This window comes from Lichenostomus cassidix, chromosome 25 (assembly GCF_008360975.1).
Source record: "Lichenostomus cassidix isolate B80296 chromosome 25, HeHo_3.0, whole genome shotgun sequence".
Classification (NCBI taxonomy): Eukaryota; Metazoa; Chordata; class Aves; order Passeriformes; family Meliphagidae; genus Lichenostomus; species Lichenostomus cassidix.
The window spans coordinates 3,542,722-3,650,235 of record NC_139505.1 but is presented as its reverse complement, the minus strand read 5'-3'; the positions used below and the strand labels follow the sequence as shown (position 1 = coordinate 3,650,235).

Genomic DNA, 107,514 nt, shown 5'->3' with positions numbered 1-107,514 from the left:
AATTGGGATTTTTTTGGGATAAAACTCATGGAAATTGAGACTTTTTTTGAGATAAAAATCTTGGAAATTGGGATTTTTTTGGGATAAAATTCTTGGAAATTGGGAATTTTTGGGATGAAAGTGCTGGAAATTGGGATTTTGGGGTAAAACTCACTGAAATTGGGAATTTTGGGGATAAAAGTCTTGAAAATTGGGAATTTTTGGGCTAAAACTCCTTGAAAATGAGATTTTTTGGGGGAAAAAACTAATTTAAATTCAGATTTTTGGGGTAAAACTCCTTGAAATTGGGATTTTTTGGGGATAAAACTACTTGAAATTGAGACTTTTTTTGAGATAAAAATCTTGGAAATTGGGATTTTTTTGGGATAAAAATCTTGGAAATTGGAATTTTTTGGGTAAAACTCATTGAAATTCAGATTTTTGGGGTAAAACTTGTGGAAATTGGGATTTTTTGGGATAAAATCCATGAAATTGGGATTTTTTGGGGTAAAAATCTTTGAAATTGGGATTTTTTGGGATAAAACTCGAGGAAATTGGGATTTTTGCGGACTTTTTTGGGACAAAAATCTTGAAAATTGGGATTTTTTGGGGATAAAGGTCATTGAAAATGAGATATTTTTGGGATAAAACTCACTGAAATTGGGATTTTGGGGTAAAACTCCTTGAAATTCAGATTTTTGGGATAAAATTCGTGGAAATTGGGAATTTTTGGGGTAAAACTACATGAAATTGGGATTTTTTTGGGGATAAAAATCATTGAAAATGAGATTTTTTGGGACAAAAACTTCTTGAAATTGAGATTTTTGGGGTAGAACTTGAAATTCAGATTTTTGGGGTAAAAATCCTGGAAATTGGGATTTTTTTGGGGATAAAACTCGAGGAAATTGGGAATTTTTGGGATAAAGGTCATTGAAAATGATATTTTTTTGGGGTAAAAATTTAAATTCAGATTTTTGGTGTAAAACTCCTTGAAATTGGGATTTTTTTGGGATAAAACTCATGGAAATTGAGACTTTTTTTGAGATAAAAATCTTGGAAATTGGGATTTTTTTGGGATAAAATTCTTGGAAATTGGGAATTTTTGGGGTAAAAATCCTTGAAATTTAGATTTTTGGGGCAAAACTCACTGAAATTGGGATTTTTTGGGATAAAACTCCTTGAAATACAGAATTTTTGGGATAAAACTCACTGAAATTGGGATTTTTTTTGGGGATAAAACTCCTTGAAATTTAGATTTTTGGGGATTTTTTGGGGATAAAACTCCTGGAAATTGGGAATTTTTTGGGGATAAAGGTGATTGAAAATGAGATTTTTTGGGGTAAAACGCCCTGAAATTGGGAATTTATTGGGATAAAAATCTTGGAAATTGGGATTTTTGGGATAAAGGTCATTTAAATTCAGATTTTTGGGGTAAAACTCATTGAAATTGGGATTTTTTTGGGATAAAATTCCTGGAAATTGGGATTTTTTTGGGATAAAAGTCATTGAAAATGAGATTTTTTGGGGTAAAACTCCTGGAAATTGGGATTTTTGGGGATTTTTTTGGGACAAAAATCTTGAAAATTGGGATTTTTTGGGGATAAAGGTCATTGAAAATGAGATATTTTTGGGATAAAACTCGAGGAAATTGGGATTTTGGGGTAAAACTCATTGAAATTCAGATTTTTGGGATAAAATTCTTGGAAATTGGGAATTTTTGGGGTAAAACTACATGAAATTGGGATTTTTTTGGGGATAAAAATCATTGAAAATGAGATTTTTTTGGGACAAAAACTTCTTGAAATTGAGATTTTTGGGGTAGAACTCCTTGAAATTCAGATTTCTGGGGTAAAAATCCTGGAAATTGGGATTTTGGGGATAAAAGTCTTGAAAATTGGGAATTTTTGGGCTAAAACTCATTGAAAATGAGATTTTTTTGGGGAAAAAACTAATTTAAATTCAGATTTTTGGGGTAAAACTCCTTGAAATTGGGATTTTTTTGGGATAAAACTACTTGAAATTGAGAGTTTTTTGGAGATAAAAATCTTGGAAATTGGGATTTTTTTGGGATAAAATCTTGGAAATTGGGAATTTTTGGGGTAAAAATCCTTGAAATTTAGATTTTTGGCACAAAACTCGTGGAAATTGGGATTTTTTTGGGCTAAAACTCCTGGAAATTGGGATTTTTGGGATAAAACTCCTTGAAATTTAGATTTTTGGGGATTTTTTGGGATAAAACTCCTGGAAATTGGGATTTTTGGGATAAAGGTCATTGAAAATGAGATTTTTTGGGATAAAAACTCCTTGAAATTCAGATTTTTTCGATAAAAGTCTCAGAAATTGGGATTTTTTGGGGTAAAACTCCTTGAAATTGGGATATTTTTGGGATAAAAATCATTGAAATTGGGATTTTTTGGGATAAAACTCCTGGAAATTCAGATATTTGGGGATTTTTTTGGGATAAAAGTCCTTGAAATTTAGATTTTTGGGGATTTTTTGGGGCTAGAACTCCTGGAAATTGGGACTTTTTGGGATAAAAGTCCTGGAAATTGGGAATTTTTGGGATAAAGGTCATTGAAAATGAGATTTTTTTGGGGTAAAAACTCATTTAAATTCAGATTTTTGGGGTAAAACTCCTTGAAATTGGGATTTTTTTGGGATAAAAATCTTGGAAATTGGGATTTTTGGGGTAAAAATCCTTGAAATTCAGATTTTTGGGGCAAAACTCGTGGAAATTGGGATTTTTTGGGCTAAAACTCACTGAAATTGGGATTTTTTTGGGATAAAACTCCTTGAAATTCAGATTTTTGGGGATTTTTTGGGGATAAAACTCCTGGAAATTGGGATTTTTGGGATAAAAGTCCTGGAAATTGAGACTTTTTGGGATAAAGGTCATTAAAAATGAGATTTTTTTTGGTAAAAACTCCTTGAAATTCAGATTTTTTGGATAAAAGTCTCAGAAATTGGGATTTTTTGGGGGTAAAACTCCTTGAAATTGGGATTTTTTTGGGATAAAAATCATTGAAATTGGGATTTTTTGGGATAAAATTCCTGGAAATTCAGATATTTGGGGATTTTTTTTGGGATAAAACTCCTTGAAATTTAGATTTTTGGGGATTTTTTGGGGATAAAACTCCTGGAAATTGGCATTTTTGGGATAAAAGTCCTGGAAATTGAGACTTTTTGGGATGAAGGTCATTGAAAATGAGATTTTTTTGGGGTAAAAACTCATTTAAATTCTGATTTTTGGGGTAAAACTCCTTGAAATTGGGATTTTTTTGGGATAAAAATCTTGGAAATTGGGATTTTTTGGGATAAAATCTTGGAAATTGGGATTTTTTTGGGCTAAAACTCACTGAAATTGGGATTTTTTGGGATAAAACTCCTTGAAATTCAGATTTTTGGGATAAAACTCATGGAAATTGAGATTTTTTTGGGATAAAACTTCTTGAAATTGGGAATTTTTGGGGTAAAAATCCTTGAAGTTCAGATTTTTGGGGCAAAACTCACTGAAATTGGGATTTTTTGGGCTAAAACTCCTTGAAATACAGAATTTTTGGGATAAAACTCACTGAAATTGTGATTTTTTTGGGATAAAAATCAATTCCAACCCCAAATTCCTACCTGAGAACCTAAATAGGGAAAAAAAATCCCTAAAATCTTCACTAAAATATCCCAAAATCCATTTTTTCCCCAATTCCAACCCCAAATCCCACAAGAATGAAGAAAATTCTCATTTTTTTCCACAATAAAAACACATTTTTTATTTAAAAATCCATTTTTTTCCCTGTTTTTTTTTTTATTCCACAATTTTTTTTTCTTTATTTTTCCCAACTTCTGTACAATTCCAAGCTGAACAATTTTTTTTTTTAATTTTTTCATTTTTAAAATTTTTTTTATTCATCATTTTTATTCTTTTTTAAATCATTTTTTACAAGTTTTTTTTTTGTTTTTCTTCCTGTTTTCCTTAGGAAAAAAAAATAAAATAAAACAAACAAACCAAAAAAAAAAATTCCACAAATCCTATGGAAGAAAAAAAAAAAAAGGAATTCTCTGGAATTTTGGGGATTCCAAGAAATTTTAAAAAACCCAAAATTTTCCCCAAAAACATGCAAATTCCTGTAGAAAAACTGGGAGCTGGCAGTGAAAAATAAACCCAAAATCTGCTTTTTTTGGGGGATTTTTCCAGGTTTTTGTTGAAGTTTTAATTCCCAAATTTTGAATTTTTAAATTTGAATTATTTGGTGTTAATTAAATGATTTATTAATGAGCCAAAGGGGGGAAATTGGAGGAAAAATTGGGATTTTTTCTTGCTCCTGGAGGGAATTTTTTAGGGGAAAAAAACGGGAAAAATCCTGAAAATTTTCATTCATCAAATTCCTCCAAATTTCCACCAAAAGTCATAAAAAATTCCCCAAAAATTCGAGTGAAATTCCCAAAAAATGTCACTGAAATTCCATCGAAATTCCCCCAAAATTCACTTAAAATGTTCCCAAATTTTCAGTGAAATTTCACTGAAATTTTCTCTCAAAATTTCCCCAAAATTCTCATAAAATTTAACTGAAATTCTCCCAAAATTCCATCAAAATTTTCCCCAAATTTAACATAAATTCTCCCAAAATTCCACAAAAATTCCATCGAAATTCTCTTAAAATTTCACCAAAATTCCCCCAAAATTCTCTCAAAATTTAATCAAAATTCCACCAAATTTAACCTAAATTCTCCCAAAATTTCCCCAAAATTCCATGAAAATTCTCCCAAAATTTCACCAAAATTTCCCCAAATTTCCCCAAAATTCCAGCAAAATTTCACTGAAATTCCATGAAAATTCTCCCAAAATTTAACTGAAATTCTCCCAAAATTCCATCAAAATTGTCCTAAAATTTAACCTGAATTCCATCAAAATTCCATCAAATTTCTCCCCAAATTTCACTGAAATTCCATCAAAATTCTCCTAAAATTTAACCAAAATTCTCCCAAAATTTCCCCAAAATTCCACCAAAATTTCACTGAAATTCCATGAAAATTGTCCCAAAATTTAACCAAAATTCTCCCAAAATTCCATCAAAATTCCCCCAAAATTTCATCAAAATTCTCCCAAAATTTCCCCAAAATTTCACTGAAATTCCACCAAAATTCTCCCAAAATTCCAGCAAAAAATCCCCCAAAATTCCCCAATATTTTCACCAAAATTCCCATAAAATTTAACCGAAATTCTCCCAAAATTCCCCCAAAATTTCCCCCAAAATTCCCAATTTTTTTACAAAAAAATTCCCAAAAAATTCCCAAAAAATCCCCAAATCTTCACTGCCAAATCCAAAGGATTTTCCCATTTTAAAAAAAGGGAATTTTATTTTTTTGGGGTTCAAAATCCACCAAAAAACCCCAAAAAAATTCCAAAAAATATTTCCAAGAGCTCAAAAAAATTTGGGGAATTTTTTAGGGAGAAGAAAAAAATAAAATCACAAAGACAAAATTCGAAGTTTTTTTCTATTTTTTTGTCTTTTTTTGTCATTTTTTTCGTTTTTTCCTCACAATAAAAAAACCTAAATTTATGATACAATTGAGGTAAAAAAAACCCCAAAAAATTCCCAAAAAATTTTGTTTTTTCCAACCACGAGAGAAAATTCCAAACACAGTGAATTCCAAGTTTTTTCAGATTTTTTTCATTTTTCCAAAGTTTTTTTTATTTTTCTTCATTTTTTTCCACTTTGAAAATTCCAAATAAAATTAAAAAAAAAACTTCAAAAATCCACAAAATTCTCCCAAAAAATCGGCAGAAAATGGGAAAAAAATCTGAATTTCTGGGATTATTCCAATTTTGGGGGAAAATTCCTGGAATTTTTTGGGGAATATTTATGGAATTTATTGGGAATTTTCTGGAATTTTGGGAATATTTATTGAATTTGGGAAATATTTGAAATTTTTTTGGGGAATATTTTTGGATTTTGGGGAATATTTTTGAATTTTGGGAATATTTCTGGAATTTTTTGGGGAATAATCCTGGAATTTTTTGGGAATATTCCTGCAATTTTTGGGGAGTATTTCTGAAATTTCTGGGGAATATTTATGGAATTTATTGGGAATATTCCTTGGATTTTTGGGAAATATTCCTGCAATTTTTTGGGAATATTTCTGGAATTTATTGGGAATATTTCTTCATTTTTTTGGGAATATTTCTTGGAATTTTTTGGGAATATTCCTGCAATTTTTGGGGAAAATTCCTGGGATTTTTAGGGAATATTTCTGGAATTTTTTGGGAATAATCCTTCAATTTTTTGGGAATATTTCTGGAATTTTGGGGAATATTTATTGAATTTTTTTGGAAATATTACTGAATTTTTGGGAATAATCCTTCAATTTTTGGGGAATATTTCTTGGATTTTTGGGAATATTGTTGATTTTTGGGAATATTCCTCGATTTTTGGGGAATATTTCTGGAATTTTTTTGGGAATATTTCTGGGATTTTTGGGATAAATTCCTGGGATTTTTGGGATAAATTCCTGGGATTTTTGGGAATATTTATTGAATTTTTTGGGGAATATTTCTGGAATTTTTTGGGGAATAATCCTTGAATTTTTGGGGAGTATTTCTGAAATTTCTGGGGAATATTCCTGGAATTTATTGGGAATATTTCTTGAATTTTTTGGAAATATTCCTGCAATTTTTTGGGAAAATTCCTGGATTTTTAGGGAATATTTCTGGAATTTTTTGGGAATAATCCTTCGATTTTTTGGGAATGTTTTTTGAATTTTTGGGAATGTTCCTGGAACTTTTTGGGAATATTTCTGGAATTTTTTGGGAATATTTCTGGAATTTTGGGGAATATTTATTGAATTTTTTGGGGAAAATTCCTGGATTTTTAGGGAATATTACTGGATTTTTTTGGGAATAATCCTACAATTTTTTGGGAATAATCCTTTAAATTTTGGAGAAAAATCCTTGAATTTTGGGAAATATTCCTTACATTTTTAGGGAATAATCCTACACTTTTAGGGGAATAATACTTTAATTTTGGGGGGAAATCCTTCAATTTTTGGGGAATAATCCTTCAATTTTCAAGGAAAAATCCTTAAATTTTGGGTAAAAAATCCTTAGATTTTGGTGAATAATCCTTACATTTTTGGGGAATATTCCTTAAATTTTTTGACAAGTTTAGCTCTCCAAAAATCCCAGAAAATTCCCTAAATCTCTCAAAAAAACCAGGAAAAAAATCCCAAAATTCCCTCCTCCAAAAAAACCAGGAATTTCCTCCAAAATCCACAATTTTTTGGGGAATCCTCATCCTTCCAGCACCTGCAGCTCCTCCTCCTCAAACCCATAGAAGGACTCCGCCTCGCTCTCCCCGTTTCTGGGGAAAAATCCTTTAAATTTTGGGAAAAAATCCTTAAATTTTTGGGGAATAATGCTTAAATTTTCGGGAATAATCCTATAATTTTTGGGGAATAATCCTTAAATTTCTGGGGAATAATCCTGAGATTTTGGGGAACAATCCTTCGATTTTAGGGAAAAATCCTTAAATTTTCGGAGAATAATCCTCATATTTTTAGGGAATATTCCTTAAATTTTTGGGGAAAAATCCTTAAATCTTGGGGAAAAATCCTTTAAAATTTTTTTTGAAAAATCTTTAAATTTTTGGGGGAAAATCCTTACATTTTTGGGGAACAATCCTTCCATTTTGGGACTTCTGCCTCTCCAAAAATCCCAGAAAATTCCCTAAATCTCTCAAAAAAACCAGGAAAAAAATCCCAAATTTTCCTCCTCCAAAAAAACCAGGAATTTCCTCCAAAATCCACAATTTTTTTGGGAATCCTCATCCTTCCAGCACCTGCAGCTCCTCCTCCTCAAACCCATAGAAGGACTCTGCCTCGCTCTGATTTTGGGGAAAAATCCTTTAATTTTGAGAAAAATCCTTCAATTTTGGGGGAAAATCCTTCAATTTTCAGGGAACATTCCTTAAATTTTGGGGAATAATACTACAATTTTGGGGAATGGTCCTGAACTTTTTAGGGAATAATCCTTAGATTTTTGGGGACTATTCCTTCAATTTTTGGGGAATAATCCTTCAATTCTGTAGAAAAATCCTACAATTTTCGGGGAATATTCTTTCAATTTTCGGTGAAAAATCCTGAAATTTTGGGAAAAAAATCCTTACATTTTTGGGGACTATTCCTTCAGTTTTTGGGGAATAATCCTTTAATTTTGGACAAATTTGGCTCTCAAAAAATCTAGAATATTCCCTAAATCCAACTTCCCATCTGTCCAAAAAACAGGAAAAAAATCCCAAATTTTCCAAAAAAACCAGGAATTTCCTCCAGAAAAACCAGGAATTTCCTCCAAAATCCATAATTTTTTGGGGAATCCTCATCCTTCCAGCACCTGCAGCTCCTCCTCCTCAAACCCATAGAAGGACTCTGCCTCGCTCTCCCCATTTCTGGGGAAAAATCCTTTAAATTTTGGGGAAAAAATCCTTCAATTTTTGGGGAAAAATCCTTCAATTTTGGGGAAAAATCCTTTAATTTTTGGGGAATAATCCTTAAATTTCTGGGGAAAAATCCTCCAATTTTTGGAAAATATTCCTTTAATTTTTAGGGAATAATCCTCCAATTTTTGGGGGAAAATCCTTCAATTTTCAGGGAACATTCCTTAAATTTTTGGGGAAAAATCCCTCCATTTTTGGGGAATCCTTTAAATTTTCGGGGAATAATCCTTCAATTTTTGGGAATTTTGTTTTTGGGTTTGTTGTTTTTTTTTGTGGGTTTTTTGGTTTTTGGTTTTTTTTTTGGGGTTTTGTGGTTTTTGGGTTGTTGTTTTTTGGGGTTTTTTTGGGGTTTTTTTGGGGTTTTTTTGGGGTTTGTTTTGGGGAAATCCTTCAATTTTTGGGGAATATTACTTTAATTTTGGGTTTTTTTTGGGTTTTTTTGGGTTTTGTTTTGGGTTTTTTTTTTTTTTTGGGGAATAATCCTTTCAATTTTTGGGGAATAAATCCTTAAATTTTTGGGGAATATTCCTTCAATTTTGGGTTTTTTTGGGGTTTTTGACAAATTTGGCTCTCAAAGAATCTAGAATATTCCCTAAATTCTCAAAAACTAGGGAAAAAATCCCAAAATTCCTCAGATTTTAAAACTAGAATTTCTCTCAATGGTTTCCTCCAAAATCCACAATTTTTTGGGGAATCCTCATCCTTCCAGCACCTGCAGCTCCTCCTCCTCAAACCCATAGAAGGACTCTGCCTCGCTCTCCCCCTCGAACAGCCGATGCAGAACTTCAGGATCTTCGCTATTTTCCTCCTTTTCCGGCGATTTCTCCAGGAATTTCTCCCGAATTCTCCCCAATTTCTCCTCCAACTCCCCGATCAGCTCCTCCTGCTCATCCCCGTTCTCCCTCGGACACTCCGCAGCTCCGGGAACCACTTTGGCCACCAGGAATGACCTCTTGACCAAATCCGGGGAATTCTGGAGGATCTCCAAAGCTTCTCCCAACCACTTGACGAGGAGCTGGAGGAAAATTCCCGAATCGCAGCCGGAGTCGGGGAAATCTCGGGATTTCTCCCTCCATTTTCGGTGTAAGAAGGATTTCAGGGATCTCCCGATGCAGATTTCCAGGGGTTGGATTCGGGAGGAGCATCCGGATGGAATCACCGCGGGGAGGGTTGAGGAGGAGCTGAGGATGGAGAGGAATTCCTCGGAGAGGTGAGTCCGGTGGGAATCCAAAATCAACATTCCTCTCTTTTCCCGCAAACGCGACTTCTCCACGTGGTTTTCCCACACTTTCCTCACCCACAGCTCCATGATTTCCTCGTCGCTGACGTTCTCCTTGGATTCCAAAAGGATGGAGGATGGAATTTTGGCGGGAAAGGGGAATTTGGGGTTTCGGGAGACGAGGAGCGCCGGGAGGACGTTGCCGTCGGCGAGGATGGTGAGGATGAGGTCACACCAAGGTTCTCCATTCCCAACCGTCTGCAGAGCGTTTTCCTTCCTGTCATCACTTCCCAAAACCTCCACATCCAAAAATAAGGAAATCTCATCGACCGCGGCGATCGCCGAGAGGGAGAAATTCTGGATTTTGATCTGCCGCCGGACGAAATTCAGGAATTCCTGCGAGTTTTCCCGAATATTTTTGGGAAGAGGGTGAGAAACGCAGCGGCGGGAGTGAGCGCTGAGGTGGTGGCGGATCATGAACCTCACCGCCCACTCGTAGGAAATCCGGAACCTTCCCTCCAGCGACCTCCCGATTTTCGTCGCCTTTTGGAAAAGCGTCTCCTCGTTGACGGGGAGCTGCTGCTCCCGTTGGGTCAAAACCCACTCGGCCAGTTTTTCTTCGGCCTCCAGGTTGAGATATTTTCCGTCTGGGTTGGGGTTTGGGTCTTGGAGGATTTCCTGGAATCTCCGGAGCCAGCGGCGGATGCGGCGCGGAGGGTTGCGGAAGTTCTCGGCGGCTTGGTCGGTGGTGGAGCAGAGCGAGAAGAGGACGACGCGGAGCTTCTTGACGGACAGTTGGGGTTTTTTGGGGGTTTCCGGGGGTTTTTGGGGAGTTTCCGGGTGGTTTTGGGGAAATTCTGGGGTTTTGGGGGAAGATTCTGGGGTTTTTTTGGAAGATTCCGGGGTTTTTTGGGAGGTTTCTGGGGTTTTTTGGGAGGTTTCGCGGTGTTTTTGGGGTTTTTGGGAAGTTTCCGGGTGGTTTGGGGAAATTTCCGGGGATTTTTTGGAGGTTTCCGGGTGGTTCGGGGAGATTTCTGGGGTTTTTTGGGAAGTTTCCGGGTGGTTCGGGGAGATTTCTGAAGGTTTTTGGGGTTTTTGGGAGTTTTCCGGGTGTTTTTCGGAGATTTCCGGGTGGTTTTGGGAAATTTCCGGGTGGTTTTGGGAAATTTCCGGGTGGTTTGGGGAAATTTCCGGGTGGTTTCCGGCGGGTGGGGATTTTTCCCGGAGGGTTTCGGGTGGAATTTTGGGATTTTCCGGGGAAATTTTGGGATTTTTGGGGGAAAATTTGGGATTTTCGGGTGAAATTTGGGGATTTTCGGGGGAAATTTGGGGATTTTCCGGTGGGATTTTGGGGATTTCTGGGGGATTTTGGGGATTTTCTGGGGGATTTTGGGGGTTTTGGGGAGGTGGGGAAGGGGAGTGGGGAGGGAAGGGAGGAGTGGAGTCCTGGATGTGCCTGGAAAAGATGGAATTTTGGGTTAGAAAAATGGGAAAAATGGGAAAAAATGGGAAAAATGGGAATTTGGGTTAGAAAAATTGGGAAAAATGGGAAAAAAACAGGGAAAAAATGGAATTTTGGGTTAGAAAAATGGGAAAAATGGGAAAAAAACAGGGAAAAAATGGAATTTTGGGTTAGAAAAATGAGGAAAAATGGGAAAAAATGGGAATTTGGGGTAAGAAAAATGGGGGAAAAATGGGAAAAAATGGAAAAAAACAAGGGAAAAATGGGAATTTTGGGGTTAGAAAAATGGGAAAAATGGGAAAAAATGGGAATTTGGGGTTAGAAAAATGGGAATTTGGGTTGAAAAAATGGGAATTTGGGTTAGAAAAATGGGGAAAAAATGGGAATTTGGGGTTAGAAAAATGGGGGGAAAATGGGGAAAAATGGGAATTTGGGTTGAAAAAATGGGAATTTGTGTTGGTAAAATGGGAAAAAATGTGAATTTGGGGTTTGAAAAATGAGAAAATGGGGAAAATGGGAATTTGGGGTTAGAAAAATGGGGAAAAAATGGGAATTCAGGGTTAAAAAAATGGTGGAAAAATAGGAAAAAATGAGGAAAAATGGGAATTTGGGGTTAGAAAAATAAATGGGGAAAAATGGGAAAAACAAAAAAACAGGAAAAAATGGGAATTTGGGTTAGAAAAATGAGAAAAATGGGAAAGAATGGGAATTTCGGGTTAGAAAAATGGGAATTTGGGTTGAAAAAATGGGAATTTGGGTTAGAAAAATGGGGAAAAAATGGGAAAAACGGGGAAAAGGGGAGAAAAAAAGGGGAGAAAAAACAGGAGAAAGGGACAAAAATGAGGAAGAAAAGGGGAAGAAAAAGAGGGAAAAGGGGAGGAAAAAGAGCAGAAAAAAGGGGGAAAAAAGGAGGAAAATCAGGAATTTTCGGCTCACCTGGAATGTGATATCCAAGAAGGCCCTGGAAGGAAAACAAAACATTTCAGATGTTTTTCCACTTATTTTCGATTTTTATTTCCATTTATTTTTGATTTTTATTTCCATTTATTTCAGTTTTAATTTTCCTTTATTTTTCATTTTTATTTCCATTTATTTTTGATTTTTATTTCCATTTATTTTCAAGTTTTATTTCCATTTATTTTTGATTTTTATTTCCATTTATTTTTTATTTTTATTTCCCTTTATGTTCCATTTTTATTTCCCTTTATTTTCCATTTTTATTTTTATTTTTATTTTATTTTTATTTTTATGTTTTTCCCCATTTTTTCCCCATTTTCTCCCCATTTTTTCCCGTTTTTCCATGTTTTTTCCCCATTTTTCCCTCACCTTGTCCCAGGACAGTGGAGGACAGGTGGGAAGGGTTGAACACCAAATGTTTGCCATTTTCCCACCAATTTTCCCCATTTTCCCATCAATTTTCCCCATTTTCTGGCAGTTTTTTCCCATTTTTTCACCATTTTTTCCCATTTTTCCATGTTTTTTCCCCATTTTCTGTTCTCACCTTGTCCCAGGACAGTGGAGGACAGGTGGGAAGGGTTGAACACCAAATGTTTGGTGTTTTCCCCATTTTCCCATCAATTTTCCCCATTTTCCTGCAGTTTTTTTCCCCTTTTTTCACCATTTTTGGGTGTTTTTTCCCATTTTTTCCCAATTTTCCATGTTTTTTCGCCATTTTCTGCTCTCGCCTTGTCCCAGGACGGTGCTGGACAGGTGGGAAGGGTTGAACACCAAATGTTTGCCATTTTCCCATCAATTTTCCCCATTTTTTCCCAATTTTTCCCCCATTTTTCCCAATTTTTCCCTTTTTTTTCGCCATTTTTCGCTGTTTTTCCCAATTTTCCATGTTTTTTCCCCATTTTTCCTCACCTTGTCCCAGGACGGTGGAGGACAGGTGGGAAGGGTTGAACACCACCTGTTTGCTATTTCCCCATTTTCCCATCAATTTTCCCCATTTTCCTGCAGTTTTTTCCCATTTTTTGCCGTTTTTGGGTGTTTTTCCCGTTTTTTTTGCTGTTTTTGCCCGTTTTTTCCCAATTTCCATGTTTTTTCCCCATTTTCACTTTACCTTGTCCCAGGACGGTGGAGGACAGGTGGGAAGGGTTGAACATCACCTGTTTGCCCATCGATTATCCCATTTTCCCTTCATTTTTCCCCATTTTTTCTCCTTTTTTTCCCAATTTTTCCCATTTTTTCGCGTTTTTTCCCCATTTTTTCTCATTTTTCCATGTTTTTTCCCCATTTTCACTTTACCTTGTCCCAGGACGGTGGAGGACAGGCAGGAAGGGTTGAAGACCAGGTGTTTGGCCATTTTCCCATCAATTTTCCCCATTTTTCCCCCATTTTTTCCCCATTTTTCCCCGTTTTTTTCCCATTTTTTCAACATTTTTGGGTGCTTTTCCCCTTTTTTTCGCCCTTTTTTTCCCGTTTTTTCCTGTTTTTCCATGTTTTTTCCCCATTTTCTGCTCTCACCTTGTCCCAGGACGGTGGAGGACAGGTGGGAAGGGCTGATCATCACTTGTTTGCCATTTTCCCATCAATTTTCCCCATTTTTCCCCCGTTTTTTCCCATTTTTTCCCCATTTTCTGGCAGTTTTTCCCATTTTTTTCACCGTTTTTTTCCCGTTTTTTCCCATTTTTCCATGTTTTTTCCCCATTTTTCCTCACCTTGTCCCAGGACGGTGGAGGACAGGTGGGAAGGGTTGAACACCACCTGTTTGCCATTTTCCCATTTTCCCTTGGTTTTACCCCATTTTTTCCCCATTTTTTCCCATTTTTTGGATGTTTTTGGGTGTTTTTTCCCCTTTTTTTCGCCATTTTTTTCCTGTTTTTTCTCATTTTTCCTTTTTTTTCCCCCATTTTTCCTGTACCTTGTCCCAGGACGGTGCTGGACAGGTGGGGAGGGTTGAACACCAGGTGTTTGGCCATTTTCCCATCAATTTTCCCTCCTTTTTCCCCCATTTTTCCCATTTTTCCCAATTTCTCCCTTTTTTTTTCACAGTTTTTTTCCCATTTTTTCCCAATTTTCCATGTTTTTTCCCCATTTTCTGCTCTCACCTTGTCCCAGGATGGTGGAGGACAGGTGGGAAGAGTTGAACACCACCTGTTTGCCATTTTCCCATCAATTTTCCCCATTTTTTCCCCATTTTTTCCCATTTTTTCACCATTTTTGGGTGTTTTTTCCCCTTTTTTTCACTGTTTTTTTCTCATTTTTCCGGTTTTTTGCGCCATTTTTCCTGTACCTTGTCCCAGGATGGTGGAGGACAGGTGGGAAGGGTTGAACACCACCTGTTTGCCATTTTCCCATCAATTTTCCCCATTTTCCCATCAATTTTCACCATTTTCCCATCAATTTTCCCTATTTTTTGGCAGTTTTTTCCCATTTTTTCACTGTTTTTTCCCGTTTTTCCATGTTTTTTCCCCATTTTTTACCTACCTTGTCCCAGGACAGTGGAGGACAGGTGGGAAGGGTTGAAGACCAGGTGTTTGGCCATTTTCCCATCAATTTTCCCCATTTTTTCCCCATTTTTTCCCATTTTCTGGCAGTTTTTTCCCCATTTTCCTGCAGTTTTTTCCCATTTTTTCACCGTTTTTTCCCGTTTTTCCATGTTTTTTCCCCATTTTCTGCTCTCACCTTGTCCCAGGACGGTGGAGGAGAGGTGGGAAGGGTTGAAGACCAGGTGTTTGGCCATGGAGTCTCCCTGGCAGGTGACAAACAGGCAGGAGGAGCAGCAGAGCTTCACCGAGCTGGGATGGGAAATGGGGGAAAAAATGGGGAAAATGGGAAAAATGGGGAAAAAGGGGGAAAATGACAGGGAAAAAAATGGGGGAAATGGGAAAATGGGAAAAATGGGAAAATTTGGGGGAAATGGGGGAAAAATGGGGGAAAATGGAGAAAAAATTGGGAAAAACAGGGAAAAATGGGAAAAAATGGGAAAAAATGGGAAAAATTTGGGGAAAAATTGGGAAATAATGGGGGAAAATGGGAAATATGATGGAAAAATGGGGAAAAAATGGGAAAAAATGGGGAGGGAAAATGGGGGGGGAAAATGGGAAAATGGGAAAAAATGGGGAAATGGGAAAACAGAAAATAATGGGAAATGGGGAAAATGGGGAATGGAAAATGGGGAAAATGGGGAAATGGGAAAAACAGGAAAAATAATGGGGAAGAAATGGGGAAAAAATGGGGGAAATGGGAAAAAATGGGAAAAAAATGGGGAAAGTGAGAGGGAAAAATGGGGAAAAAAAGGGGAAATAATGGGGGAAAAATGGGGAAAATAGGAAAATGGGGAAAAAATGGGGGAAATGGAAAAATGGGGGAATGGGAAAAACAGGGAAATAATGGGAAAAATGGGGGAAAATGGGGAAATGGGGGAAAAATGGGAAAATGGGGGAAAAATGGGAAAATGGGGAAAATGGAGAAATAATGGGGAAATTTGGAAAAACAGGAAAAATGGGCGAAATGGGGAAATAATGGGAAAATGAGAGAAATGGGGAAATAATGGGGAAAAGGGGAAAAATGGGAAAAAATGGGGAATGGGAAAAACGGGGAAATAATGGGAAAAATGGGAAAAGGGGAAAAATGGGAAAAATGGGGGAAAATGGGGAAATGGGGAAAATGGGGAAATAATGGGGAAATAATGGGGAAAATTGGAAAAACAGGAAAAATGGGGGAAATGGGGAAATAATGGGGAAAAGGGGAAAAATGGGGAAAAATTGGAAAAATGGGGAAAATGGGAAAATAATGGGACAAAATGGGAGGGAAATGGGAAAAATGAGAGGGGAAATGGAAAAAAATCCATAAATCCCAAAATTCAATAAATCCATAAATCCCCAAAAGCCCATCAATCCCAAAAATCCCATAAATCCCAAAAATCCAATAAATCTCATAAATCTCAAAATCCCAAACTCCCATAAATCCCTAAATCCAATAAATCCATAAATCCCCAAAATCCCATAAATAGCAAAAATCCCATAAATCAAAAAAATCCCAAAATCCCATAAATCCCATAATCCCATAAATCCCCAAAATCCCATAAATCCTTTAATTCCATAAATCCCTTAAATCCCAAAAATCCCATAAATCCCATAAATCCCAAAATCCAATAAATCCCCAAAATCCTATAAATCCCTAAATTCCAAAAATCCCATAAATCCCTAAAAATCCCATAAATCCCTAAATCCCACAAATCCCAAAATCCCACAAATCCTTTAATTCCATAAATCCCATAAATCCCAAAATCCCCTAAATCCCAAAAATCCCCTAAATCCCTGGAATTCCCCCGGAATTGGGGATTTGGGATTTCCCTACCTGGCAGTGTAGTTTTTGAACAAAGCCAAATATTTGGGGCTTTTCCGGGGAACGTGATTGCTGTGGGGGAAAAATTGGGAAAAATTAGGAAAAATTGGGAAAAAGATGGAAAATATCACAGGAAATTATATAAAATATCCTAGAAAATATCCTAAAAAATCATATAAAATGTCCCATAAAATCCACATAAAATCATACAAAATATCCTAGAAAATACACCATAAAATAATATAAAATACCCTATAAAATTAAGACAAAATAATGTAAAATATCCTATAAAGTCTACAAAAAATACACTATAAATTGTATAAAATCATATGAAATATCCTATAAAATCCACATAAAATACAATATAAAATCATATAAATTATCCTAAAAAACACACTATAAAATAATGTAAAATATCCTAAAAAGTACAGAAAAAATCAGATAAAATATCCTATAAAATACACATAAAGTACACTATAAAATCAGATAAAATATCCTATAAAATCCAGGTTAAATCTTATAAAATATCCTATAAAAAACACAATAAAATCATGTAAAATATCCTATAAAATCCACATAAAATACACTATAAAATTGTAAAAAATCCTACAAAATATCCTATAAAATCTACATGAAATACACCATCAAATAAAATGTCCTATAAAATCCATATAAAATCATGTAAAATATCCTATAAAATACAGATAAAATAATATAAAATGTCCTATAAAATCCACATAAAATCATATAAAATACTCCATAAAATATACTATAAAATCACATAAATTATGCTACAAAATCCACACAAAATCATATAAAATGTCCTATAAAACACACCATAAAATAATATAAAATGTCCTATAAAATCCACATAAAGTCATATAAAATACCCTATAAAATCATGTAAATTATCCTATAAAATCCGGATAAAATCAGATAAAATATCCAAGAAAATACACCATAAAATAAAATAAAATGTCCTATAAAATCTGGATGAAATCATATAAAATACCCCATAAAATGCTCTATAAAATCATAAAAAATATCCCATAAAATCAGATAAAATATTATAAAAAATCCACTGTCAAATCATATAAAATACCCTATAGAATCCAAGTAAAATCATATAAAATATCCTATAAAATACACTATAAAATAATGTAAAATATCCTATAAAACTCACAATAAAGTAACTGAAAATATCCTATAAAATCCACAAAAAATACACTATAAAATTGTATAAAATCATATAAAATATCCTATAAAATCCCCATAAAATACAATATAAAATAATATAAATTATCCTGCAAAATCCGGATAAAATCATATAAAATACCACATAAAATACACTATAAAATCATATAAATTATTCTATAAAATTCAAATAAAATCATATAAAATATCCTATAAAATACACCATAAAATAATATAAAATATCCTATAAAATCATATAAAACCATAAAAAATATCCTATAAAATACTCAACAAAAATAATATAAAATATCCTACAAAATATCCTATAAAATCAGATAAAATATCCTATAAAATACACAATAAAATAATATAAAATATCCTATAAAATCCACGTAAAATCCACTATAAAAAAATATAAATTATCCTACAAAATCCAGATTAAATCATATAAAATATCCTATTAAATACACATAAAACACACTATAAAATCATATAAAATATCCTATAAAATCCCCTATGAAATCCCAACAAAAATCAGTAAAATATTCCACAAAATCCCTATAAAATCCCAGATTTCTTCCCAAAAATCCCAAATTTTTCCAGACCATCACAGGGGGCAGTGGCTCTCAGAATTCCCTGATTTTTCCAACTTTTTTTCCCCATTTTTCCACCTTTTTTCCCCATTTTTTCACCTTTTTTCCCCATTTTTTTCTCATTTTTCCACCTTTTTTCTCCCATTTTTTCTCATTTTTCCACCTTTTTTTCCCCATTTTTTCTCATTTTCCCACCTTTTTTCTCCCATTTTTTCGCATTTTTCCACCTTTTTCCCCATTTTTCCACCTTTTTTCCACCTTTTTTCCCCATTTTTTCTCATTTTTCCACTTTTTTCCCCATTTTTTTCTCATTTTTCCACCTTTTTTCTCCCATTTTTTCTCATTTTTCCACCTTTTTTCCCCATTTTTTCAACATTTTTCACCCGATTTTCGCTGGTTTTGCTCCTAAAACCCCTGGATTTTTTTCCCAAACTCCCAGAATTTTTCCCCAAAATCCCTTATTTTTCCGTCCTCGATCCTATGGTTGTCATTGTCATTCTCTCCATTTTTAACCCCTTTTTTGCCATTTCTTCACCATTTTTCACCCGATTTTCACCATTTTTGTGCCTAAAACTCCCAAATTTTTTCCCCAAAATCCCAAAATCCCGGATTTTTCCCTACTTGATCATGTGGTTGCCATAAACCCAAGAGCAGCACCTGCTGGGATGAATCACTGTCTGATTTTCACGATTTTTAACCCATTTTTTGCCATTTTTCTGCCATTTTTCACATTAGAACAACGTGTTTTTTTCCAAAAATCCCAGATTTTGCACCCAAATCCCTTATTTTTCCATCCCTGATCCTGTGGTTGTCATTGACTCAGGAGCAGCAGCTGCTGGGATGAGTCACTGTCTGATTTTCTCCGTTTTTCACCCATTTTTCACCATTTCTTCACCGTTTTTCACCCGATTTTCGCCGGTTTTGCGCCTAGAACTCCCAAATTTTTTCCCAAAATCCCAGAATTTTTTCCCAAAATCCCTGCTTGATCACATGGTTGGCTTAGACCCAAGAGCAGCACCTGCTGGGATCAGCCAGTGTCTGATTTTCTCCATTTTTAACCTATTTTTAACCCATTTTTCACCATTTTTTCGCCATTTTTCACCCTAGAACGACGCGGCTTTTTCCCAAAATCCCAGAATTTTTCCCAAAATCCCCATTTTTCCCCTACTTGATCACGTGGTTGGCGTAGGCTCTTGAGCAGCAGCTGCTGTAGCGGCACAGGGAGCAATGAGTGTCCAATCTCCCCATTTTTAACCCATTTTTCACCATTTTTTTGCCATTTTTCGCCCTAGAACGACGCGGTTTTTTCCCAAAATCCCGGAATTTTTCCCCAAATCCCATTTTTTCTCCCTACTTGATCATGTGGTTGGCATAGGCTCTCGAGCAGCAGGTGCTGTAGCAGCACAGGGAGCAATGAGTGTCACAATTTCCCCATTTTTCACCCATTTTTCACCATTTCGTCGCCGTTTTTCGCCCGATTTGCACCATTTTTGCTCCTAAAAACTCCATTTTTTTTCCCAAAACCCCCGATTTTTTTCCCAAAATCCCTACTTGATCCTGTGGTTGTCACTGACCAGTGAGCAGCAGCTGCTGGGATCAGCCAGTGTCTGATTTTCTCCATTTTTAACCCATTTTTCACCATTTCTTTGCCGTTTTTCGCCCGATTTTCACCGTTTTTGCTCCTAAAAATCCCAAATTTTTTCCCAAAATCCCAAATTTTTTCCCAAAATCCCTACTTGATCATGTGGTTGTTGTAGACCTGCGAGCAGCAGCTGCTGGGATCAGCCAGTGTCTGATTTTCTCCATTTCTAACCCATTTTTCACCATTTCTTCACCATTTTTCACCCGATTTTCGCCGTTTTTGCTCCTAAAACTCCCAAATTTTTTCCCAAAATCCCTACTTGATCATGTGGTTGGCGTAGGCCCGTGAGCAGCACCTGCTGGGATCAGCCACTGTCTGATTTGCTCCATTTTTAACCCATTTTTAACCCATTTTTCGCTGTTTTTTCGCCATTTTTCACCCTAGAACGACGTGGTTTTTTCCCAAAATCCCAGAATTTTCCCCAAAATCCCAGATTTTTCCCCTACTTGATCATGTGGTTGGTTTAGACTCAAGAGCAGCAGGTGCTGGGATCAGCCACTGTCTGATTTTCGCCATTTTTAACCATTTCTTCACCATTTTTCACCCGATTTTCGCCGTTTTTGCACCTAGAACTCCCAAATTTTTTCCCAAAAACCCCAAATTTTTTCCCAAAATCCCTACTTGATCCTGTGGTTGGCGTAGGCTCTGGAGCAGCAGCTGCTGTAGTGGCACAGGCAGCAATGAGTGTCCAATTTCCCCATTTTTAACCCATTTTTCGCCGTTTTTTCGCCATTTTTCGCCCTAGAACGACGCGGTTTTTTCCCAAAATCCCAGAATTTTTCCCCAAAATCCCAGATTTTTCCCCTACTTGATCATGTGGTTGGTTTAGACTCAAGAGCAGCAGCTGCTGGGATCAGCCAGTGTCTGATTTTCGCCATTTTTAACCATTTCTTCACCATTTTTCACCCGATTTTCGCCGTTTTTGCTCCTAAAAACTCCATTTTTTTTCTCAAAAACCCCAAATTTTTTCCCAAAATCCCTACTTGATCATGTGGTTGGCGTAGGCTCTGGAGCAGCAGCGGCTGTAGCGGCACAGGGAGCAATGAGTGTCACAATTTCCCCATTTTTCACCCATTTTTCACCATTTCCTCACCGGTTTTCGCCCGATTTTCACCATTTTTGCTCCTAAAACTCCCATTTTTTTTCCCAAAACCCCCGATTTTTTTCCCAAAATCCCTACTTGATCCGGTGGTTGTCACTGACCAGTGAGCAGCAGCTGCTGGGATCAGCCAGTGTCTGATTTTCTCCATTTTTCACCATTTCTTCACCATTTTTCACCCGATTTTCGCCGTTTTTGCACCTAGAACTCCCAAATTTTTTCCCAAAAACCCCAGATTTTTTCCCAAAATCCCTACTTGATCATGTGGTTGGCGTAGGCCCGTGAGCAGCAGGTGCTGTAGCGGCACAGGGAGCAATGCACGTAGGTGGGGAAGTGGTTGGGGAAGTCAGGAATCTCAAAGCTGCACTCCAGGCAGGTCTGCCTGCCCAGGCCGCTCCTGGAATGGGGAGAAAAACGGGAAAAACGGGGAAAAACGGGGAAAAAATGGATTTAGGGGGTCAGGGGGGTGAATTCTGAAATTAATGGGTTTTTCACATAATTTGCGTTTTCCCCACAATTCCCCGTTTTTCCCATAATTTTCTATTTTTCCCACAATTTTTTATTTTCCCCAGAATGGCCCATTTTTCCCATAATTTTCTATTTTCCAAAAATTCTCCATTTTTCCCATGATTTTCTATTTTTCCCACAATTCTCTATTTTCCCCACAATTCCCATTTTTTCCACAATTCCCCATTTCCCCATAATTTTCTATTTTCCCCACAATTCCTCATTTTTCCCACAATTTGCATTTTCCCTCAATTCCCCATTTTCCCCATGATTTTCTATTTTTTCCAGAATTCCTCATTTTTCCACAATTCCCCATTTTTCCCATAATTTTCCCATTTTCCCACAATTCCCATTTTCCCCCAATTTTCTGTTTTCCCCACAATTCCCATTTTCCCAATTCCCCATTTTTCCCACAATTCAATTTTTCCCAAAATTCCCCATTTTACCCACAATTCCTTATTTTCTCTCAATTCCCATTTTTCACACAATTCCCCATTTCCCCAAAATTCCCCATTTTTCCCATGATTTTCTATTTTCCAAAAATTCCCCATTTTTCCCATAATTTTCTATTTTCCAAAAATTCTCCGTTTTCCCCATAATTTTCTATTTTCCAAAAATTCCCCATTTCCCCTCAATTCCCCAGTTTTCCCATAATTTTCTGTTTTCCCCACAATTCCTCATTTTCCCTCAATTCCCCATTTTCCCTACAATTCCCAATTTTTCCCATAATTTTCTATTTTCCAAAAATTCCCCATTTTTCCCACAATTTCCCATTTTTCCCACAATTTTCTATTTTCTCCACAATTCCCATTTTTCACACTATTCTCCATTTTTTCCCAAAATTCCCCATTTCCCCAAAATTCCCCATTTTCCCCACAATTCCCAATTTTTCCCCTAATTTTCTATTTTCCAAAAATTCCCCATTTTTCCACAATTCCCCATTTTTCCCATAATTTTCTATTTTCCCCACAATTCCTCATTTTCCCTCAATTCTTCATTTTCCCTCAATTCCCCATTTCCCCCACAATTCCCAATTTTCCCCATAATTTTCTATTTTCCAAAAATTCCCCATTCTTCCACAATTCCCCACTTTTCCCACAATTTCCCATTTTTCCCATAATTTTCTATTTTCCCCACAATTCCTCATTTTCCCTCAATTCCCCATTTTCCCCACAATTCCCCATTTTTCCCATAATTTTCAATTTTCCCCACAATTTCCCACTTTTCCCACAATTCCCCATTTTTCCTATAATTTTGTTTTCCCTACAATTCCCCATAATTTTCTGTTTTCCCCACAATTCCCATTTTTCACACTATTCTCCATTTTTTCCCAAAATTCCCCATTTTCCCCACAATTCCCCATTTTCCTATAATTTTCTGTTTTCCAAAAATTCCATATTTTTCCACAATTCCCAATTTTCCCCATAACTTTCTATTTTCCAGAAATTCCCCCTTTTTCCACAATTCCCTATTTTCCCCACAATTCCCTATTTTCCAAAAATTCCCCATTTTCCCCTCAATTCCCCATTTCCCCACAATTTCCCCCAAAATCCCCAATTTCTCCCCAATTTTTTTCCCTAAATCCCTGTTTTTTCCCCATTTCTCCACTTTTTCCCCCGATTTTTCCCCCCAATTTCCCCACAATTCCTGATCTTGTTCCCCAAAATCCCCATTTTTCCCCCATTTTTTCCCCAGTTTTTTCCCCATTTTCTCCTGGATTTCACCCAAAATCCCCAATTTTCCCAAATTCCCCGTTTTTCCCCCCAAATTTCAGATTATCCACTGACGTTTTTCGGCCGGTGCGTCGCAGGGCGCAGAGCAGCAGAGGCTGCTGGGACTCTGATCCCAAACATCCCCAAAATCCCCATTTTCTCCCCAAAATTCCCATTTTCTCCCAGGTTTTTGTCCCAAAACTTATCTTTTTTCCCAAAATCCGTTTTTTTCCCATATTTTTCCCATTTTTCCCCCAAATTCCCCCATTTTTTCTCCCCAATTTCTCCCAAAATTCCCATTTTCTCCCAGATTTTCCCCCAAAATTCCCGGTTTTTCCCCAATTTTCCCCCAAATTTTCCCATTTTCCCCCCAATTTTCCCCATTTTTCTCCAGGATTTTTCTCCCTAAAATCCCCATTTTTCCCCCACTTTTTTCCCATTTTTTCCCCAAATTTCCCCCAATTTCCTCCTGATTTCTCCCAAACTTTCCCCAATTTTTACCGAAATCTCAGTTTTTCCCAAAATCCCCGTTTTTCCCCCCAAATTTCAGATTCTCCACTGACGTTTTTCGGCCGGTGCGTCGCGGGGCGCAGAGCAGCAGAGGCTGCTGAGCCTCAGATCCCAAACCTTCCCTGGAATTTCCCAAATTTCTCTATTTTCTCCCCATTTTCTCCCCCAAAATTTCCCCATTTTTATCCTGATTTTTCCCCCGATTTCCCCCCAAAAAATCCCCATTTTTCCCTCATTTTTTCCCCAAATTTCCCCATTTTTTCCCTAATTTTCCCCAAATTTCCTCCTGATTTCTCCCAAACTTTCCCCAATTTTTCCCAAAATCTCAGTTTTTCCCAAAATCCCCGTTTTTCCCCCCAATTTCCACTGACGTTTTTCGGCCGGTGCGTCGCGGGGCGCAGAGCAGCAGAGGCTGCTGAGCCTCAGATCCCAAACCTTCCCTGGAATTCCCATTTTTCCCCAAATTTCCCTATTTTTCTCCCAGATTTTTCTCCCAAAATCCCCATTTCCCCCCCCCCCAAATCCCCCTTTTTCCCCCAATTTTTCCCAAAATCCCCATTTTTTTCCCCAAAATTCCCATTTTTCCACCATTTTTTCCGCCTGATTTCTCCCAAAATTCCTGTTCTTTCCCCCAGATTTCCCCATTTTGCTCCCGAATTTTTCTCCCAAAATCCCCATTTTTCCCCCAAAACCCCCAATTTCTCGCCAAATTTCCCCATTTTATCCCCAATTTTCCCCCCAATTTCTCCCAGAATTCCCATTTTCTCCCAGATTTTTCCCCCAAATTTCCCCATTTTTTCCCCAAATGTCCCCATTTTTTTCCCCATTTTCTCCCCATTTCACCCCAAAATTTCCCCAAATTTTCCCCATTTCACCAAATTTTTCCCAAAATCCCCATTTTTTCCCCCTTTTCCACTGACGTCCTGCCCAAAAATCCCCCAAAATTCCTATTTTCTCCTGGATTTTTCCCCCAAAATTCGCGGTTTTTCCCCATTTTTTCCCCATTTCACCCCAAATTTTCCCCCATTTTTCCCCAAATTTCCCAAAATCCCCATTTTCCCCCCAATTCCACTGACGTTTTTCGGCCGGTGCGTCGCGGGGCGCAGAGCAGCAGAGGCTGCTGAGCCTCAGATCCCAAACCTTCCCGGGAATTCCCATTTTTCCCCAAATTTCCCCAAAAATTCCTGGTTTTTCCCCAAAATTCCCCATTTTTTCCCCAATTTTTCCCTAAATGTCCCAATTTTTCTCCCAGATTTTTCTCCTGAAATTCCCGTTTTCCCCCCAATTTTTTCCCAAATTTTTTCCCTGAAATACCCATTTTCTCCCTCATTTTCTCCCCATTTTTCCCAAAATTGCCATTTCTTCCTAAAATCCCCATTTTTTTCCCCAAAATCCCCATTTTTCCCCCCATTTTCACTCACATTTTCTAGACAGTCCTGCCACGAGATCCCCCAAAATTCCCATTTTCTCCCCAATTTTCCCCCAAATTTCCCCATTTTTTCCCCATTTTTTCCCCATTTTACCTCAAAATTTCCCCATTTTTTCCCAAAACCCCCAATTTCTCCCCCAATTTCCCCAATTTTTCCCCTGATTTCTCCCAGAATTCCCATTTTCTCCCAGATTTTTCCCCCAAATTTCCCCTTTTTTTTCCCCATTTTCTCCCCATTTCACCCCAAAATTTCCCCAAATTTTCCCCATTTCACCCCAATTTTTCCCAAAATCCCCATTTTTTCCCCCTTTTCCACTGACGTCCTGCCCAAAAATCCCCCAAAATTCCCATTTTCTCCTGGATTTTCCTCCCAAAATTCCCAATTTTTCCCAAATTTCCCCAAATTTTCCCAAAATCCCCATTTTTCCCAAAATCCCCATTTTTCCCCCCATTTCCAGTGACGTTTTCCGGCCGGTGCGGCACAGTGCGCAGAGCAGCAGAGGCTGCTGGGACTCTGAGCCCAAACATCCCCAAAATCCCCATTTTTTTCCCCAATTTTTCCACAAATTTCTCCCAAAACTCCAGTTTTTCCCCAATTTCTCCAAAATCCCTAATTTCTCCCCGATTTCTCCCCAAAATTCCTAATAATTTTCCCCAAAATCCCCAATTTTCCCAAAATTTTTTCCCCAAATTTTCTCCCAATTTTTCCCCAAATTTCCCTGTTTTTCCCCCATTTTTCCCATTTTTTCTCCCCGATTTCTCCCAAAATTTGCATTTTTCCCCCAATTTTTCGGGAAATTTCCCCCAAATTTCCCAATTTTTCTCCCAGATTTTTCTCCCAAAATCCCCAATTTTTCCCAAATCCCCATTTTTCTCCCCAAAATTCCCATTCTCTCCCGGATTTTTCTCCCAAAATCCCCATTTTTCCCCCAAATTTCCCCATTTTTTCTCCAATTTTTCCCCAAATTTCCCCATTTTTTCCCCAAAATCCCCATTTTTCTCCCCAAAATTCCCATATTTCCACCATTTTTTCTCCCCGATTTCCCCCAAATTTCCTCATTTTATCTCCATTTTCCCCCCAAATTTCCCCATTTTTCCCACATTTTCCCCCATTTTTCCCCAAAATCTCAGTTTTTCCCAATTTCCCCATTTTTCCCCCCAAATTTCAGATTATCCACTGACGTTTTTCGGCCGGTGCGTCGCGGGGCGCAGAGCAGCAGAGGCTGCTGAGCCTCAGATCCCAAACCTTCCCAGGAATTCCCATTTTTCCCCAAATTTCCCCAAACTTCCCCATTTTCTCCCAGATTTCTCTCAAAATCCCAAATTTTCGCAAAATCCTCGTTTTTCTCCCCAAAATTCACATTATTCACTGACGTTTTCTGGCCAGTCCTGCCCAAAGATCCCCCAAAATTCCCGTTTTTCCCCCAATTTTTCCCCCCAAATTTCCCCCAAATTTCTCCCCGATTTCCCCCAAAATCCCCAATTTTCCCCAAATTTCTCCATTTTATCCCCAATTTTTCCTCCGATTTCTCCCAGAATTCCCATTTTTTCTCCCCGATTTCCCCCAAATTTCCCATTTTCTCTCCAATTTTTCCCCAAATTTCCCGGTTTTTCTCCCGGATTTTTCTCCCAAAACCCCCAGTTTCCCCCATTTCACCCCAATTTTCCCCAATTTTCCCAAAATCCCCATTTTTCCCCCCGTTTCCACTGACGTTTTGCGGCCGGTGCGTCGCGGGGCGCAGAGCAGCAGAGGCTGCTGAGCCTCAGATCCCAAACCTTCCCGGGAATTTCCATCCAAACCCAAACCTGCCGAGGAAACCTCGCAGGGCAGCGGCAGCGGGCGAGGCTGGGCGCCGCGGGAGGCGCGGATTGTCACCTGGGGAGAGGGAATTTGGGGTGAAAAATGGGGAATTTGGGAAAAATTGGGTGAAAAATAGGGAAATTGGGGGGGAAAATGGGTGAAAAATGAGAGAAAAATGGGGAAATTGGGGGGAAAAATGGGGGGAAAAGGGGAAAATTGGGGTTTTTCAGATAGTTGAGAGCGGCTGGGGACCTTGGGAGGCACGGATCGTCACCTGGGGATGGGAATTTGGAGTGAGAAATGGGGAATTTGGGAAAATTTAGGTGAAAAATGGGAAAAAACGGGGAAAAAATGGGAAAAATTGGGTGAAAAACGGGGAAAATTGGGGTGAAATTGGGGTGAAATTGGGGTTTTTGGGGAGGCTGGGCGCCGCGGGAGGCACAGATCGTCACCTGGGGATGGGAATTTGGGGTGAAAAATGGGAAATTTGGGAAAAATTGGGTGAAAAATGGGAAAAACGGGGAAAAAATGGGAAAAATTGGGTGAAAAACGGGGAAAATTGGGGTGAAATTGGGGTTTTTGGGGAGGCTGGGCGCCGCGGGACGCGCGGATCGTCACCTGGGAAAATGGGAAATTGGGGTGAAAAATGGGAAATTTGGGAAAAAATGGGGAAAAAACAGGAAAAAAATGGGAAAAATTGGGTGAAAACCAAAAAAAGAATGGGGAAATTGGGTGAAAATTGGGGTGAAATTGGGGTTTTTGGGGAGCTGGGCGCCGCGGGAGGCGCGGATCGTCACCTGGGAACGGGAATTTGGGGTGAAAAATGGGGAATTTGGGAAAATTTGGGTGAAAAATGGGAAAAATTGGGGGGGAAAATGGGTGAAAAATGAGAGAAAAATGGGGAAATTGGGGTTTTTTGGAGAGTTGAAATCGGCTGGGCACCGCGGGAGGCGCGGATCGTCACCTGGGAACGGGAATTTGGGGTGAAAAATGGGGAATTTGGGAAAAAATGGGTGAAAAATGGGAAAATTGGGTGAAAAACAAAAAAAAATGGGGAAATTGGATGAAAATTGGGGTGAAATTGGGGTTTTTAGGAGAGTTGAAAGAGGCTGGGGACCTTGGGAGGCACAGATTGTCACCTGGGGATGGGAAATTGGGGTGAAAAATGGGAAATTTGGGAAAATTTGGGTGAAAAATTGGAAAATTGGGGAGGAAAATGGGAGAAATAGGGTGAAACTTGGGGCGAAATTGGGGGAAAAATAGGGGAAATTGGGGGGAAATTGGGGGGAAATGGGGTTTTTGGGGAGCTGGGCACCACGGGAGGCACAGATCGTCACCTGGGGAGAGGAAATCTGGGAAATTTTGGGGTGAAAAATGAGAAATTTGGGAAAAAATGGGTGAAAATGGGGGAAAAATGGGAAAAACAGGAAAATCAGGAGGAAAAATGGGTGAAAAATGAGAGAAAAATGGGGAAATTGGAGTTTTTTGGAGTTTAGAGCAGTTGCGGACCTCGGGAGGCGTGGATTGTCACCTGGGGGATCAGAATTTGGGTGAAAAACGGGAAATTTGGGAAAAAATGGGGAAAATTGGTAAAAACTTGGATGAAATTGGGGGGAAAAATGGGGAAATTAGGGGGAAATTGTGGTTTTTCCGAGAGTTGAAAGAGGCTGGGGACCTTGGGAGGCACAGATTGTCACCTGGGGAATCAGAATTGGGGAAAATTTGGGGTGAAAAATGGGAAATTTGAGACAAATTGGGAAATTTGGGGAGAAAAATGGGAAAAACTGGGTGAAAAACAGAAAAAAAGGGAAAATTAGGGGAGAAATCGGAGGGAAATTGGGGTTTTTCAGAGAGTTGGGGACAGCGGGAAATGCGGATTGTCACCTGGGGAGAGGAATTTGGGGCGAAAAATGGGAAATTTGGGAAAAAATGGGAAAAATTGGGAAAAATTGGTGTGAAATTGGGGGGAAAAATGGGGAAATTGGGGTTTTTTGGGGAGTTGAAATCGGCTGAGGACCGCCGGAGGTGCAGATTGTCACCTGGGAAATGGGAATTTGGGGTGAAAAACGGGAAATTTGGGAAAAAATGGGGTGAAAAATGGGAAAATTGGGTGAAATTGGGGGAAAAATGGGGAAATTGGGGTGAAATTAGGGGGAAATTGGGGTTTTTCAGGGAGTTGAAAGCGGCTGGGGACCTCGGGAAGTCCCCTAAAAAATCCCAATATTTTCCCCACAACCCCAAATTCCCATAAAACTCCCAAAATTCCCGAATTTCCCCACCTTGGTGCCAGGTTTGAGCCCACAAAAAACCCCAATAAATCCCACAAAAAAACTCTTTAAAAAAACCCAATAAATCCCTCAAAAAACCCCAAAAAAATCCCATAAAAAGTCCTCCAAAAAACCCAAAAAAATCCCTTAAAAACCAAAAAAATCTCTTAAAAAACCAAATAAACAAAAAAACCCTGAAAAAATCTATTCAAAAAACAAAAAAAATCCCTTAAAACACCAAAAAAAATCCATTAAAAAAATCAATTAATGCAAGCAAAAAATCCCAAAAAAACCACCAAAAAAAACAAAACAAATCCCAAAAAATCCCAAAAAACCCCAAAAAATCCTAATATTTTTCCCACCACCCCAAACTCCCATAAAATCCCCAAAAATTCCCAAAAATCCCCAAATTCCCCACCTTGGTTCCAAGGTTGAGCCCACAAAAATCACCTAATAAATCCCACCAAAAATCCCAATAAATGCCACAAAAAAATCCCTTAAAAAACTTCAAGAAATCCCTTAAAAAACCAAAAAAACCCTTTAAAAAACAAAAAAATCTCAAAAAAACCCTCAAAAAATAGCATTAAAAACCTCAAAAAATCCCTTTAAAAAACTAAAAAAATCCCAAAAACCCAAATAAATCCCAAAATCCCTAATAAATCCCAAAAACCCAAATAAATCCCAAAAAAAACATTAAAAAACCTCCAAAAAAATCCCAAAAAACCCTTAAAAAATCCAAAAAAAAATCCAAAAAAACCCCAAAAAATCCCAATATTTTCCCCACAACTCCCACCACCCCAAAACTCCCCAAAAAATTCCCAAAAATCCCCAAATTTCCCACCTTGGTTCCAGGCTTGAGCCCCTCGAGCTGCTTGGGCTTGCGGAAGGTTTTGTGATGCTGCAGTTTGTGCTCAATCTTGTCCTTGGCGAACAGGAACTGCAGCCTGCACTTGTTGCAGTGGTAAACACTCTTCTTCTGCACCAAAATTAATCACAATTCATTAATTAGTAATTAGGGATTAATTAGGGGAAAAACCGCGGCGAAATTCGGGTTAAAAATGGGGAAAAAAGCAAAAAAAATTGAATTTTTTTCCTATTTAAAATTCGTTTTTCTTCCCAAAGTTCCTAATAAAATCGAAAGGTTTTAATTAATGAATTAAAGTTATTAAATCTTTAATTTAATTTGAGTTTTATTGTTTGATTTTTTTGGTTGAGGTTTTTCTTTTTGGTTGAGTTTTTATTTTAAATTAGATTTAAAATTGATTAATTAATTAATTAAGTAGTAGTACTATTATAATAATTATAATTAATTAATTAAGTAGTTTTAATGTCAGGTTTCTGCACACCTGGAAGTACCAGGAAAACCCAACCTTAATTACTAATTAATAATTAATCCGTCATTAATTAATTATTATTATTAATAATTTTTAAAAATCCTATTTTTTTCCAATGAAATCTCTGGAATTCTATGCTGAAATCCCATTTTTTCCATGAAAACCATGGAATTTCAAGTTGAAATACCATTTTTTTCTGGACCAAAATCTCATTTTTTCCAAGGAAATCCACAGAATTCTGTGCCAAAATCCCATTTTTCTGGTGAAAACCATAGAATTCCATCCCAAAATCCCATTTATTCTGGGCTGAAACCCCATTTTTCCTAGAAAAGCCACAGAATTTCAAGCCAAAATCCCTTTTTTTTGGGGCCAAAATCCCGTTTTTCCCAGAAAAATCCCATTTTTCCATCCCAAAATCTCAGCTGGTGCCTCATGAAGTGCTGCTGGAAGGTTGGGAATTCCATCCAAAATCCCATTTTTCCATCCCAAAATCCCATTTTTCCATCCCAAAATCCCATTTTTCCATCCCAAAATCCCATTTTTCCACCCCAAATCCCATTTTTTCCAAGGAAAACCATGGAATTCTATGCTGAAATCCTATTTTTTCCATGAAATCCCTGGAATTTCAGGCTGAAACACCATTTTTTCTGGACCAAAATCCCATTTTTTCGTAGGAAAACCATAGAATTCCACTCCAAATCCCATTTTTTCCAGGGAAATCCCTGGAATTTTGGGCCAAAACCCCATTTTTCCCATGAAAAACAGGGAATTCCAGACCCAAATCCCATTTTTTCCTAGGAAAACCATGGAATTCTGGGCAAAATCCCATTTTCTCCATAAAAACAAAGGAATTCTGGGCGAAAAACCCACTTTTTCCAAGGAAAAGCATGGAATTCCAGACCAAAACCCCATTTTTTCCTAGGAAAATCCCATTTTTCCATCCCAAAACCACCTTTTTTTTCCATCCAAAATCCCATTTTTTCCTAAGAAAACCACAGAATTCCATCCCAAAATCCCATTTTTTCCCATTTTTTTCCCAAATCCCACCTGGTGCCTCATGAAGTGCTGCTGGAATGATGGAAATTCCACCCAAAATCCTATTTTTTCCCATTTTTCCCATTTTTTCCCCAAAATTCCACCTGGTGCCTCATGAAGTGCTGCTGGAATGTTGGGAATTCCACCCAAAATCCCATTTTTCCATCCCCAAATCCCATTTTTCCATCCCCAAATCCCATTTTTCCATCCCAAAATCCCATTTTTCCACCCCAAATCCCATTTTTTCCAAGGAAAACCATGGAATTTCATGCTGAAATCCCATTTTTCCCATGAAATCCCTGGAATTTCAGGCTGAAATCCCATTTTTTCTGGACCAAAATCCCATTTTTTGTAGTGAAAACCATGGAATTTCAGACCAAAACCCTAAATTTTCTGCTGAAAACCCCAGAATTCCATCCCAAAATCCCATTTTTCCCTAGGAAAAGCATGGAATTCTGAGCCAAAACCTCATTTTCACCTAGGAAAACCACAGAATTCCATCCCAAAATCCCATTTTTATTGGTGAAAACCATAGAATTCCAGGCTATAATCCCGATTTTCCATCCCAAAATCCCATTTTTATTGGTGAAATCCATGAAATTCCAGGCTGAGATCCCATTTTTCCATCCCAAAATCCCATTTTTTCCTAGAAAAACCACATTTTTCCATCCCAAAATCCCATTTTTTCCTAGAAAAACCACATTTTTCCATCCCAAAATCCTATTTTTTCCCATTCTTTCCACCCCAAAACCCCATTTTTTCCCATTTTTTCCCATTTTTCCATCCCAAATTCCCATTTTTCCCCAAACCCCCACCTGGTGCCTCATGAAGTGCTGCTGGAAGGTTGGGAATTCTACCCAAAATCCCATTTTCCCATCCCAAAACCCCATTTTTTCCCATTTTTCCATCCCAAAATCCCAATTTTTTGGGCCAAAATCCCATTTTTCCATCCCAAAATCCTTTTTTTTCCCATTTTTCCACCCAAAAATCCCATTTTTCCCCATTTTTCCCAAATCCCACCTGGTGCCTCATGAAGTGCTGCTGGAATGATGGAAATTCCACCCAAACCCCATTTTTCCACCCCAAAATCCCATTTTTTCCCATGAAAATCCCATTTTGTCATCTGAAAACCACAGAATCCCATCCCAAAATCCCATTTTTCCATCCCAAAATCCCAGTTTTTCCCATTTTTCCATCCCAAAATCCCATTTTTTCCCATTTTTCCATCCCAAATCCCACCTGGTGCCTCATGAAGTGCTGCCGGAAGGCTGGAAATTCCACCCAAACCCCATTTTTTCCCATTTTTTCTCTCCCAAATCCCACCTGGTGCCTCATGAAGTGCTGCTGGAAGGCTGGAAATTCCACCCCAAATCCCATTTTTTCCCATTTTTCCCTCCCAAACTCCCATTTTTTCCCATTTTTCCCCATTTTCCATCCCAATCTCTCCCACCTGGTGCCTCATGAAGTGCTGCTGGAAGGCTGGGAATTCCACCCAAACCCCATTTTTCCATCCCAAAACCCCATTTTTTCCCATTTTTCCATTCCAAAACCCCATTTTTTCCCATTTTTCCCCATTTTTTCCCCAATCTCTCCCACCTGGTGCCTCATGAAGTGCTGCTGGAAGGCTGGAAATTCCACCCAAACCCCATTTTTTCCCATGAAAAACCCATTTTTCCATCCCAAAATCCCAATTTTTTGGGCCAAAATCCCATTTTTTCCCATTTTTCCCTCCCAAATTCCCATTTTTCCCCATTTTTCCATCCCAAAATCCCATTTTTCCCCATTTTTCCATCCCAAAATCCCATTTTTTCCCATTTTTCCATCCCAAAATCCCATTTTTTCCCATTTTTCCATTGCAAAACCCCATTTTTTCCCATTTTTCCCCATTTTTTCCCCAATCTCTCCCACCTGGTGCCTCATGAAGTGCTGCTGGAAGGCGTTGCCGTTCTTGAACACCTTGAGGCAGTAAGGGCAGAGCAGGTGCCGAGTGTCCTCGTGGAGCATCCTGAAGTGACTGTCCACCTCGGAATAGAGCGATGAACGGTACTGACACACCTGGGAAAGCCAAAAATTCCATGGATTTGGGTCATTTTGGGAATTAATGGGGAAAAAATCCCGGATTTTGGGTGATTTCAGCAGGATTTTGGGTGATTTCAGGAGGATTTCTGGGTGAAAAGTGTCCTCATGGAACATCCTGAAATGGCTGTCCACCTCCGAGTACAGCAAGGAGCGGTACTGGCACACCTGGGAGAGCCAAAAATTCCATGGATTATTGGGAAAAATCTGGGATTTTGGGAAAAATCCGGGATTTTGGGTGATTTCAGGAGGATTTATGGGTGAAGTGTCCTCATGCAGCATCCTGAAATGGCTGTCCACCTCTGAGTACAGCGAGGAGCGGTACTGACACACCTGGGAATGGGAAAATTTGGGATGAAATCCGAAAATTCCATGGATTTGGGTCATTTCTGCATCAGGATATGGAAAAATCCTGGATTTTGGGTCATTTCAGCAGCATTTCTGGATGAGAAGTGACTGTGAACCTCAGAATAGAAGGATGAACGGTACTGGCACACCTGGGAAAGCCAAAAATTTGGGATGAAATCCATGGATTTGGGTCATTTTGGGAATTAATGGGGAAAAAAATCCCAAATTTTGGGTGATTTCGGGAGGATTTCTGGGTGAGAAGTGTCCTGAAGTTACTGTGATCCTCGGAATAGAGCGAGGAATGGGATTGAAACACCTGGGAATGGGAAAATTCCATGGATTATTGGGAAAAATCTGGGACTTTGGGTGATTTCGGCAGGATTTGGGTGATTTCAGCAGCAGGATGTGGGAAAATCCATTGATTTGGGGGTGAAATTGTCCTTGTGGAGCATCTGGAATGACTTCAGCTAGGAATAGAGGGAGGAATGGGATAGAAACACCTGGAAAATGGGAAAATTTGGGACGAAATCCATGGATTTGGGTCATTTCAATAGTGGGAAGAGGGAAAATCCTGATAAATAGGGAAAAATCCTGGATTTTGGGTCATTTCAGCAGCTGGATGTGAGACAATCACAATGAATGGGATGAATGGGATTGAAACACCTGGAAAATGGGAAAATTTGGGATGAAATCCATGGAATTCCATCCTGAAATCCCGGGAATTCTCACCTGACACATGAAGAGAATCTCCCAGAGTCATTCTGGAGGTTTTTGAAGTCGTTTTGGATGCAAAAATCAGATTTTTTGGCCCAAAAAAACAGGATTTTTGGTGTTAAATCCTGGAAATTTTTTCTCCAAGGTCTCCTGGAATTCTCCTATAATTTTTTTTTATTTTTCCCATGGAATTCCATCCCAAAAATCCCAGGAATTCTCTCACCTGGCACACGTAGGGCATCTCAGGGAATCATTCTGGAGGTTTTTGAAGTCGTTTTCGAGGCAAAAATCACATTTTTTGACCCCGAAAACCAGGATTTTTGGTGTTAAATCCTAGAAATTTTTTCTCCAACTTCTCCTGGAATTCTCCTGGAATTTTCTGTATTTTCCCTGGAATTTTAGCCCCAAAATCCCAGGAATTCTCTCACCTGGCAGACGTAGGGCATCTCACAGAGTCATTTTTGAGTGGTTTTGGACACAAAAATCGCATTTTTTGGTGCCAAATCCTGGGAATTTTTTCTTTCTGGAATTCTCCTGGAATTTTCTGTATTTTCCCTGGAATTCCACCCCAAAATCCCGGGAATTCTCTCACCTGGCACACGTAGGGCATCTCCCAGAGTCATTTTTGAGTGATTTTGGAGGCAAAAATTGCATTTTTTGGCCCCAAAAAACAGAATTTTTGGTGCCAAATCCTGGGAGTTTTTTCTACCTGGAATTCTCCGTATTTTCCCTGGAATTCCACCCCAAAATCCCAGGATTTCTCTCACCTGGCACACGTAGGGCATCTCCCAGAATCATTTTTGAGTGGTTTTGGAGCCAAAAATCGCATTTTTTGGTGCCAAATCTTGGGAATTTTTTCTACCTGGAATTTTTTTATTTTTCCCTGGAATTTTAGCCCCAAAATCCCAGGAATTCTCTCACCTGACACACGTAGGGCATCTCACAGAGTCATTTTTGAGTGGTTCTGGACACAAAAATCGCATTTTTTGTCCTAAAATCCCAGGAATTTTTTCTTCCTGGAATTCCCCTGTAACTTTTTTTTATTTTTCCCTGGAATTCCATCCCAAAAATCCCAGGAATTCTCTCACCTGGCAGACGTAGGGCATCTTACAGAATCATTTTTGAGTGATTTTGGACACAAAAATCACATTTTTTGTCCCAAAATCCTGGGAATTTTTTCTATCTGGAATTTTTTTTGATTTTTCCCTGGAATTCCACCCCAAAATCCCAGGAATTCTCTCACCTGGCAGACGTAGGGCATCTCGCCAGGCTTGTGGGTGTCCTTCATGTGCTGCAGGAAGAGCGGCTCGCTCTCGAACGCCCACTCACAGATCTTGCACTTGGCTGGGGAAAATGGGGAAAATTATCGGGATTTTGGGAAAATTATTGGGGTTTTGGGGGAGTTGTTGGGGTTTGGGGGGAATTGAGGAGGTGGAGGGGTGGGAAAGGGGAAAAAAAGGGGAAAAAAAGGGGGAAAAATGGGGGAAAATAGGGGGAAAATGGGGAAAAAAAGGAAAAAATGGTAGGAAAAAATAGGGAAAAATGGGGAAAAAATGGGGAAAATGGGGAAAAATGGGGAAAAATGGGAGGAGAAAGGGGGTAAAATGGGAAAAAAGGGGGAAAAATTGGGGAAAATGGGAGGAAAAATGGGGGGAAAGAGAGGGAAAAAGAAAGGGGAAAAGGGAGGAAAAGGGGAAAAAAGGGAAAAAGGGGAAAAGAGCAAAAATGGGGGTGAATGGGGGAAACAGTGAAAAGAAAGGGAAAAAAGGGGAAAAAAGGGGAGAAAAGGGGAGAAAAGGGAAAAAGGGGGAAAAAGGGGAAAAAGGGAAAAAGGGAGAAAGGGGAGAAAGGGGAGAAAAGGGGAGAAAAAGGGAAAAAAGGGAAAAAGGGAAAAAAGGGGAAAAAAGGAAGAGGGAAAAAGGGAAAAAGGGGAAAAAAGGGGAAATGAGGGGAAAAAATGGGAATAAGGGAAAAAATGGGAAAAAGGGGGAAAAAAGGGAGAAAAAAGGGAGAAAAAAAGGGAAAAAAGGGGAAAAAGGGAGAAAAGGGGGAAAAGGGGAAATGGGAAAAAAAAGGGAAAAAGGGGAAAAAAGGGGAAAAAAGGGGAAAAAAGGGGAAAAAAGGGGAAAAAAGGGGAAAAAGGGGAAAAAATGGGAAAAAGGAAGGAAATGGGGGAAAAAGGAGGGAGAAAGAGAAGGAAAAAGGAGTAAAAAGAGGGAGAAAGGGAAAATGAGATGGAAAAAGAGTTGGAAGAAAAGGGAAAAGGGGGAAAAATGGGGAGAAGAGAAGGGAAAGAAATGGGGAAAAATGGGGGGAAAAGGGGAGAGAGGGAAAAGTGGGGAAAAAGAGATGAAAAAGAGAGGAAAAAGGGGAAAAAGAAGAAGAAAGAGCAGGAAAAAGAGATGGAAAAAGGGGAAAAAAGGGGGAAAGAAATGGGGAAAAATGGGTGAAAATGGGAAAAAGAAAGGGAAAAAGGAGGAAAATGCAGGCAAGGGGGAGAAGAGAGGGGAAAGAAATGGGGAAAAATGAGGGAAAAGGGAAAAAGGGGGGAAAATGAGAAAGAAAGGGGAAAGAAATGGGGGAAAATGGGGAAAAATGGGGAAAACAGAGGATAAAAAAAGGATAGAAAGGGGAGAAAAGAGAGGGGAAAAGGACCAAAATTCCCCAAAAATTCCAAAAAAATCCCTAAAATTCCCGAAAAATTACCCAAAAAATCCCCCCAAAATCCCCAAATAGTCCCAAAACTCCCCAAAAATTCCAAAAAATTCTAAAAAACTCCCCAAAACTCCCCAAAAAATTCCCAAAATCCCAAACTCCTACTGGAGCACTGCTAGGGGCTGTGGACTTTCTCCAGGTGGCACTGGAGCTGGAAAGGGTGGAGAGGAGAAACCGGAATGGGATTTGGGGTGAAATCACCCCAAAATTATCCCAAATTTGGGCTAAAAATTCCCAAAAAATTCCCAAAAATTCAAAAAAAATTCCGAAAAATTCTCAAAAAATCCAAAAAAATTCCCCAAAATTCCCCCAAATATTCTCCCAAAATCCCCAAAAAATTCTCAAAAATTCCCCAAATGTTCCCAAAAATTCCCCCAAAATTCCCAAATTTAGGCTAAAAATTCCAAAAAAATTCCCAAAAAATAAAAAAAAAAAGTCCAAAAAAGTCTAAAAAATTCCAAGAATCCCCCAAAATAACCGGAATGGGATTTGGGATGAAATCACCAAAGATATGACAGAGGAACAACAACTCTCCCTACAGAAATTCCAAAAAAAATCCCGAAGTTGGGCTAAAAATTCCCAAAACATTCCCAAGAATTCCCCATAAATCCCAAAAAAATTCCCCAAAATTCCCAAAAATTAAAAAAAAATTCTCCAAAAAATCCCAAAAAATGCTTAAAAAATCCCCAAAATTTAAAAAAAACCCAAACAAAAATTAAAAATTCCCAAAAAATTCCCAAAATTCCCCAAAAAGCCAAAAAACATCCCCAAAAATTCCCCAAAAATTCCCAAATCTAGGCTAAAAATTAAAAAAAAATTCCCAAAAAATCCCCCCAAAAAATAAAAAAAATACCCCAAAAATCCCCAAAAATTCTGAAAAATTAAGAAATATTCCCCAAAAAATCCCCAAAAATTTCCCCAAAGTTCCCAAAAAATTCCCAAAAATTCTAAAAAATTCCCAAAAAATCTCCAAAAGTCCCCAAAACTCCTCAAAACTCCCCAAAATTAAAAAAAAAATCCCAAAAATTCCCCCAAAAATAAAAAAAAAATTCCAAAAAACCGCGAAACATTCCCACAAAATCCCCAAAACTCCCCAAAATTCCCCCCAAAAATCCCCAAATTCCCCGAAATGCCTACTGGAGCACTGCTAGGGTCTGTGGATGTTCTCCAGGTGGCACTGGAGCTGGAAAGGGTGGAGAGGAGAAACCTGGATGGGATTTGGGGTGAAATCACCCCAAAATTATCCCAAATTTGGGCTAAAAATTCCCCAAAAATTCCCAAAAAAAATCCCCCAAAATTCCCCAAAACTCCCCAAAAAATTTCCCCAAAAATTCCCACAAATTCTGAAAAATTCCAAAAAAATCTCAAATTTGGGCTAAAAATTCCCCAAAAAAATCTCCACAGTTCCCCAAAAATTCTGAAAAATTCCCAAAAAATCCCCAAAAATCCCCCCAAAAAATTCCCCAAAAAATTCCCAAAAAAATTCTGAAAAAAATCTGATAAAATTCCCCAAAAATCCCAAAAAAATCCCCAAAAATCCCCCAAAAAATTCCCCAAAAAATTCTCAAAAATTCCCCAAAAATCCCAAAAAATTCCCTAAAAATTCCGAAAAATTCCCAAAAAATTCCAAAAAAATTCCGAAAAATTCCCCAAAAAATCCCCCAAAATTCCGAAAAATTCCCCAAAAAGTTCCCAAAATTTCCCCAAAAATCCCAAAAAATTCCCCAAAAATTCCCCAAAAATTCCCCGAAAATTTCCCAAAAATCCAAAAAAATTCCCCAAAAATTCCCAAAATCCAAAAAAATCTAAAAAATTCCCCATAAATCCCCAAAAATTCAGAAAAATCCCCCAAAAATCCCAAATTTAAGCTAAAAATCCCCAAAAAAATCCCCAAAACCCCCCAAAAAAATTCCCAAAAAATTCCCAAAATCCCCAAATTCCCCAAAACTCCTACTGGAGGACTCGTAGGGGCTGTGGACGTTCTCCAGGTGGCACTGGAGCTGGAAGGGAGTGCTGAAGGTCCTGTAGCAGTGCTGGCAGATGGTGTGAACATCCACCTCGCCGTTCTGCTGCTCCAGCTCCACGTGGTGCTTCATGTGGTTCATGAACCTGCAGGGAAATTCCCAAAATTCAGGGGATTTTGGAGTCAAAACCTGGGAAAAATGGGAATTCCTGTGTTTCTGGGTCGTTTTTGGGTTGTTTTTTGTGAATTTTTGGTGAATTTTGGGGTTTTTTCCCGGAGAATTTGGATTTTCATGCTGGGAAAATTCACATTTTTGAGGTTGTTTTAGGAGAATTTGGATTCTCACGCTGGGAAAATCTTTCCCAGGTAATTTCTGGTTAATTTTTGGGGTATTTTTGGGTTTTTTTGTGGAGAATTTGGATTCTCATCCTGGGAAAAACAGAAATTCCTGTGTTCCTGGGTCATTTTGGGTGAATTTTTTGGGATATTTTTGGAGTTATTTGTGGAGAATTTGGATTCTCATGCTGCTCCAGCTCCACGTGGTGCTTCATGTGGTTCATGAACCTGCGGGAAAATTCCCAAAATTCAGGGGATTTTGGAGGCAAATCCTGGGAAAATGGGAATTCCTGTGTTTCTGGGTCGTTTTTCGGTTGTTTTTTGTGACTTTTTGGTGAATTTTTGGGGTTTTTTCCCAGAGAATTTGGATTCTCATGCTGGGAAAATTCACTTTTTTGGAGTTGTTTTTAGAGAATTCAGATTCTCATGCTGGGAAAAACAGAAATTCCTGTGTTCCTAGGTCATTTTGGGTGAATTTTTTGGGATATTTTTTGGGTTATTTGTGGAGAATTTGGATTCTCATGCTGCTCCAGCTCCACGTGGTGCTTCATGTGGTTCATGAACCTGCCGGGAAATTCCCAAAATTCAGGGGATTTTGGAGTCAAATCCTGGGAAAAACTGAAATTCCTTTTTTTTCAGGTCATTTTTTGTGAATTTTTGGGGAATTTTTGGGGTTATTTGTCGAGAATTGAGATTTTTATCCTGGGAAAATTCACATTTTTGGGGTTCATGAACCTGCAGGGGGGAGAGAATTCCCAAAATTTCATGGGATTTCTGAGGCAAATCCTGGGAAAAACGAGAATTCCCATGTTTCTGGGTCGTTTTTGGGTCATTTTTTGTGAATTTTTGGTGAATTTTTGGGGTTTTTTCTGGAGAATTTGGATTTTCATCCAGGGAAAATTCACATTTTTGAGGTTGTTTTTGGAGAATTTGGATTCTCATGCTGGGAAAATTTTTCCCAGGTAATTTCTGGTGAATTTTTGGGGTATTTTTTGGGGTTATTTGTGGAGAATTTGGATTCTCATGCTGCTCCAGCTCCACGTGGTGCTTCATGTGGTTCATGAACCTGCCGGGAAATTCCCAAAATTCAGGGGATTTCGGAGGTAAATCCTGAAAAAAGCTGAAATTCCCATGTTGCTGGGTCATTTTCAGGTTATTTTTGGGGTTATTTGTGGAGAATTTGGATTCTCATCCTGAGAAAATTCACATTTTTGGGGTTATTTCTGGAGAATTCAGATTCTCATCCTGGGAAAATCCTCACTCCACACATTCCCAGCTCATTCCTGGTGTGTTTTTGGGGTTATTTTTGGAGAATTTCAATTCTCATCCTGAGAAAATTCACATTTTGGGATTATTTGTGGAGAATTCAGATTCTCATCCTGGGAAAATCTACAATTCTGGGTAGTTTCCAGGTCATTTCCAGGTCACTTTCAGGTCATTTCTGGTGAATTTTTGGGATTATTTTTGAGGAATTTGGATTCTCATCCAGGGAAAATTCACATTTTTGGGGTTATTTTAGGAGAATTTAGATTCTCATCCTGGAAAAAGTCTACAATTCCTGTATTTCTGGCTCATTTCCAGGTCATTTTCAGGCTATTTCTGGTGAATTTTTGGGGGTTTTTTTTGAGAATTTGGATTCTCATGCTGGGAAAATTCACATTTTTGGGGTTGTTTTTGGAGAATTCAGATTCTCAACCTGAGAAAATTCAGTTCACACATTCCCAGCTCATTCCTGGTGTATTTTTGGGGTTATTTTTGGAGAATTCAGATTCTCATCCTGAGAAAATTCACATTTTTGGATTTATTTGTGGAGAATTCAGATTCTCATCCTGAGAAAATCTACAATTTCTGTATTTCTGGGTCATTCCCAGGTCATTCCCAGGTCATTTCTGTTGAATTTTTAGGGTTATTTTTGGAGAATTTGGATTCTCATCCTGAGAAAATTCACATTTTTGGGGTTATTTTTGGAGAATTTGGATTTTTGTGCTAGGAAAATTCACATTTTTGGGGTTATTTGTGAAGAATTCAGATTCTCACACTCAGAAAATCCTCACTCCACACATTCCCAGCTCATTCCTGGTGTGTTTTTGGGGTTATTTTTGGAGAATTCAGATTCTCATCCTGAGAAAATTCACATTTTTGGGATTATTTGTGGAGAATTCAGATTCTCATCCTGAGAAAATCTCCAATTTCTGTATTCCTGGGTCATTCCCAGGTCATTCCCAGGTCATTTCTGTTGAATTTTTGGGGTTATTTTTGGAGAATTTGGATTCTCCTCCTGGGAAAATTCACATTTTTGAGGTTATTTTTGAGGAATTCAGATTCTCACACTGAGAAAATCCACACTCCACACATTCCCAGCTCATTCCTGGTGTATTTTTGGGACACACCTGGTATTCCTGGGGTATTTTTGGGGTTATTTCTGGAGAATTCCTCGCTGGAAGGAGGTTGGCACTCGGGGACAGCCTGGCACTGCCACCCCCTGTGTCCCCATTAACCCTTTCATCACTCCCAGGTCATTCCCAGGTTATCCATGGATTATTCCCAGATTTTTTGGGGATTTTTTGGGATTGTCACTGACCTGATGTTGCTCTTGAGGCGCTTGGTGCAGTGGGGACAGCGGAAGGAGGTTGGCACTCGGGGACAGCCTGGCACTGCCACCCCCATTAACCCTTTCATCACTCCCATCCCATTCCCAGGTTATCCATAGATTATTCCCATATAATTCCCAGATAAATCCCATACTGTCACTCACCTGATGTTGTTCTTGAGGCGCTTGGTGCAGTGGGGACACCTGAACGACGTTGGCACTCGGGGACAGCCTGGCACTGCCACCCCCATTAACCCTTTCATCACTCCCAGGTCATTCCCAGGTTATCCCAGCCCCATTCCCGGGTTTTTTTTGGGGTTTTTTTGGGACTGTCGCTCACCTGATGTTGTTCTTGAGGCGCTTGGTGCAGTGGGGACACCTGAAGGAGGTTGGCACTCGGGGACAGCCTGGCACTGCCACCCCCTGTGTCCCCATTAACCCTTTCATCACTGCCATCACTCCCATCAACCCCATCCCATTCCCAGGTTATTCCCAGGTTATCCATGGATTATTCCCAGGTTTTTTGGGACTGTCACTCACCTGATGTTGTTCTTGAGGCGCTTGGTGCAGTGAGGACACCTGAAGGAGGTTGGCACTCGGGGACAGCCTGGCACTGCCACCCCCATTAACCCTTTCCCACACCATTCCCAGGTTATTTTTTGGGATTTTTTGGGACTGTCACTCACCTGATGTTGTTCTTGAGGCGCTTGGTGCAGTGGGGACACCTGAAGGAGGTTGGCACTCGGGGACAGCCTGGCACTGCCACCCCCATTAACCCTTTCTCACACCATTCCCAGGTTATCCCATCCCGTTCCCAGATGTTTTTGGGGATTTTTTTGGGACTGTCACTGACCTGATGTTGTTCTTGAGGCGCTTGGTGCAGTGGGGACACCTGAAGGAGGTTGGCACTCGGGGACAGCCTGGCACTGCCACCCCCATTAACCCTTTCTCACACCATTCCCAGGTTATCCCATCCCATTCCCAGGATATTTTTGGGATTGTTCCCAGTTTGTCACTCACCTGATGTTGTTCTTGAGGCGCTTGGTGCAGTGGGGACACCGGAATGACGTTGGCACTCGGGGACAGCCTGGCACTGCCACCCCCATTAACCCTTTCATCACTCCCAGGTTATCCATAGATTATTCCCATATAATTCCCAGATAAATCCCATACTGTCACTCACCTGATGTTGTTCTTGAGGCGCTTGGTGCAGTGAGGACACCGGAATGACGTTGGCACTCGGGGACAGCCTGGCACTGCCACCCCCTTGCCCCCATTAACCCTTTCCCACACCATTCCCAGGATATTTTTGGGGATTTTTTGGGCTCAATGCTCACCTGATGTTGTTCTTGAGGCGCTTGGTGCAGTGAGGACACCTGAACGACGTTGGCACTCGGGGACAGCCTGGCACTGCCACCCCCTTGCCCCCATTAACCCTTTCCCACACCATTCCCAGGTTATTTTCGGGGATTTTTTGGGCTCAATGCTCACCTGATGTTGTTCTTGAGGCGCTTGGTGCAGTGAGGACAGCGGAAGGAGGTTGGCACTCGGGGACAGCCTGGCACTGCCACCCCCATTAACCCTTTCCCATCCCATTCCCAGGTTATTTTTGGGATTGTTCCCAGTTTGTCACTCACCTGATGTTGTTCTTGAGGCGCTTGGTGCAGTGGGGACACCGGAATGACGTTGGCACTCGGGGACAGCCTGGCACTGCCACGCCCTTGCCGCCGTCCCGCCCGTAGTAGAACTCATCCACCAGCATGATCAGCTTGGCCTGGGCGGGGTCAGCCACGCCCTCACCTGCCTCAGGTGTGCCGCGGGGCGGGGCGGGGCAGGGGGCGGGGCACAGGGTGGGCGTGGCCGGGGTGGGCGTGGCCGGGGTGGGCGTGGCCTGGGGCGGGCAGGGGGAGGGGGCTTTGGCGGGGGGAGGGGCGGCGTCGGAATCCAGGGATTTGCGTTTCTTCAGGAATTCCACCAGCTCCGGGCAGCAGTACTGCAACGGGGAGGGAAGGGTTAATGGGTAATTAATTCATTGATTGGGGTGGGGAACGGGGGGTGGGGTTGGTAATTGGGGTTGGGATTAATTAATTGGGATGGTAAAGTGGGGATGGGATTGGTAATTGGGGGGTTAAAGTGGGGTGGGATTAATTAATTAATTGGGATGTTAAACAGGGGATGGTATTGTTAATTGAGATGTTAAACAGGGGATGGGATTGTTAATTGAGATGTTAAACTGGGGATGGAATTGATTAATTGGCATGTTAAACTGGGAATGGGATTAATTAATTGCAGTGTTAAAGTGGGAATGGAATTAATTGGGATGTTAAAATGGGGCTGGGATTATTAATTGAGATGTTAAACTGGGGCTGGAATTGATTAATTGGGATGTTAAACTGGGAATGGGATTAATTAATTGGGATGTTAAAGTGGGTTTGGATTAATTAATTGAGATGTTAAACTGGGGATGGAATTAATTAGTTGGGATATTAAAGTGGGGATGGGATTGGTAATTGGGGGTTTAAACTGGGGATGGGATTAATTAATTGGGGTGTTAAACTGGGGCTGGGATTAATTAATTGGGATGTTAAACTGGGGATGGGATTGGTAATTGGGGTTGGAATTAATTAATTGGGATTAATTAATTGGGGATTGAATTGTTAACTGAGATGGTAAACTGGGGGTGGAATCAATTAACTGGGATGTTAAACTGGGGATGGGTTTAATTAATTGGGATGTTAAAGTGGGGATGGGATTGGTAATTGGGGTTGGGATTAATTCATTGGGATGGTAAAGTGGGGATGGAATTAATTCATTTACAGGCATTAAACTGGGGATGGAATTTATTAATTGGGATGGTAAAGTGGGGATGGGATTGGTAATTAGGGTGTTAAAGTGGGGATGGGATTAATTAATTGAGATGGTAAAGTGGGGATGGGATTAATTAATTGGGATGTTTAACTGGGGATGGGATTAATTAATTGGGGTTGGAATTAATTAATTGGGATGTTTAAGTGGGGATGGAATTAATTCATTTACAGGCATTAAACTGGGGTTGGGATTAATTAATTGAGATGTCAAAGTGGGAATGGTATTAAATAATTGGTGTGTTAAATTGGGGATGGAATTAGTTAATTGAGATGTTAAACTGGGGATGGAATTGGTAATTGAGATGTTAATCTGGGGCTGGGATTATTAATTGGGGTGTTAAAGTGAGGGTGGGATTGTTAATTGGGGTTGGAATTAATTAATTGGGATGTTAAAGTGAGGGTGGGATTGTTAATTGGGGTTGGGATTAATTAATTGGGATGGAAAATTGGAGATGGAATTAATTAATTGGGATGTTAAAGTGGGGATGGGATTAATTAATTGACACATTAAACTGGGGGGTCGCTAATTAATTAATCGAGATGTTAAAGTGGGGATGGGATTAATTAATTTACAGGAATTAAACTGGGGATGGAATTAATTCATTGGGATGTTGAAGTGGGGATGGGATTGTTAATTGGGGTTGGGATTAATTAATTGGGATGGAAAATTGGGGATGGAATTGGTAATTGGGGTTGGAATTAATTAATTTGGATGTTAAACTGGGGATGGAATTAATTCATTTATAGGCATTAAAGTGGGGTTGGGATTAATTAATTGGAATGTTAAAAGTGGGGTTGGAATTATTAATTGGGATGGTAAAGTGGGGTGGGATTAATTAATTGGGATGGGATTGTTAATTGGGGTGTTAAACTGGGGATGGGATTAATTAATTGGGATGTTAAACTGGGGTTGGGATTGTTAATTGGGATGTTAAAGTGGGGATGGGATTAATTAATTGGGATGTGAAACTGGGGATGGAATTAGTTCATTGAGATGTTAAACTGGGGCTGGGATTAATTGCCACTCATTAAACTGGATCTAGAATTAATTAATTTACAGTCATTAAACAGAGTCTGGAATTAATCTCCACTCATTAAACTGGGGCTGGAATTAATTACTTTACAGGCATTAAACTGGGGCTAGAAATAATTAATCCCCACTCATTAAACTGGGGCTGGAATTAATTACTTTACAAGCATTAAACTGGGGCTGGAATTAATTAATCTCCACTCATTAAACTGGATCTAGAATTAATTAATTTACAGACATTAAACTGGTCTGGAATTAATCTCCTCTCATTAAACTGAGGCTGGAATTAATTAATTTACAGGCTAAACTGAGTCTGGAATAAATCCCCCCTCATTAAACTGGTCTGGAATTAATTACTTTGCAGGCATTAAACTGGGGCTGGAAATAATTAATTTACAGGCATTAAACTGGGGCTGGAATTAATTAATTTACAGGCATTAAACTGGGGCTGGAATTAATTAATCTCCACTCATTAAACTGAGTCTGGAATTAATTAATTTACAGGCATTAAACTGGGTCTGGAATTAATCCATCCACACTAAATTGGATCTAGAAATAATTAATTTACAGACATTAAACTGGGTCTGGAATTAATTAACTGAGATGTTAAACTGGGTCTGGAATTAATTAGTTTACAGGCATTAAACTGAGTCTGGAATTAATCTCCACTCATTAAACTGGATCTAGAATTAATTAATTTACAGATATTAAACTGGTCTGGAATTAATTAATCTCCACTCATTAAACTGGTCTGGAATTAATTAATCTCCACTCATTAAACTGGTCTGGAATGAATTAATCCCCACTCATTAAACAGGGTCTGGAATAATTAATTGAGACATTAAACTGGGGCTGGAATTAATTAATCTCCACTCATTAAACTGGTCTGGAATTAATTAATTTACAGGCATTAATCTGGGGCTGGAATTAATTAATCCCCACTCATTAAACTGAGTCTGGAATTAATTAATTGAGACATTAAACTGGGTGTGGAATTCCAAATTTGGGAATAATTTACACACCTGTTCCCTGCAGGATTTCCCTAAAAATCATGGAATTTCCCAAGGAATTTCCTATAGAATTCCTAATTTGGGAACAAATTCCAGACGTGTGTTCCCTGAAGGATTTCCTTAAAAATCATGGAATTTTGGGAATTTTAGGATTTTTGGGCTCACTTACACATGTGTAATCCCTGCAGGATTTCCCTAGAAATGATGGAATTTTCCATGAAATTTTCCATGGAATTTCCCATGGAATTTGGGAATTAATTCCAGATGTGTTCCCTGCAGGATTTCCCTAAAAATCATGGAATTCCCCATGGAATTTGGGAATTAATTCCAGATGTGTTCCCTGCAGGATTTCCCTATAAACCATGGAATTTTGGGATTTTTTGGGAATTCTGGGCTCACTTACACACATGTCTCCTTGCAGGATTTCCCTAAAAACCATGGAATTTCCCATAGAATTCCCCATGGAATTTGGTAATTAATTCCAGACGTGTTCCCTGCAGAATTGCCCTAAAAATCACCGAATTTTCCATGAAATTTTCCATGGAATTTTGGGATTTTTTGGGATTTCTGTGCTCACTTACACACGTGTCCCTGCAGGATTGCCCTAAAACCCATGGAATTTTGGGATTTTGGGGATTTTTTGGGAATTCTGGGCTCACTTACACACATGTCTCCCTGCAGGATTTCCCTAAAAATCATGAAATTCCCATAGAATTTCCCAAGGAATTTTCCATGGAATTTGGGAATTAACTCCAGACATGTGTTCCCTGCAGGATTTCCCTAAAAACCATGGAATTTTGGGAATTTTGGGAATTTTGGGGAATTTCTGGTCTCACTTACACACGTCTCCCTGCAGGATTTCCCTAAAAATCACAGAATTTTCCACAGAATTCCCCATGGAATTTGAGAATTAATTCCAGACGTGTTCCCTGCGGAATTGCCCTAAAAATCACCAAATTTTCTATGGAATTTCCCATAGAATTCCCAATTTGGGAACAAATTCCAGACGTGTGTTCCCTGCAGGATTTCCTTAAAAACCATGGAATTTTCCATAGAATTCCCCATGGAATTTGGGAATTAATTCCAGATGTGTTCCCTGAAGGATTTCCTTAAAAATCATGGAATTTTGGGAATTTTGGGATTTTTGGTCTCACTTACACACATGTGTCCCTGCAGGATTTCCCTACAAACCATGGAATTTTGGGAATTTTTGGGATTTTTGGGAATTCTGGTCTCACTTACACACATGTGTCCCTGCAGGATTTCCCTAAAAACCATGGAATTTCAGGAATTTTGGGAATTTTTGGGATTTTTTGGGATTTCTGGTCTCACTTACACACATGTGTCCCTGCAGGATTTCCCTTTAACCATGGAATTTTGGGAATTTTGGGATTTTTTGGGATTTCTGGTCTCACTTACACACATGTGTCCCTGCAGGATTTCCCTAAAAATCTCAGAATTCCCCATGGAATTTGGTAATTAATTCCAGACGTGTTCCCTGCGGAATTGCCCTAAAAATCACCAAATTTTCCATGAAATTTTCCATGGAATTTTGGGATTTTTTGGGAATTTCTGGTCTCACTTACACACATGTGTCCGCTCATGATTTCCCTATAAACCATGGAATTTCAGGAATTTTGGGAATTTTGGGAATTCTGGTCTCACTTACACACATGTGTCCCTGCAGGGTTTCCCTATAAACCATGGAATTTCGGGATTTTGGGATTTTTTGGTCTCACTTACACACATGTGTCCGCGCAGCGCCTCGATGACTCGGAACTGAGCGTCACACCTCGGGCAAACCTTCCTGCCTCCGTCCTGGAATTCCAGGTTGGGAATGGGAGAGGAGCTCACTGCAGAGGGAAAAACAGGGAATTAGCAGGAAATCCCAGAAGTTATCCCGAATTTTTTTCCCATTTTAACCAAAATTCTGGGATTTTTTAATATAAAATCAATCACAAAACTACCAAGGTTTTCTTGTTTTAACCGAAATTCCAGGATTTCCTCTGGAACTTGGATTTTTGGGATCTCAGAGTTGGGATTTTTGGGGTCCCAGATGTGAGATTTTTGGGATCTCAACCCCAGGATTTTGGGGATCTCAGACTTAGGATTTTTGGGATCTGAGACTTGAGATTTTTGGGATGTCAGCCCTGGAATTTTTGGGACCCACAGCCCCCCTGAACTGGAATTTTTGGGATCTCAGACCTGCGATTTTTGGGATTTCAGAGTTGAGATTTTTGGGATCTCAACCCCAGCAGTTTTGGGATCTCAGAGTTGGGATTTTTGGAGTCTCAGACTCAGAGATTTTGGGATCTCAGACTCACAGTTTTTGGAATCTCAGAGTTGGGATTTTTGGGATCTCAGAGTTGGGATTTTTGGGATGTCAGAGTTGGAAATTTGGGATTTCAGACTTGAGATTTTTGGGATCTCAGCCCTCCTGACCTAGGATTTTTGGGATCTCACCCTTGGAATTTTTGGTATCTCAGCCCCAGGATTTTTGGGATCTCAGAGTTGGGATTTTTGGAATCTCAGCCCTGGGATTTTTGGGATCTCAGAGCGTCTGAACCCTCTGAAACCATGATTTTTGGGATTTTAACCCCTCTGGAACCAGGATTCTTGGGATCTCAACCCCCCGAAGTGGGAGTTTTGGAGTCTCAGCCCTGGGATTTTTGGGATTTTAACCCCTCTGGAACCAGGATTTTTGGGATTTTAACCGCTCTGGAACCAGAATTTTTGGGATTTTAACCCCTCATGCCCCAGGATATTTCAGGATATTTTGGGATTTAACCCTTGGCAGCCCAGGCTGACCTTGCCTGGCCACAGCCTTTGGGGTCTCAGAGTTGGGATTTTTGGGATTTTAACCCCTCTGACCTGGGATTTTTGGAGTCTCAGAGCTGGGATTTTTAACATCTCAGAGTTGGGATTTTGGCATCTCAGACGTGAGATTTTTGAGATCTCAGAGTTGAGATTGTTGGGATCTCAGAGTTGGGATTTTTGGGATCAACAGCCCCCCTGAACTGGGATTTTTGGGATCTCAGAGTCGGGATTTTTGGGATATTTTGGGATCTCATAGTTGGGATTTTTGGGATATTTTGGGATCTCAGAGTTGGGATTTTTGGGATATTTTGGGATCTCATAGTTTGGATTTTTGGGATATTTTGGGATCTCACAGTTGGGATTTTTGGGATATTTTGGGATCTCATAGTTGGGATTTTTGGGATATTTTGGGATCTCACAGTTGGGATTTTTGGGATATTTTGGGATCTCACAGTTGGGATTTTTGGGATATTTTGGGATCTCATAGTTGGGATTTTTGGGATATTTTGGGATCTCAGAGTTGGGATTTTTGGGATATTTTGGGATCTCACAGTTGGGATTTTCGGGATATTTTGGGATCTCAGAGTCGGGATTTTTGGGATATTTTGGGATCTCACAGTTGGGATTTTTGGGATATTTTGGGATCTCATAGTTGGGATATTTTGGGATCCCATAGTTGGGATTTTTGGGATACTTTGGGATCTCAGAGCCGGGATTTTTGGGATATTTTGGGATCCCATAGTTGGGATTTTTGGGATATTTTGGGATCTCAGAGTTGGGATTTTTGGGGTATTTTGGGATCTCAAACTCAGAATTTTTGGGACATTTTGGGACGTTCCAGGCTGACCTTTCCTGGCGGCAGCAGCCGCTGTCCCCTCGCTGCCTGGCGCTCGCTGTGCCGCAGGGCTGCCGCTGGGGCCGTGGGCAGAGCCAGGGCCAGCGCCAGCTGCCACCTTGGCCACCTCACTGCCACCCTGGCCACCTCCTGGGCCACCCCCTGGGCCACCCTGGCCACCTCCTGGGCCACCTCAGCGCCACCATGGCCACCTCAGTGCCACCTCAGTGCCACCTTGGCCACCCCCAGTGCCATCTTGGCCATCTCAGTGCCACCCTGGCCACCTCACTGCTACCTCATTGCCACCTTGGCTACCTCACTGCCACCTCCAGTGCCATCTTGGCCATCTCAGTGCCACCCTGGCCACCTCACTGCTACCTCATTGCCACCTTGGCTACCTCACTGCCACCTCCAGTGCCATCTTGGCCATCTCAGTGCCACCCTGGCCACCTCACTGCCACCTCCAGTGCCACCTTGGCCATCTCAGTGCCACCCTGGCTACCTCATTGCCACCTCAATGCCACCTCCTGGGCCACCTCAATGCCACCCTGACCACCTCAGTGCCACCCTGGCCACCACCTGGGCCACCTCACTGCCACCTTGGCTACCCCAGTGCCACCTCCAGTGCCACCCTGGCTACCTCATTGCCACCTCAGTGCCACCTTGGCCACTCCAGTGCCACCCTGAACTGGGATTTTTGGGGACTCAAACTTGGGATTTTAGGATCTCAGACCAGCGATTTTTGGGATCTCAGCCCTCCTGACCTGGGATTTTTGGGATCTCAGAGTTGGGATTTTTGGCATCTCAAACCTGGGATTTTTGGGATGTCAGAGTTGGGAAGTTGGGATTTCAGAGTTGAGATTTTGGGATCTCAGTGTCGGGATTTTTGACATCTCAGAGTTCAGATTTTGGCATCTCAGAGTCGCGATTTTTCGAAACTCAGACTTGAGGTTTTTGGGATCTCAGAGTTGGGATTTTGGGATCTCAGAGTTGGGATTTTGGCATCTCAGACTTGAGATTTTTGGAATCTTGGCCCTGGGATTTTTGGGATCTCAGAGTGCCTGAACCCTCTGAAACTGGGATTTTTGGGATTTTAACCCCTCTGGAACCAGAATTTTTGGGATTTTAACCCCTCTGGAACCAGAATTTTTGGGATTTAACCCTTGGCAGCCCAGGCTGACCTTTCCTGGCCTTTGGGGTCTCAGAGTTGGGATTTTTGGGATTTTAACCCCTCTGGAACCAGGATTTTTGGAGTTTCACCCCCATTTTGGACCAGAATTTTTGGGATTTTAACCCCTCCCAACCCATGATACTTCAGGATATTTTGGGATTTAACCCTTGGCAGCCCAGGCTGACCTTTCCTGGCGGCAGCAGCCGCTGTCCCCTCGCTGCCTGGCGCTCGCTGTGCCGCAGGGCTGCCGCTGGGGCCGTGGGCAGAGCCAGGGCCAGCGCCAGCTGCCACCTTGGCCACCTCACTGCCACCCTGGCCACCTCCTGGGCCACCCCCTGGGCCACCTCCTTGGCCAGCTCCCGGGCCAGCGCTGTCCCCTGGCACCCCTGGCCTCTTCACCGTCACGAAGCTGGCGATGCTCACTGCGGGAAAAGAGAGAATTCCGGTGAGATTATCCTGAAAAATATAGGGGAGAGAGAGAGTTGGGGTGGAATTATCCTAAAATAATTGTCAGGGGATGGGAGATGGGAATTGTGGTGGAATTGCAGAGAAATTATGGTGAAATTTGGGTGAAATTTGAGTGAAATTATGGTGACATTTGGGTGAAATTATGGTGAAATTTGGGTGAAATTCAAGGGAATTGCAGGGAAAATCACATGAATTTTAGCGAAATTCAAGTGAAAGTCCAAGTCAAGTGAAAGTCAAGTGAATTTCCAGGAAAATTCAAGTGAATTCCAGTGAAATTTGAGTGAAATTTGGGTGAAATTCAAGGGAATTCCAAGGAAATTCCAGGAAAATTCCAAGGAAATTCCAGAGAATTCCAGGGAAAGTCAAGTGAAACTCAAGTGAAGAGGAAGACAGAGAGAGAGAATTCTGGTGAAATTATCCCAAAAAATTGGGGGAGAGAGAGAATTGGGGTGGAACTATCCTAAAATAATTGTCAGGGGATGGGAGATGGGAATTGTGGTGGAATTGCAAAGAAATTATGGTGAAATTTGGGTGAAATTTGGGTGAAATTTTGGTGAAATTTGAGTGAAATTTGGGTGAAATTTAAGTGACATTTGAGTGAAATTCAAGGGAATTAAAGGAAATTCACAGGAATTTTAGGGAAATTCAAGTGAAAGTCAAAGTCAAGTGAAATTCAAGTGAATTTCCAGGAAAATTCAAGTGAATTCCAGTGAAATTTGAGTGAAATTCAAGTGAATTGCAGGGAAAGTCAAGTGAAAGTCAAAGTCAAGTGAAATTCAAGTGAATTTCCAGGAAAATTCAAGTGAATTCCAGTGAAATTTGAGTGAAATTTGAGTGAAAGTCAAGGGAATTGCAGGGAAATTCAAGGGAAATTCAAGTCAATTGCAGGGAAAGTCAAGTGAAAGTCAAAGTCAAGTGAAAGTCAAGTGAATTTCCAGGAAAATCCAAGTGAATTCCACTGAAATTCCTCAGAAATAAAAACCCAGGGGATGGAAGATGGGAATTCTGGTGGAATTCCAGAGAAATTATGGTGAAATTGGAGTGAAATTCGAGGGAATTGCAGGGAAATTCCAAGGGAATTCCAAGGAAATTCATGTGAATTTTAGGGAAATTCAAGTCAATTGCAGGGAAAGTCAAATGAAAGTCAAAGTCAAGTGACAGTCAAGTGAATTTCCAGGAAAATTCAAATGAATTCAAGTGAAATTTGGGTGAAATTCGAGGGAATTGCAGGGAAATTCCAAGGAAATTCCAGGGAAATTCATGTGAATTTTAGGGAAATTTGGGATTTCAGTGAGAATTTCCCCCCAAATTTCAGGTTTCCCATTACAAACCTCCCCAAACTTGGGATCCTCCATCCCAAACCACCCCAAATTTGGGATTTCCCATTCCAAACATCCCAGAATTTCGGATTTCAGTGAAAATTCCTCCTCCAGTTTGGGATTTGAGTGGGAATTCCTCCTTGAATTTGGGATTTCAGTGAGAATTCCTCACCAAATTTGGGACTTGAGTGGGAATTCCTCCTTGAATTTAGGATTTCAGTGGGAATTCTTCCCCAAATTTGGAATTTCCCATTGCAAAGACCCCAGAACTTGTGATTTCAATGAGAATTCCCCTGCAAATTTGGGATTTCAGTGGGAATTCCCATCCCAAACTCCCCAAATTCAGGATTTCCCATCCCAAACACCCCTGAATTTGGTATTTCAGTGGGAATTCCTCTCCAAATTTGGGATTTCCCATCCCAAACCCCCCAGAATTTGGGATTTCAGTGAGAATTTCTCCCCAAATTCAGGATTTCAGTGAGAATTCCTCCCTGAATTTGGGATTTCCCAGTCCAAACCCTCCCAAATCTGGGATTTCCTATTCCAAACCCTCCCTGAATCTGGGATTTCAGTGAGAATTTCCCCAAAATTCAGGATTTCCCATCCCAAACCCCCCGAAATTCATGATTTCCCATCCCAAACCCCCTGAAATTCAGGATTTCCCATCCCAAACCCCCCGAAATTCATGATTTCCCATCCCAAACCCCCCGAAATTCAGGATTTCCCATCCCAAACCCCCCGAAATTCAGGATTTCCCATCCCAAACATCCCCAAATTCAGGATTTCCCATCCCAATCCCCTCCCAAATTCATTATTTCCCATCCCAAACTCCCCAAAATTTGGGATTTTTTGGGATTTCAGTGGGATATTTTTATTTCTCACTCACTCTGCTGCTGGGGCTGTGTCTGGGGTGCAGCACTCCTCAGGGTCACAACCCCAAACCCCCCAGAATTCAGGATTTCCCATCCCAAAACCCCCCAAATTCAGGATTTCAGTGAGAATTCCTCTCCAAATTTGGGATTTCCCATCCCAAACACCCCAGAATTTGGGATTTCAGTGAGAATTCTTCTCCAAATTTGGTATTTCAGTGGGAATTCCTCCCCAAATTCAGGATTTCAGTGAGAATTCCTCCCTGAATTTGGGATTTCCCAGTCCAAACCCTCCCAAATTTGGGATTTCCTATTCCAAACCCTCCCTGAATTTGGGATTTCAGTGAGAATTTCCCCAAAAATTTCAGATTTCCCATTACGAACCCCCCCAAAATTCAGGATTTCCCATCCCAAACCCCCCAAAATTCAGGATTTCCCATCCCAAACCCCCCAAAATTCATTATTTCCCATCCCAATCCCCTCCCAAATTCAATATTTCCCATCCCAAACTCCCTAAAATTTGGGATTTTTTGGGATTTCAGTGGGATATTTTTATTTCTCACTCACTCTGCTGCTGGGGCTGTATCTGGGGTGCAGCACTCCTCAGGGTCAGAACCCCAAACCCCCCAGAATTCAGAATTTCCCATCCCAAACACCCCAAAATTCATGATTTCCCATCCCAAACACCCCAAAATTCAGGATTTCAGTGAGAATTCTTCTCCAAATTTGGGATTTCAGAGAGAATTCCTCCCAAAATTCAGGATTTCCCATCCCAAACACCCCGAAATTCAGGATTTCCCATCCCAACACCCCCCAAATTCAGGATTTCAGTGGGAATTCCTCTCCAAATTTGGGATTTCCCATCCCAAACCCCCCAGAATTTGGGATTTCGGTGAGAATTCCTCCCCAAATTCAGGATTTCAGTGAGAATTCCTCCCTGAAATTGGGATTTCCCAGTCCAAACCCTCCCAAATCTGGGATTTCCTATTCCAAACCCTCCCTGAATTTGGGATTTCAATGGGACTTTCCCCCAGAATTTAGGATTCCCCATTCCAAACTCTCCTGCATTTGGGATCCCCCATTCCAAACCACCCTGAATTTGGGATTTCCTATTCCAAACTCCCCCAGAATTCAGGATTTCAGTGAGAATTCCTCCCCCGATTTCAGATTTCCCATTACGAACCTCCCCGAACTTGGGATTTCCCATCCCAAACACCCCAAAATTCAGGATTTCCCATCCCAAACCCCCCAAACTTCAGGATTTCCCATCCCAAACACCCCAAAATTCATTATTTCCCATCCCAACCCCCCCAGAATTTGGGATTTTTTGGGTTTCTCACTCACTCTGCTGCTGGGGCTGTGTCTGGGGTGCAGCACTCCTCAGGGTCAGAACCCCAAACCCAACTCTGAACTCCACTGGGATTCCAGTGGGAATTCCTCCCCAAATTTGGGATTTCAGTGGGAATTCCTCCCCAAATTTGGGATTTCAGTGGGAATTCCTCCCCAAATTTGGTATTTCCCATCCCAGACCCCCCTGAATTTGGGATTTCAGTGAGAATTCCTCCCTGAATTTGGGATTTCAGTGAGAATTCCTCCCTGAATTTGGGATTTCAGTGAGAATTTCCCCAAAAATTTCAGACTTCCCATTACGAACCTCCCCGAAATTCAGGATTTCCCATCCCAACCCCCCCAGAATTTGGGATTTCAGTGAGAATTCCTCCCCAAATTCATTATTTCCCATCCCAAACTCCCCAGAATTTGGGATTTTTTGGGGTTTCTCACTCACTCTGCTGCTGGGGCTGGGTCTGGGGTGCAGCACTCCTCAGGGTCAGAACCTCAAACACCCCAAAATTCAGGATTTCCCATCCCAAACCCCCCCAAATTTGGGATTTCAGTGAGAATTCTTCTCCAAATTTGGGATTTCAGTGAGAATTTCCCCAAAAATTTCAGATTTCCCATTATGAACCTCCCCAAAATTCAGGATTTTCCATCCCAAACCCCTCGAAATTCAGGATTTACCACCCCAAACCCCCTGAAATTCAGGATTTCCCATCCCAAACCCCCCGAAATTCAGGATTTCCCATCCCAAACCCCCCAAAATTCAGGATTTCAGTGAGAATTCTTCTCCAAATTTGGGATTTCAGTGAGAATTTCCCCCCAGATTTGGGATTTCCCATCCCAAACCCCCTGAAATTCAGATTTTCCATCCCAAACCCCCCAGAATTTAGGATTTCAGTGGGAATTCCTCCCCAAATTCAGGATTTCCCATCCCAAACCCCCCAGAATTTGGGATTTCAGTGAGAATTCCTCCCTGAATTTGGGATTTCCCAGTCCAAACCCTCCCAAATCTGGGATTTCCTATTCCAAACCCTCCCTGAATCTGGGATTTCAGTGAGAATTTCCCCAAAAATTTCAGATTTCCCGTTACGAACCCCCCTGAAATTCAGGATTTCCCATCCCAAACCCCCCAAAATTCAGTGTTTCCCATCCCAAACCCCCTGAAATTCAGGATTTCCCATCCCAAACATCCCCAAATTCAGGATTTCCCATCCCAATCCCCTCCCAAATTCATTATTTCCCATCCCAAACCCCCCAGAATTTGGGATTTCAGTGAGAATTCCTCCCCAAATTCATTATTTCCCATCCCAAACCCCCCGAATTTGGTATTTCCCATCCCAAACCCCCCAGAATTTGGGATTTTTTTGGGTTTCTCACTCACTCTGCTGCTGGGGCTGTGTCTGGGGAGCAGCACTCCTCAGGGTGAGGGTGGCAGGGATGACTGTGGTGAAGGTGTTGGCGCTGGGCCGGACAGGAACCGTGCTGGCAGGTCTGACCTGAGCCATGTGGGAAAACACCTGGGGAACTCCCACTGCTGGCTTCACAAATTGGGTTCCTGGGGCTGGAAATTGGGAAAAAATTACATAAATTTGGGATTTATGGGTTTTGTAGAGCCTGGAATGCAGGGCAGTGTGAGAACAGCTGGGGAACTCCCACTGCTGGCTTCACAAACTGGGTACCTGGTGCTGCAAAATGGAGAAAAAAATTCATTAATTTATGGGAAAATTCATCAAAATTGATGGGAAAAACACATGGAAAAATCCTGGAAAATACACATGGCAAAATCCTGTCAAACTGTGTAAGAACAGGTGGGGAACTCCCACTGCTGGCTTCACAAATTGGGTACCTGGGGCTGGAAATTGGGAAAAAACTACATAAATTTGGGATTTATGGGTTTTGTAGAGCCTGGAATGCAGGGCAGTGTGAGAACACCTGGGGGACTCCCACTGCTGGCTTCACAAATTGGGTACCTGGGGCTGGAAAATGGGGGAAAAATGGGGAAAAATCAGTGAATTTGGGGTTTATGGGTTTTGTAAAAGTGTAATTCTGAGCCATGTGTGAGAACAGCTGGGGAACTCCCATTGCTGGCTTCACAAATTGGGTTCCTGGGGCTGGAAAATGGGGAAAAATCACAAAAAATTAAAGGGAAAATTCACCCAAATTAATGGGAAAATTCACCCAAATTAATGGGGAAAACACACTGCAAAATCCTGGAAAAAACTCGTGGCAAAATCCTAGAAATCTGTGTGAGAACAGCTGGGGAACTCCCACTGCTGGCTTCACAAATTGGGTTCCTGGGGCTGGAAAATAGGAAAAAATTACATAAATTTGGGATTTATGGGGTTTGTACAGTGCAAAATCCCAAACTGTGTGAGAACAGCTGGGGAACTCCCACTGCTGGCTTCACAAATTGGGTTCCTGGGGCTGGAAATTGGGAAAAAATTACAGAAATTTGGGGTTTACGGGGTTTGTACAGTGCAAAATCCCAAACTGTGAGAGAACAGCTGGGGAACTCCCACTGCAGCTTCACAAACTGGGTACCTGGGGCTGGAAATTGGGGGAAAAATGGGGAAAAATCAGTGAATTTGGGGTTTATGGGTTTTGTAAAAGTGTAATTCTGAGCCATGTGAGAGAACAGCTGGGGAACTCCCACTGCAGCTTCACAAATTGAGTTCCTGGGGCTGGAAAAACCACAAAAAATTACATAAATTTGGGATTTATGGGGTTTGTACAGTGCAAAATCCCAAACTGTGTGAGAACAGCTGGGGAACTCCCACTGCTGGCTTCACAAATTGGGTACCTGGGGCTGGAAATTGGGGGAAAAATGGGGAAAAATCAGTGAATTTGGGGTTTATGTGTTTTGTAAAAGTGTAATTCTGAGCCATGTGAGAGAACAGCTGGGGAACTCCCACTGCTGGCTTCACAAATTGGGTTCCTGGGCCTGGAAAATAGAGAAAAAATTACATAAATTTGGGATTTATGGGTTTTGTACAGTGCAAAATCCCAAACTGTGTGAGAACAGCTGGGGAACTCCCACTGCAGCTTCACAAATTGGGTGCCTGGGGCTGGAAAATGGGAAAAAATTACAGAAATTGATGGGAAAATTCAACAAAATTAAAGGGAAAAATCACCAAAATTAAAGGGAAAATTCACCAAAATTGATGGGAAAATTCACCCAAATTGATGGGAAAATTCATCAAAATTGATGGGAAAATTCACCCAAATTAATGGGAAAAATCCTGGAAAAAAGACTTTGCAAAATCCTGTCAAACAGTGTGAGAACAGCTGGGGAACTCCCACTGCAGCTTCACAAATTGGGTGCCTGGGGCTGGAAATGGGGAAAAACTCATTAATTTATGGGAAAAACACATGGAAAATCCTGAAAAAGTTTGGATTTATGGGTTTTATAGAGCCTGGAATGCAGGGCTGTGAGAGAACAGCTGGGGAACTCCCACTGCAGCTTCACAAATTGGGTACCTGGGGCTGGAAATTGGGAAAAAATGGGGAAAAATCAGTGAATTTGGGGTTTATGGGGTTTGTACAGTGCAAAATCCCAAACTGTGTGAGAACAGCTGGGGGACTCCCACTGCAGCTTCACAAATTGGGTTTCTGGGGCTGGAAAATAGAGAAAAAATTACAGAAATTGATGGGAAAATTCATCAAAATTAAAGGGAAAATTCACCAAAATTAATGGGAAAATTCATCAAAATTAAAGGGAAAATTCACCAAAATTAAAGGGAAAATTCACCAAAATTCATGGGAAAATTCACCCAAATTAATGGGAAAATTCATCAAAATTAAAGGGAAAATTCACCAAAATTAATGGGAAAAATCCTGGAAAAAAGACTTTGCAAAATCCTGTCAAACTGTGAGAGAACAGCTGGGGAACTCCCACTGCAGCTTCACAAATTGGGTACCTGGGGCTGGAAATTGGGGGAAAATGGGGAAAAATCAGTGAATTTGGGGTTTATGGGTTTTGTAAAAGTGTAATTCTGAGCCATGTGAGAGAACAGCTGGGAACTCCCACTGCTGGCTTCACAAACTGAGTGCCTGGGGCTGGAAATGGGGAAAAATCACAAAAAATTAACGGGAAAATTCACCCAAATTAATGGGAAAATTCACCAAAATTGATGGGAAAATTCATCAAAATTAAAGGGAAAATTCACCAAAATTAATGGGAAAAATCCTGGAAAAAAGACTTTGCAAAATCCTGTCAAACTGTGTGAGAACAGCTGGGGAACTCCCACTGCAGCTTCACAAATTGGGTACCTGGGGCTGGAAATTGGGGGAAAAATGAGGAAAAATCAGTGAATTTGGGGTTTATGGGTTTTGTAAAAGTGTAATTCTGAGCTATGTGTGAGAACAGCTGGGAACTCCCACTGCAGCTTCACAAATTGAGTTCCTGGGGCTGGAAAAACCACAAAAAATTACATAAATTTGGGATTTATGGGGTTTGTACAGTGCAAAATCCCAAACTGTGTGAGAACAGCTGGGGAACTCCCACTGCAGCTTCACAAACTGGGTACCTGGGGCTGGAAATTGGGAAAAAATCCCAAAAATTAATGGGAAAATTCACCCAAATTAATGGGAAAATTCACCCAAATTAATGGGGAAAACACACTGCAAAATCCTGGAAAAAACTCGTGGCAAAATCCTAGAAATCTGTGTGAGAACAGCTGCGGAACTCCCACTGCAGCTTCACAAATTGGGTACCTGGGGCTGGAAAATGGGAAAAAATTACATAAATTTGGGATTTATGGGGTTTGTACAGTGCAAAATCCCAAACTGTGTGAGAACAGCTGGGGAACTCCCACTGCTGGCTTCACAAATTGGGTACCTGGGGCTGGAAATTGGGAAAAAATTATATAAATTTAGGATTTATGGGGTTTGTACAGTGCAAAATCCCAAACTGTGTGAGCACAGCTGGGGAACTCCCACTGCAGCTTCACAAATTGGGTACCTGGGGCTGCAAAATGGGGAAAAAAATTCATTAATTTATGGGAAAATTCATCAAAATTGATGGGAAAAACACATGGAAAAATCCTGGAAAATACACATGGCAAAATCCTGGGAATATGTGTGAGAACAGCTGGGGAACTCCCACTGCTGGCTTCACAAATTGGGTACCTGGGGCTGGAAATTGGGGAAAAATGTGGAAAAATCAGTGAATTTGGGGTTTATGGGTTTTGTACAGTGCAAAATCCCAAACTGTGAGAGAACACCTGGGGAACTCCTACTGCAGCTTCACAAATTGGGTTCCTGGGGCTGGAAATTGGGGAAAAATTACATAAATTTGGGATTTATGGGGTTTGTACAGTGCAAAATCCCAAACTGTGTGAGAACAGCTGGGGAACTCCCACTGCAGCTTCACAAATTGAGTTCCTGGCGCTGGCAATTGGGGAAAAATGGGGAAAAATCAGTGAATTTGGGGTTTATGGGTTTTGTAAAAGTGTAACTCTGAGCCATGTGAGAGAACAGCTGGGGAACTCCCACTGCTGGCTTCACAAACTGGGTTCCTGGGGCTGGAAAAACCACAAAAAATTACATAAATTTGGGATTTATGGGGTTTGTACAGTGCAAAATCCCAAACTGTGTGAGAACAGCTGGGGAACTCCCACTGCTGGCTTCACAAATTGGGTTCCTGGGGCTGGAAAATAGAGAAAAAATTACAGAAATTGATGGGAAAATTCATCAAAATTGATGGGAAAATTCACCCATATTAATGGGAAAGATCCTGGAAAAAAGACTTTGCAAAATCCTGTCAAACTGTGTGAGAACAGCTGGGGAACTCCCACTGCTGGCTTCACAAACTGGGTACCTGGGGCTGGAAATTGGGGGAAAAATGGGGAAAAATCAGTGAATTTGGGGTTTATGGGGTTTGTACAGTGCAAAATCCCAAACTGTGTGAGAACAGCTGGGGAACTCCCACTGCAGCTTCACAAACTGAGTTCCTGGGGCTGGAAAATGGGGGAAAATCCATTAATTTAGGGGGAAAAAGCATCACAAAATGCTGGGAAATTTGGGATTTATGGGTTTTGTAGAGCCTGGAATGCAGGGCAGTGTGAGAACAGCTGGGGAACTCCCACTGCAGCTTCACAAATTGGGTACCTGGGGCTGGAAATTGGGGGAAAAATCAGTGAATTTGGGGTTTATGGGTTTTGTAAAAGTGTAATTCTGAGCTATGTGGGAAAACAGCTGGGGAACTCCCACTGCAGCTTCACAAATTGGGTACCTGGGGCTGGAAATTGGGGGAAAAATCAGTGAATTTATGGGAAAAACACATGGCAAAATCCTGGAGAAGTTTGGCATTTCTGGGTTTTGCAGAGCCCAGAATCTGGGATTTCCACCTTATTTCTACGTTAACAATAACATCATCAATTGACAACAACAATTACATTATTAACTGCTGATAATTACTAATAATTAATGAGATTAGGTTAATTACCTGGCAGGATGCTGATCAGCCCCACCTGGTTCATGAGGCTCTGCACCAACCTCACCTCATCATTATTAATAATATCATCGTCATTAATAATCTATTAACAATAATATCATCAATTGACAACAACTATGACGCTATTAATGGCTAATAATAACACTAATTAACGAGATTTCATTAATTACCTGGCACAAGGGCGATGAACCTCACCTGGTTCATGAAGCTCTGCACCAACCTCACATCATCATTATTATTAATAACACCATCATTATTAATAATACATTAACAACAATATCATGAATTAACAACAATTAGCTTATAAATGGCTAATAATTAACACGAATTAAGGCTGAGTTGGTTAATTATCTGGCACGAGGCTGCATGGTTCATGAAGCTCTGCACCAACCTCACACCATCATCATTATCATTATTAATAGTATCACCCCATTATGAATAACAATAACGCTATTAATTGCTTATAATTATTAATAATTAATGAGATTCCATTAATTACCTGGCACGAGGGTGATGAACCTCATCTGGGTCATGAGGCTCTGCACTTCCCACATATCATCACCATCACCATTGTTATTAATGATAACATCCTCCCCATTATTAATAACAACAATTACACTATGAATGGCTAATAATTAACACTAATTAATGAGATTAGGTTAATTACCTGGCATGAGGGTGATGAACCTCACCTGGTTCATGAAGCTCTGCACCAACCTCACCTCACCATTACCATTATTACTAATAATAACATCATCCCCATTATTAATAACAACCATGACACTATTAACGGCTAATAATTACTAATAATTAATGAGATTTCATTAATTACCTGGCACGAGGGTGATGAGCCTCACCTGGTTCACGAAGCTCTGCACCAACCTCACCTCATCACCATTACCATTATTACTAATAATAACATCATTCCCATTATAAATAACAACCATGACACTATTAACGGCTAATAATTACTAGTAATTAACGATATTTCGTTCATTACCTGGCACAAGGGAGATGAGCCCCACCTGGTTCACAAAGCTCTGCACCAACCTCATCATCATCGTTATTATTAACAACATCATTAACAATAACATCATCAATTGACATCGACAATGACACTATTAACGGCTAATAATTAACGCTAATTAAGGATATTTTCACTAATTACCTGGCACGAGGGTGATGAACCTCATCTGGGTCACAAAGCTCTGCACCAACCTCACCTCATCATTATTATTGATAACATCATCATTATTAACAATACATTAACAATAATATCATGAATTAACAACAATGACACTATTAACAGCTAATAATTAACACTAATTAAGGATATTTTAATTAATTACCAGGCACGAGGGTGATGAACCTCATCTGGTTTACAAAGCTCTGCACCAACCTCACATCATCATTATTACTATTATTACCAATAATAACATCATCCCTTTTATCAATAATAACAGTTACACTATTAACAGCTAATAATTAACACTAATTAAGGATATTTTTACTAATTACCTGGCATGAGGGTGAAGAGCCCCAGCTGGTTCACAAAGCTCTGCACCAACCTCACATCATCATTATTATTATTAATAATAACATCATCTCCGTTATTAATAATAACAGTCACACTAGTAATCGTTAATTATTAACAATTATTAATAAGATTTTTATTAATTACCTGATGAGCCCCACCTGGTCCGTGAACCTCTGCACCAACCTCACATCATCACTAATAACATCATCATCATTAATAATACATTAACAATAATATCATCAACTGACACGAACAATGACGCTATTAATGGCTAATAATTAACGCTAATTAAGGATATTTTCACTAATTACCTGGCACGAGGGTGATGAACCTCATCTGGTTCACGAGGCTCTGCACCAACCTCACATCATCATCATCATTACTAATAACATCATCATCATTAATAATACATTAACAATAATATCATCAATTGACATTGACAATGACGCTATGAACGGCTAATAATTAACGCTAATTAATGAGATTTTAATTAATTACCTGGCACGAGGGTGATGAACCTCATCTGGTTCACGAAGCTCTGCACCAACCTCACATCATCATCATCATTAATAATATCATCATTGCTAATAATACATTAACACCATTAATTGACACCAACAATTACATTACAAATGACTAATAATTAACACCAATTAAGGATATTTTCACTAATTACCTGCCACGAGGGTGATGAGCCTCATCTGGTTCACGAGGCTCTGCACCAACCTCACATCACATCATCATTACTAATAACACCATCATTATTAACAACATCATTAACAATAACATCATCAATTGACATCACCAATGACGCTATTAACGGCTAATAATTAACGCTAATTAAGGATATTTTCACTAATTACCTGGCACGAGGGTGATGGGCCGCACGGTCTGGCCCTGCTGCACGTTGAGCACGATGCCAACCTGGTTCATGGGGCTCTGCACGGGGCGGACATTGCGGACTGGGAATCCCTGCAATTCCAGGGATTGGTTATTCCCAAAAATCCCAAAATCCCGGGAATTACTATCCCAAGGATTCCCCAAATATTCCCCAAAAAACACCCCAAATATCCCAATAAAACACCCCAAATATCCCAATAAAACACCCAAAAAATCCCAATAAAACACCCCAAAAATCCCAAAAAAACACCCCAAAAATCCCAATAAAACACCCCAAAAATCCCAATAAAACACCCCAAAAATCCCAATAAAACACCCCAAAAATCCCAAAAAAACACCCCAAAAATCCCAAAAAAACACCCCAGATATTCCCCCAAATATCCCAATAAAACACCCCAAAAATCCCAACACCCCAAAAATCCCAATAAAACCACCCAGGAGACTCCAATATTCCCAAAAATCCCAAAGAAACACCCAGGAGAATCCAAATATCCCAAAAAATCCCAAAGAAACACCCAGGAGAATCCCTGCAATTCCAGGGATTGGTTATTCCCAAAAATCCCAAAATCCCTGGAATTACTATCCCAAGGATTCCCAAATATTCCCCAAAAAACACCCCAAATATCCCAATAAAACACCCCAAATATCCCAATAAAACACCCCAAATATTCCCAAATATCCCAATAAAACACCCCAAATATCCCAATAAAACACCCCAAATATTCCCAAAAATCCCAATAAAACACCCCAAAAATCCCAACACCCCAAAAATCCAAAAAAAACCACCCAGGAGAATCCAAGATTCCCAAAAATCCCAAAGAAACACCCAGGAGAATCCAAATATCCAAAAAAATCCCAAAGAAACACCCAGGAGAATCCCTGGGAATGAAGGGATTGGTTATTCCCAAAAATCCCAAAATCCTGGGAATTACCACCCCAAATATCCCAAAAAAAACCACCCAGGAAATCCTGGGAATTCCATGGATTTGTCATTCCTAAAAATCCCAAAATCCCGGGAATTCCCACCCCAAATATCCCCCAAAATCCACCCAGGGAATCCCTGGGAATGAAGGGCTTGGTCATTCCCAAAAATCCCAATATCCCGGGAATTCCCACCCCAAATGTTCCCAAATATTCCCCAAAAAACCACCCCAAATATCCCCAAAAATCCAAAAAACCACCCCAAATATCCCCAAAAATCCCAATAAAACACCCCAAATAGCCCCAAAAATCCTAAAAAAACACCCCAGGAGAATCCAAGATTCCCAAAGAAACACCCAGGAGAATCCAATATTCCCAAAAATCCCAAAAAAACACCCAGGAGAATCCCTGGAATTTAAGGGATTTGTCATTCTTCAGGGAATTCACACACCAAAAATCCCAAATATTCTCAAATAAACACCCTGGAGAATCCAGGATTCCCAAAAAAACACCCAGAAAAATCCAAAAATAAAAAAAAAACACCCAAGAGAATCCCTGGAATTCAACCCATCTGTCACTAAATCCATTCCCAGATTTTCCACTCTCATCTCGTTTTCCAAATTCCCAAAATCTTTTCCCAGGGATTCAAATCTTTGGGAAGAGCTCCAAATCCACCTGGGAGCTTCCCAGGAAAACAAATCCAAACAGGAACAACCTCAGAGACATCAAACTGCCAACTGACGACCTTGGGCGATTATGGGGGGACATGAAAATAACTCCAAAAACTCCACAAAAAATGGGATTTTTTCCCAAAAAAAGCAGGATTTTCCATGGAATTCCAGGTGAAGGACTCACCTGGGTGGTGCTGAAGATGGGCTGGGTGCCCCCGGGGGGGTTGGAGCTGTGGTTGGGGTTTGGGATCAGGTTTAGGATCAGAGTTAGGATTGGGTTTGCAGGAATAAATGACACCACAAACTCCACAAAAAATGGGATTTTTTTCCCAAAAAAAGCAGGAATTTCCCTGGAATTCTGGCTGAGGGTCTCACCTGGGTGGTGATGAAGATGGGCTGGGTGCCCCGGGGGGGTTGGAGCTGTGCTTGGGGTTGGGATTAGGATTAGGGTTAGGATTGGGTTTGCAGGAATAAAAATCCATATTTTACACAAATTCCACTCTGATCTCCTTTCCCAAATTCCCAAAAATCTTCTCCCAAGGATTCAAACCTTTGGGAAGAGCTGAAAATCCACCTGGGAGCTTCCCAGGAAAACAAAACCAAACAGGAAAAACCTCAGAGGTGCCAAACTCAACCCACAGCCTTGAGTGATTTCCAAACCACATAAAATCAGCACCCAAAATTCAATGAAAAATGGGATTTTTTCCCAAAAAAAGCAGGAATTTCCCTGGAATTCCAGGTGAAGGACTCACCTGGGTGGTGCTGAAGATGGGCTGGGTGCCCCCGGGGGGGTTGGAGCTCTGCTTGGGGTTGGGATCAGGTTTAGGATCACGGTTAGGATTGGGTTTGCAGGAATAAATGACACCAAAAACTCCACAAAAAACGGGATTTTTTCCCAAAAAAAGCAGGAATTTCCCTGGAATTCTGGCTGAGGGTCTCACCTGGGTGGTGCTGAAGATGGGCTGGGTGCCCCCGGGGGGGTTGGAGCTGTGCTTGGGGTTGGGTTGGGATTAGGGTTAGGATTGGGTTTGCAGAATAAAAATCCATATTTTACACAAATTCCACTCTCATCTCCTTTCCCAAATTCCCAAAAATCTTCTCCCAAGGATTCAAATCTTTGGGAAGAGCTGAAAATCCACCTGGGAGCTTCCCAGGAAAACAAATCCAAGCAGGAACAACCTCAGAGACGTCAAAGTCACATTCCAAGAACCTCAAGAAATTTTGGAAACACGTAAATCAGCACCCAAAAATCCATGAAAAATGGGATTTTTTCCCAAAAAAAGCAGGATTTTCCCCGGAATTCCAGGTAAAGGACTCACCTGGGTGGTGATGAAGATGGGCTGGGTGCCCCCGGGGGGGTTGGAGCTGTGCTTGGGGTTGGGTTGGGATTAGGATCAGGGATAAGGAAAAAAAATCCCATAAATGGACTCCAATCCCATCTGCTTCCCTAAAAAACCCAAAAATCTTTTCCCAGGGATTCAAATCTTTGGGAAGAGCTGAAAATCCACCTGGGAGCTTCCCAGGAAAACAAATCCAAACAGGAACAACCTGAGAGACATCAAACTGCCAACTGACAACCTTGGGCGATTACGGGACGACATGAAAATAGCACCCAAAAATCAAGGAAAAATGGGATTTTTTCCCAAAAAAAGCAGGAATTTCCCTGGAATTGCAGGTGAAGGACTCACCTGGGTGGTGATGAAGATGGGCTGGGTGCCCCCGGGGGGGTTGGAGCTGTGGTTGGCATTCTGCATCAGCTGCACTGGCCGCAGCAGGGGCTGAGTGACCACAGCGCCCAGAGCGGCCGGAGGGCTTTGGGTCAGCAGCAAGGACTGAGGGGCTGGCTGGACCACCGAGTTCCCACCTGGAAAATACGGGGGAAAATTAGGGGAAATTAGTGAGATTGAGGGAAAAAAGTAAGGGGAAAATTGAGGGAAAATTGGGAAAAAATTTGGAGGAAAAAGAACGAAAAATCAGGGAGGAAAAATGGAAAAAGATGGAAAATTGGGGGAAAATCAGGGGAGAAAAGAGGGAAAATCAGGGAGGAAAAGAGGAAAAAGGGGGAAAATTGGGGAAAAGAGGGAAAAATCAGGGAGGAAAAGAGGGAAAAGGGGAAAAATTAGGAGGAAAAGAGGGAAAATTTGGAGAAAAATTGGGAAAATTTGGGGGAAATCAGGCTGGGGGCTCTGGGTCAGCAGCAGGGACTGAGGGGCTGGTTGGAGCACCGAGTTCCCACCTGGAAAATTGGGGGAAAAGGGGGAAAATTAGTGGGAATTTGGGGGAAAATTGGGGAGGGAAAGGGAGAGAAAAGAGGGAAAAAATCAGGAGGAAAAGGGGGAAAAATCAGGGAGGAAAAGGGGAAAAAATGGGAAAAAATTAGGGAGGAAAAGGTGAAAAAGAGGGAAAATTTCGGGGGGAAATCAAGAGGAAAAATCAGGAGGAAAAGAGGGAAAAACAAGTGGGAAAAGGGAAAATCAGGGAGGAAAAGGGGGAAAAGGGGAAAAATTTGGGGGAAATTGGGAAAATTTGGAGAAAAATTGGGAAAATTTGGGGTAAATCAGGCTGGGGGCTCTGGGTCAGCAGCAGGGACTGAGGGGCTGGTTGGACCATGGAATTCCCTCCTGGAAAATTGGGGGAAAAGAGGGAAAAATTAGTGGGAATTTGGGGGGGAAAAAAGAAGAAAATTAGGGGGGAGAAAAGGGAAAAAGTTGGCAATGGAAAAAGGAAAAATTGGAGGAGAAAAGAGGGAAAAATGAGGAGGAAAAGGGGGAAAAATCAGGGGAAAAAAGGGGAAAATTGGGGAGGGAAAAAGGAAAAAATCAAGGAGGAAAAGAGGGAAAAGGGGGAGATATTAAGGGGAAAAAAGGGAAAATTCGGGGCAAAAGAGGGAAAATTTGGGGAGAAAAGAGGGAAAAATCAGGGAAGATAAAAGGAAAAACATGGAAAAATGGGAAAAATCAGGAGAGAAAAGAGGGAAAATTAGGGAGGAAAAGGGGGAGAAATGAGGGGGGAAATTGGGAAAATTTGGGGGGAAATTAGGGAAAATTTGGGGGAAATCAGGCTGGGGGCTCTGGGTCAGCAGCAGGGACTGAGGGGCTGGTTGGAGCAGGGAATTCCCACCTGGAAAATAGTGGGAAAAGGAGAAAAAATTAGTGGGATTGAGGGAAAAAAATAAAGGGAAAATTGGGAAAAAATTTGGAGAAAAAAGAACGAAAAATCAGGGAGGAAAAATGGAAAGAGATGGAAAATTGGGGGAAAATCAGGGGAGAAAAGAGGGAAAATCAGGGAGGAAAAGAGGAAAAAGGGGGAAAATTGGGGAAAAGAGGGAAAAATCAGGGAGGAAACGAGGGAAAAGGGGAAAAATTAGGAGGGAAAGAGGGAAAATTTGGAGAAAAATTGGGAAAATTTGGGGGAAATGAGGCCGGAGGGCTTTGGGTCAGCAGCAGGGACTGAGGGGCTGGTTGGACCATGGAATTCCCACCTGGAAAATTGGGGGAAAATTAGGGAAAATTAGTGGGAATTTGGAGGAAAATTGGGGAGGGAAAGGGAGAGAAAAGAGGGAAAAAATTAGGAGGAAAAGGGGGAAAAATCAGGGAGGAAAAGGGGAAAAAATGGGAAAAAATTAGGGAGGAAAAGGTGAAAAAGAAGGAAAATTTCAGAGGGAAATCAAGAGGAAAAATCAGGAGGAAAAGAGGGAAAAACAAGTGGGAAAAGGGAAAATCAGGGAGGGAAAGGGGGAATTTGGGGAAAAATTTGGGGGAAATTGGGAAAATTTGGAGAAAAATTGGGAAAATTTGGGGGAAATGAGGCTGAGGGCTCTGGGTCAGCAGCAGGGACTGAGGGGCTGGTTGGAGCACCGAGTTCCCACCTGGAAAATATGGGGGAAAATTAGGGAAAATTAGTGGGAATTGGGGGGAAAAAAAGGGAAACATTGAGGGAAAAATTGGGGGAAAATCAGAGAAGGAAAGGGAGAAAATTGGAGGGGAAAGGGGAAAAACCAGGGGAGAAAAGGGAAAATCAGGCAGGAAAAGAGAAAAGAGATGGAAAATTGGGGGGAAAAATGGGAAAAATCAGGGAGGGAAAAGAGGGAAAAGGAGAAAAATTGGGGAGGGAAAAAGATGGAAAATTGGGGGAGAAAAGAGGGGAAAATCAGGGAAGGAAAGAGGAAAAAACAGGAAAAATCAGAGAGGGAAAAGGGGAAAAACAAGGGGGGAAAGGGAGAGAAATCAGGGAGGAAAAGGGGGAGAAATTTAGGTGGAAAGAGGGAAAAATTTAGGGAAAAGAGGGAAAATTTGGGGGGAAATTAGGGAAAATTTGGGGGGAAATTAGGGAAAATTTGGGGAAATCAGGCTGAGGGCTCTGGGTCAGCAGCAGGGACTGAGGGGCTGGTTGGACCATGGAATTCCCACCTGGAAAATTGGGGGAAAAGGAGAAAAAATTCGTGGGATTGAGGGAAAAAAATAAAGGGAAAATTGGGAAAAAAATTTGGGGCAAAAAGAACGAAAAATCAGGGAGGAAAAATGGAAAAAGATGGAAAATTGGGGGGAAAATCAGGGGAGAAAAGAGGAAAAATCAGGGAGGAAAAGAGGGAAAAGGGGAAAAATTAGGAGGGAAAGAGGGAAAATTTGGAGAAAAATTGGGAAAATTTGGGGAAATCAGTCTGGAGGGCTTTGGGTCAGCAGTAGGGACTGAGAGGCTGGTTGGAGCACCGAGTTCCCACCTGGAAAATTGGGGGAAAAGGGGAAAAATTAGTGGGAATTTGGGGGAAAATTGGGGAGGGAAAGGGAGAGAAAAGAGGGAAAAAATCAGGAGGAAAGGGGGGAAAAATCAGGGAGGAAAAGGGGAAAAAATGGGAAAAAATTAGGGAGGAAAAGGTGAAAAAGAAGGAAAATTTCGGGGGGAAATCAAGAGGAAAAATCAGGAGGAAAAGAGGGAAAAACAAGTGGGAAAAGGGAAAATCAGGGAGGGAAAGGGGGAATTTGGGGAAAAATTTGGGGGAAATTGGGAAAATTTGGAGAAAAATTGGGAAAATTTGGGGTAAATCAGGCTGGGGGCTCTGGGTCAGCAGCAGGGACTGAGGGGCTGGTTGGACCACGGAATTCCCACCTGGAAAATATGGGGGAAAATTAGGGAAAATTAGGGGGAATTGGGGAAAAAAATAAGGGGAAAATCGGGGGAGAAATTAGGGGGGAAAAGGGGGAAAATTTGGGGTGAAAAGAGGGAAAAATCGGGGAGGAAAGAAGGAAAAAGATGGAAAATTGGGGAGAAAAAGGGGAAAAATTAGGGGAGAAAAGAGGGAAAAATCAGGGAGTAGAAGAGCAAAAATTTAAGGGAAAAATCAGGGAGGGAAAAGGGGGAAAAACAAGGGGAAAAGGAGAAGAAATTAGGGAGGAAAAGGGGGAGAAATTTGGGGGGAAATTGGGAAAATTTGGGGGAAATCAGGCTGGGGGCTCTGGGTCAGCAGCAGGGACTGAGGGACTGGTTGGAACACGGAATTCCCACCTGGAAAATATGGGGGAAAAGAGGGAAAATTAGTGGGAATTTGGGGGGGAAAAAAGGGAAAAATTGAGGGAAAAATTGGGGTAAAATCAGAGAAGGAAAGGGAGAAAATTGAGGGAAAAGGGAAAATCGGGAGAAAAGGGAAAATCAGGCAGGAAAAAACGGAAAGATGGAAATTGGGGGAAAATGGGAAAATCAGGAGGGAAAAGAGGAAAAAGGGGAAAAATTGGGGAGGGAAAAAGATGGAAAATTGGGAGAAAGGGGGAAAATCAGGGAAGGAAAGAGGAAAAAACAGGAAAAATCAGAGAGGGAAAAGGGAAAACAAGGGGGGAAAGGGAGAGAAATCAGGGAGGAAAAGGGGCAGAAATTAGGTGAAAGAGGGAAAAATTGGGGGAAATTTGGGGAAAATTTTGGGGAAATTAGGGAAATTTGGGGAAATTAGGGAAAATTTGGGGGAAATCAGGCCGGGGGCTCTGGGTCAGCAGCAGGGACTGAGGGGCTGGTTGGACCACGGAATTCCCACCTGGAAAATTGGGGGAAAAGAGGGAAAATTAGTGGGAATTTGGGGGAAAAAAAGGGAAAAATTGAGAGGGAGAAAGGGGGAAAACTGAGGGGAAAATGGGGGAAAATTGGGAGAGAAAAGAGGGAAAATTGGGGAGGAAAAGAGGGAAAAATCAGGGGAGAAAAGGGGAAAATTGGGGAGGGAAAAAGGGAAAAATTAGGGGAGAAAAGAGGGAAAAATCAGGGAGCAAAAGAGGGAAAAGGGGGAAAATTGGGGGGAAAAGTTGGGAATTGGCTGGAATTCTCACCTGGAGCAGCTTTTTCCATGGAAAAAATCCAATAATTCCAATTTTTAACCCCAAAAATGGATGAAATTCCTCAATCATTTGGATTTTTAATGCCAAAAATGGGAATTTTTTCCAGGAAAAACTGGGAATTCCCTGGAATTCTCACCTGGAGCAGATTTTTCCATGGAAAAAGAAACTGATGAAATTCCTCAATAATTCAAATGGATGAAATTCCTCAATAATTCCAATTTTTAACACAAAAATGGGAATTTTTTCCCAGGAATGGATTTAATTCCCCAATAATTCCAATTTTTAACCCGAAAAATGGGAATTTTTTCAGGAATGGATGAAATTCCTCAGTAATTCGAATTTTTAACCCCAAAAACTGATGAAATTCCACACTAATTTGAATTTTTAACCCCAAAAATGGATGAAATTCCTCAATAATTTGAAATTTTAACCCCAAAAACTGATGAAATTCCTCAATAATTCCAACTTTTAACCCCAAAAATGGGAATTTTTTCCAGAAAAACCTGGGAATTCCCTGGAATTCTCACCTGGAGCAGCTTTTTCCATGGAAAAAAACCTGATGAAATTTCTCAATAATTTGAATTTTTAACCCCAAAAACTGATGAAATTCCTCAATAATTCCAATTTTTAACCCCAAAAACAGATGATATTCATCAATAATTCAAATTTTTAATCCCCAAAAAGGGATTCTTTTCCAGGAAAAACTGGGAATTCCCTGGAATTCTCACCTGGAGCAGCTTTTTCCATGGAAAAAAACCCAATAATTTGAATTTTTAACCCCCAAAATGGATGAAATTCCTCAATAATTCCAATTTTTCACCCCAAAAACTGATGAAATGCCTCAATAATTCCAATTTTTAACCCCAAAAGTGGATAAAATTCCTCAATAATTGCAATTTTTAACCCCAAAATGGATGAAATTCCTCAATAATTCCAATTTTTAACCCCAAAAATGGGAATTTTTTTCCAGGAAAAACTGGGAATTCCCTGGAATTCTCACCTGGAGCAGCTTTTTCCATGGAAAAAAACCTGATGAAATTCCTCAATAATTTGAATTTTTCACCCCAAAAACTGATGAAATTCCTCAATAATTCCGATTTTTAACACCAAAATGGGAATTTTTTCCAGGAAAAGTTGGGAATTGGCTGGAATTCTCACCTGGAGCAGTTTTTTCCATGGAATTGTAATCCTCCACCACGGAATCCTCGATGACATCACTGATTTTCTGCCAAGGCTCCAACTCCTCCTCCTCACACTCCATGAACAGGTCTGTGTCTGCCATCCTGGGAAAGGGGAAATGGAAATAAAATGGGAATTTGGCACTGGAAAAATAACCAAAAATGGGAATTTGGCACTGGAAAAATGGGAAAAATTGGGGACAAAAAAAGGGAATTTAGCATTGGAAAAATGGGGAAAAAATGAGGAATTTGGAACTGGAAAAATCTCCAAAATGGGGGAAAAATGGGAATTTGGCACTGGGAAAATGGGGGAAAATGGGGAAATAGGGGAAAATGGGGAAAATAATGGGGGAAAATGAATTTGGCACTGGAAAAATGGGAAAATGGGGGAAATGGGGGAAATGGGGAAAATGGGGAAAAATGGGGGAAAAAATGAAGGGATGGAAAATGGGGAAAATGGGGAAAATGGGGAAAATGGGAAAAAATGGGGAAAAATTGGGAAAAAATGGTGGTGAAAAAATAGGGAAAATGGGGGAAAATGGGGGAAAAATGGGGAAAATGGGAATTTGGAACTGGAAAAATGGGGGGGAAATGGGGAAAAAAATGGGGAAAAATGAGGGGAAAATGCGGTGAAAAAATGGGAATTTGGCACTGGAAAAATGGGGAAAAAATGGGGAAAAAATGGGGGGAAATGGGGAAAATAATGGGAATTTGGGATTGGAAAAATGGGGAAAAATGGGGAAAAATGGGGAAAAATGGGGAAAAATGGGGAAAAATGGGGAAAAATGGGGAAAATTGGGGACAAAAAATGGGAATTTGGCATTGGAAAAATGGGGAAAAAAAGAGGAATTTGGAACTGGAAAAATCTCCAAAAATGGGGGAAAAATGGGAATTTGGCACTGGGAAAATGGGGGAAAATGGGGAAAAAATGGAGAAAAAAATGGGAATTTGGCACTGGGAAAATGGGAAAAAATAGGGGAAAAATGGGGGGAAAAATGGAAATTGGAACTGGAAAAATGGGGGGAAAATGCGGTGAAAAAATGGGAATTTGGCACTGGAAAAATGGAAAAATGGGGAAAAAATGGGGAAAAAATGGGGGGAAATGGGGAAAATAATGGGAATTTGGCACTGGAGAAATGGGAAAAAATGGGGAAAAATGGGAATTTAGCACTGGGAAAATGGGGGAAAAATGGGGAAAAAATGGGGAAAAAATGGGAATTTGGCACTGGAAAAATATCCAAAAGGAAATTTTTAATTTTGGTTTGGTTTTGTTTCAGTAAGGGATGATATTTGTATTTTTATTGTGGTTTATTTGTAATTTTATTGTGGTTCATTTCTATTTTTATTGTGTTTTATGTTTATTTTCATTGTAGTTTATTCCTATTTTTATTGTGTTTTATTCTTATTTTTATTGTGTTTTATTCTTATTTTTATTGTGTTTTATTCTTATTTTTATTGTGTTTTATTTTTATTATGGTTTATTTTTATTGTATTTTTATTTTATTTTATTTTTGTTATTGTATTTTATTTTTAGTTTTATTATATTTTATTGTTTTATGGTGGTTTATTTTTCTAAATAAATATGTAACAAAAAGGAATAAAATAATTAAATAAAATAATTTAACGTAATAAAAATTAAATAATTTGATAAACCAAGTAATTTGATAAATTAATAAAATAAAACAATTCAATAAAAAGAAATTTTAAAACCCCTTTTTTTTTCAATAATTTTTTAAAAATAAATTTGAAATGTATTTTCCATCTGTGGAATTCGGGATGAAAATCCATGGATTTCACCAAAAATTGGGATTTTTTTCCTTCCTCTCTGCTGAAAAATCCCAAGTTATTTCTCTGGATAAAATCTGATTTCCAATTCCCATTAAAAATAAAATAAAATAAAATAAAATAAATAAATAAATAAAGCAAAAATTTAGCCTTAAATGAGTCTTGAATGAGGAAAAATTAAACATTAATAATTAATAAATAAATATAAAATTATCACATCTTAAGAACCCAAATTCTTGCAAAAATAAATTAAATTATCTTTTGATTTATTTGGATTTAATTTATATATTTGAACAAAATCCATTGAAGGGAAAGAGAATTCAAAGTAATATCAAAATATCTTATATTTAAAAGATTTAATAATTTAAATTCAATTGAATTATAAATTTAAAATACTTATAAAATCATAAAAATAAACTAATAATTTTTTAAAATCGAAAGTAAAGAATTAAAACATAAAATTTAAATTAAATTATATATTAAATTATATTAATAATTTAAATTAATAGATCAATGACAAGTTGATTTTCATATATAACTACAATAATCATAAATAATTCTAATCTAACAAATCCAAATTCCTAACAAAATAAAGGAATTCCTAATAATTCCCAATAAACAAAGAAATCAATTCCCAATAAATAAGGAAATTAGAATTCCTAATCAAGAAATCAATTGATGAAAAGAATCAAATTATTTCTTCCTAATCAAGAAATAAATTGATTTCTTCATTTCTCCCCAGAAAAATCAGGAATTCAAACGTGAAACAGAAAGAGAATTAATTAAAATTAATTCCAAATTGTCTTAAATAAGAAAATATTAATGAATAATAATTCAAGTTTAATGTTGAATTGCTGCTCATAAAGAAATAAGTGAATTTAGATATGAATTTGTTATTAAATTTATTATTATTAGAGTTAAATTTATTTATTTACACACAGAGAAATCAGGAATTCAAATGTGAAATAGGAAAAATTTGTTTTAAATTAGGACAAATAATAAATGTAAAATACTACTAATAATAAAATAATAAATATTATTATAAAATAATTAATCCCATTTTCTATTCCTCCACCAAAATTCTTTTTTTTCCCCATTTTGAAGCAAATTTTTGGGATTTTTTTCACAATTTCTTCACCCAGACTGAAGGAATGAGAATTTTCCCAAGGTGGGAAGAGTTGGGAGGAGAATTGCAGGAATTTTGGGATTTCAAGGGGAAAAAATGGGTAGGAGGAAGGTGAGGGAAAATAATAATAAAAAATAAAAAATAAAAATAAAAATAGAAATAAAAATAAAAATAAAAATAGAAATAAAGGTAAAAATAAAGATAAAAATAAAGGTGAAAATAGAGGTGAAAATAGAAATAAAGGCAAAAATAAAGGTAAAGGTAAAGATAAAGATAAAAAAATAAAAATAAGAGCAAAAATAAAAACTAAAATAAAAGCAAAAGTAAAAGCTAAAATAAAGGCAAAAACAAAAACAAAGTTAAAAATAAAGGTAGAAATAAAAGAAGAAACAAAGGTAGAAATAAAGGTAGAAATAGAAACAGAAATAGAAATAAAAGTGGAAAATAAAAATAAAAATAAAAATAAAAGAAGAAAAAGAAAAAGAAAAAGAAAAGAAAAGAAAAAGAAAAAGAAAAGAAAAAGAAAAAGAAAAAGAAAAAGAAAAAGAAAAAGAAAAAGAAAAAGAAAAAGAAAAAGAAAAAGAAAAAAAAGAATAAAAGCTAAAATAAAGGCAAAAATAAAGGTAAAGATAAAAGAAATAAAAATTTTAAAAAAGCAAAAATAAAGGCAAAGGTAAAGGCAAAAGTACAGGAAAAAATAAAAATAAAGTTAAAAATAAGCTTTAAAAATAAATTTGAAAATAAATTTAAAAATAAAAATAAAGGTAAAAATAAAGTTAAAAATAAAGTTAAAATAAAGGTTAAAAATAAATAAAAATAAAAAATAAATAAAAATAAAAATAAAAACAAAACCAAAACCAAACCAGAATTGCATGTGGAAAAGCAGAGTAGGGAAAGGGAATAAATAATTCCTGAATTTTGGGAAGAATATTTCCCAAAGGAATCAGTCCTCCCTGGGATCAAATCCTGCCAGGAAAATCCCAATAAATTCCTATTTTTGGGAAGGAGGAATTCCAGGGAAACATTAGGATTTTCAGAGCTGCAGCCTTGGGGGATGAAATCCCAAATCCTGGGATTTCCCAAAATTCCTGGAGTTTTGGGAAAAATCTGATGCTGGATTTGGCAAGGGGAGTGAAGGTTTTTCCAGTTTTCTCCCAGTTTTTTCCAGTTTTTTTCCCAGTTTTTCCCCAGTTTTTTCCAGTTTTTTTCAAGTTTTTTTCCAGTTTTTTTCCCAGTTTTTTCCCCAGTTTTTTCCAGTTTTTCCCCAGTTTTTTTCCAGTTTTTCCCCGTTTCTTCCCAGTTTTTTCCAGTTTTTCCCCAGTTTTTTCCAGTTTTTCCCCAGTTTTTTCCACTTTTTTTCATTTTTTTCCAGTTTTTTTCCAGTTTTCCCCAGTTTTTCCCAGGTGGATGTGGTTGGGATGGAACAGGACATGGGAAAATGGGAAATGATGGGATGAGGGGTGGGATGGATCCTAAAATGAGGGGTGGAGCTCAATCCTAAATCCCAAATCCCTGAGATGGTTGGGATCTCAATCCCAAATCCGAGAGGGATGGGATCCCAATCCCAAATACTTGAGAAATATGGGATCTCAGTCCTAAATCCCTGAGGATGGGATCCCAATCCCAAATTCCAGAGAAAGATGGGATCTCAATCCTAAATCCCTGAGATAGATGGGATCCCAATCCTAAATCCCTGAGAAGAATTGGATCTCAATCCTAAATCCTTGAGAAATATGGGATATCAATGCTAAATCCCTGAGAAGGATGGGATCTTAATCCTAAATCCCTGAGAAGGATGAGATCTCAATCCCAAATTCTGGAGAAGGCTGGGATCTCAATCCCAAATCCCTGAGGGGAAAGCAGGGATTCCAATCCCAAATACTTGAGAAATATGGAATCCCAATCCTAAATCTCTGAGAAGGATGGGAGCTCAATCCAAAACCCCTCAGAAGGATGGGATCCCAATCCCAAATTCCAGAGAAGGATGGGATCTCAATCCCAAATCCCTGAAAAGGATGGGATCTCAATCCCAAATACCTGAGAAATATAGGATATCAATCCTAAATCCCTGAGAAATATGGAATCCCAATCCCAAATCCCTCAGAAGGATGAAATCTCAATCTCAAATTCCAGAGACAGTTGGGACCTCAATCCCAAATCCTTGAGGAGAAAGATGGGAGCTCAATCCCAAATTCCTGAGAAGGATGGGATCTCAATCCTAAATCCCTGAGAAGAATTGGATCTCAATCCCAAATACTTGAGAAATATGGGATATCAATGCTAAATCCTTGAGAAGGTTGGGATCTCAATCCCAAATCCCTCAGAAGGATGGAATCCCAATCCTAAATTCCAGAGACGGTTGGGATCTCAATCCCAAATTCCTGAGGAGAAAGCAGGGATTCCAATCCCAAATACTTGAGAAATACAGAATCCCAATCCTAAATCTCTGAGAAGGATGGGAGCTCAATCCCAAATCCCGCAGAAGGATGGGATCCCAATCCCAAATTCCAGAGAAGGATGGGATCTCAATCCTAAATTCCTGAGGAGAAGGATGAGATCTCAATCCCAAACACTTGAGAAATATGGAATCCCAATCCTAAATCTCTGAGAACGATGGAATCTCAATCCAAAATCCCTCAGGAGGATAAAATCTCAATCCCAAATCCCTGAGAAGGATGAGATCTCAATCCCAAATCCGTCAGAAGGATGAGATCTCAATCCCAAATCCGTCAGAAGGATGAGATCTCAATCCCAAATCCGTCAGAAGGATGAGATCTCAATCCCAAATCCGTCAGAAGGATGAGATCTCAATCCCAAATCCGTCAGAAGGATGAGATCTCAATCCCAAATCCGTCAGAAGGATGAGATCTCAATCCCAAATCCGTCAGAAGGATGAGATCTCAATCCCAAATCCGTCAGAAGGATGAGATCTCAATCCCAAATCCGTCAGAAGGATGAGATCTCAATCCCAAATCCGTCAGAAGGATGAGATCTCAATCCCAAATCCGTCAGAAGGATGAGATCTCAATCCCAAATCCGTCAGAAGGATGAGATCTCAATCCCAAATCCCTGAGAAGGTTGGAATCCCAATCCCAAATACTTGAGAAATATGGAATCCCAATCCTAAATCCCTGAGAGGGATGGGATCTCAATCCCAAATCCCTGAGAGGGATGGGATCCCAATCCCAAACCCCTGAGAAGGATGGGATCTCAATCCTAAATCTCTCAGAGGGATGGGATCCCAATCCCAAATTTATGAGGAGAAGGATGGAATCCCAATCCCAAATACTTGAGAAATATGGGGTATCAATCCTAAATCTCTGAGAACGATGGGATCTCAATCCCAAATCCTTGAGAAATATGGGATATCAACCCTAAATCTCTGAGAAAGATGAGATCCCAATCCCAAATCCCTCAGAAAGACGAGATCTCAATCCCAAATCCCTGAGAGGGATGGGATCTCAATCCCAAATACTTGAGAAATATGGAATCCCAATCCCAAATACCTGAGAGGGATGGGATCTCAATCCCAAATTCCAGAGAAGGATGGGATCTCAATCCCAAAAACCTCAGAAGGATGAGATCTCAATCCCAAATACCTCAGAAGGATGAGATCTCAATCCCAAATCCCTCAGGAGGATGAGATCCCAATCCCAAATTCCAGAGAAAGATGGGATCCCAATCCTAAACCCCTGAGAAGGATAAGAGCCCAATCCCAAATCCCTGAGGAGAAGGATGGGATCCCAATCCTAAATCCCTGAGAGGGATGGAATCCCAATCCTAAATACCTGAGAGGGATGAGATCTCAATTCTAAATCCCTGAGAAAGATGGGATCTCAATCCCAAATCCCAAATCTCTGAGAGGGATGGGATCCCAATCCCAAATCCCTGAGGAGAGAACTAGAATCCCAACCCCAGGACTCTCAGAAGGTTAGGATCCCAGTCCCAAATCCCTGAAAACACAGGTGGAATCCATCCCCAAATCCCTGAGGAGAAGGCAAGGATCCCAATCCCAAATCCCTGAAGAGGAAGCTGGGATCCAAATCCCAAATCCAGTGGGATGGGATGACAACCCCAGGATCCCAAATCCCTGAGGACTAGGATCCCAGGACTCTCAGAAGGCTGGGATCCCAATCCCAAATCCCTGAAAAGAGATGTGGAATCCAAACCCCAACACCCTGAGAAGGTTGGGATCCAAATCCCAAATCCCTGAGGAGAAAGCAGGGGTACCAACCCCAAATCTCTGAAGAGAAAGCAGGGATCCCAATCCCAAATATCTGAGGGGAAAGCAGGGATCCCAATCCCAAATCTCTGAAGAGAAAGCAGGGATCCCAATCCCAAATATCTGAGGGGAAAGCAGGGATCCCAATCCCAAATCCCTGAGGAGATGGCAGGGATCCCAATGCCAAACCCAGTGGGATGGGATGACATCCCCAGGATCCCAATCCCAAATCCCTGAGGACTAGAATCCAAACCCCAGGACTCTCAAAAGGTTGGGATCCCAATTCCAAATCCCTGAGATGTGGAATCCCAACTCCAAATCCCTGAGAATTTTGGGATCCCAACCCCAAATCCCTGAGGAGAAAGGAGGGATCCCAAACCCAAATATCTGTGAAAATATGTGGAATCCCAACCCCAGGACTCTGAGGAGAAGGCAGGGATCCCAATCCCAAATCCAGTGGGATGAGATGACAACCGCAGGATCCCAATCCCAAAGCCCTGAGGACTCAGATCCCAACCCCAGGACCCTCAGAAGGCTGAGATCCCAATCCCAAATCCCTGGGGACTGGAATCCCAACCTCAGGACCCTGAGGAGAAGGCAGGGATCCCAATCCCAAATTCCTGAAAAGAGATGTGGAATCCAAAACCCAGGACTCTCAGAAGGCAGGGATCCCAATCCCAAATCCAGTGGGATGGGATGACAACCCCAGGATCCCAACCCCAAATCCCTGAGGGGAGGACTAGAATCCCAACCCCAGGACTCTCAGAAGGCTGCGATCCCAATCCCAAATCCCTGAGAAAAGATGTGGAATCCAAACCCCAACACCCCGAGGAGAAGGCAGGGATCCCAATCCCAAATCCCTGAAAAGAGATGCGGAATCCAAAACCCAGGACTCTCAGAAGGCAGGGATCCCAATCCCAAATCCAGTGGGATGGAATGACAACCGCAGGATCCCAACCCCAAATCCCTGAGAGGAGGACTAGAATCCCAACCCCAGGACACTTAGAAGACTAGGATCCCAATCCCAAATCCCTGAGAAAAGATGTGGAATCCAAACCCCAACACCCCGAGGAGAAGGTTAGGATCCCAATCCCAAACATCTGAGAAGAGATGTGGAATCCAAACCCCAGGACCCTAAGGAGAGGACTCAGATCCCAATCCCAAATCCCTGAAAAGAGATGTGAAACCCAAACCCCAGGACCCTGAGAAGGGAGGGATCCAAATCCCAAAACCCTGAGGGGAAAACTGGGATCCCAATCCCAAATCCCTGAGGAGAAGGCTGGGATTTCAATCCCAAATGCAGTGGGATGAGATGACAACCCCAGGATCCCAATCCCAAATCCGAGAATTTTGTGATCCCAACCCCAAATCCCTGATAATTTCGGGATCCCAACCCCAAATCCCTCAGAATTTCAGGATCCCAATCCCAAATCCCTCAGAATTTTGGGATCCCAATGTCAAATCCCTGAGGGGAAAGAAGGGATCCCAACCCCAGATCCCTGAGAATTTTGGTATCTCCACCCCAAACCCTTCAGAATTTCGGGATCCCAACCCCAAATCCCTCAGAATTTTGGGATCCCAACCCCAAATCCCTGAGGGGAAAGCTGGGATCCCAATCCCAAAGATCCGAGGAGAAGGCACGGATCCCAATCCCAAATCCCAGAAAAGAAGTTTTGGGATCCCAACCCCAAATCCCTGACAATTTAGGGATCCCAATCCCAAATCCCTGAAGGGAAAGCTGGAATCCCAATTCCAAATCCCTGAGGGGAAAGCTGGAATCCCAACCCCAAATTGAGAATTTCGGGATCCCAACCCCAAATCCCTGAGAATTTTGGGATCCCAATCCCAGTACCCTGAGAGAATTTTGGGATCCCAATCCCAGTACCCTGAGGGGAAGGTTGAGATCTCAGTCCCAAATCCCTGAAGGGAATTTAGGGATCCCAACCCCAAATCCCTGAGAATTTTGTGATCCCAACCCCAAATCCCTGAGAATTTCGGGATCCCAACCCCAAATCCCTGAGCGGAAAACTGGGATCGCAACCTCAAATCCCTCAGAATTTTGGGATCCCAACCCCAAATCCCTGAGGGGAAAGCTGGCATCCCAATCCCAGTACCCTGAGGATTTCGGGATCCCAACCCCAAATCCCTCAGAATTTTGTGATCCCAACCCCAAATCCCTAACAATTTCGGCATCCCACTCCCATTTCCCTGCGGCCGAGGGTTAACTCACTCAGCGAAGGTGCAGCACCAGCAGGCCGAGGATGATGATTTGGGCTCCTCTCCCCTCCAAACCGCTGATCGCAGCCCCTCCCTCTCCCTCCGCCTCACAAAACCCGGGAAAAGGCCATTTCTCCCGACAACTCCGGCCCAAGCCGCCCTATAAAACCCTCGGCGTATTGTGGCGGCTAAGAAAGGCGGCGAAAAATAATCCCCGAGCCCAACATGGCCGCCCACCAGCACGGCGGCGCCGCCAAAGAGAGGAGGGGGCGGCAGCACCGGGAGAGACGCCGCCGGGAGGGAGGGGGTGAGCGGAGGGGAACGGCGAGGTGACAATGAGGTGACAATGAGGGGACAGCGAGGGGACCGTGAGGGGAATGGGGCAGCGCGGAGGGAGACGGGCCGCAGCACCGCCGTCCCCCTCCCCTCAGCGCGGCCGCATCACCGCGCCCCCCGTCCGTGAGGGCTGCGCGCGGATCACTCCGCGTCCCTCAGAGCGCGGCGGGAGCGGCCGGCGGAACGAGCGGCGGCGGCGGCGGCTCCTCCCCGTCGCCCCGAGCCCTCCCTCCTCCTTCTTCTCCTCCTCCTCCTTCTCCTCCTGCTCTTCTCCTCCTCCTCCTCCCGCTCTTCTCCTCCTCCTCCTCCCGCCACCGCTTTGTGTACGGCGCGCTCCGGCCCTGCCGCCCCCCCCATCCCTCCCTCTCTCCCTTCATTCCCTCCTTCTCTCTCTCTCTCTCTCTCTTCCCCATTGCCGGGCGGTTCGAGCTGGTTTGATCGCCCTCTCCGGTTCGATCGCCCTCCCCGGTTCCTCTGTCACCGATCTCCCCCTCACCGCGTCCATCTCCCACCCTCGCCGCCACCATCGCCCTGCCCGCCTCACCTTCCTCCCTCAGCGCCGCCGCCGCTGCTCAGCTCCTAAGGGGCTCCGCCGCTCTCCGGCCGAGGCGACCCGCAGGGCGCGGGGGCAGGTGGCATCAGCCCCCCCCGCCACACTCCGCGGGATGCTCAGGAGGAGGAGGATGAAGATGGTGATGAAGAAGAACAAGGAGGAGGAATTATCCCTTAGCTCCGCTCGCCCTCCGTACGTTGTGCCGGGGGGCGGCTTGGCGTCGTGCGTGTGGGTTTATTTCCCCCCCATTTCTTCTCCCCTCACGGAAAGAGGGGGGGGAATAGTAAAAAAAAAAAAATAAAAAAAAAAGGTCGGCGGGCCCGGCGGGCTGATACAGGCGCTCGGCGCCCGCAGCCGCACCACACACAACACACACACCACACACACAAAAAGGCGACCTGGCCGGCGGAGGGATACGCTGACGTCACTTCCTCCTGCGCGCGGTGACGTCACTGGGCGGCCCTCAGGGAAGGAGGGAGGGAAAGGGAGGGAAAATGGCGGCGGCGGGTCGCGACCCCCTCACGGTGTTTCTCTCGTAAATCCGCCATTGCTGCGGTGCGGAGGGGTTCCTGAGGGGGTGAGGAATGGCGGGAGAGGAGCCGGCGGTGCCTCAGGGGCTGAGGGGACAATCCTGCCATGGGTTTGAGGCGCCCGCCAGCCCCTCACGGTGTTTCCCTCACAAATCCGCCATTGCTGCGGTGCTGAGGGGTTCCTGAGGGGATGAGGGATGGCGGGAGAGGAGCCGGCGGGGCCTCAGGGGCTGAGGGGACAGTCAGGATGACAATTCCCTCACGGGCTGAGGGGACAATCAGGGTGACAATCACCTCACCTCATGGGCTGAGGGGACAATCAGGGTGACAATCACCTCACGAACTGAAGGGACAATCCCGCCATGGGTTTGAGGTGCCCGCCAGCCCCTCACTGTTCTTTCCCTCACAGATCCGTCATTGCTGCGGTGCTGAGGGGTTCCTGAGGGGGTGAGGAATGGCGGGAGAGGCTGAGGGGACAGTCAGGGGACAATCACCTCACCTCACGGGCTGAGGGGACAGTCCCGCCATGGGTTTGAGGCACCTGCCAGCTTCTTTCTCTCATAGATCCGCCATTGCTGCAGTGCTGAGGGGTTCCTGAGGGGGTGAGGAATGGCGGGTGGTGCTTCAGGGGCTGAGGGGACAATCAGGGGACAATCACCTCACGAACTGAGGGGACAATTGATTCGCCCCAGTCAAGGTGACAATCACCTCACGGGCTGAGGGGACAATCCTGCCATGGGTTTGAGGCGCTCTCCAGCCCCTCACGGTGTTTCCCTCGTAAATCCGCCATTGCTGCGGTGCTGAGGGGTTCCTGAGGGGGTGAGGAATGGCGGGAGAGGGGACAATCAGGGGTCAGTCACCTCACCTCACGGGCTGAGGGGACAATCGGGGTGACAATCACCTCAGGAACTGAGGGGACAATTAGGTGACAATCACCTCAGGGGCTGAGGGGACAATCGGGGGACAATCACCTCATCTCACGGGCTGAGGGGACAATCAGGGTGACAATCAGGAACTGAGGGGACAATCGGGGGACAATCACCTCACGGGCTGAGGGGACAATCGGGGGACAATCACCTCAGGAACTGAGGGGACAATTAGGTGACAATCACCTCAGGGGCTGAGGGGACAATCGGGGGACAATCACCTCATCTCACGGGCTGAGGGGACAATCAGGGTGACAATCAGGAACTGAGGGGACAATCGGGGGACAATCACCTCACGGGCTGAGGGGACAATCGGGGGACAATCACCTCATCTCACGGGCTGAGGGGACAATCAGGGTGACAATCAGGAACTGAGGGGACAATCGGGACAATTAGGGAGGCTGAGGGGACAATCAGGTGACAATCACCTCAGGGGCTGAGGGGGCAGTCAGGGTGACAATCACCTCAGGGGCTGAGGTGACAATCCCACCATGGGTTTGAGGCTCCTCAGGGCCTTGGCGGGCTGTGAGGGGCTGGTTGGGCCTTGAGGCCAAAATATCCTACCTGAGGCAAAAAATTCCCACCTGCGGGCAAAATTTCCTCACCTGAAGCCAAAGTTCCTCAACTGAAACCAAAATTTCTTCACCTGAAACCAAAAATTCTCCACCTGAAACCGAAAATTCTCCACCTGAGGCCAAAAATTCCTCACCTGAAGCCAAAAATTGTCTACCTGTGGCCAAAATTCCTCAACTGTAATCAAAATTCCTCACCTGAGCCCAAAATTTCCTCACCTGGGGTTAAAAATTCTCGATTTGGGGCCAAAATTTCCTCACCTGAGGCCAAAAATTCTCTGCCTGAGGCCAAAATTTCTCACTTGGGGCCAAAATTCCTCAACTGAAATCAAAATTCTTCACCTGAGGCCAAAAATTCTCTACCTGAGGCCGAAGTTCCTCAACTGAAACCAAAATTCTCTACCTGAGGCCAAAATTTCCTTAGCTGAAGCCAAAATTCCCCACCTGAAGCCAAAATTTCCTCACCTGAGGCCAAAAGTTCTCCACCTGAAGCCAAAAGTTCCTCAATTGAAACAAAATTCTTCACCTGAGGCCAAGAATTCTCCACCTGAGGCAAAAATTTCCTCACCTGAGGCCAAAGTTCCACAACTGAAACCAAAATTTCCTCACCTGAAGCCAAAAATTCTCCACCTGACGCTAAAATTTCCCACCTGAGGGCAAAGTTTTTATGGAATAAAAAGGAGAAAATCGGGGAAAAAAGAGAAAATATGGAATAAAAAGGGGGAAATCAGGAGGAAAAAGGAGAGAATATGGAATAAAAAGGGGAAAATACAGAATAAAAAAGGGAAAATATGGAATAAAAAGGAGAAAATCGATAAAAATATGGGAAAAAAGGGGGAAAATATGGAATAAAAAGAGAAAATACAGAATAAAAAAGGAGAAAATCGGGGGGAAAGGAGAAAATATTGAATAAAAAGCGGAAATTGGGGAGAAAAAGGAGAAAATATGGAACAAAAAGGGGAAAATATGAAATAAAAAGGAGAAAAGATGGAATAAAAAGGAGAAAATATGGAATAAAAAGGAGAAAAGATGGAATAAAAAAGGGAAAATATGGAATAAAATAGAGGGGAAAATGAGAAAGTGTGGGGAAAAAAAGGGAATTGCTCAGGGGGAAAAAAAATCGGGAATTTTTCCAGGCATGAAGTGGATTTTTGTCCTTTCCCCGCCCAGCTCCTCCCTCGGCTCCTCCTCTCCCAATCTCCTCCCCTTTTTCCTCTTTTTCCGACTTTTCCTGACTTTTCTCTCCATAAAATATAAATCCTCTGCGGGAATCTGAAATTTCCAACCCAGGATGGGTAAGAAATCCCAAAAAATCCCTAAAAAAATCCCAAAATATCCCAAAAAATCCCCCAAAAATCCAAAAAAAATTCCAAAAAAATCAACATTCCCGAATCTGCTGCTCAGTGCTCCCCGAGGGGTTGAAATTTCACTTTTTATTTAAATTTAAATATTTATTTCTTCCCTAAAAACCTAATTAATATAATTTTTTCACCTCTTTTTATTATACGTTTATTATATATTTTTATTTATTTTTATTTATATATTTATTTATATTTTTATTTATATATTTATTTGTATTTTATATATCTATAATATTTTATTTTATTATCGTAATTGAAATATTTCTTTCTTCCCTAAAACCTAATTAATATAATTTTATAAACTCTTATTATATATTTATTTATATATTTATTTATATTTTTATTCACTTTTTTTAAATTTTTATATTTTTTAATATAACTTAATTTTATTATCGTAATTTAAATATTTCTTCCCTAAACCCTAATAAATATAATTCTATAAACTCTTTTTATTATATTTTTCTATATTTTTATTTGTACTTTTATTTATATTTTGTATATTTTCAATATAATTTTATTTTATTCCAGTAATTTAAATATTTCTTTCTTCCTGTTATTTAGCAGCTTCAATTCCTTCATTAAAATCAACTTTTCCCTCTAATAATTTGCTTTTTTTAATCCCTAAACTCCCAAAAATTGGGAAAAAAACTCAAATTTGCTGCTTGACAACAGGAAAAAAACTTGAAAAAAATCCTAAATATCCCAATTTTCCCTTTTTAATCACATTTTCCATATTTTTGGCCATAAATCTTTCATTTTCCAGCATCTTTTCCCAGATTTTTTTAGGGAGAAAACCTGAAATTTCCGGAAACTTTTCATTTCCCTCGAGAAAACTGGGAGGAGCTAAAAAATCGTTTCCAAGGATTTCAAAACAAACGGAAAAAAAAGTGAATTTTGGGCTAAAAAACCACCGAAAATGAGGATTTTTCACCCAGCAGGAATGTGGGATTTTTATTACCCCAAAAATATCAATTTTCCCACCCAAAAAATCCGGATTTTCCTGGAATTTTGAACTCCAAAGTGATTTTTTTTGGGGAATTTTTGGCCTCCCAAGGTCCTGGAAGTTGATAAAAAGCTCTGGAAGGACCTGGAAGCTCCAAGTGGACAAAAAAATTGGGAATTTTGGCGGAATTAAGTGTTGGAATTCTCGGAAAAATTACATTTTTTAATTGTGAATTCAATCCTGAATTAATTCCTGAATGTTTTCTGTGGTTTTAGTTTTAATTTGATTTTATTTTCAATTTTTACCTTCATATTAATTTGAATTTTCACCTTAATTTTAATTTCTACTTCAATTTTAATTCCTATTTTAACCTTAATTTTATTTTTCATTTTGACCTTAATTTCAATTTTAATTTCTATTTTATTTCTAATTTTAATTTTGACCTTAATTTTAATTTTAATTCCTATTTTAATTTTAATTTTAACCTTATTTTTCAAATTTCGTTTTAATTTCATTTTTCCCAAATTTCAATCCAGATTTGGCCAAAAATTTGGGATAAATTCAGTATTTTATTCCTGGAATTACCAAATCCAAGACCCCAAAATTTGGGATAAAATTTGATGGAATTTGAGGGACTTTTGATAGAATTTGATGGAATTTGGTAGAATTTTGATGGAATTTTGATATAATTTGATGGATTTTTTATGGAATTTACTGGAATTTTTATGGAATTTTGATGTCATTTGAAGGAATTTGATGGAATTTTGATGGAATTTTAATGGAATTTGATAGAATTTTGATGGAATTTTGAAGGAATTTGATGGAATTTAATGGAATTTGAAGGAATTTGATGGAATTTAATGGAATTTGATAGAATTTTGATGGAATTTGATAGAATTTTGTTCAAATTTGATGGAAGTTTGAAGGTATTTTGATAGAATTTTGATTGGAATTTGATGGAATTTTCATGGAATTTGATGAAATTTTGATGGAAATTCGTGGAATTTAATGGAATTTGATGGAATTTTGATATAATTTGATGTAATTTGTTGGAATTTAATGGAATTTAATGGAATTTGATAGACTGATGGAAATTGATGGAATCTTAATGGCATTTTGATAGAATTTTGATGGAATTTTGATGGAATTTTGATACAATTTGATGGCATTTTCATGGAATTTGAAGGAATTTGATGGAATTTCATGGAATTTGAAGGAATTTGATGGAATTTTGATGGAATTTTGACAGAATTTGATAGAATTTGATAGAATTTTGATGGTATTTGAAGGAATTTGATAGAATTTTGATGGAATTTTGATGGAATTTGATGGAATTTGATGAAATTTTGATGGAATTTGATGGAATTTGATGGAATTTAATGGAATTTGATAGAATTTGATGGAATTTGATGGAATTTTGATGGAACTTTGAGGGAATTTTGATAGAATTTGATGGAATTTTGATAGAATTTGATAGAATTTAATGGAATCTTCATGGAATTTGATAGAATTTGATGGAAATTGATGGAATTTTGATGGAATTTTGATAGAATTTGATAGAATTTTGATGGTATTTGGTGGAATTTTGATGGAATTTTGATAGAATTTGATGGAATTTGATGAAATTTGGATGGAATTTGATATAATTTTGATGGAGTTTGAAGGAATTTGATAGAATTTTAATGTAATTTGATGGAATTTAATGGAATTTTCATAGAATTTGATAGAATTTGATGGAATTTGATGGAATTTTTCCTTTTTTCCAGCAGGAAAATGTGGCTCCTGTGGCCCAGGCTATCCCAGCCCTCTGGAGGCCATGAAAGGTAAAAAAATTCCCAAAATTCTGCAATTTTTTGGGGCAAAAAAGGAGAAAAAATGGATTAAAAATGCTTTAAAATTGAATATAAAACAATATATAAATATATAAATTTATATTATAAATATAAATGTAAATATATATAAAAATGAAAGTGGATAAAAATATATATTTTACAAAAGTATCAAAATATGCATTTTTTAATATTTTCAGTATATTTTATACATATATGAAATATAAAAATATAGATTAAAAATACATCTTATATATAAGTATTTTGTATTTTTATATTATATGTATTTGTAATATTTATGTATTTGTTTATAATATATATGTTTGTATTTATAATATTCATATATTTTATTTTATATAATATTTTATATATACAAAATATGTGAAGAATATTCGATGTAAAAAAATATAAAAAGATGTGAAAAATGGGAAATTTATAAAGAATATAAAATGAAGAATATTAAATGTATAATGGATTTGCAGTAAAGAATAGAAATTAATACATAAAATAAATACAATAATATATATTTGCTATATGTAGATAAATATAATATAATAGGAATAAGAGTAAATATAATAGATAATATAAACAAATGTAATAAAATATAATAAATATTTTAAATAAATACAAATAATAAGTGTAATCTAGAGATTTATAATGTATATTAATACATAAATAAATGTAATCATAACAGAAATAAAAGTTAATTTAATAAAGAAATAAATCACATGAGCAAACATAGTGCAGCAAATAAATAATGTAAACAGAAAAATAAATGTAATAAATAAAGTAAATAAAATTCTATTAGTAATACAGTAAATAATATAAATAATATAGAAATAAAAATAATAAAATAATATAATGTAATAAAATTAATTACCATCAATATAAAATCTATGACTACAGAGTATTAATATATTTAATAAATATGATAATAAGTATAATAATAAACATATAATGTGTGTGAAATACACAAAGAATAGAAAGAATAAATAGAATATAAATTTCTTTTTATTTTATATATACAGTAGATATAACATAATAAAGTAATAGAAATATACATACATAATGGAATATATAGAAATTTGCAATTTCTATTTTAAATATATAAATATTTTCATATTTTCTATGAAATACATAAATATACATAAATATAAATATTTAAAATATTAACACCATAAATCACACAAAGAATCTAAAACCCATAAAATAAATAGAAATATTTAAAATATTAACACCATAAATCACTCAAAGGATACAAAACCCATAAAATAAATAGAAATATTTAAAATATTAACACTATAAATCACTCAAAGACTCTAAAACCCATAAAATAAATGTAAATATTTTAAATATTAACACCATAAATCACTCAAAGACTCTAAAATCCATAAAATAAATAGAAATATTTAAAACATTTATACCATAAATCACTCAAAAACTCCGAAACCCACAAAACAAATACAAATATTTAAAATATTTACACTCTAAATCACACAAAAACTACAAAACCCATAAAATAAATACAAATATTTAAGATATTAACACCATAAATCACTCAAAGAACCTAAAACCCACAAAATAAATAGAAATATTTTAAATATTTACACTCTAAATCACACAAAGACTCCAAAACCCACAAAATAAATAGAAATATTTAAGATATTAACGCCATAAAACACTCAAAAACTACAAAACCCATAAAATAAATAGAAATATTTTAAATATTAACACCATAAATCACTCAAAGACTCTAAAACCCATAAAATAAATACAAATATTTAAAATATTAACACTCTAAATCACACAAAAACTACAAAACCTATAAAATAAGTAGAAATATTTAAATTATTAACACCATAAATCACACAAAGACTACAAAACCCATAAAATAAATACAAATATTTAAGATATTAACACCATAAATCACTCAAAAACTACAAAAACCATAAAATAAATACAAATATTTAAAATATTAACACCATAAATCACACCAAGACTCCAAAACCCATAAAATAAATGGAAATATTTTAAATATTAACACTCTAAATCACACAAAGACTACAAAACCCACAAAATAAATACAAATATTTAAAATATTAACACCATAAATCACTCAAAAACTCCAAAACCCACAAAATAAATAGAAATATTTAAAATATTTAAACTCTAAATCACACAAAGGATACAAAACCCACAAAATAAATAGAAATATTTAAAATATTAACACCATAAATCACACCAAGACTACAAAACCCATAAAATAAATACAAATATTTAGAATATGAACACCATAAATCACACAAAGAATCTAAAACCCATAAAAGAAATACAAATATTTTAAATATTTACACTCTAAATCCCACAAAGACTACAAAACCCATAAAATAAATATAAATATTTAAAATAATTACACTCTAAATCACACAAAAACTATCAAACCCATAAAATAAATATAAATATTTAAAATATTAACACCATAAAACACTCAAAAACTCCAAAACCCATAAAATAAATACAAATATTTAAAATATTTACACTCTAAATCACACAAAAACTACAAAACCTATAAAATAAGTATAAATATTTAAAATATTAACACCATAAATCACTCAAAGGATACAAAACCCATAAAATAAATATAAATATTTAAAATATTAATACTATAGATCACTCAAAGACTATCAAACCCATAAAATAAATAGAAATATTTAAATTATTAACACCATAAATCACACCAAGACTGCAAAACCCATAAAATAAATATAAATATTTAAAATATTAACACCATAAATCACTCAAAGAATCTAAAACCCATAAAATAAATATAAATATTTAAAATATTAACACCATAAAACACTCAAAAACCCCAAAACCCACAAAATAAATAGAAATATTTTAAATATTTAAACTCTAAATCACACAAAAACTACAAAACCCATAAAATAAATAGAAATATTTAAAACATTAACACTTTAAATTACACAAAGACTACAAAACCCACAAAATAAATATAAATATTTAGATTATTAACACTCTAAATCACACAAAGACTCTAAAACCCATAAAATAAATGGAAATATTTAAAATATTTACACTCTAAATCACACAAACACTATAAAACCCATAAAATAAATACAAATATTTAAATTATTAACACCATAAATCACACAAAGACTCCAAAACCCATAAAATAAATAGAAATATTTAAAATATTAACACTAAATCACACAAAAACTACAAAACCCATAAAATAAACATAAATATTTAAAATATTAACACCATAAATCACTCAAAGACTATAAAACCCATAAAATAAATACAAATATTTAAAATATTAATACTATAGATCACTCAAAGACTATCAAACCCATAAAATAAATACAAATATTTAAAACATTAACACCATAAATCACACAAAAACTAGAAAACCCATAAAATAAATACAAATATTTAAAATATTTACACTCTAAATCACAGAAAAACTACAAAACCCATAAAATAAATACAAATATTTAAGATATTAACACCATAAATCACTCAAAGACTCTAAAACCCACAAAATAAATAGAAATATTTTAAATATTTAAACTCTAAATCACACAAAGACAACAAACCCATAAAATAAATACAAATATTTAAAACATTAACACCATAAATCACTCAAAGACAACAAAACCCACAAAATAAATATCAATATTTTAAATATTTCAACTCTAAATCACACAAAGAATCTAAAACCCACAAAACAACTCTAATTTTGGGGTAAAAAATCGGATTTTTTCCCCCCAGGCCCTCGGGAGGAGCTGCTGTACATCCCCTGTGTCTACAGGAACACTGGCAGGGAAATTCCTGATTTCCTGGCAACGGTGGATGTGAATCCCAAATCCCCAAAATACTGCCAGGTGGGGAAATTTGGGAATCTGGGGAAATTTGGGAAAAATTTGGGGAAAATCTGGGGAAATTTGGGGGAAATCTGGGGAAATTTAGGGAAATCCTGGAAAATCTGGGGAAATTTGGGGAAAATCCTGGAAAATTTAGGGAAAATCCAGGGAAAATCTGGGGAAATTTGGAGAATTCTGGGAAAATCCCAAATCCCCAACCTACTGCCAGGTGGGGAAAATCCCAAAATCTGGGAAATTTGGGGAAAATATAGGGAAATCTGGGGGAAATCTGGGGGAAATCTGGGGAAATTTGGGGAAAATCTAGGGAATTTTGGGGAAAATTTGGGAAAATCCTGGAAAATCTGGGGAAATTTGGGGAAAATCCAGGGAAATTTGGGGAAAATCTGGGGAATTTTGGGGAAAATCCTGGGAAATTTGGGGAAAATCTGGGGAATTTTGGGGAAAATCCTGGGAAATTTGGGGAAAATCTGGGGAAATTTTGAGAATTCTGGGAAAATCCCAAATCCCCACAGTACTGCCAGGTGGGGAAAAATCCCAAAATCTGGGAAATTTGGGGAAATTTTGGGGAAAATCTGGGGAATTTTGGGAAAATCCCAAATCCCCAACCTACTGCCAGGTGGGGAAAAATCCCAAAATCTGGGGAATTTGGGAAAAATACAGGGAAATTTGGGGAATTTTGGGAAAAATACAGGGAAATTTGGGGGAAATCTGGGGAAAATCCAGGGAAATCTGGGGAAATTTAGGAAAATCTGGGGAAATTTGGGGGAAATTTGGGAAAATCCTGGAAAATCTGGGGAAATTTGGGGAAAATCCAGGGAAATTTGGGGAAAATCTGGGGAAATTTGGGGAAATTTGGGGAAAATACAGGGAAATCTGGGGAAATTTGGGAAAAATACAGGGAAATTTGGGGAAAATACAGGGAAATTTGGGGAAAATTTGGGAAAATCCTGGAAAATCTGGGGAAATTTGGGGAAAATCCAGGGAAATTTAGGGAAATCCTGGAAAATTGGGGAAATTTGGGAAAATCTGGGGAATTTTGGGGAAAATCTGGGGAAATTCTGGGAAATTTGGGGAAATTTGGAGAATTCTGGGAAAATCCCAAATCCCCACAATACTGCCAGGTGGGGAAAATCTGGGAATTTGGGGAAATTTGGGGAAAATCTGGGGAATTTTGGGAAAAATTTGGGGAAAATCTGGGGAAATTTGGGGGAAAATCTGGGGAAATTTAGGGAAATCCTGGAAAATCTGGGGAAATTTGGGGAAAATCTGGGGAATTTTGGGGAAAGTCTGGGGAAATTTGGGGAAATTTGGAGAATTCTGGGAAAATCCCAAATCCCCAACCTACTGCTAGGTGGGGGAATTGGGGAATTTGGGGAATTTGGGGAAAATCTGGGGAATTTTGGGGAAAATTTGGAGAAATCTGGGGAAAATCTGGGGAAATTTACGGAAAATCCTGGAGAATTTGGGGAAATCTGAGGATTTCTGGGGAAAATACAGGGAAATTTAGGGAAAATCTGGGGAAATTTGGGGAAAATACAGGGATTTCTGGGGAAAATCCTGGGAAATTTGGGGAAATTTGGAGAATTCTGGGAAAATCCCAAATCCCCACACTACTGCCAGGTGGGGAAAATCCCAAAATCTGGGAAATTTGGGGAAAATACAGGGAAATCTGGGGGAAATCTGGGGAAATTTGGGGAAAATCTAGGGAAATTTGGGGAAAATTTGGGAAAATCCTGGAAAATCTGGGGAAATTTGGGGAAAATCCAGGGAAATTTGGGGAAAATCTGGGGAATTTTGGGGAAAATCTGGGGAAATTTGGAGAATTCTGGGAAAATCCCAACTCCCCAACCTACTGCCAGGCGGGGAAAATCCCAACATCTGGGGAATTTGGGGGATTTTGGGGAAAATCTGTGGAATTTTGGGAAAATCCCAAATCCCCACAGTACTGCCAGGTGGGGAAAAATCCCAAAATCTGGGAAAACACAGGAAAGTCCGGGGAAAATTTGGGAAAATCTGGGGAAATTTGGGAAAAATTTGGGGAAATCTGGGGAATTCTTTGGGAAATTTAGGGAAATTCTGAGGAAATCTGGGGAAATTTGGGAAAATCCCAAATCCCCATCCTACTGCCAGGTGGGGAAATCCTGGGAAATTTGGGGAAATCCTGGAAAATCTGGGGAAATTTGGGGAAAATCTGGGGAAATTTGGGGGAAATCTGGGGAAAATCCAGGGAAATTTAGGGAAAATTTGGGAAAATCTGGGGAAATTTGGGGAATTCTGGGAAAATCCCAAATCCCCAACCTACTGCCAGGTGGGGAAATTGGGGAAATTTGGGGAAATCTGGGGAAAATACAGGAAATCCTGGAAAATCCGAGGAATTCTGGGGAAAATCTGGGAAATTTGGGGAAAATCTGGGGAAATTTGGGGAAATCTGGGAAAATCCCAAATCCTCAACCTACTGCCAGGCAGGGAAATTGGGGAATTTGGGGAAAATCTGGGGAATTCTGGGGGAAATTTGGGATCCCAAATCCCCACAGTACTGCCAGGTAGGGAAATCTGGGAATTTGGGGAAAATCTGGAGAAATTTGGGGAAATCCCAGAAATTTGGGGAAATCTAGGGAAAATCTGGGGAAATTTGGGGAAAATCTGGGTAATTTTGGGGGAAATTTGGGGAAATTTGGGGGAAATTTGGGGAAAATCTGGGGAAATTTGGGGAAAATCTGGGGGAAATTTGGGGAAATTTGGGGAAATTTGGGGGAAATTTGGGGAAATTTGGGGGAAATTTGGGGAAAATTTGGGATCCCAAATCCCCACAGTACTGCCAGGTAGGGAAATCTGGGAATTTGGGGAAAATCTGGAGAAATTTAGGGAAAATCCAGGGAAATTTGGGGAAATTTAGGGAAAATGTGGGGAAATTTGGGAAAATCCCAGAAATTTGGGGAAATCTAGGGAAAATCTGGGGAAATTTGGGGAAAATCTGGGGAAATTTGGGGGAAATCTGGGATCCCAAATGCCCCCAGTGCTGCCAGGTACAGAAAACCCCAGATTTTTTTTCAGAAGCCCCCAGATTTCACTGGAAAACCCCAAATTTTTCCATTTCCTCCCAATTCCCCAGGTGATCCACCGGCTGCCGATGCCCAACGTGGGTTTAGTGGCAGAAAACCCCAGATTTTTGATGAAAAATCCCATTTTATTGATGGAAAATCCCGTTTTATTGACAGAAAATCCCAAATTTTTAATAAAAAAAACATTTTATTGACAGAAAATCCCATTTTATTGACAGAAAATCCCATTTTATTGACGAAAAATCCCATTTTATTGATGAAAAATCCCGTTTTACTGACAGAAAATCCCATTTTATTGATGGAAAATCCCATTTTATTGATGGAAAATCCCAAATTATTGATGGAAAATCCCAAATTATTGACAGAAAATCCCATTTTGCTGACGGAAAATCCCATTTTATTGATGAAAAATCCCATTTTACTGACAAAAAATCCCATTTTACTGACAGAAAATCCCATTTTATTGAAGCAAAATCCCATTTTACTGACGGAAATCCCTTTTTTTTCCCAAAAAAAGCCCAAATTTTTGACGAAAAATCCCAAATTTTTGACGAAAAATCCCATTTTTTGGACGAAAAATCCCAAATTTTTTCAGGAAAACCCCAAATTTTTCCATTTCCTCCCAATTTCCCAGGTGATCCACCGGCTGCCGATGCCCAACGTGGGTTTAGTGGCAGAAAACCCCAGATTTTTGATGAAAAATCCCATTTTATTGATGGAAAATCCCGTTTTATTGACAGAAAATCCCAAATTTTTAATAAAAAAACCATTTTATTGACCGAAAATCCCATTTTATTGACGGAAAATCCCATTTTATTGATGGAAAATCCCAAATTATTGACAGAAAATCCCAAATTATTGACAGAAAATCCCATTTTGCTGACGAAAAATCCCATTTTATTGATGAAAAATCCCATTTTACTGACAAAAAATCCCATTTTATTGACGCAAAATCCCATTTTACTGACGGAAAATCCCATTTTATTGACACAAAATCCCATTTTATTGACAGAAAATCCCATTTTATTGACAGAAAATCCCATTTTATTGACGAAAAATCCCATTTTATTGACACAAAATCCCATTTTATTGATGGAAAATCCCACATTATTGACAGAAAATCCCATTTTGCTGGCAAAAAATTCCATATTATTGCCAAAAAATCCCGTTTTACTCGCAGAAAATCCCATTTTATTAGTGAAAAATCCCATTTTACTGACAGAAAATCCCATTTTATTGAAGCAAAATCCCATTTTACTGACGGAAATCCCTTTTTTTTCCCAAAAAAAGCCCAAATTTTTGACGAAAAATCCCAAATTTTTGACGAAAAATCCCATTTTTTGGACGAAAAATCCCAAATTTTTTCAGGAAAACCCCAAATTTTTCCATTTCCTCCCAATTTCCCAGGTGATCCACCGGCTGCCGATGCCCAACGTGGGTTTAGTGGCAGAAAACCCCAGATTTTTGATGAAAAATCCCATTTTATTGATGGAAAATCCCGTTTTATTGACAGAAAATCCCAAATTTTTAATAAAAAAACCATTTTATTGACCGAAAATCCCATTTTATTGACGGAAAATCCCATTTTATTGATGGAAAATCCCAAATTATTGACAGAAAATCCCAAATTATTGACAGAAAATCCCATTTTGCTGACGAAAAATCCCATTTTATTGATGAAAAATCCCATTTTACTGACAAAAAATCCCATTTTATTGACGCAAAATCCCATTTTACTGACGGAAAATCCCATTTTTTTCCCAAAAAAGCCCAAATTTTTGACGAAAAATCCCATTTTTTTGACAAAAAATCCCAAATTTTTTCAGGAAAACCCCAAATTTTTCCATTTTTCCCATTCCCCAGGTGATCCACCGGCTGCCGATGCCCAACGTGGGCGATGAGCTGCACCACTCCGGGTGGAACATCTGCAGCAGCTGCCATTGGGATCCCAGCAAGATCCGCAACCGCCTGCTGCTGCCCAGCCTCATCTCCTCCAGGATCTACGTTGTGGATGTGGGAACGGATCAGAGAGCGCCCAGATTGTTCAAGGTGATGGGAAATTGCATTTTAGTCCTTTTATTCCCGTTTTATTCCACTTTATTCTGCTTTTTTCCCCATTTTCGCACCTTTTTTTCTGATTTTTTTCACCCTTTTTCCGGCATTTTTCTCCTTTTCTCGGCTTTTTTTCTCAGCTTTTTCCCTCTTTTCCCCTTTTTTCCACATTGTCGATGTCAGCACTGAGCCCAGAGCTCCGAGATTGCTCAAGGTGATTTTGGGATTTGGGATTTGGGGGATTTGGGATTTGGGATTACCTGCTGCTGCCCAGCCTCATCTCCTCCAGGATTTATATTGTGGATGTGGGAACGGATCAGAGAGCACCCAGATTGTTCAAGGTGATGGGGAATTACATTTTAGTCCTTTTATTCCATTTTATTCCTCCTTTTTTTGACCTTTTTTCCACATTATTTCACCCTTTTTTACCTTTTTTTCACATTTTTCCCACATTTTTTCACAATTCTTCCGCCTTTTTTCACCTTTTTTCTCTTTTATGCCCTTTTTTCCCACCTTTTATTCCCTTTTCCCCCTTTTTCTGCCTTTTTTCCCTTTTATTGCTTCTTTCCACCTTTTTACACGTTTTTCCCCTTTTACACATTTTTCCCCTTTTTTTGCCTTTTTTCTCATTTTTTTGCCTCTTTTCTCATTTTTTTGCCTTCCCCCCCGTTTTTCCCTTTTATTCCCTTTTTCCACCTGTCTTCCCTTTTTTGCCTTTTTTCCACCTTTTTTCCACCTTTTTTCCACCTTTTTTCCACCTGTTTTTTCCACCTTTTTTCCATCTTTTCTGGCTCTTTTCCCCTTTTTTCACCTTTTTCCACATCGTTGATGTCAGAACTGGGCCGAGAGAACCCAGGCTGTTCAACGTGCTGCCATTTGGGATTTGGGATTTGGGATTTGGGATTTGGGGTTGCTGCTGCCCAGCCTCATCTCCTCCAGGATCTACATCATGGATGTGGGAACTGATCAGAGAGCTCCCAGATTATTTAAGGTGCTGGGGAAATTGGGGTTTATTCCCTTTTATTCTCTTTTTATTCAAATTTTTTCCCCTTTTTTCCACCTTTTTTTTGCCTTTTTTCCATATTTTTTTCATTTCCTTCACCTTTTTTTTTGCCTTTTTTACACTTTTTTCCCATGTTTTTTTCCCCTTTCTTCTGGCTTATTTTCACCTTTTTTTGCCTTTTTTCCACCTTTTTTCTCCTTTTTCCACCTTTTTTCCCATTTTTTCCCTTTTATTCCTTTTTTCCACCTTTTTTCCACGTCATTGATGTTGGGACTGAGCCCAGAGCTCCAAGATTGGGGTTTCGTCCCTTTTTATTCCATTTTATTCCTTTCCACCACTTTTTTCCACCTCTTTTCCACCTTTTTTCCACCTTTTTTCCCTCTTTTTCCCTCTTTTCCCCTTTTTTCCACATTATCGATGTCAGCACTGAGCCCAGGGAACTGAGATTATTTAAGATTTTGGGATTTGGGATTTGGGATTTGGGATTTGGGGTTGCTGCTGCCCAGCCTCATCTCCTCCAGGATTTATATTGTGGATGAGGGAACTGAGCCCAGGGAACCCAGATTATTTAAGGTGATGGGGAATTACATTTTAGTCCTTTTTGTTCCATTTTATTGCATCTTATTCCCTTTTATTCCATTTTATTCCCTTTTTTCCTCTTTTTCATCACCTTTTTTTTTGCCTTTTTTTCCCTTTTTTCTATCTTTTTTCCCTCTTATTCCCTTTTTTCACCTCATCACTCTTTTCCCCCTTTTTTCCCCTTTTTTTTGCTTTTTCACCTCTTTCACCTTTTTTTGCCTTTTTTCATTTTTATTCCTTTTTTCTACATTTTTCTGCCTTTTTTCCTCTTTTTTCCCTTTTATTCCCTTTCCTCCACCTTTTTTCCCCCTTTTTTTCCCCTTAATTCCCTTTTTCCCCCTCTTGTTCCCTTTCTTTGCCTTTTCTCACCATTTTCACTTTTTTCCACCTCTTTTCCAATTTTTTTCCATCCGTTTTTTGCCTTTTTTTCACTTTTTCCCCCAATTTTTCCATCTTTTTTTTCATTTCCCCCTTTTAGTCCCTTTCTTCCACCTTTCCCCCCCTTTTTTCTCTTTTGTTCCTTTTTTCCCCTTTTTCCACATTTTTTCGCTTTTTTCCACATTTTTTCGCCTTTTTTCCACATTTTTTCCACATTTTTTCGCCTTTTTTCCCTCTCTTATTCCCTTTTTTGCTTTTTTCCGCTTTTTCCCACCTTCTCTTCCCTTTTATTTCTTTTTTTCCACATTTTTCACCTTTTTTTCACCTTTTTTCCCCATTTTTTCCCCATTTTTCCCCATTTTTTCCCCGTTTTTTCCCCATTTTTTCCCCATTTTTCCCCATTTTTTCCCCGTTTTTTCCCCATTTTTCCCCATTTTTTCCCCTTTTTTTCCCCATTTTTTCCCAATTTTTTCCCTTTTTTCCCAATTTCTCCCATTTTCCCCAATTCCAGGTGGTGGAAGCTCAGGAATTATCCCAAAAAGGCAAAGTCTCTTTTCCCCACACCTCTCATTCCCTTTTTCCCCCCTTTTTCTTCCCATTTTTTCCTCTTTTTTCCCCCATTTTTCTCTGGTTTTCCACTGTTTTTCCTTTTTTTCCCATTTTTTCCCATTTTTCCACTTTTTAGGGTATTTTCCCCCTTATGTTCCTTTTTTTCCCCCCTTATTTTCCCTTTATCCCGATTTTCCCCATTTTTTCCCCATTTTTTCCCATTTTTTCCCTCTTTTTCCCCTTCATTTTCCCATTTTTCCCCATTTTTCCCCCTTTTTCCCCCCTTTTTTCCCATTTTTTCCCCATTTTTTCACTGTTTCTTCACTATTTTTTCACCATTTTCTCCAATTTTCCCCAATTTCTCCCTTTTCTCCCCAATTCCAGGTGGTGGAAGCTCAGGAATTATCCCAAAAAGGCAAAGTCTCTTTTCCCCACACCTCTCATTCCCTTTTCCCTCTTTTTATTCCATTTTCCCCCATTTTCCCCCATTTTTTCCGTATTTTTCTCAGTTTATTCGACTTTTTTCCCCCAATTTTTCCCCCAATTTTCCCCCAGTTTTCCCCAATTCCAGGTGGTGGAGCCTCAGGAATTATCCCAAAAAGGCAAAGTCTCTTTTCCCCATTTTCCCCCCTTTTTTCCCATTTTTTTCCCATTTTTTCCCCATTTTTCCCCATTTCTTCAGTATTTTTCCCAATTTTTCCCCATTTTTCCCCATTTTTTCCAGGTGGTGGAAGCTCAGGAATTATCCCAAAAAGGCAAAGTCTCTTTTCCCCACACCTCTCATTCCCTTTTCCCTCTTTTTATTCCATTTTTCCCCATTTTTCCCCATTTTTTCCATATTTTTCTCAGTTTATTCAACTTTTTTCCCCCAATTTTCCCCCATTTTTCCCCATTTTCCAGGTGGTGGAAGCTCAGGAATTATCCCAAAAAGGCAAAGTCTCTTTTCCCCATTTCCCCCCCTTTTTTCCCATTTTTTCCCGTTTTTCCCCATTTTTTCCCCATTTTTCCCCATTTTTTCAGTATTTTTCCCAATTTTTCCCCAATTTTCCCCATTTTTTCCAGGTGGTGGAAGCTCAGGAATTATCCCAAAAAGGCAAAGTCTCTTTTCCCCATTTTCCCCCATTTTTCCCTTTTTTCCTCCTTTTTTTCCCATTTTTCTCTGGGTTTTCACTGTTTTTCCCCATTTTTCCCCCTTTTTCCCCCATTTTTTCCCTCTTTTCCCCTTTATTTTCCCCTTTTTCCCCCATTTTCCCCATTTTTCCCTCTTTTTCCCCTTTATTTTCCCATTTTTCCCTTTTTTTTCCCATTTTGCCCCCATTTTTTCCCTATTTTTCTCGTTTTTTTCTCCTTTTTTCCCCATTTTTTCACCATTTTTCCCATTTTTTCCCAATTTTCCCCATTTTTTCCAGGTGGTGGAAGCTCAGGAATTATCCCAGAAAGGCAAAGTCTCTTTTCCCCATTTTCCCCCCTTTTTTCCCATTTTTTTCCCATTTTTTTCCCATTTTTTCCCATTTTTTCCCCATTTTCCCCCATTTTTTCAGTATTTTTCCCATTTTTTTCCCATTTTTTCCCAATTTTTCCCCAATTTTCCCCATTTTCCAGGTGGTGGAAGCTCAGGAATTATCCCAAAAAGGCAAAGTCTCTTTTCCCCACACCTCCCACTGCCTGGGCTCAGGAGAAATCCTCATCAGCTGCCTGGGAGATCCCGAGGGACACGGAAAAGGTGGGAATTCCACCCAAAAAAAACCCCAAAAAACCCAAAAATATCCATAAAAACATCCCTGGGATTTCATAAAAACATCCCTGGGGTGAAAAAACATGAAATATATGGAAATATTCTGAATTTTTCCACTAAATATATGGAGTATTTTGAATTTTTTCACAAAATATTTGGAATATTTTGAATTTTTCCAATAAATGTTTGGAGTATTTTGAATTTTTCCACCTCCCCAGGGTGGAAAATCACTAAATATACGGAATATTTTGAATTTTTCCACCTCCCCTGGGTGGAAAAACACTAAATATATGGAATATTCTTAATTTTTCCATCTCCCCTGGGCTGAAAATGCACTAAGTATTTGCAATATATTGAATTTTTCCACTAAATATTTGGAAAATTTTTAATTTTTCCACCTCCCTAGGATGAAAAATCACTAAATATATGGAATATCTTGAATTTTTCCACAAAATATTTGGAATATTCTGAATTTTTCCACCTCCCCATGGTGAAAAAACACTAAATTATTATTATTACGTATTTTGTTAATTACTAGTTTGTTAATTTTAAATCTGTTTGTTTCTTTTTAATTTCTTTTAAATTAAAATCAACTTTAAAAAAAATTCCAAAACAAATAAAAAAAATTTGCTTTCATTTTCATTTCAAATAAATTTAAAATAAATACATTTAAAATAAATTTACTTTTATAAACATCCCTAAACACATTTTTTTTTTCATTTTTTCCAGGCAGTTTCATCCTCCTGGATGGAGAAACCTTCGAGGTGAAAGGAAATTGGGAAAAAGGAGAGAAAATCCCCAATTTAGGTTATGATTTTTGGTACCAGCCGAGGCAGGGAGTGCTGCTGAGCACCGAGTGGGGAATTCCCAACATCCTCCAACTGGGATTTGATCCCAGGGATGTGCAGAAAGGTTAGTGGAAAATCCAAAAAAAATTCAATTTTGGGTGGAAAATCCAAAATTTCAATTTTTTATAGCAAAAATACCAAAAAAATTCGATTTTTCAGAGCAAAAATACCTAAAAAATTGGATTTTTCAGAGTGGAAATACTGAAAAAATTCAATTTTTCAGAGTGGAAATACCTGGAAAATTCAATTTTTCAGAGCAGAAATTCCTAAAAAATTCGATTTTTCAGAGCAGAAATACCTAAAAAATTCAATTTTTTACAGCAGAAATGCCTAAAAAATTGGATTTTTCAGAGCAGAAATTCATAAAAAATTCAATTTTGGAGAGCAAATATTCCTGAAAAATCGAATTTTTCAGGGCAGAAATTTATAAAAAATTCGATTTTTCAGACCGGAAATTCCTAAAAAATTCAATTTTTGAGAGCGAAAATTCCTGAAAAATTCCATTTTTTGAGGGCAGAAATACCTAAAAAATTCCATTTTTTGTTGTGGAAATTCCTGAAAAATTCCATTTTTCAGAGCAGAAATTCCTAAAAAATTCCATTTTTTATAGCGGAAATTCCTGAAAAATTCGATTTTTTGTAAGGGAAATTCCTAAAAAATTCCATTTTTGAGACAAATTCCTGAAAATTCCTGAAAAATTCCATTTTTAAGAATTGAAAAATATTGGCAGGAAACTCCTAAAAAATTCAATTATTTTGGTCAAAAGGAGGGAAAATCCCCAATTTTGGTTTGATTTTTGTCGCGATCGCAGACGAGTGGGGAATTCCCAACATCCTCCATGGGATTTGTCCCGGGATGTGCAGAGAGTTAGTGGAAATTCCTAAAAAAATTCACTTCTGAGAATGGAAATTCCTAAAGAATTCAATTTTTGGGAGTGGAAATTCCTAAAAAATTCCATTTTTCAGAGCAGAAATTCTTAAAAAATTCCATTTTTGAGAATGGAAATTCTGAAAAATTCCATTTTTGAGATCAGAAATTCCTAAAATTCAATATTTTTAGAGCAGAAATTCCTAAAATTTCGTTTTTTCAGAGTAGAAATTCCTAAAGCATTCAATTTTTGAGAGTGGAAATTCTTTAAAAATTCCATTTTTCAGATTAGAAATTCTTAAAAACTTCCAATTTTGGAAATGGAAATTCCTAAAAAATTCCATTTTTGGGAGTGGAAATTCCTAAAAAATTCCATTTTTGAGAGTGGAAATTCCTAAAAAATTCCATTTTTGAGATTGGAAATTCCTAAAGCATTCAATTTTTGGGAATTCCTGGAAAATTCAATTTTTGAGGTCAGAAATTCCTAAAAAATTCCATTTTTTGAGATCAGAAATTCCTAAAAAATTCCATTTTTGAGAGCGGAAATTCCTAAAAAATTGGATTTTTGAGAGCAAAAATTCCTAAAAAATTCCATTTCTGAGAGTGGAAATTCCTGAAAAATTCCATTTTTGAGAGCAGAAATTCCTAAAAAATTCCATTTTTGAGAGTGGAAATTCCTGAAAAATTCCATTTTTGAGAGTGGAAATTCCTAAAAAATTCCATTTTTGAGATTAGAAATTCCTAAAAACTTCCATTTTTGGGAATGGAAATTCCTAAAAAATTCCATTTTTGAGAGCAGAAATTCCTGAAAAATTTCATTTTTTACAGTGGAAATTCCTGAAAAATTCAATTTTTGAGATCAGAAATTCCTAAAAAATTCCATTTTGAGATTAGAAATTCCTGAAAAATTCACTTTTTAAGAGCCGAAATTCCTCGAAAAATCAATTTTCAAGCGCGAAAAACCCTAAAAAATCCAATTTTTTTCTCGTAAATCCTCAATTTCTCTCCCAATTTTTCCATAAAATCCCTCAAAATTGATATTTTCCATTAAAATTTCCCAAAATTTGGATTTTTCCAGGTCACTACGGTCGGCACATCAACGTCTGGGATTGGATTGATCACTGCCTGATCCAGCAGATCGATTGGGAAAAGATCAATAACTCTGGAAATTCCATTTCTGAGAGTGGAAATTCCTGAAAAATTCCATTTTTGGGATTGGAAATTCCTGAAAAATTCCATTTTTGAGAATGGAAATTCCTAAAAAACTCAATTTTTGAGATCTGAAATTCCTAAGAAATTCCATTTCTGCTGAGCAGAAATTGCTAAAGAATTCCATTTTTGAGAGTGGAAATTCCTAAAAACTTCCAATTTTGGAAACGGAAATTCCTAAAAAAATTTCATTTGGGAGAGCAAAAATTCCTAAAAAAATCCATTTTTCAGAGTGGAAATTCCTAAAAAATTCACTTTTTCAGAGCCGAAATTCCTCGAAAAATCAATTTTCAAGCGCGAAAAACCCTAAAAAATCAGATTTTTTTCAAAAAAATCCTCAATTTTCATCCCAATTTTTCCCAAAATTGACATTTTTCCCAAAATTTGGATTTCCCAGGTCACTACGGTCGGCACATCAACGTCTGGGGTTGGATTGATCACTGCCTGATCCAGCAGATCGATTGGGAAAAGATCAATAACTCTGGAAATTCCATTTCTGAGAGTGGAAATTCCTGAAAAATTCCATTTTTGAGATCAGAAATTCCTAAAAAATCCATTTTTGGGAATGGAAATTCCTCAAAAATTCCTTTTTTGGGAATGGAAATTTATTAAAACACCTCATTTTCCAGTGGAAACTTCTGGAAAAATTCCATTTCTGAGAGCAGAAATTCCTAAAAAATTCCATTTTTGGGAGTGGAAATTCCTAAAAAATTCCATTTCTGAGATTGGAAATTCCTGAAAAATTCTGGTTTTGAGATTGGAAATTCCTAAAAAATTCCATTTTTGAGATTAGAAATTCCTTAAAGCTTCCATTTTTGAGAGCAGAAATTCCTGAAAAATTCCGTTTTCCAGAATGGAAATTCCTAAAGAATTCAATTTTGGGGAGTGGAAATTCCTGAAAAATTCAATTTTTGAGAGCAGA

The 107,514-nt window shown here is 39.4% G+C and overlaps 1 protein-coding gene across 1 annotated transcript; it reads right to left on the bottom strand.

The window, feature by feature from the left end:
• Window positions 1–9,132: 9,132 nt before the first annotated feature.
• POGZ (pogo transposable element derived with ZNF domain) lies at window positions 9,133–84,990 on the bottom strand. Its single transcript, XM_085082648.1, has 20 exons — window positions 84,236–84,990; window positions 73,986–74,110; window positions 68,199–68,374; window positions 64,882–64,990; window positions 57,409–57,588; window positions 52,252–52,455; window positions 50,875–50,928; window positions 48,954–49,063; window positions 43,941–44,296; window positions 39,369–39,523; window positions 35,943–36,043; window positions 33,470–33,616; window positions 30,034–30,168; window positions 26,837–27,000; window positions 21,223–21,363; window positions 16,451–16,510; window positions 14,774–14,886; window positions 12,080–12,104; window positions 10,784–11,137; window positions 9,133–10,618 (listed from the first exon to the last, which is right to left on the bottom strand). Exons 2-20 carry the CDS (start codon window positions 74,107–74,109, stop codon window positions 9,160–9,162), a joined length of 4,167 nt encoding a protein of 1,388 aa, XP_084938774.1. The 5' UTR covers window position 74,110; window positions 84,236–84,990; the 3' UTR covers window positions 9,133–9,159.
• Window positions 84,991–107,514: the final 22,524 nt, after the last annotated feature.

Bases quoted from the DNA above. Each gene is read 5' to 3' on its own strand.
- POGZ (XM_085082648.1), bottom strand. From the start codon at position 74,109: ATGGCAGACACAGACCTGTTCATGGAGTGTGAGGAGGAGGAGTTGGAG. The intron at 30,169-33,469 runs GTGGGAGAGATT...ATTTTGGTGCAG, and splicing joins AGCACTTCATGAGGCACCAG to AAGAAGAGTGTTTACCACTG. The intron at 12,105-14,773 runs GTGAGAGCAGAA...TTTTCCTTCCAG, and splicing joins CTCCACCGTCCTGGGACAAG to GGCCTTCTTGGATATCACAT.